Below are 144,179 nucleotides of genomic sequence, written 5' to 3' on the forward strand. Positions count from 1 at the left end.
TGAAACAGCCCTTTCATTCAAAGCTCTGATGGGAATCTGCTTCCCCTGTTGGTATCTGCAGCTGAGATAGAGAGACCTGCATTTAGCTCCTGCTTTTTTCCTAACAGGGTTGAACTCCAAGCATGAGAGGGCCCTGTCTATGCTTTGTGGGCTGCAAAAAAAGGCTTTACCTCCCTGCCATAAAAGCCTTTCACTTCTGCATGCAAGAGGAGGACAAACATTTTCTCTGGCTGGTGATCGAGGATGTTTGTCTGAGACAGGAGACACCTGAGTGCCACTGACTATGTGGTTTATATCAAGTAATTTTCAATAAAAGATAATCTGAGGTGTACATTTTAATACTTGACTAGGAATTAAAATGTGTTGCTGAAAGGGTTTCACATTTGGTATCTGCTGCAAATGAAGCCATTTTGTCTCAGCGTGGCCATGACAGTGCAGCGCTCCACGCTGGCTGGCCTAGCTTGCCTGGCTTCTGTGGTCCGAGCCAGAGGAACAGAAACAGTTCAGGTTTCTCCAAACAACACTGAACTGTGTGGCACTAACACATCCATCACTTCTCCATAAAGGGTATTTGCTCTGAAGAGTTTTGGTTCCTACCTGAGCCATCTGACTGACACTAATAAAGTCCTGCCAGCTGACATCTCGTACCCTTACAACTAAAAGCAAGTGTGCTTCAGCAGAAGCGGGACAAATTCAGACTGTTTTTCTTCTAAACAATATTACAGAAATAGTCAGAAGTTTTTTTGATTTTGCAGCCTAACAAGTAACTCCATTTTCTTAAATACATAAAATAATTTCCAGAAGAATGTAGTTCAGTTTTCCAGCAGTCTCAAGAATGATTATGGACTAAATAGTTTTGAAAACAGGCCAATGCACTTTCAAATAAGGTTCTTTGTAACCTTCTATATTACAGCTGGGCCTAGCTTAACACGTCATGGAAAAACAAGACGGACTTTAACAAAAAAGCCTTGTCAGCCCTTCCAGTTTTCCCACTACATTTCTTTATTCTATTTAAAAGATATTGACCTTTTTTCTTTTGTATTGGTCTTCTATTCTTACCATATTGTACAACTGAAAGGTCTGACATCCTTAGTTTCTAAGGTATTCATTTTCATCAAACTGCTCTAAGAAAGAAAATTCATGAGTGGGAAACTGAAGCGCCAGAGCTCCATAGAGCTCCCAAGGCCATTCAGGGAGTCAGTTCAGAGAGCACTGAGCCCAGACCTCCTAAGTCTAACAGCAGGACCTCAGCTATTCAATCATCCTTCCTTTGAATAGCACCATTTTACCTGTCTGGAGATCACTTTCACATTATAAAACTTTTTAATAGTAAAAATGCTTAACTTAGTGTATGTTAACTCACAAGAAGAAAACCAGAATATTCTTACTGAATTATGTTCATTCTTTTTCAGGTATTTATGACCACCAGAGCTGTAACTGTTTATTCAATAAAACAGGTATGTATTCATTTGAATGAATGCAAATAAGGACCATTGATTCCTATGACCCCTTTAATTCATTAGCCAGGCAGATTATTTTTTTAGATAAAGTCAAAGGGAAAAAATACACCCAAGGTGAATTTTGAAACAACTGTGTCAAACTGAAACTGATCCTGGAGTGATCCTTATCTTCAAACTACAGGATATTTGTTCCATTGAACGTCAGAGGATAAAATCAGTCTAAAGTCTCAGGTTTGTGACTGGCAGCCACTTAAGAGCACTGCACCTGAGAGCAGGCTTTATTTTATTGACCATAAGAGTAAACAACATGTCTTATCATTCTAATACTTAGGCAGAAAAATACTTATAGAGGGTAAAAGTCTTCTTTCCAGTCTGTAGTATACAATTTTTAATGGGCTAGTACTTCCCTTAAAAACAATCCTCACTGCAGACCTTGTAAAACCCAGCCATTGCATCAGTAAATATTGTGGCCATGTGTTCTGACCTTTGCTTCCAGAATTAGGAGCTGGTCGAAAGGTAGAGACGTGAGGTTCTTACAACCCAAGTACAGTACAACAACAGGGCACTTTAGAGCATTTCTCCTCAGAATACGTATGGCTTCTTTTACAATACAAAGAAGACTTAAGAGTGAGGCATCCACAGAACTGAGTTTTTCAAATAAGCCTGCAAAAATTGACAAGGATTGTTGTAACACAAGGCCAGCCAGACCCCCGATTCCAGAAAAAGGGAAGCTCCCATGCCCCGGTCTTCACCCATCAGCTTGTGTGAAGTATTCAGTGGCACGTGGGAGCTGGGATTATACCCTCCTGCTCTGCCCATGAGGATTTGAATCCATGATGCATCACACTTTTCAGGGCAGAAAATCTCTCACTTTCAGGCTATCACATATTGGGGGGGGGCGGGGGGCGGGGCAGGGCACGGGGAGGAAGAAAGCCCACTTACAATTTTTCCTGTTAGAATCACTCACTTTATATAGGATGATTAAATATTAATTGGCCAGAAGATAAGTATTACTCTCTAGATGCTCCTTTGAGCAAGGTGACACCTGTGTTTGTGTCCTGCCTCACCTGAAGAGCTGTACAACAGGGACAGGAAAGCAGGTCTCTTCTCCCACTCTCCCCTCTTGCTCAGGTGAGTGCCCAGCCACTGGGATGACTCTCCTTGTCTCCAGCCAAAGAGACATGCAGCCACACAATGTGGTGTCAAACAGCTTCAAGGGGACAATGGAGGAGAACTCCAGCCTGCAGTACCCTACAACCTGCTGCTAGAGCACTCAGCCCTGCAGCCAAGTGCACGGGCAGAAAGAAAGTGGTAAACTTACTCTTTGCAGGAGGAGCACAGGGGGAGGTATAAATCCTTAACTAAGTTAGATGCTTCACCAGGGTTCAGAGCAATCAGAGTTCACTGAAGCCCGAAGCACCCGCAGTTCTGGAATTGTTCTCTCCTTAGCTCAATGTGCCTCTCACTAAAGAAAGAGGGATTTGAGAGAGACAGAAATGAGGAACAGTGGCACTTAGGGCTACACTAACAAGTTTCCTAAGCCTGAGACAAACAGCACTGAGGTCTGAGATCTGGAGTACAGCAGGAGGCCTGACAGCCTCTGGAGAATGAGACTTGGGGCAGACGACCTGTATTCCCCAGCCTGATGGTTGCCTTATGGTCCACCCTAGACATCAGGAAAAACATTGCTTTTCTTCCTAGGATATTCAGCTCTGAATCACCCACGAAAATGGGAAAACATTCCTTGAAAAATGTACCTGTTCTCTTTATAATCTTATTTTCAACTGTGAGTCATAGACCCAAGTGATTTCTAGGCCCTTAGTTTTGTTTGTTATGCAAAAAAAAACCAAAAGAAATTCCTGTAGATGACGAGAATTTGTCACATCTATGGCATACCTGGCTGTCACCCCACAAGCCCTGATAACAGGCAGAACCAGCATGGCAAGAGCTCTGGTGTCCTTCACCAGATGCCAAGCACCAGCAAGAAGCTCACTTATAAAATAATAATTTAATTCAACCCTGTATTAAGCAAAATATTTCTATCTACTTTGTATATAATGAACTTTATGTCAGGTATCATAGAAGACTGATTAATCCTTTACTCCAAGTGTACCAAGTAGGGAATAGTGTCGTGGATGACTTTAAGAGATACCTTTGGAAACAATGGGGCAAATCTGCACACCATCACTCTCCATAAAAATGCGTTTCAGGCCTCACTCAAAGCCCTCTGGAGAAAACAGGATTCTTTTCTGACAGGTCAGACTCTTGCTCTGCAGACAACATCTGTACTGACACATGTGAAGCAAATTTGTGTCTCTTTTTGCACACACATGAGGAAACATGGGGTTTGTGGGAAATGGGGTACATGCACTGATTTTGTAGGCATAATTTACTGCAGGTATTAAAATCTTGAGTATTGATCTTACACATCTTGAATCTGTAAATGCCAGGAAATCACAAATGATAGCAGCTAACATAGAAGTGATTCTCACTTATCTCTATTTCTGATTTCCCTTCCTTTATTAGATTACTGTATTTGCTCTACAGAATCAGTGCTCCCCTCCCAAATTCACACTTTTTAACTCAAGTGGGGATAAGAAGCTGGCCAACCCATTCACAAGCCAGTTAGTCACTAATCCAACAGCACATGAGGACTACCATGCACTAAACAAATTTAGGTTTCAAGTTGTTAACACAAATATATATTAATAACTTTAAGTCAAAGATCTCCTTGTCCCCATAGTGAGTGGGCACTAAGGTGGATTTCATGCCTCCCTGACCTAGGGGTCACCATTTTCCCAGCCTCCCCTGCTAGTAGGTGTTAGAGCTGTTGAAGGATTTCTCTAGTTACTGAGAGTCGTTTTCTCATGTAACCCAGCCACCTTGGTCCACAGAGGTGCCACGGTAGTTGTCAAACTGACTTTGATTAGTCTGTGGATCTCCCCAGCCAGATAAGCTGGCGTCAGGGCTGCTTTGTGTGGATGACACAGAGCCGAGCTGTAGGAGTGTTGGGGCAATGGTATTTGGAACTCCTTCCAGTGCTGTGAGATTTCTTGGGCATGGTGACCTGCTGCTGGCAACAAAGTGCCTTACTGAGGCAAGGCTGCAGGAGCCGGTCTAACCAGAGTATTTTTCTGATAAAAGCTTGAAAGAGCTCTCCTTACCCTCCTCCTAATGAAGACCTTGAGCAGAAAAGCAGGCAGTAGTTAATTTTCTTTTTTTTTTTTCTAACAACCATAGAAACTAACACTTTTTTGTTGTTGCTGAGTTTTTATTTTCATAAATTAAAAAATAAAAAATGGGGTCTTCTTCCAAACCCAGAATATTCTGAATCATACACAATTGTTTGCTTAGAAAAGGACCCAGGTCCAAAGGGGGCTGAAATAAACTGGAAAAGCTGATAAAGGAGACTGAATCAGAGGTACAACTCCCGGACTAGCACTCCCTGACAGCGGAGAGCATTACATAAGCAATAATTTAACTCACATTTTTACAAATGCCTTGTATTTAAAAGGCATTAGAAAGACTCCAGCATTGTCAAGGAGAGCTACTAAAAGCGATTGCACCAAATTCCCTTTCACAGTTTCAAATACTTTTGTTTGCCAAAGCAAAGTGTTTATGTGAACACTCCCTGACTGTTTTGTCTCTGCGTTAAAGCAATGAACTGTATAGAAGCCTTGTATGCTAACAAGGGAAGGAAGAAGAAATTTTACCTGGTAAGGATAGCACCTGCTAATAAAAATAGAAGCCTATATTTAGGTTCTGTTACTTCATGCCTGGTTAATCTGGAGAGCATGTCCGGGAGAGCAACTGGTGTTAACCAGTCTGATAGTGTGATGCCCACAGCAATACGAACTCGTTAATCTTAAGTCTAAAATAGATCTTCTCCAGTAATTCAAGTTAACTATGCCTGATCCGACTAGTTTTGTCTTAGACTGTTTGTTCCATTCCATTGCCTCTCTTTTGGTGCTGGGAAGATTTGACCCTAGTTCAATATAATGTCTTGATCACTACGTAGCCTGCATTGATTTTCTAAAAAGAAATTTTTAGACTCTCCAAACTAGTAGCTTGAGCTCAGTGGACTTAAATGAAACATCAGACATCTAAGTTTGAAGACCCCTCTGGCTGGGTGATGTGCATGTTTTGGTGGCCCTTGCAGCTGAAATCATGAATTAGCTATGCCCCTGATCAAAAAGTAATTTCTTTCCGTTTAAGAGGTTTAGGAAAAAGTTCACCTTCTTCCAACTTGAGCTACAGTACACACCATAAAAAGTCATAAAAGTGATGATGATCATAATGTTTTCTGCTTGCAGAAAAAAGCCTTTATGAAGTGATAGCAAATATCTGCAGCTTCCACTTCTTTAATAGGATTTGTGTGCACTTGAGCTTTAAGAAGTTACATAGTGTGTTCATAGGTTCCTAGATACAGACTTTGCAGGCAATCTGACAAAACAATACATACTATATTTTTGCCAGACCTTCACACTCTTAGGTGAAAGACTCATTTCAAAAACTGAGCTACAAAGGGTTAAATTTTTACTTGTTTTCTAGCATTTGTTAACAACTTTGGTTCAAAGCACAGAAAATCACATTGGGCACTCATTTAACTTACAGTATTAATAAACTTACTCAACCTGAAGAGAACTTCAAATATTTCTATATCACAACATCAGCATTCAGAAGCCCAAAGCTTTTCCTCTCTAAGAAGTTTCAAACAATGAAGAAATGAGGTTTCTAGTTTGATGGGACTCAGGCAAAAAATGTAGCTCATCCGGAAGAAGTCTTAAGATATTTCCTTACTATATAAACAAGTCCTTTTCTTTTTTAAATAAATTTTTAAAAATTAAATTCAGCACTCTTTAGTCCTTTCTTTTGATATAAGACATGCTCTCAACAGCAATCACTGAGATGGGAAGAAGTGAACATTATTTGGTCCTTTCAGCTCCTGCCACCAGTGACCCAGCCAGCCCCTGCCTGGCACAGGACACAAACGTCCATGTTTATAGCTTGCTGGACACACCAAGTGGTATGGACTGCCTGTGTGTGTAAAACCAACAATCAGACCAGTGTGATAGAATTAATTAATCATTCTGCCTCCCAAAAGTGTGTTTTTCCTTTTTCGCGTAAGTACTTTGTGACCATTTGACAGGGGAAGGATGCAGAACATCTCAGAAGCTATGGGTCTGGGTATATTACAAGCATATTAGTTAATGAAAAAGGCCTTTTCTCAAGGTTTAAAGACCTTCATACAACATTTAAGACTGTTTGCAGACACTTCCCAGACTGAAGCAGCTCTTTCCTATGCTCTGCACTAAGGATAAGTGCAAAAATCCTGTTTGAACTTAACTCACCTTCTCCCACATGGGGATCACCTCTGGTGGGGTTTCCTGGGCCGCGTCTTCCAGACACAAGTACCAGATGATACTTTCTGGCTGTCAGCATTTTAGGAGTATGCTGTTGCTGTGTGCTTGTGCCTTACTGTCTTCCAAATATGTAGAGAGAGAAGATCATGAATCATCATTACTGGTGATCTCCCCTTGAGGAAGTCCCCTTTGAGAAAGCTTCCGCCAACTTTGCTGCCTAAAGAATCCAGCCTGCCCACTATGCCATCCTGTGAAATCAATGCCTCCTCCCACTTTCTTGAATTGTATCTGCTTTGTACATTAGCTTTAGGAACAGATGACCTTGAAGATTTATGGGTAGCAAAAGGGAAGAATATGAGTACTGTGTAAGAAACTAGAGAAGTCCTTTATATTACAGTTTTCATACCAACATGCAAAGCATCAACACACATATGTCCATTGTTGCTCTGAGCTAAAAGAAGCCATGCCTTGGCATCCAGGTAGGAAATGTGGCTTGCAATATTTAATGATATGTCTTCAGGTTACTTGAAACATTAAAGATTAAAGATTAATCCTGCTCTGTGAACTTGGCTTGTTAATGGAAATACATATGGTGAAAAAGGTTGTTGTAAATCTCTAGAAAAGTTCTGGAAAGGCTTGCTGAAGTTAGCAAACTTTTCTCAAAGGCAAGGGTTCCAAGTGTTTCAAAATTTTAAAAGCAGACATATAAAACCCTTCTAATTCTTCCACTTATCTGTACCCTAGATAATATTGCAGAGAAGATGGGTTGAGTCAGCCCAAAAGGCATGTAGGATATTCCTGAAATAAAGAGAACAATGCAATTTCGAATGGAAAATTGTAATGAGACTGCTCTAAAGTGTGCGGGGTACCCACTGAGCAAGCTTTTGGTTAGTCAAGCATGAGCTCCACAGAGCAAACCCAGGACTTGGATGGGGCTCAGTGCCAGCACAGAAAGTCACCTCCTCACAGGTGGAGGGAGAAGGTGAATCAGTTCCTGGGGCCTCCTTCAGGTCTAACACAGGCTCTGTCAGACTACAGTGTTGCCGGTGTTGAGTTCACATTTTACTGTTTCTCGGTTTATTCAATTCTTTGTGGCTTTCTGGGAGACTTTCTTCTGTGCATTCTGGCCACAGATTCACATATAGCTTCAGGCTGGAAAATAACTCATTTTGAGGGGACAACATTTATCTGCCACTTTTGCTTTCCATGCTTCTCCATGGCACAGGGCCAAGTTCCTCCTTACCCTCCTCCAGGCTGTAGGAAGAGCAGGGGCGTGATGATAAGCAGACAGACAGACATTTCAAAATAGTCATTCTGAAACTGAGCAAGTTAATATAGCCAGTGAGGCATTGCTGAAAAGTTGTGGGGAACCTCTGGCTATTATTCTGATTTCCACCATATCTGGGATAGGTTCACTGCAGACAAACTGGCAGTTGGGAGTCAGTCCAGGCACCTGAATACGTGGGATTTCCATGCTCCAGGTGAATAGCCCTGCTGCAGCTAATGGTGGATCACAAGGAAAACTTGTGCAAAAAGTTCTGCTCGTGGGACTCTGGAAGAGAACAGGCTTTCTGGCAGCATCCCTGTGCTTCTGTCACAAACAGACAGGGGACTAGAAACCTGGAGTTGAGGTCAGTCTTGTGTTGCAATTAGGTGAGACTGAGAGAAGAACACCTGGACAGTTAAGCTTGTGCCCTGACAGGACAGCAGCCATGTTAAGTATTCATTATACGTTTTTCCTGTATGGCTGAGTACAAAACCTGATCAGTCAGTATGTCTGCAATGTGTACTTTTTTCATTTCATTGCCTTGCTTAGTCCGTAGCTATTTAAATATAGGATGAAGTTGTCAAGATTTACATTGCTTCCATCTGGTCAAACTGGCAGTCCTGCTGGTGACCACTTCTAGTCCTTAGCTGAGGAGAGAAAGCAAGCACCTCCAAACACTTTGCATGTCAGGTACTAAAGACTCACACTCATTGATTAGAAATAGAGCAGCAGGTTGAACTGCACAGTCCTTAAATTTCTGCTGGCTCCCACAGTAGCATTATCGCGGGAGGCACAGTGGGAATAGACCTGCAATCCAGGTCGATCTTGATCAAGAAGTAACAAAGAACTTTTTGAGTTCAGAAAGAGGGCTGTGAGGCTAAAGTTGTAAAGTGATAACAAGTTGGACACACTGCACTGTTGTGTTGTGAAAGCCTAATGTTTAGCTTCTGTTTGCTTTAACTTGCTAACATTTTCCATTCTCTGGCTGTTGTAAATGTCACTTCTTTCCGCAATCACAAGGCCAGACACCAATCTTTGCTCAGAAAAGGGTCCAGCTCTTATATCAAACCTGCTCATTGTATTTTTACTGCAAACCTTGGACAATTTTGATAAGTGGTTATGTTATGTATTATTGGAAGGAAAGCTTCTAATCTTGAATGCTAGAGCAGACAGGTAGAATGGATCTTATTTTAAAAAACAAAACAAAATAAACCTGCCCTTTACTGTATCATTTAGAAGCTTCCAAGAAGCCACTGTGCTTATCAGGTGCTGAAATCATTTCCAGGAGCTACTTAGAAATAGCTGTCCATTGTCTTCAAAAGTGATATGCCTTGGAGAGTTAATAAAGAGATTCTTTACTAAATTTCTCTTTCTGATCTTGAACTCATCTACAAAGTAAATTATTTATATTTTCAAAGAACATTAAACTTTTTTAACTTTTTTTTTTTTTAAATAGATCAGAGGGATGGAAAATACTGTTAGCAAGTCTACCTTCCCAATGTAATGTTCTATTTTCTTCATAAAATCACACATTTTTTAATCTGTGAGTAAGAAACGAGATAAACTGGCAGAAATATGAAAAGTAAAAAGCCACAAATACTTAAAAGAATGCAGCAGTCTATCTAAAAAGAGCTCATATTGTTTAGGAGATAAATAGTGTATGGAGGAGTTATTCTTTTGATATACATGGTTACCAGCCACTGATCTTTAGTGAGAACTATGCATAAAAAATGGACCTTACAGCTGAACTACAGCTGTTGGTATGTTGCACTGAAAAAAGTAGTTACATGCCTGCTTTTGTAGGCATTCAGTCACAGTGATCATTGATCACACAGATTCCTGCACATAACAAGAACTTGCATTTCTGTGCAGCAGCTTGCAGTGACTGAGATCTTTATTACAGTGGCACTTACGTCACTTTTGCTGAGCTAGTTTTGAGTTCATCAGAGATGAAAGATGAACCTGTTCACCTTATAATATTGTTTGCTTTATTTATTGTTTTTTCCATATTACACTTTGAGACTCTCACCATGTAATTTTATGTCTTTGAAGTTGTGTGGGTTGACCTATAACTGTAATAAAAGAATATAGAGTGAGATAACACAAGTTTTTCCATTATTTACAGAAGGCTGGGGCTACTTATTAAACTCTTTCTTATTCCATGACTCTGCTAAAATGAATACTTTTTCAAGTGGCCTTTATGTTGTGCTAGACCCTTGCAACACACAGATTGGACAAGATAGGGCTGTGCTGTGAGCTCAAACTGGAAAAACCTCCAGTTTAAATTTTTAATTCAACCTTTGTGAAGAACATTGCATTTCCTAGTTACAAATTAACAATATGTTTTTATCTTGCATAACTACTCTAGGACACAAGTTGTATTTCTTGTGATTCATGCTCTTCTTAAAGAGCATTAACTTCAGTTAAGGATATGTACAGAGAAGAGAGGGGGGCACTTTTCTCCCATTTTGCTCGCAGGGGATGGATGCCATTTCATTTGGATCCTATCACACCTAACATAGCCCTAAGCTGAATTCCCAAGGTTTGATCACACAGTCAGCTTTTTCTCCCAGTGGCATCATGCCCCATGGATGTTCCTGGCTGTGGAGCAGGCATGACATGGGGTGTCCCCATGCACCCAGACTGTGGTACCTGTGAGCAAACTCTGGAGCTTCCTGACAGCCGTGAGCTCAGATTTCTTTTTTTAAAACAAACAAACAAACAAACAAACAAACAAATTCAAACAAACAAACAACAACAAAAACAGTGCTCAGGATATGAGGATTCTGCAAACAGGGACCACTCACACACACACACACACACACACACACGCACAGCTCTCCTCGTGTTTGTGGAGCTAATTCTCAACCAGAGCATGTGTACTGCCCTGTAAACAAGACACAGCCTGAGTTGGGTAAAGTGTAGGTATCCTAAACGTGCAAAAGGAGCTCTAAAATCTTTCAAAGAAAAAGACAATCCTCCTAAATCGGGATCTTAAATTTCCATCAGTCTCCCTGTAAGATGTCTCACAAGATGGGTGTCTGCAAGCTTTGGTAACCAACCACTAACACCACCAGTAGCACTAGCATTCCAGTTAACTGCTTACTAGACTACTAAACTATGCTCAATTTGCTTGGAATTACATGCAAATACACATTACCCAAACAGCAGAAAGATAATAAAAATATCAACATAAGTGACTAAAAATTCCTCTGAAACTCACCGAAAATCAAGAAAAAGACAAACACAGGTTTTAACAAACATTGGATCAGACTCTTGGTGAAAGCACTGGGTCCAGTCAGCTGCAGCCCATCTCCACTCGGTTCATGCCATGCAGAGAGCTCAAGGCAACGGCTGAAGATTTCCTCATGACAGAGTTAACGTTGGTGTTAACAGTAACTTCACAGCACCTCACACCCCACCAATGTGAAAGTGTTACAGGACTGTGGCAGGTGGGGGAGAAGAGCTGCTTTCTCCTGGTGTGAGTTAGGTCGTCTCTGAGGGTCTTCTAAATCTCATAGTTAGGCAGGTATTTGCCAGCAAAATACAAGAAAAAAATACAGTTAATCATTATCATGGAAAAGATGGAGCTAAATAGAACACTGCATGGTTTCTTTCTTCTTGGTTTCCTAGTTGACCTATGGTATTGTAGAGGTTCAAAAAGATCCTATCCACATCAGGCTTTTTTCCTGGTGGCACCGATAAACCAACACCCCAGCAGAGCCTTTCATACATCAAACAGGTTTTTTGATTCCTTCAAATAAAAAAGCCATTCCCCCATGTCTGGAGCCACAACTTGTCACACTCCTTTGTCTTGGGAGCTGCTGGGCTGCCACCATCTGCGAGGCCTGTGCTGGGTATCCATGCGGTCCTTGAAGGAAAGGAGCTGCAATTAAGTATTCTGATGGCTCCAAGGATCTTACAGACTGGGAAGACGTGGCAAAGCGTGGTTGCATGGACTTTGGGCCTTCTAATACTGAGGAATCTGTTGTTGCCATCAGTATGTTGCTCCTTGTAAAGCTATAGATGAAACTGCAGAGTATAAAATAGGTAAAAAGGGGATGAATTTGTCCCTGGCTTCACCTTAAGGCTTGCTGCAATCTGAATTTACAAGTAGCTCACCAATTTACCTTTTATATGAAAACACATTTCACATCCTTAAAATTATTTCAGTTTATTCTGTCTGGTGTATTAAAAATATATTTCTATATAATTCTGTCTTTGAAAAATAATGAAGGCTCATGTAAATCACTATTTACATAATATATTTCCTGTGCAAATAGTAGTTTACTGTAATGACTATATAAGCCAAGGCCAGTTTAAGATAGATCATTCACTTCAGTGCTTCATTTTCTTTTTCATTTTTAAAGAATACACATAGTGATTGAAATGTAGATAAAGAGAAAGTAAACCATAAATTATTTGGTAGTATTATCCGAACATTCTGAAAAGACAAGTTCTTCCAGCCACAGCCAGCCATATTTGCTGGCAGTCGCACAAATGCTTTCAAGAGCCCAGTGCTACCTCTGCAAATTCTGCCACAGCCCAAAACAGGTACCAACACTGTTCCAGTTGTTCTGTCTGCTTTATGTGTCAGGAGTAAGCTTAGGGATCTTATTTGAGTATCTCGATCAAAGATTTACTCAAAAAAAAAGTCTTCCCAACGTTTTGGTTTCCTAGGGTCACTCTATAAAGCAGGTGCCTTTACCTATCATCTGGTCTGTACACAAATCACCGTTAAGACTGACATTAGCAGGACTCTGTACAGATATAGCAGTTTGACCTTGTTTAGAATTACTGTAATCTACATTCTTTTTTCTGATGGAAGACTCTATCTAGTGCCTTTAAAATCTATAATTCTTATGTGGTTAGGCTCAAGATGAAGGACAAGTCTGCTTTTTGTATTTGTTTAAGAGATCTTGATGTCTGAAAATTTGTTTAAAACCTTATCCATCCTTCCAGTTATGAAGTCTTCAGATATGTGTCTTAATATAGGAGTATAGAAGAGCGTAAAAGAGACCTTCTCCATATCTGACAATCATGAAAAGTTTATAATCAAAATCTTGGGAATCACTTTTTCAAAATGCTTCTTACTGTGTTGGTTCTCTACAGAAAAGCAGGACTGTAGTGAGCAATAACAGCCAAGGACCAGAATTTCCTTCTAGATATTTCAAGAATGACTGTGCTGCCAGTCATCACTAAGTGTCAGATGGGAAAGAAGATGTTTATAAGGGAAATCCAGCCACACCTCAGGATCACACATGAATTTGGCCTTTCAGAAGAGAGCTGACACAATCACCCCTGTCTCTGACATATCTTCTGATGGTGGACTGAGAATAAGTGAGTAAATGACTTCTGTTATCACTGCAGAGCATTTGTGTTGTTCATATAGAATATTCTTGTTTGAAAGTCTTTGGGTCTCTTTTGGTCTCTGCTCATTACAATCAAGTTTGTGATGCAGCACATGATGCTGAAATATTGGTGCTTTCTGACCGAGAATTACTTACTTTTTTTCTTGTTTTTATTTGGGGGATATTTTAGGTTGGATTCCTATTATAATTGGCATATTTGATTTCCACACATCTTGAGAAACCCTTGGGATATTACAGCTAGACACTGTTCAGAGAGTGAATACAGAAGTCTGGTAGTCAGGAAACCCACATACAAAAACTTATTAATGGAAAGCATTTGAAGAACAGCTATGAACAACAAATGTTTTCAAAGAAAATCATAGTCACTTAGATTCTGGGTCAAGTTCCCCGGTGGCTTCAGTGTAGCATTTCTGACTTCTGCCAGATAAGGATCTGGCTCATTTTTTGCAAGAAGAATTTCAAGTAGCTCTAGCTAAAATGAATGACAAGGCTTCGGCTTCTCAGTGAAGTAATTCATTAATCAGTGTGTATATATGCATATCACCATACATATAATTTCTGAAAATAAGAAGAACTTCATTCTTGTATAAAGCCCTCTAGAGTCACTGGAAAAATTTGCATGGACTTCATTGCATTATGGATCACATCCTGTATATATCTGCATTTTTTAATCTTTTCCAGTGCTTCCTCTTTCAAGGGAAATTAATAACTTCTTGGAATTGAAATGACCAGTTTCCGATTTAGTTTTGCATAAGAAGCAGAGTCCAGTGGGATTAAATATGAATGGTGTCTTGGTAATTCATTAATCATGAAAATATGGTGTGCAGTTAGTTATATAAGTGGTTATTTTTGCATGGAAATGTCTGCTACTGTTATGCCTGCGCAGGATCCCTTCAAGTGCAGCAGTGAGAACATACAAACCCATTCACCTTGATACACTGCTTTACAAAGAATGCACGAAGATACATAGATGCTCTGCAGACAATACTGATTTTGTGTATGTTAGCATAACGAGAGGACAGTGTATCCAAGGTTCCTACCTGCACACAATCATACATGTCCCTGGTGGGGAGAAGCAGCATATTTTGAAGGTTCCTGTGAGAGTTTTTTCAAACCCTCCTGGCCACATATGACTTATGTAAAATATTTTATTCTGAGAACTTCTGAAAATGTAAACATTACAGCTCCTGTTCATTTAAAAGTCTGAGCAGTCAGATGAGCAAGGTTAGGCTGGCCCCAAAGAGTGCTGAATTCTTCTCGCCTGCTCAGCTCCAGCCTTCTGAGCCAGGGAAAAGTAAAAAGCACAAAATTTGATGTGCCTTTGGAAAATGGTACACAACAACTAGCAAATCAACATAAGATGCAAGTCAGAGGTCTGTTGAAACAGGTTCAGTACTTCATTTCCATTTGTGCCTGCTGCTGGAAGCTGAAATTCTGCACTGAACAGAGTAATTCAATCCGCTTGGCAAATACAAGAAGTTGCCTCACTGGCGCAGACCTCTTCTATCTAAAAATGATGGAAATGCCAGCCCCACCTTTGTCTCCTTTCAGTGCCCTTGCGTCACTGGCACCCCATTGTCTTATCCAATCACAAAGGATAATCCCAGGCTCGAGTCACTGTGCTACTGCTTGCCAAGGCCTGGTAAGAGAAGCCTCATGAATTGTCTCTCCTTTTCTCCATCATCATTGCTATTTTATGGAAATGCATTGCCTTCAGATTTTTATTTTCAAGCTGAGATGTAGGCAGACTGCAGAAGTCTCAGGATCTGGCTCCCACTGAAATCTAATACTCTGAGAAATCCATGCCCGAAAAACATTTCCTAATGGGAAACGGACCCAGTCATTAATTTTATTTCTTTTTCACATGAAGAAGCACAAAGCCTGATTGTAAGGAAATACTTAGAATTTCTTCAGTCCTTTTGCAAGTGTACAATATTTGTGGCCGTAAAACTATTCTGAACATTTTTCACTAATATTTACACATATTTTGAAATTAAAGGATTGATGATGAGATTCTTGTGTCTTGCGTCCTAGTTGCTGCTTTGTTCAGCATCTCACAAAACATAGGCCAACATGATGTATCTCTTCAGGAACTCACAGCCAAATAGCAGCAACAGAATGAGAGAAAGCTGTACATAACAGGTGGAGAAACAGGAGAATGGAAAGATGGAGGGAATCAAGTATAAGGTCTCATGATTACTTAATCGCTATGCCCACATCTTGTTCCATAATGCATACAAGATTTCAGCCACCCAATCTACTGAAATCCCTCTGAGGACATGTCAGCCTTTAACTAAGCATCCACCTCTCATCCTGCTGGTTATCTATCTGGCATTTTGCTGTCTTCTGTTTTTTTCAGTATCCCATTATTTTTTTATCCTCCTAAAATACTGTTGTCCTACTGTTGCTCATGTTGATCACTTAACACATGGGGATTCACATGTTTTCCCAGCTATTCTCATCCTCCATCTTTACTATGCTACCCACTGTATTTGGCAATGTCATGCCAGCCCACCGTCTTGGCCATCAAACCATGCTAAGTCCATGTAGCATCTGAGAAATATTGCCAGGAGAAAGTCCAAAAGGAAAAAGACAGTTTCAGTTCTTCAGAATGCCCAGGTAACCCTGATGACTAAAATGAGTCGTCCCAAAAGGGATCTAATCATTATTGTTAGTACAATACCGTGTTACCACATGACAGAAGGAAGATCTTTGGTAAGCTGCTTGGTCCCCTCCCACCAACCCAACTGCTATAAGACAGAGAGTCTCCAAGGCTGATCTGCCAAAAAAAAATTCTTACCCATTCAGAAGTAACTGTGGTAGTGTCCCTCACACCTCCACAATGGAAACAGCAAGTTGACTAATGTGGTTTTCTGTACTTACCTGCTGGGACAAAATTACCTTCTAGGACAGTATATTTAAATTTACCATGTCTGTTCCCATGCTATCTCAATATGGATATCTTAATACCCTGTGGTATCACAGTGGGAATATTGGTTTAAAGGGTTGCATCACGTCTAAGATTAAGCCTTCGTGGAGCTATCTGCAGGTCTAGTTTGGTGATGGAGCAGTGAAAAATTGATTCTGTGCAGTCTGCATGGTGTCCCACGTTTTGTTTTTTTTTTTTTACTGGGACATCCCACAGTGCTATTAACTGTGCTCTGACATCCAGGAACCTTTCCCAGTTGGAAACTTGATGGCTTAACTGGGAAACTGTTCATCCTCTCATCCCCCATGTCTCATGGGCACACTCTCCCTCGGTGAGGCACCGGTCATAGCTCCTGGGTGACCCAGCTCTGTTCTCTTTGCTCGGGGCCTCCACCCGGCACCAGCACCCTCCTCACTCTGACCCACGTTTAGGGGTGACGGCCGCAGGGGGCTCACCCGGGGAGAGTGTCCCCGAGCTGGCCCCAGCCTTGGTGCCGCCGGCGGGAGACCCCGGCCCCCCCGCGCAGGGCGGGGAGGCCGCGCCGGGGCCCGCGGAGAGGGAGGGCAGAGCCGGGGGGAGTGGCCGGGCCGGGCCGGCCCCATAAATAGGCCTCGGCGGGGCGGCGGCGGGAGGAGCCGTCGGAGCCGTCGCCGTCGTTGCCGCCGTTGTCGCGCCGCGCCGGCAGAGTCAGCACCGCGGACAGCGCCTCGCCCCCCGCGCCCCCAGCATGACGGCGGAGACCCACCTGCAGGGCGTGGAGATCTCGGCCGCCCAGTTCTTCGAAATCTGGCACCACTACGACTCCGACGGTGACTCCTTTCCCCCGGGGCGGCGGGGGCGCGGGGGGCGGAAGGGGGGCAGGCCCGCGGGAGGCTGGGGGGACCCCACCACTCCCCGCCCGAAAGCAGCCCCGGCCCCCGCTCCGCCCCGCCGCCCCGCTGGGGTCGGTGCCGGGCGAGGCGCTTTGGGAGCCGCTCCGCTGGGAGGGAGCAGGCGGGTCGGAGACGTCCCTGGCAGCGCTGAAGAGCGGAGAGAGTTTGGAGGTGACCGCAACTGTAACTCTTTCTGTTGTAGGCAATGGGTACATGGATGGGAAGGAGCTACAAAACTTCATCCAGGAGCTGCAGCAGGCACGGAAGAAGGCAGGCTTGGTAGGTTAACGTTTTGCCCCACTTTTTGGTCTTCTCTGGGAAAGAAGAGTTTTCTTGAGCAAACTCCAGTGCCCCAGTTGCTTCTGTTCTCTGTTGCCATTACACAATTCATGCACCTGCCTCAGCAGGCAAAGGGAAGTAGCTCGGCTAGAAATCATCAGGTTGCAAACGAAATAAATAATCTGCTTTGGAAAGGTGAGGCCGGGCTCCACGTCCCTGGAGAGCAGGTCCCACTCACATCTTGCCAGGCTACAAGCTGATGCTTCTTACGGTGCTTAAAAAGAAAAGTCAAGGCATGCATAGACACTATTCTTTTGTAATGGATGGGTTCTTATCCCATTGCAAGTAATTTTACCTGATCCAGGTATATACTGATACTAAAAATAAAATAAGAAAAAGTAAAATAAAAGAAAACAAACAAACAACACTTCAGAGTGGGACTCTGTTTGAATTTCATACCTAATGGGCAGTATGGGCTGAAATGCATTTCTGCCCCTTGGTGGTCAATAAATAGATCTGCAGATGACTGCTAAGCACTATTTGTCCTTCACCAGTGTTATATACCAGGAATCTGAGTACCAAACCCTGCTAGTTTAAACTGTTCAGAGGGATGGCAAAGTTTTTGACATATTGTCAAAACAATTCTGTATATGAGTACTAATTATAAATTTCCTCCAAATTATACCCGCATGGTAAAAAACAGAGAGAGAAAAGAAAAAAATAAATACATTTCAGATTCCATGGCAAGATTTAAATTAAAATAGAAGTAATTATTTTTTTAACAAATAAATTGCCTTTAAAATAATCAGATTCTAAAACAAGCCACTTAGCATCAAACTCGAATATATAACCTAATTAAGTCTATTTAAACCAATCTATGCTAAAAGACTTCTGAAGTAACAGATAATAAAAATATAGTTTAACTGGCATGTGTATGTGGGGGGACATAGATTATTACTTCATGTAAGAATACCTCCAAATTGAGCACTAGCTTTTCAATAATTAAATTTGCTTTAAAAGTTTCTATATAATTTTGTAGTAAATGAAAAAATAATATACATTTTAATTTTTGCAAAATTGTATCTTGTTATTAATTGTATGAGTGTAAACTTCATGCATCTGAAAATCTGTCTCACAGCAATGCCTCTAATGTTACTGTGGTCTTGGTACCTGTTAATTCTTCTTATAGCCGTTGATGTAGGCACCTTTTTCATGAGTGTAAGTTTAAACTAAAATTTAAAACTCAATCAACTAAAAAAAAAAATCACCAGAAAATTGAGAAAGGAATGTGTTTTTAGAGGCAAAAAGTCGATTTCTTTTTATTTTTCACAGAAAAGATTAAACACAACTTCAATACCTTTCCAGTATTGCAACAGAACAAGTCTCTCTTCTACAGTGAAGTGCAGGAAACTTAAGTATGTCCATTAGAAAGAGGATTAAGCCTGTGTATATTTAGTATGAATGGCATTCTTATAGAAATACTGATATATTATTCAGTAGTTAAAAATTAATTAGAAGCTTAAGGAAAAAAAGTATTTCTCAATTTAAGATCAGATTATTTTCTCAAAGCAAGTGTACATCTTAAAAACAGAGCCTTCTCAAAGTAACACAGAAAAGCAAATTTCACAATTTATATTTTTTTAAAATAACTTCTGCCTGTATCTCACAGTATATTTTTAAAAATGCTCAGGTGTTTAATTAAGTCTTCCTTTCCTATTTCTCTGATTCAAACCTTTGGAGTGTTCTGCCGAAAGAGCAACCTATAGTAACAACATTAAATTCAGTACTTGATCCATTGGCTCTGCCTTTGGTAGATGTTACCTTCAGCCCTGAAGCCTTTTTCTGGAATACGGATATTTGTCATCTTAGGTTTCAAATCTAAGCTGATTCTCAGATTTGAAGGCTCATTTGCCAAACAACCATCTCATTAGTTCGTGTCTTGTCTCATGGGATACTAATTCAGTAGCTTTGAATTTCTGTTCTTTTGCCAGAAGGGACACATTGAGAAACTAGTGTAGGTTATATGTCATTTCCTTGGCTGTCCTTCTTTTAACACCCCAAAGCTTCTTTGTCATCATTAACTTTGGAATTTCAGGTCACTCTCCTGCTCACTATTTTTGAAATATTCAATTATGCATTCTTCATAGCTGGATTTTACATCAGTCATGCCATATGCATTAAAGAATCACATTGATTCTGTCATCTAATAGGATGGTTTAACATTTCCCAACATTCTTCCCAGCTACAGAACTGTTCTAATTATGTTCTAATTCTAATCCTTATATTAATCCACGCAGTAAGACCGTACTTTCACAGTTGCTTTTTCTCAGATGGAGCAGTCGCATGCAGCCTGATTCATGCTAGCTCCAAAGGGTGGATGTGTACTTGGAGGTTTCAGGGCCTGGACTTTTCTTTGGTAACACTATTTCTTTTTGTTTCGTGCATTATGGTAGATAGTGAATTGATCTGATATACTTTCAGACAAGTCGAAAGAACTGCTGCTTTTTTAAAAATAGAAGCTATATAAGTATGTAAGCATAGCTTCCATTTATTGTGCCCCATATTTATGCAATACCTTGTCTATTTAGGTATGCCAATAGCCAAAAGAAACTGTGGGGTACAAGTGGCTAACAGAGAGGTTGATAAAGAGTCAATAGGTAGATCTCAGCTGAGCTATTCCACATCTGTTTCTCACTTTCTCTGCATGTCTAGACAATGAAAATATTTCTCCACAGAAATACGTGATTTAATTGATACAGTCATGTGTTTCTGTAGTACCATCTATACTTACATTTTCAAATCATATTGAAAAAACATTTTTTTCTACAGGTCCACTTGTTTGGATGTGTCTCTTAAGCTTTAAAAGGGGAGACTGAGGGGTGACATGCTAGTCTCTTAATTCAAATGTTGAGCAATGCATCTGTATCAAGTTTAGGACTAGGCTTGGTTAAATTTAAGCAAGTGTTTTTTGACCGAAGACATTTATTTGGGTAACGTAACTCGAATAACTTATCAAGCAGCTCAAGAGAAGATGAAGTGAACACCAACAAAAAAAAACCCCTCTTTCTGAGTAGCATACTAGAGGACGAGAATTCAGGTTTGTTTAACCTGTAATTGTCTGTGCCTCCTACAACAGCTGGATGCTGTGGCACTGCAGAGCTGCTACTTGAAAAATCAGTAAAATATTTAACCAGGACTAATTAAAATCCAGGTGTCTAAATTCTCCATTCTATCTGCTAAGCAAACTTGTCCTCACTTTGGGATCATTAGATGAAAGGTGACATTGAAGTGCATTGTATTAATAACCACATTTCTAATTAAAGCCATGGCAAATTACAAACTTGCCATGGATGACTTTGACAGAAATAGGATACTAGGCCATGATTGTACCAGCTACAAAGAACTGACATTTTAGTTAGCTTTGGTAATTGAAATTTGGGACAAACTACAGTGGACTTTGTACAGCCGAGATTCCCTGTGTCTCCAGTGAGTGAATAATTTAGGTCCTATAGAATCAGACCTATATAGCAATTAAACCTTTAATTTCCAAAGACTGCTATATCTTCATCGATAACCAACAGTTTGTTTCCATTATTTTAATATAATTGTAGCTCTGATTCTTGCTGCACCGTTTTACTAGCTCACACCTATAAGAAATATGAAGCTGAAAGTTTAATCAGTATTGAAGGCTGATGGCAGCTCATATCAATGGAAGGCAAGTTGAAGTGTAAAATCAAATATTTAGATTTCCACCCCAAGCCTGGCACCTTTGCTATAGCCTAGAGTAAGGATAGCCTTTAGAGAACAGATGTATAGCAGGGACCGTAATTTATATGAAGAACAATTATGTTTTCTTTACTCTGTCAGATTTAAGGTTCTGCTCAAAGTTTTCTCTCTTCTAAATCTGCCTCTCTACATTTCAGCAGTGACATTTTGACTCTGTTTTCATGATAATCAAATGCTAAACAGTGAAAAATATGATATTGTGATGGGTTCTTTTAGAGCTAAAATAGTATTCATTGCTCAGGAAAAATCAACTCAAAGACTTGTAAAGGCTATTTTGGTGTTCAGATGTATTATACTGAAATGTTTCTTATTTTGAAAGATTTTTCACTGCCTTCAAGTTACTAATTTAAAAATGAAAATTGAGAAAATTGACTAAGAATTGCCTATGAACTTCACTGTCATCGTCTTAAACAAAGGAGCTGTTATACCCATCTTCCAACACGTCTCTATAATTTTTCATTCTGTAAACTAAAATAGGCATTCTAGGTATTTAGATGCCAATCATTCATGTCAACTGTAATATAATTCATTAGGAAGCAGAATTTATCACAATGATGGGATTCGTGACTAAAAAAAATACTCAGTTTCATCTAAACTTGAGGAATCTGGCTGCAATAAGTGTGAGTAATTTATTAAATGTAGTACATTATTTGGCAACTAGTAGAATATTCAAGTAAGTTTATATATAGGTTTCGCTGTGTCTTATAGTAATGATTCTCTTATATCTTCATAGGATTTAACACCTGAAATGAAAGCATTTGTGGACCAATATGGGAAGACTCCTGATGGAAAAATAGGAATAGTTGAGGTAAGTCTTTTATAAAAAAAGAAGACTGACGTGTTTACTTGTAGAAAATACATTTAGCATAGAACAATGTGAGCATAATACATAAATATTCTAGATTTTTAGTTACACAGAAAGTTTGTTCTTCTGTCTTAAGATCTTTAGTATTTTTTTCACAAATGACATTTTTTCATTAACAAAAGGTATTCCTTACCCCTCTCAAGACATTTGACTACGCTTCATTTAACTTGCATGTTCTATTTAGTACAAATAAGCATCAACAGCCATTTAGTTTTTCTGTAAAGCAGATAAGAGCTCTATTTTAGGCATTTAAATTGCGAAAGGTAATGTGATCTATTTCTACCCATGATTTTGAACTAATGCTCTGTGACTACTCTTATAGTGAGGATAACACACAAGTGAATGCAATCGGGCAATCACTGTATGTAGTCTATAGTAAAAAAATACATATATGGTAAAAGAACATGATAATCATGTTAAATTTAAACAAAATTTTAATAGGAGTTGCCATCCAGCTTGTGAAAGATCAGGATTTCTTATTAATTCCTTTCTTGAACTTTAACAGAACTTCAGGCAGAAAAATCCCCTATTGCTTACTACCACTTTCCAAGGAAGGTAAAGATAACCAGCCCTTTCTATACATGCAGCCACTCAACAACTGTATAATTTAGACAACTCGCTAGGAAGGGGGGAACTAGTAAGTTTTCTCTCACCTGCACTGTTCAGTGCTGCAAGTCAAAAAGGAGAGTTAGCTTGGTGACAGCTAGAAAAGTCACTTTTTCAAGCCTAAATCTATGACTCATTTATGTCATTCTGAATGCAGTGAGACTGTGGTTTCATTAAGTGGTATTATATTTTTTTTTTCTGATATTAAGAAATCAGACCTAGAGAGCTAATTAAAAAACAGCTGGAAACAAACCAGGTCTGCAAAATTTCTACAGTGACCAACTCTGAGTCAGTGACTAATTTTAAAATAGAAGACTGGATAGAATCTGTAAAAGTTGATAAAGACTATCACTGCTGATATAATAGATCATTTTAGGTTATCGTTTCTCCTCTTTTGTGTGTCTGAATTGCATATACTTGTTTAAATGCATATGTAATTGTGAATAAACTACCATGGAAATATGAATAGTTTGTTTCACTTGCAGCTATAAATGATTTTTTTAACAATATTTTTGCAATACTTAGCATGATCAAATACTTCTGCATCCTAAAAGAACTAGTATTTGTTTGGACTAATTGTTTGGTTTTGGACTAAGAAATGCTTATTCATTTAGTCTTGAAGAATTCTTTTTAATTTAGTATTTTTTAATATGTATAATAGCAAGCATTGAATGCAAGAAGAATGTGTAGACGGTGCCTAGAAAGACCATAGTTCTTTACTTAGGAAAGATAACTGAAAGTTTATGCTTTCAAATTCTATTTCCAATTCTGCTATTGAGTTAATGGGTAAAGGTGAGCAAACCAGATAGTGCCTGATATAGTGCAGTGCTCACCACCCCCAGTGAAGTGTCAAGCATGCTCAGCATCCACGGAAGCCATTGAATAGTGACAGTACTCAGTTCTGTGACTAAAGGGACATTCTCCCTTAATATAGCAGTTTCCTAACCCAACAGCTATATTTTGTTTCACTTACATCAGCATGAAGCTTCATTTGGAAAGTGCAGATGGGACTCGGCCAAAATGTGTTGTACATGCAGAACAATATGATATTAAAGTTGGTATTTGAATATGATTGTCCTTCCTTATGAATAAAAATGCCTGGCAATTCCAGATTGCTCCCATTTACGTAGTACATCAAATAGTGTTTCTGAAAAAGTGTATGAATGTTGTTTAAAAAAGAAATTATGTAAAGCCTTTTGGACTCCCAGGCATCATAATAAATATCCTAGCAAATAATGAGTTTCTGCAGGAAAGGTCTGTTGGCTGAGACAAAGAGGAGGCCTAGGTGGCTTCACAGAGGAAGGAGTGGGCATTCAGCTCAAATTAAGTGTCAATTCTGTCTTTGCAAGTTCACCACAGTTAGTTCACTAGCTTTTATCCAGTGTTCTCCAGATAAAGGCAATCTGACCTGTCCACTTGCTTACCGCTGTGTAAGGGACCTTTCTTTCACATTTTGTACTCATTTAGAACAATATTTTTACTAAAATGTGGATGTGAAACACAAGGTTTCAAAACTCAGGACTATGCTAATTCCACATTCAGATTATTTGAAGCTTACTGCTGCTGTAAAAATAACTATTTATTAGCCTAAAATAGTCTTTGTACTCCCATTCTCTAATTAGGATTTTAAAAAGAAAATTCACTGTATGAGCTGAAAGGAATTTTAAATAGCATTAAATATCAACAGAATTTACTTAGAGAATGATTTCTAGAAAATAGTTCTGATATAAGTACTGAGAGTATTTTTTCTGCTAGGTAACCAACCTAAAAAGACATATCTCAGCCTGCAGCTGAGCAGAGAGGAGTCAAGCCAGTCTCAGGCTTTGTGGCTGTCTTCTATTACTCATGATGCAGAAACAGCCAACATTCTCTATTAAAACAGCAGAGCTCACAGAAACAGTCACTAAACTGCTATTGCTGCCATATACAAACCTGTAGTGTCCACACTCTTATTCAAACACATTCACCGAGTGCCCCTATGCTTATCCTCACAAAGAAATCGTCATTAGAAATAGCACCAGGTTTGCATCTTTCCTCACTGTAGTGGTATAACTGGGACCGGGAAGTTGGGCCAGTTTCCACATGATCTCCTCATCCCTTAGTAATGCAGAATTTTCCACAAAAAGCAATTTAATGATATTTGATGCGTGAGCTTGAAAAACTGGACTTTCCTTTAGCTATATTGTTGCTATTATGAAAACACAAAAGACTACTTTTTTGGCAGAAGCTTGAGCTGCTGCTGGATTTTGAGCTACTACATCTTTGTAACGTAAAAGCCTGTGCTTTTCCCTGAGCCTTACAAAGGATGAAAGGTATGGCTTAAAATAAGGTAATTTACTTCCAGAGGTAGTATATTCTTTCCCTCAAAGACAGTTTGGTACTGCTAGTAAGCTGTTAATTATTCTTTGGAAAATTACTATTTTACATTTACCCTTTTACCTTGTAATTTTCTTCCAGAGGTAGTATATTCTGTCCCTCACATACAGTTTTGTACTGCTAGCAAGCTGTTAATAACTCTTTGGAAAGTTACTATTTTACATTTACCCTTTCATCTTGTACTAATTTACAGTGCACTTGCAAAATTAACCAGACGTAACTATAGAGGTCCCAGGAATGACATCTTATTTATAAATTCCAAACATGTAAAGCCTTCCTCATTGTCATATTTAGTTTCTTCTCCCAAACTCTGCTTACTATTATAATCAGCTCTTCCATTCAACATTTGTTGTTGGGTAGCAATGTTGATTTACTCTAAAAATCAAAGCTCCCCTGTCATGGGAGAAATAAAGAAATTTTTCCTCAGATCAGTACTAAGTTACACACATGCAGTTATTGTGTACATATGAACATGTAGTTACCCACGCATGTATACACCATTTATGATGTAGTAGTTTTCAAAAGCTGCTGACAAAAATACGTTGTTTAGGTTGGTTGGATTTGGTGTTCAGCCATTTAGCAAAAGCACTCAGGACACTCTGATGGGCCTGACAGTCTGTCATCAGCTGCACCATTCTGCACAGAGAGTGCTCTGATGTGCCTTTTCAGTGGTACCAACACTTAAAGAATATAACTGATTCCTTGCACAGATGATTTTAGAGGAAAGACAGAGCAGGGCTCCGTACCCTTGTGCCTGTAGGGTGAGAGGGAGAGCTAAACTCGCCTACGGCATCACTGGAACACAATAAAAAAGCCTGAAATAAACAGAACAAGCAATTTGAGGGTGTGAAGTGAATGCATAAAAATCCAACAATTTGGATCGAAATTTTAAGACGGGGCTCCAGGAAGTCTGCAGATGTCATTTTTCATAAAAGAATGCAGCTAAGAAATCTGTCTTTCTGGAAAACGCATTTTGTCTTCCTAGTAAGCACAGCTGGTCTATTCTTCAAGTAAAAAGTTTTCCTTAATCAAAACTCATTTCATACATTTTGAAGAGAGAAAAAAATATTAGGCTTTTGTTACAAACAAATCATGATTTTACATTAAATTATACAGCATACTCTTCATCTTCTACATTTGTCACTTGCCAAAATTGAGTTATAGTAAATGAACATTTTCAATAATCGGTACAATAATGTCTGATCTTAAAAAAGATTTTTGTGGACCAGAGGGATTGGAAGCACCACCCCTGATTTTGCAGGGCTAAAAGTCCTTTTAATTTCTTTCCGGTATTTATAGTTGTTCTTGGGCACATCTCTGTGCCTGACAAATGACCACCGGTTGCCATATCCTTACCCTCCCCACTTTCTTTTACTCTCCTGGGGGTTTTTTCCATGTATTTTTCTGTTTACCTTACACATTTTTCTTAATGTCAGGGTTCCTCTCTCTCTTTCCTTGGTATGTGTGAGTAGTTTATTTTCCTTAGTTTCTTAATTCATGTTCCTCCACACTTATACTCTAAACTTCCTTGTGTTATGCTTTCCCTTTGCGCTGATTCCAAGGTTTTCATCACAGATCCTAACCTGCAAGGGTGACTTCTTTCCCCTCTGACCCCCACTCCCCCTTAGGTAAAGTGCCGTCTCACTCGCTTCACTCAGACCTCAGTTCTGTTTGACCTTGATGGATATGGCAAAGCTGCAAACCAGAAGCCTTTCAGAGGTATCTTCCAAATCTGGAAGATAACAGGATGAAGCTTCCTATGGGGCCACAATAGAGCAGTGCCAGCTCAAAGAATTTCATACTCTTTTACAAAAAAAGTTTCATGCTCTTTTACAGGCTCAGCTAGACTAATGAAAAATCAAAATTTAAACTTTCTTAAATTCTGTTACAGCTTGCTCAGATTTTACCGACGGAAGAGAATTTCCTGTTGTTCTTCAGGTGCCAGCAGCTAAAGTCAAGTGAAGACTTCATGCAGGTAGGGTATGAAAAGTTGCCTCTTGTAAAATCATCCAAGACCTGCTTACCATAAATATATCATTAAAGCATTCATATTCTGATTGCAGACATGGAGAAAATATGACAGCGACCACAGTGGCTTCATTGATTCTGAGGAACTTAAGGTAAACCAATACCTATGAGTATGCAAGACATGAGAACAGGAGTTGGATTACAGCCTGTGCTGCTATCTGTTTCTTCAGATACCACCCGTGCATGTTTTTGCATTTCAAACATGACTGAAAAGCAATATGATTAGCTGATGTTTTTATCACCAGTAAATTATTTAAAGTGACACTCTATTCTGATCAATGTTTCTTAAAGTGTGTTTTAATTCAGATCAGTATTTGTCTCAAATGACTCAGAGTAGAAGGTATTGTAGCTTAGAAGAAAGATTATAAAAGTGAGATAGGCCTCTGAATGCTATGTTGTTCTTTTCTTGGTATATTAGAGAGGACAGCTGTTTTGTTGGGTTTTTTTCCTAAGGGCATCACTACCATTAATCATTATGCTGCTGGACAGATCATGCTCTCTCAAGTATCATGTAACCCCGCAGTTTCTACAGTAACACTGTTAGGTTAACACAACTGGAATTGTGTTGTCCCTGCTTGGTTAACCTGGTGGGATTTTGGTATCAGCTTTAATATGTGCTAATAAAAGTGGAATCGCGATTGTTCCGTTAGCCAACTCACCCTTCCAGAGTTAACAAACCTTAAAGCTAGAGTGATTTTCCTCCCTAGTCATAAAGCTAACAGAAATTTGTAGATGCAGAATCACAGAGTGGCTGGCAGGGACCTCTGGAGGTCAGCTGGTCCAACCCCCTGCTCAGGCAGGGCCACCTAGAGCCAGTTGCGCACAACAACGTCCAAACAGTTTTTGAATATGTCCAAGGAGGGAGACACCACAACGTTTCTGGGCAACCTGTGCCAGTGCTCAGTCACCCTCACAGTGAAAAAGTGTTTCCTGATGCTCAGAAGGAGCCTCCTATGTTTCAGTTTGTGCACATTGCCTCTGGTCCTGTCACTGGGCAACATCCTGGTCCCGTCCTCTTTGTACCCTCCCTTGAAGTATTTATATATGTTGATGAGGTCCCTGAGCCTTCTCCAGGCTGAACAGTCCCAGCACTCTCAGCCTTTCCTCACAGGAGAGATGCTCATAGAGACTCTGAATAGAAAGGTGCCATTTGCCACAGCTCAGTTTCACTTGATATGTTACTGTAACTTTAAATTCAGAAGAGTCAAAACAATTCACAGCAAGAGAGAGACCCAGCAGTGTTTATCCATCTTATTTGGACTGTTTTGCCCATATGCGGTAGACTAAAGAAGAACTACTTAAGCTTTATTAACTAAAGCATTAGGCGATCAAACTGTCTGAAATCCTTACAGGTCTTCTGTTCAGAAGAGGAATCCACATCAGATAATTCACATCTTTTTTCCTTTTCCCTTCCTCTTTGAGTTTGGTATCTGTGTGACGTTTGCTGAGGATCCTACCTCAAGGTAACCCTCAGGCTGACGAGCTCATTCTTCTGCTGGCTGGTCGCAGCAGGTTGGTGTATCTAAAGTTGGTAGGATCAGGAGGAGGCCACGCATGTAGCACTTGAGAACCCTCCACCTATTAGACGATGCCTTAAGGACTGTTGCCAGCAGCTGTAATTTAAAATAGACTCAAAAAGGCAGGGCTGATTGAGGGCCAGCTGAAGAATGAGGACATTTTAACTGGGTCCCTAATGGTCCCATCTCTCCTGTGCTGCAAGATTTTGCCCGCCTCAGAGAAACAGGCCATTTTAACATGTTGAAAATAAGACACAAATATCCAGTTTTATTTTTAGATCAGTATTTCTTGACAAGCCTAAACATTTTAAGCATTTGCTATGTGAGGCGTACACCCACGTACAAGTTCATAAGAGAAATTTAAGCTGGAAATCAGGAAAAATATCTAACAATAGTAACAGCAATGGAATAGGTTGTCTAAGAGGAAGGCTGCCTGCATTTGGGAAAGGTTTGGCAATAACTCAGATCAGACACTAACTCTGTAAGCTTAGATATAGTCCATCCTGTCTTGAGACATGGAGGTGGACTGGACAGCCTTTCAATGTCCTTCCATTAAAGCACACAAGATTAAACATATATGTGTGATGTCCATTTACAATATTCCAGTCATTTTCTTTGTATAGACGCTACAAGGAAGGCCTTCCAGCATAGAGATTGGAAGAACTATAGTGGGGATTAGTCATATTACTATTGACATGGTTGCATTCCGGTTCAAGAATGCAATCTATGCACAAATAGTTTTTCTTATGAGCTACACCGTTTTCTATCTTGAAGAGTGTCCCAAAATTCCACAAGGATAATGACACTTCAACTGATGACAGTAATTAGGTACTTCATTGGGCATTGACATCTCAGGTCTTGTAATGCCCTTGTGAAATAAATTGGTATCATCCTTTTTTAATGTCACAGATCTAGCACAGAAGTTTAAACCACTGAATGGGTGGAAACAATCTTATTTTTTAAAGTAAAAAGGCTGGTGTTTCAAGTCATGCCATACTATATAAAATTCTCATTCAAAAATGCAATGAAACTGGCTGCACACATTTAAAATACAAAGTAAGAAGGAGCAATGTGGGTTAACGTTCACTTCTAGCATTGAGTACTGCCATGGGCAAGAAGAAAACTTGATTAATCATTGATCTTTTCTGTAAAATTGTTCCAATGTTGCAAGAAGTGATTAGGCATCCAAGTTTCCAAGGAGAATCAAGGTTAATTAGTTTAGTTTACTGATAGAGCTGATTAGAAAACAAGTATACTTCAAAGCCAAACTATTTATTCTAAATTCACAATTCAACAAATGGCATCCAATGAGGAAAGTTTATGAGTCACTTTTTCCAAATAAAACTATGCAGTATACTTGAGTTGATCAGAAGAAACCGTTATATTCTTAGCTGTTAATTACTACTTCTTTCATAGTTATTTGGAACTACAGCAGTAAATACTGAAGTGTGGGTAAGATAGTATTTCCCGTTACTTTAATCTGAAGTTAGCAAGTCACACATTTTATACTGTAGATAAAAATTCACCTATTCGTCTTCTATTTATTTTAACAGAGCTTCTTGAAAGATTTATTACAGAAAGCAAATAAGCAGATTGAAGATTCAAAGCTAACAGAATACACAGAAATAATGGTAAGATTCTTTACAGGCATATTTCATCAAGACTGTATTAATCCAGACTCTGTTTATCTTTAGCCACTGGAATGCTCCAAATGACTTGGAGCCCCACCAGGTCCTAATCAGGCCAACTATGTAACTATGTCATCACAGTTAGAGGGATGACATACCATAGTATCTTCCCGTATTCTGCTTCCCTGCACCATTAGTTGCAAAACTGAAGTCTTCACTGTTTCAGAGGAGAAAAATTGTAGCTGTCATAATTACATTATTATATTTAGATGACATTAATTTGGGGTTACTTTATGTGTTTTGCCTTCTTACAGCGCCATAGTGTTTGTCTCTGGTCTTAAGAGCCATTATTGCATGGTGGCTTCTTATCAGATTTACAAAGATCTCACTCTTTCTTTCTCCTCCTCTTCAAGAAGAAGAAACTCATGTTTTAGATAAACACTAAAACAAAACAGTTGCTTCCCTGGCCTTAAATCAACCCATCCTTGGGTCTCCCCTTCCATCCCACCACTATGGTGCCACATGGTAAGCACCTGTATTGGCTTCTGAGTGGATGCTTCAGGGGGAAAAAAAAAAGACTCAGAAAATATGTAACACTACATTTTTTTGTTTTACCAGTTTTGTTTCACCCTACTGTATTTTTAGCAATCAAAAACCTGCTATGTAAGCACACCAGCCCTCAAAGTGGCCTGAAAATGTCTGACCAAAACTTATGTTTCTTCTGGAAAATGTCTTCTGGATTGTTGTATCGGTATAAACCATTTACCTAGAATTGTCACTATGTATTCACTGGTGAAGATAACACAAGTCCTTTTCATTCAGAGAGCTTTTCGGCCTTCATCTTGCAGCGTGCTCTAAATTCTGGCCTCTGCAGAGAGACACAATGACAAAGAAGTAACAGCAATAAGAAAGAAATTATAAGGCCAGCTCTGCCATAATCTCCTCAGAGACTAGAAGACTTAATAGAAAACGTACAGTCCTGACCAGCTGTGAGTTGGCACAGCCAGCCACTGACAACCCATCAAAATATGAAATACATTGACTTCACAGCGGCCGCCGCTTCCCTCCCCCAAATGCAAAGCTCCTTTCGAGGGAAATGCACGCAGGGCAGATGGTTTTCTACGAGGAAAGGAAGTGTCAAAAGGAACCAGGGTGTTATGTAGAAATAAACGTTTATAGAAGTTGAACTCTTTTCTAGTCACCTTTGCCATTTATTGTGTATTAAACAAGTGAAATTTGGTATTTTTTCATGGCATTAAGTCTGTCTTTAAAAGGATAGACACCTCAGTACAGGATGCTGCTTTCCCTCTTATCTAAAAATTACTTCTGAAATTACTGTGACTGAAAGTGATGGGATGGAGTGTGGGTGGTGGTGTTTTCAGTACAGCGTCTAACAATGTTTTGTACAGTTTGCTGCCTTTGTGACTCTTTTATACAGAAAAAGCAAAATAATACTTGAAAGTAGAAAATGGAACTACACAGACATAAAAACTGGGAGAGGAAGTCCCACGCAGGTGTAATATCTCCTCCTACTTCTAATAATGAATATAAACTGTTTGTGCCACTCAAGCAGCAGGAGCTCATGCTTGCAAAGGTTCAAAGGAAAACACTTTCATACAATGGGATGATGTAAAAGGATTTAGAAATAATATTTACATATTTTCTCAAATTAGATTAATATATTTATTTCTATAACTTTATTATTTTTATTATTATTATTGGGAGACATTTAATTTCCTATTTTCATACCATCAACAACGTGATCATCTACAGTGTCTGTTCACACTTTTCTTGAAATATATCACAGAAACAGAATGTGATCTTTAATATTTAGACCAAGCAGCCAAATGCCTGAAACGTCTATTATTTTCTGTCTGAGGAACGGAATGCTTTGAATTCTGTTGAACTTTACCTGACTGTTGTATCACCTTTAGGAATAGAGAATAATGATCATATTATCAGATCATGACATGAAGTCAAAAATAAAATGTCATCATGTCAACAATCCTATGATTTCTAAATACACTTGCATTTCTCATGTTGGACATCCATCACTGTAAGCAGGTGAAGACCTACCTTACAGTATGTTAAATAGAATTCTTAATCTGGTTTCTTATCAGCTTTTTGCAGTAGAATTAATTACTATAAATTACTTCTTCAGTACTTTAAATAAATGTATTACACAGCAAATGTGACAGATTAAATTGTGGAGCCATCATTTCAGCATGAAATAAAGTCTAAATTTCATTGAATTTAAGTTTTTCAAAGAATTGTTTTCTTCATTAGGTTGATTAATTTTGATTAGTAATGTAAGATTTTATACTCTTTCAGCTCAGGATGTTTGATGCAAATAATGATGGAAAGTTGGAGCTTACTGAACTGGCCAGGTATGTCTTCTTTCTCTATTCACAACAAACACTATATACCAATCGCTGTTGTGGAAACAGTCAAATATATTGACCTTTGGTTTTTTTCTCTCCAAAGACTACTTCCTGTACAGGAAAATTTTCTTATTAAATTTCAGGTATGAATATCCACTTTTTTAAGGCAACCTGTTACTACCACACATAACTAGTGTCGTTAATGGATTTTTCTTTTTTCTTTTGGCATTTAGGGTGTCAAAATGTGTGCAAAAGAATTCAATAAAGCCTTTGAGATGTATGATCAAGTAAGTCTACAAAAAACTTTTTTAATTGCATAGTTTGATGGCACTTATTTTCTGAATTTGTGAAAAACTAGCCATAACCTCAGAAATTAAAAATAAATGTTTAAAATTATCTTTAACATTGTTTTTCAGGATGGCAATGGCTATATAGATGAAAATGAACTTGATGCACTACTGAAGGATCTCTGTGAAAAGAACAAAAAGGTAATCCTAGGGCACTTCTTTCCCCTTAGAGATTAGCTTTAATTTGGATTTTAAGGACATTTTAATCTACCCAATTAAGATAAATATAGAGCTTCTAAGTCATAATTTCTGAAGTCAAAGTACAACTAAAATTCTCGGCAGAAGTCATAGCAGTGTAAATCCTGAACCAGGGCAGTTGTGATTATGTAGTAACACTGTCACAACCTTGCTTACGAGACATCAGCTATCAGCCACCTAACATATGGCTATAGTATGGGTAACATACAAATACACAAAAAACATTTGCAATGCGTTACTGTTAGACAGGCTGAGAGAATTATTTTTCTGCCCTCCCTCCCCCCCCATTTTCTGAGGAACTGAATGCTACCATTGCAAGAAAACTTGTTCATGCTGGTAACTAAACAGGGTTATAAAGCATTATCTGTTCTTTAAATAGGAATTAGACATTAACAACCTTGCGACATACAAGAAAAGCATCATGGCCTTGTCTGATGGAGGAAAGCTTTACCGAGCAGAACTGGCGCTTATCCTCTGCGCTGAGGAAAACTAGAACTCTTCTATCATGTCCACTTAACTAGTGATGTACTCTATCTACACAATAACTGTGCACTATAAGGGAGTAGGCTGTATTTTTAAACTGCATATAGAAAATTAGCCAGGATGTGTGGCACATTCCTTTCAGTTTGTTTCTATACTGTTTGTAATGTACAGTTTTTGTAACAATAAGATTGATAAAGAGAATGTCTATGTTTGAGCCAGTCTGTATATTCAAAAAGAAACTTAAATATGTTGGGGTTGGTTTTGGATTTTTTTTTTCTTTCATAAACATGGCTGGAAAAATTAAACCTTCCGACATTGCTGTGGTCATCATATCCTTTGACACTTGCAACATTTCTTGTTGAACCTCAAAACAAAAAGGTCTATAGATAACTTTGCCCATTATTTTTTTTTTTTTTTTAATGCCAAATATGAATTCAGATTAAATATGATGTAGGTCTGAAACATGAAAGATATGTTGGCATGTCTGATTTCCAAAATTGAAAAAGGCACTAAAAAACCTTTTCACTTGACAAACCACCCACTTACAGGTCTGTGCTCTCTGCAGTTTTTCAATTACTCTTCTCATTACAAACTCATAGCATATAGACAAAGCAGCTATCCAGGATAGATGTCCATGCAGTAGTTGATGAAAATATAGTTCAATCTAGCTGTTCAACTTTACTGAATTTAAACATAGGCACTTCAGAAATAAATGCCTTTAATCTGTCTTGGAATCCTGGCTAAATGACAGGTAGAATAGTTAATACACAGATTAACATATGATATTATAAGTGTACCTTTCATGACTATTGCTGTGTCAGAGAATATGACAATCCATTTTCTAAACTATTTTCACATTTTGCAGGTTATAATTATTCTAGTAAATTGCTGTTTTTACATCATATTCTGTGTAATCTATAATTAAATTTCATATCCTAAGATTGTTGTTGTCTAGTTTGTCTATCTCCTGGATTCTTATTTTCTGTACCATGTACTATTGAAAAAAAAATATTCCTCCTTGGATGTTAAAATTAATTATTAATCTATAATAATGGTATTAAAATTTAACACTAAAATCTGCAAAAGCTCTAGCACAGATTTTATACCAATTTAGTAATTTAGTTTATATGGTGGGCTCTGCTTTCTGTTATGCCAGAGAGGTATTTTTTAAATGGGAACTATAGTATGGAAACAGCCCTATCTTCTTTCGTCTTTCTGTTTTTTTCCTGGCTCCCTTTTTACTTTACACCAGTTTTATGCCAGACAGCTCCATGAAAGTCCAGGCTGTTGCTCCGAGTATGTACTGGTGTAGGAAGGAAACTGGGCTGTGTCTTAAGGCAAATAAACCTATGTTGCCTCCATGTACAACTATTTCAGAAGCAATTCCAGGTTAGCAGATTTGCTATATACAATCTCTCAGATGCATGTCTGTGTCTTATTCAACAAGCAGAAGCAAATACAATTTTATTTGTAATGTGTGTCAAAGAATGAGGCTCGGATCATTCAAGATTACAGTCACTGAACTCCCACTGTAATGAATCCTTGAATTCCTCAGGTGAACTCAGGCAACTAAATACCAGTTCAGGAATGGCCTAATGGCCTTGGGCTCTCTCCAGTCCAAGCCTTGGCAAGTTAAGGAGTAGGTGTGCCAGATGGGGTCTTGCTTGAAGAAAACACAAAAATATTGAAGTGCTAAGGAAGTAAACTGGCTCATTCTCACCGCTTTACTCTGACTCCACGCACAGTGATTTAACTTCTCACTGGCTTGTTCTCCTCTTTTCTCTATGCAATGTGAAATACAATTGTGTATGTTAAGTGAAGGAAAAGTGAATCTGCCTATCAGTACAATAAATGATTGATATTGTTCATACTGTGCACTTGAAACTCTGGATTTTGCCTTATTTTAACATTCTCAAAGTGTAAAGAGAAAAGCCCAAAACATACATATATGTAAAAATGTGATGTGACTCTTTGCCAAAATAGTTAGAGTGGAAGACAAAGTGTTTAAAGTGTTTTGACAAAAAGTCATCACAGAAACTGGAATCTGTCTTCCTGAACACGAGTGAAGTTACCGTCACAGGTCTGTTCTGAAGCCGCCGTTCTGCTGGGGGGCACACACAGAAAGCAGCTCTATCATCTGCAGGCAGAATGTTTCCTGCACTTACTTCTCACAAATGAAACTTAAAAACTTAAAAACACAGCTCTAGAAAAGGTGTCTACTACATCAGTGCAAAGGAAAGTGTAACCAATACAGGTAAGTCAAAACTGCTGTAAATACTCCAGGTTTTACTATCTCTAAAACTCTCCTGGGCAGAGCTCTCAAAAATGCCAGGGTTGGGGCACAATGAGGTTTACAATAAGAGAGGTGACGATAGGGAGGACTGCAAGCTTCTTTCTTCTGGTAGACATTTGTTGATCAAAAAAAAAGAAGATTGAAAGTAAAACAGTAGCATGCACGAAAATTAATGACGAGGTAGTGCAGGAATGCCATATTCCTGCTGAACAGAGAAACGGGCTGACAGCTGTATGAGATCTACTTTACTAAAGTTGTTAACCACTTTACTCTTTAAAAATATATACTTTATTTAAATAAATATTCAAACTAATAAGCACTCAAGCTAATATGTTCTCAAACACAGTCCTACAAATTGCAAAGCATACTGTGCAATATTTAACCCCTTTCTTGCATAAACATGAACAGACGAAAACACAATATTTCCTATTCAAATCAAGTAAGACAGTGATTCTGTATTGATTTTAAAGCATAGAGCAGCAAACTTTTACTAATGCTCAAACTAAAAAAATGCAGTAATTATTAGACCATGTAAAAACCTATAGCGTTATAAATGCAGTATTTGCTGACAGATGTAAACCTTGGGTTTACACGAGTGCCTGCTTCCAGCCGTGCCCATGACAGAGTCCATGGGCACTCAGGGCCCTCCTGACCCCAGGTCCCTAACACCACCCGGGTGGCAGCTGTGACACAAACCCCTGTCCATCATGGGGAATATCACACTGATTTTCACTGATGATTTAACCGGGATTCAACACTGGCCCTGAACCAAGCAATTTGGCTTTTGTTCACTGCTGCACTGTTCTATCCTCAACATCTCCTGCAAGGTGTTGCAGCACCTGTCTAATCCCCCCCCATTAACAACCTAGTTATGCTCCTTTGCAAAGATTACCCACACAAGCTTACAAAAACCCTAAACAGCATATTCCATGTGCAAATGTCAAATACATATCAGAATGCTGGCAGCCAGCAGCGCTTTTACGTAAAATCAACTTTGTTTCAAAAAATACACACACACTGCTGCTAAACTTCACTGAAACTATATGATTAAGTCTGTCTTTCATTAGACATTAGGGGTTTTTTTTACTAATTTCCATTTGGCATCTTGTGCGTTTATACTAAGCCCTCATCATAACCATGGATATAATCACTGGTTGTGGAGGCAACCTGAAATCCACGCCAACTTGCTGTGTCTACGAGGAGGCTCAAAATCCCCAAATGTATGTGGCCTGATTTCTTGAAGTGCTGAGCACCTCCAAATCCCTCTGAAATCAACTGGTGTTGTTCTGCACAAATTAAAAGCAGGCCAATGCACCAAAATCCCAAAGATCATTTCATTTTACTGCATATTAAACTGTTACACTGGGGGTTTTAGCTTGGTTAAAGTGGAGTTACAGGTTTATCAGCTACAACACAAGATGTTCCATTGAGTTAAAGGTACAAATTTCCTTGCAATTCATTGTCTTTACTTAGATGTTATCAGTATGTGAAAATAAAAAGATAAATGAGCAGTTCACATGCCAATGAACTTGGAAGGCAGCATGGACAGACAGGAACTCATAGTTCCCACAATGCTTGTAAAGCAGATTCTCAAATTGGTAAATAATAGCAATATTCTCAACACTAGCTGAAATATTCAAGAAGAGGTAATTCCTAGAAACAGGAGAACCAAAGACTGACAGCAGTTCTGGCATCACAGTGACGAAGCAGTACAACTGATCTCTTTCATTTGCAACTTCAAATGTTTTTTATAACTTGTTTATAAGCCTCTACTATAACACCACTTTTACAGCACAGAATTAATCTAAGAAATTGTAACAGACAGATTTGAAGACAGTAAATCATCAACTGAGATAAAAAGGGTAATTTCAAAATGAAATTTGAAGTCCCTCTGCAACCCTACTGACCTCTTCCACAATCTCAAATTTACACCATCACCTTTTCCAACTCATTCCTCCACTTTCTTGTCCCTCCAACTCTATTTCCATAAAATTATTATGCCACAAAGAAATTTTCAAACTCCCCTCTACCTTGTGGCTCACTGGCAAACTGAGGCAGGGTCAGGAACAGAACAATCTCAGGGCAAATATGTCCAGAAGACAGCGTGCTTCTTGTGGATACTATCTTCTACCATTTTTGCTATGTTTGGAATAGAGTAGCTGTGATGGCTACACTTTATGTCAGTCTGTGATAAGTGTGTGCAATATACAGCTGCACAGCACGCTTATGGATTGTGCACCTCTGGGATTTAGGGGTATTTTAAGACTCTTTCAGGACGGCCTCATCCTTGTGGGCACTTAGGAACAGGCTCTTTTGGAATTTCCAAACCAAGCCAGACTCTGCCTGGGTAAGGTAGTCCCTACAAAGCTATTTTCTCTTGTGTTTCCTGAGTTCAGATGTCATGTGTTGCTATGTTAGTAAGAAACAAAGTGTATTTAGGTAAAACATAAACTTGACATGTTCAAGATTCATTCTTTCATAGTAATGTCTCTCTCCTGTCCCGAAAATGTCTAACACCACTTTTAATGAAGGAAATGGATCCAAGCCAGGCTACTCCACTTTCCTGCAGAGGTGGATGGCTACATCGGACTAAGTTTTCTTCACTTAACTAAGCCTATATATTAGAAAATATTTTATAAACTATCCAGTAACATATAACCCTTTAAAACATTATCTGTCATTTCTAAAATCTGTATCAATATATTGCATATTTCTCAAGACAGAATGTTCAGAATCTAAAAGCAACTAACTTGCATAATTTGAAATGGATGTCATTGGTAGAGGTAAGAAAAAATAGACTCCTTATTATAGATGCTTATTAAAATTTAAAATGTGCTTCTGGTTCTATCACTGAATAACATATGCTTTAAAAATGTTTTGTTGTCACCTTACAATTAATAATTCATTTAGCTATGAACAGTAAACAGGTTGAAGATACTTCAGAACCAATATCTGTTTCTGCAAGTGATAAATGTTCTTTCAGTTTCTGAAAGGTTTAATATGAGTTAAAGTGAGTTTCTCCTAGATGCAAAGTTGACCCAAATCTCTGATGAGTAAAGCAATGAAAGACAATGATCTTTTAATTTTTTAATTTTGGGTCAAGAAACACTTTTCATTTTAAACTGAAAAAGCACTTGAAATTCTTAAAGTACTTTTACAAAGGAATCCACTGCCTTTTGCCGTGGAAGAGAAACATTTCTGAACTGAGCTCTAACAAGTTTACTTTCTAAACAAAAGACATACACAGGCAAAGCAATATTCTAGTGGTGGTTGAGCCAAAGGATAGTGGGTCTGTGTCCTTAAAGCCACATAATGTATTTCTGGCATTGACTATATCAGTAGGTATTACATCTAAGCACTGTTACCTGTTGTTGAAATATTTGGAAAAAACAATCGTAGCAGAGGTAGGCTTATGTTCCTTTTCTCCTCTACCCATTTTTTTTCCATCTCACTCTACCACCACCAAAAATATGCCTCTGCTTCCAATATCTAAAAAATACATTATACAGTACATAGTATTATTAAAAAAAAAGTCTGCAAGAATTTTTTAAAAGTATTGTTATTATAATTTTATATGCAGGGAAGAGAGATGGATTAAGAATATGTGGCAGCCAGCAGTGCTTCCTAGCCCCCAAAGGCAAGTATTGACTTGATCCTATCTTAACAGGGAGACTGAGAACATGCCTCTTTTCTTGATCTTTTCCACCTGTGCCCCACCCAGAACCTACGTTTTGTGAGGAAAATGGTTTGTGCCGGTCTCCCTCCTTCAGATGAGCAGTTCCTGAGTGAATGCTGCAAAGCGTACCTGCCCTGCTGCTCAGATGCAACACAAATAAAATAACTTAAGGCTGCACAAAGTCAGTAAAAACACTGGAGACCGGCCATGGTTATCTTCAATCTCAGTCCAGTACTTGAACCACATGACAAACTTTCCAATTGTAAACGTCGTTCACACCTGTGGGTGCAAGAAACCAGTGGGAACTTGTTTTTGTTGATAGCCCGTCTCCAGAGGATACCCTACCGCAGAGAAATATTTGATCATACCACAGCTCACAAGGATACCTTTGAATTTATTTTTAAAAACATCTTTTTTCAAGTGTCAAAGCCATATATACAACTGTGTCCAATATTAAGAGAAAATGTAATCACACGCAAAGGACAGTGAGCAAAGAACAGTATATATGGGCCTAATTTCTCAATTAAATAACTTTCTGGGGAAAAGACAGAGATAACGTGTCAGAATTCGATCTTGACAGTGGACCTACCAAAACACAAGATGCTATAAAACTTTTTACATTACATTCAAGAGGCAGCTGGAAGGCTGTTCTGATGAACACATTTGCTTTATTATCAGTGGCACAAATGCTGTTCAGTCCCCCATAGGACCATCACCCTCAGGAGAAAGCTGGCACGTGGAAGGTGCACTAACATAGTCCACCCTTCCAGCACAACATAGATTAGCTTGTTTCAGCTTTGTATTAAGGCAATCAAATTATTTCAAAGTCAGATGCTGGCATATGTAACCATGGCCTGGAGTGAGGGTAAAGTGACAAGATCGCTGTCAGCACGTGAAAGATGGCATTTTCAAATTGCTTTTGTATTTCTGTATATTTCCATATTTCTTAAATCACTTAGATTTCAAAGCACATACAGCTATGTCCACGCCTGAACTCAGCTTAACCAATTAAATAAAAACAGCATGGATTTCAGGCTGTAAAGCTCAGAGCCTGGTAACTTCTTTGAAGCATTTCATTCATTGCTTGAAGCAGGGAGGACAAACCGGCAACTTCCTCATCTGGAAAATGTAATAATACTGAAAGAAGGACACCAACAAACATTGTTTGTTTGAGGTGTTGTTTTTGTGGGTTTTTTTAAAATCACCTGCTTATTTGGGATGGATAAACTGTCTAGATTCAGAGGTAATGCCATGTTGAAGGTTCTTTAGTAGCAGTCTGTGAATGCACATGAAAGCTAGGGATTTCTGTAAATCTCAACCAATGAGGTTTCAACGCTTTCAGTCCTGATTTACTGATGTCCTTTACTAGTCTTAAGTAAACCATTTTTTATGGAGAGACTCTCTTAGTCACACACACATTAATAGCAAATGACTTTAGCTTCTCATTTTCAAGAACACTAACTTAATCATGACAAAGAGCAAGCTCCTTAGAAAGGCACTGCTAGTCCTTAAATGCCACTTTTAAAGTTCAGTGTAAGATAATTAACAGACTGAAAATGTCAGCAAAAGATGAGACCAAGATGGTTATGTATTTCAAGATTTTGTAAGTAACCACAGGAGTTACATCCTGTCTCAGTCTCCGTTGTCCTGCTGATAACCTGAAACTTTGTTTTTTGCAAGTTTAGGACTTATTATTGAAGTGTGAAGATTAGGACTTAATTTCTTAGTTTTTCCTCAGATTGTTGATTATATTCAGTTATGAGATTCCTGAAATGCTATTGGAATTACAATATTGAGAGACATATTTCTGAGAAACAAAAAAAAATCCTCTGAAATATTGAAAAAAGCTAATTGTAGACCACAGCATGGCTATATAAGACAACCTAAATTTCAGTGAACAACTGCTGTCTGCTGTTGGCAACAGATTCGATTGTAGATAGGAAAAATATACATTCAAGATATTACAATTTCAAAGAATTTTATTGAAATCAGCATACAAAAGATTTAGAAGGCTATTTCTCAACTGGTTATTTCTAAATATTCATTAAAAAGTAGTAGTTCTTTTAAAAAAATCTCTACCGTATAGTTTCATCCTTCAGGAGCCTTTTGTTTTTCTAATCATTGCTTCCATTACATCCCACTGCTCTTTGGTAACCTAATAAAAGAAAAGAGCGTTTTATTGGAATTGCGTATAATAATTTCACATCTAAGTATTTCTCTGAACGTAAAATAGCAAGCAAGGAATTCAATACCTTCTTCAACTCATTGAATTCTCCTGCCATAGAAACGTATTCTCCACCATCCATTCTAATAACCTAGAAAAAGCATAAGTATGGTATTTAATAACAGTGAGTTTTCTGTAGCATTCCCTTGTTATGAATTGTGAAACTAATTTTTATTGATTTGGATCAGAGAAACCCATGTTCAAAATAATGCAATTTAAAAATGTTTAAAAGCTCTTTTTAAAGAACTGCATTACAATTAAAAGGGTAATAATGCTTGTAAAAAAATTCGAAGTAAGAGTTTTTGTTTCATTTCTGAAAGTAGGGCTTTAAAAAATACCAGCTAAACTCCGGCCATCACCAAGTTAATTGTACAGACAAGGACAACTAAAACTTACTGCTCCATTAACCCAACTTGCATAGTCACTGCAGAAATACACAGCAAGATTTGCAATTTCTTCTATAGTTCCCAGGCGGCCACAGGGAATCCTCTCAATATACATCTTCTCAAATGCACCTGTTGGGTCCAAGCGGCTAAAAGCACCCTGAAAGTTAAGAGTTATAACTCTGTCAGAAATTAAAATCCAATAGAGATTTGACTCCACATAAACAATATGGAAGTTAACGTTTTTGAGTAAACTCTCTACATCATCTTTGTCAGCAGGATGAAAAAGTAGGGCACAAATCCAGAATTTATCCCTGTTATACCGATATCCATCTACTGAGGGTGTTAAGCTGGAATTTAACATGTTTGGGACAGTCACCCACTGTCTATCTATGAAAAACGAAAGGGGTTAATAATCTTTGTTTCCCAAACATCCTTGATAAACATTTGAGGTAATATACAACCCTCAACATTGGTGCATGGAGAGGAACAAGTACAGAGGAGGAGTAGGGCAGGGACAGAAAAACTATGCATAGGAGAAGAAAAAATTCAAGTTAGATCAAACTGCACCAATGGCTAGAACTCAACTAGGTCACTGAAAATTCTAGTATTTGAATAGCTTAGAACAGCATGGGAAACAGATGAGGTTTGTGTCCTTCCTGGTTCCTCCACAAAGAAATAACCTCCTCAGGCAAAATCCGCAATGTATAATTTATTTTAAGTTACTGAAGCTATGAGAGTTAATGCACACTGTAATTTCATGGCTGTATTCATGCCATTTAAGTCTTCTATTGCCATGTTTTTAAATGCCATTTGAAATAGTAAGTTTAGCAGTTTTGCACTTGTATGCTTTTTCATTTTCCTATGTTGACTTACAACAGTGTTTTATCAAATACATGGATGTAGACTCTAAGGCAGAAAGACACGACTTTGCAATACACTGTTTTCAGTAAAGCCAGTCTGTCTTCTTACGCTTTCAGGGAAATTTTAACTTGGAACCAGTATGACAAATGTTGTGCTTTAATAAGGACACATAGTATCTCAAGTGGGATATATGCTATTAGTTTAAATCAGAAACATTTATGGCAGGTAGCAATATTGACATTTAAAGCAGTTGCCAAAAATTATGCAAATCTACACATCAAAGTGATCTGGCCACATGATACAGGGATGCCAAAAGTTTACAGGGATTCAAAAAGGAACAAGACAAACTAATGGGAAAAAAAATCCATCACGATAATTACATATGAAGAGATACCAACTGTATCAAACTCCCTGGGCCATAGACTGCCAGAGGCTGGAGACATAAAGAAGAAATGTCATTAAATGTTTTTCTTCTACTCTTGCCCCAAAATTCACCATATACAAGGCCTGGTGGAGTTTTGGTCTAATCCTGTAATATTGTTTCAACATTCTTATGACCCTTCTGATACTGCCACTTATCTTTCTCTAGAATCAAAAAAGGTAAACCTGAGTTGTCCAGTGTAGCATCTAATGCTGACAAGAGGAAAAAAGGAGGAAAAAAAATAAAAGGCAACCCTTGCGCCCATACCCCCAAAACAACAGCAAAACTAACTGTGAAACATTTTACAGGTAGTAGCAATACCATGATTAGCTGTTACTGCTCATAATTGCAATATTTTGATTCAATGTGAAATGGATCCTCCTCCTCTCTCCTCTTGCAGGACTGATTTCTTTTTTCTTCCTGTTTCAGCTGGTCTGGATTACTTCCTCCAAACCCTCCAGTCCTCTTTTTCACTCATATCAAAGCTTCACACTTCCTTGCTGACTTAGTTTTCCTCTTTCTAGTTTTGTGATTTTCAACAAAACTAGTGAGATTCTGTTCTCATATACCTAAAAGAGATTCTGAAATTTTGGAACTGGTAAGATGTTTTGTATAAAAATTAGGAGTTCAGGGAGAAATAGGCACTTTTACTCAACCAAGTGTAAGAATTCAATTCACTAGACAAATTAAGTACATACAGTTGATAAGAATCATCATTAAATATTTTGATATATCATTTCTGTGAAATACTAAAAAAAAGTTTCATTTATCTTAGCGAAGCAGGAGAGGCAGTGACAGGTTTCAGAAGTTCAATAAATTATATTTTACAAAAGAATTATTGAAATGTGGTATGTTTAATATTCCAGCACAGTCCAAGGAAACCACACTTGAATTTAACAGTTACAGAAAAGGTTAGACTATCTTAAAGTTAAGTGTGTACTACAAATCATATTCAAGGACGTGTTTCACTTCATGCTATGTACCTTTGTTTTTATTGGACCTGGTTGAATCACATTGAATCGCATGCCATATTTACCCCATTCAGCTGCGAGAGACCTAAAAATTCATTAACAGAATGCATCAATATTTTAATACTGCTATTGAGAAAAAAAAATATTTACAATTGAATCAAATGTGTAAATACTAGAATTTTCCTGAAACATGCATTTTTCCTTAAGGTTTTTTGTTGCTGTTGTTCTTTAAAACATTTCAGAAAAGGAAAAAGGGGAAAAAAAAAAGTCACATTCGCAAACAGAGCAGTATTGACTTAATGGATGCATCATAGAAAAAGCAACATTAAGGAGCAAATCTTTCTCCCTCACAAATCATCCAGACAATTCTGGCACCTAAACTCCCTGACAAACAACTGTTAGGCCATCATCTTTCCCTCGTAATTTAGACTATGCCACAAGTATACATTTCTAACATTTTCAACATAGCTCTCCCATTAGATATTTTGAAGTAACACAAAACAGAGATTACATTCTAAAATGGGACCAGCAGGATAATTTTGCTCTGTGGAAACATTTTTTCTGCATAAGCAGTATTTCAGTACATTTAATACGATGAATGAATCAGCTGGGTCATAAAGTCTCTGAAAAGCACACACTTCAGTTACAGCTCTGTGCAGCAGAAATCAAGACCATCACTCATCCCTTCATTTTTTCCTGGATAAAGAATTCTAGTCACTAAAAGGCTGCCAAACGATTCAATTCCATCTGCTGAAGTGCAGAGGAGGATCTGTTTGCTATGAAGGACTGTCCTACAGTCAGTAATGATAGAAGTCCTTCTGTTTGCTGAGCAGCATGGACAGATACATGACGTTATTGTTCTGAACTGAGTACAGGCGCACACCTTAATCTGAAATACAGATAGGAAACACATTTATGACACTAGACAGGTGAAGCAGTATACTCTATCCAAATACAAGCATGTCTTTTCCTGACACAAAAGAAACTAGAACAGTTTCACTAATAACTGTCTGAAGTGCTGGTTTGCCTATGAGAATGCAAAAGAATCTGATTATCTAAACTCTGTAATTGAAACTTTAAAACTTGCTGCTGCCAAAAGAAGTAGTTCCATCTTGTCCTTATCATAAAAATCATCCACTTGTCCTTGTGAAAAAAAACATCACAATAACAGCAGTTATTAATAATACATCCTTCTGCAAGAAGTTGTCAGCAGACTATTTTCTTTGCTGGAATACCAGAGGCTGGAAGGTTCCCTTATGATACAATGGAATAGGAGGACTATATCAACTAGCTCAATTTTCATAGACCAATTACCCTATTTCAAAGATGTGAAAAGCAAAACACACATTTCACTATATTACTCACTTGCTCATTGCTTCTACACCAGCTTTGGCAGCGGCACTAGGCATGACAAATCCTGAACCAGTCTCTGCATAAATTGTTGTAATAGCCAAGAATGCTGCTCCTGGAAGTTGCAAAAACATTAAAAACAAAACAGTCAAAAAACCCCAAACAAGCAGAAAAATACCATGAGGATCAAACTCGGAACTTAGGGTAAAAACAACCTTAGTGGTGCAGAAGTTTGCAGCTCAGGAGTTAGAGATGCCATTTCACTCTGGGTCATAAAAAAGATGTTTTAAAAATGTAGCCTTCGAAGCTTTGCTTTCAAGCCTTTTTATTTCAGTTCCTCCTTTTCCATGAATGTTAGAAGTTGTTCTACGTAAGTGTAAATAGGCGTTTGATTAGGCTGCAAAGGTCTGAACCCTCAGCCTTCTACTGAAAATGAATTTAGGTGTGCAAATCAGTCTAACTGGAGGGAAAGCCTAAGATCTTGCACTTTCTTTGTAGAAGCTGCTCTAGCCTAGCAATCACTAACTAGGTAACGTAATTTGTCTTAATTTCATCAAATCTATGCGGGTTTTTTAGATATTTTCAGAAGCTTTTTCTGCAGTAGAGCTTATGACAAAGTTAACCTGCATGACTTTGTCCCGTTATTATCGTAACAAACTGCATTATAAAAAGAACACTTTCTTTCGTAAGTTATATAACAGATTTACAAAAAACATTATGGAAAAGAATGGAAACCACAGCTGTTTATTTAATCTTTCTTTTATAGTAGTCTGCAAATTCTAAGTGTCTAATCAATGACTAGCATGAACTTACTGTAACTTGGAAATGGAGGAGAAGGGACAACAGTTCACTGCTTACGCCATAGTAACTAAAATAACTGCTCTACTTACTGTATTTTAAAAATAATTTAATTAGAATAGCTACCCAAGGGATATCTCTAAAACCATACACATTACTGAGAGAACATATGTGACAATAAAGAGACTCAGTTAAAAAATTACAGTAATGTTACACAAAGAGAACCATAAACAAGGACTGACAGAAATGCTCACAGACATCCAGAAACCATGGACCCCACTTATAAAGAAGTAGTCTGCAGCTAGAGACTAAAACGAAAAATCAACATAGACAAATACCACTGAACAACTCGGAAGTTATCTAGAGTTCGTTGTTAATTAACAATACATTGTTAATTTTGCAGAACTAAACTGTAAATTTTTTAAAATACAGGTTAAATAGAGGTAAGTTGGGTAAACCTACTACAGAAACAAATATGACTGATACACTTACAGCTCTGAAGTTTAAGGTGCACCTTAGTTTATACAGAATTTTTATTTCTAACGCCCATATTCATACAATGAAATATATCACCTTGTAAAGAGATATATTACTCTCACTTTGTAAAACTTTGTAAGACTTCAGTGCATAAGTAAGTAATGCACCAGCAGATTACAAGTTCTTTTTAAACACCAGTACAAACTTAAAAGCAGAGCACTTTTATTATTTCCTAAATTAGGTTTAATGTAAGTCATGCTGCAGACCTAAAGGATGTGCGAGTGTTCTAGCAACTGGTAGATGTATAGCATCCTCACAGACTGTCCAACAATATTTGCATCTCCATCACTTCAGAAACTACAGTCTCTGCCTAAACTTAAAAAAACAAGCATGCAAAAATAAAATGAAGGTGGAGAATGAAACAACAAACAGGTACACTTAATTAACTTGCAAAACCATATCTTAAAGGAAGCCTTAAATACAAAGCCTTACATATAGACAGAATCCCCTCGAAAGGTGGCATGCAAGTAATAGCAAAGAAGATTCACATATTTTGGAAGCTTAGAAGTAAAGAAAGAGAGATAATACAAAGGTAAACGGCTTCTGGATTTTGATGAATCTGAAGGTGGAAGCAAGGAAAGTAGTTTTTCATTCAACCGCAGCAGACATTTTTAAAGCCGTATTTCATATTACTATAGGGAGACACTGCATGCATCTGGACGGCCACAAAGCAAACTGTTACAACAGTTTGCTACAATGATATTGTAAGTCAGAGTTGGGGATGGATTTTTAACATGAGAGTATTATCAAGAGAATTGTGGAAATTATTTTTTCATGTGCTGCTAAAATGTATGTGGGAAATACAACTAACCAAAACTGTCATAGACTTACCAAAACAACATTATCTGTTATTAAATAGTATAAACTCACTGAGTACTTTTTGTAGAGGAGTTTTGAAGAAATGCAAGTAATTTGGGAGTTAGAGAAATACAATGCAAATACAAAAGGATTATTTCAACACAGTGACTGTAGCTCGAAAAGATGCAGAGGTTCAGGCACGTGGAAAACCATAACATACCTCACTGCTTTTAAATGCTACTTGCGACAGTATCATTCTGAACAAAAAATAAGCTAAATATTTTCGATTTATAACTAGAAGATAACATAAAATGAAAGCGGTTCTTTGTATGGAATCTACAGTATAACATAAAAGAGAATACATTGTCTTTCCTTTAAAGACAATAATCTGGCTAAGTAAATCTTTGGCTAAATAGTATATCAAAAAACTGTAATTTTTTAAAGGTAAAGCCAAAATATTGCATTACACTACTAGGTAATCTATAAATAAAAATTGTCAATGGGAAAATAAAACCTAATACTGACTTCAATTTTTAGTTTATTTTTCAAATTATCTGACAGGTAATATTCTCTAGTTTTACAAGTCAAATAACACAACGGTGAATTTTATTTATTTAACTGTAGGAGGAAAATTCAAAGTGACATCCTGACTTGCTATTCATTTAAAAAAATGCTTAATTAAGCCAACACAGATATATAAGACTCAAAAGAAATAACAACATATGTTTTCAAGCCTTATTTTTCAAATTTTAGAAATGTTTTACAACTAGTACAAACTCTGGGTAGATTCTATAATGAAGTAATTGCTAGCCAGTTCTACTGTTGTGATATTTAAGTACAGCTTTACTCAAAGTTTCTAGAAAATATGTAAAGTGTTAAAAACTGTTATTCTTCTCAAACTCTCAAAACTGGCTACAGTAGTAAGGCAAGGAAAACAAGTAATACTGTTATGTCAAAATGCTTAGTTACCCTTTATCTTAAATTTAAGATACCTTTTCGTGCTTTAATGAGCTCTTTTCCGATTTCCAAAGTTACAAAAGCAGTACCATTAAGTACAATATCAGTTATTGTTTTCCATGCATTAGCAGAAAGTCGCTCAGAAGGGGAAATAAAGTTTCCAGCTGCATTGTTTATCACAACCTGAAACACATGAAGAAAAACCTAAGTTAACTAAAAACAACTCTTCCTGAGAGAAAAGCAAAGAATTTACAAGGAACTTCTGACAGTTTCCAGGTAAAAAAGTAAAAACATGCTTGTCAAATGAGGTTCAGTAAGATAAAATAACCCATGAGAAATTTTAACATCTGCAGTACAGAAATGTATCAATAACAGCAAATAAGTTGTATTTCCACATGCCTGTAAGTTACTAGTCTGCTCCTGGGGAACTGTAAACATAGAGGGCACCTCAAGTTACTGTTTTCCATAGTGTATCAAGTGCATCCTAACAGAAGAGTTTGTCTCTACCAAGTTCCAAGGTCACATACGATATTTAACGTAGTGGTTGCACAGGAATAAAAGCAAAAGAAGTTCAGGCAACCTGATGATTGAAGTCTGCATTAACTGACTGTTGCACAACAGCAAGTCTCATCAGTCATGACAAGAAGAGTATTACGATTTCATGAACTGCAATGAACTTTTTAGGAATGGACATACATACATCTGTCAGCCGTCACTTGTTGTCTTTCTGCAAACAATAGTTAGGCAGAGGATACTTTCAACATATCATCTGCTTAGACCTTCAAGCAGTTAGATATATTTCAAGGGGGCTAAGCATCACATAAGCAGTTTTTAAACCAAAATTTATCTTGTATATTTAATAATAAAGCATTGTGCTGAAACAATAAAACGATGCATTACTTATGGAATGGCACTTTGATTTATGTAGGTTTGCACATAAAACAAAGTCTGTACTGAAGAACTTCTAGGCTAAATTAAGACATTGGAATTTTCAGTAACAGAAGACAGCATATATTGCATTAATATAAAACCAATAAAATATAGCAGCCATAAATTATGGTAAATATAATTTAAAGGTCTCCCTACAGTTTGAAGAAAAAGCAATAACAAAATACAAACATCTCAAGATACTGAGGAGGTTACTTGAATCACTGCATAAATACTGTGAAGACACAACAATAAAACTAATGAACCAAGGACTGCATGATATGATCTTTGAGGTATGTAGATATATATGCCTGCCAAAACAATCCATATGACAAAAGAATGATTGGCAGCAACGGTCCTGAGTATGGAATAAACAAAACAAAGCCAGAAGAAATATGATACTGCCACTAACTTCTGTCTCTGAGATCTCACTTGCGCAGTGGCAGCAACACTTAGGCTTGCAGTAGTCATAACGATATGTGTCATGTCTGTCACTAAGAGAAAAACTAGGCAAGAAGAACTGAATATTCAATTTACTCTATAATAAGGTATGCAAGGATCAAAGATTATGTTTATGATTACTTAGAATTCTAATTTGTGAGACATGTTGATAAGCAACAGGTTTAATTCAGTACCAACAAGGTAAGTCACCTTTCCAGGAGGATTTAAGGGCAATATTCCATTCACTTAATTAACTGAAAGAATCCCATCGTAATTGTCCAAATATTTACAAATAAACTGTTAATCCTTAGAGTAAGGACAACAATGTTTTGTCTACTTGGCTGCTGTATTTGTTTCGTCTATTTGGCTGTATTTTAAGAAACACAGGAACAGAGTAACCAGTCTAACTGTGAATGTTGGCTTTACCTTGAAGTACTACCACTTTTTGTCTAGTGTCTCTTTAGATTCCATTAACTTTCTACATTTTCTTCATACATACTATGCAGAGTATTTTCAGTAATGACAACTGAAGTTCTTTCCTTCCACCAGAACACTTACATCAGGATGTCCTGCCACTTGGATTACTTCAGCAACAGCATTCTTAACTGCAACTGGATCTCTCACATCACACTGGATGGCATGAACCTATGTAATAATGGAAAGGCAGCTGTGAGACTTCAAAACCATGTCATTCATAAATTAAACAAGCCCACAGAAGCACATAAATGCATAAAAATCCTATAACCATTTAAAGTATAATAACTAACACATTCACAATTCTGTAAAAATTTACCTTATTCCCTGTTTTAGAAGAGATTTCTTCTGCTGTTCCTTTCAAAACATCGAGCTTCCTACAAGTAAGTAGACAATGTCACTAAATTTCCATTAAACGCAATTACAACTCAGATTAAGAAAATCCGATGCATTTTTCTGAGCATATAAGCTAAATATTAAAGTATCATTTAATATGCGTGTGCATGCACGTCTGTTGCTGATTTTGGTAAGCTTTCAGATAAAAACTGTATTTAGCCACTAAGTTTCTGAAAGAAAGCTTTAAATAATTTCTGGTTAGTGCTACTTCAAAGCAACTCAGAAGTGACCACAGTAAGAGACTCTCTTAAGCTAATCAAATATGGTAAGCTATTAAACATATTTTTATTCCGAGTACATAATCATATCAAACTTAGTTTCAGCTACTACTCTACTAGTATTTTACAAAGCACATGCATATTCACATTTAAAACCAAATACCTAAACCACTATTTGGATAAATGTCACAATATTTCTTTTTATTAAAAATGAGATTTTTTTTCTAGTCTTTACTGTAGTGTTACTTAAAAGAACTGTATAAAGATCATCTTCATTAAGGGAAAAACAGGGCTAGTTTTAAAGTCACAAGAATTAAGAGGAAAGGATTAAATTCTTTACTGCAACTCAAATCTGTATCAAGAACACCTGCAATAACACATTCAAAATGTTCAAGAATGGCCATTTCAATTTTGTATTCTCTTTTAGGCTTCAGCTGAATTTATGTCAAATATCATAGGTTGTTTATTTTGCTGCCACATTTCATGGAAATGAATTTAGTTTATTTCTTCCTAATGTTGGTTACACCATTAGATACTTGCAGATGGATCTGCAAGCTTCTAGATATGACATTATAATTTAGAAGTGTACTGAAATAGAGCAAATAGAATAAATGGATCCATTTTACAAAGAAGAAAACAAGATCCATTGTGAAGAAGAAAATTCATCATTCAGTACTAAATGAAAGCTCTAAAATGTCTTCATTAATATTTACCGGCTTGCTATAACACACTCGGCACCTAAACTGGACAAAGCTGTTGTCATCCCTTTGCCAATCCCAGTACCTCCACCAGTTATAAAGGCCACTTTCCCCTGAAAGGTATTTGGCGGCAACATCACTTTTTTAAGAGGTGCAAAGAAGGCAGCTTGTGGTGCATTGCTCTCCTCATATAACACATTTGTGCCACGGCTGAAAAACTGAAAGAAAAAGAGAGAAAAGTTCATTTTCCTCAGTTTTGTATACAGGATTGTCCTGGTTTTGTTTAAAATAAGGCAAATTCTCTTTTAGTCAATTTTCTTTCAGCTAAGTTCTCCTAAGGAACTGCATTTTTCTGAAGCTGGCTGCATGCTTTCCAGGCAATGTTTGCTCTGGAGCTGGTAGGAATGGTATATAGAGAAGGCCCAGGTCAATCTTATTGCTATGGCAGCCAAGGTCACTGATAAATTTTTTTATGTCAGATAAGTGAGAGGGGTGTACTTGCAGGGAGGAACAAACAGAACAGGTGACCAAAACTGACCAACTAGTTATTCCATGCCATTCATGTCATACACAGTATAAAACTGGGAGATCACAATGGTCTCACTCTCTTCGTCCATGGGCAGCATCTGAAGGGCACCCTTCTCGTTCTACCTGTGATCCTAGGCCTGGTTCCAGGCCTTGCATCCCTGAATCTGTTCCAGTTTACTGCTGAATCCAGCCCAGGACTTCTGGGTGCCTGCCCTGCAGCCTCTGGCACGACACCAGCCTCTTAGTATTATTAGTAAAGCATTTTTAACTTTCCAACTTGTAAGTCTCTCTCCCTTTTCCTTCTATTCCCTTTCCTTAGCAGGGAGAGTGGGGGGTTAACAGAGAAGACTGTTGTGCGAGACTAGATTTTCTTGTGACAGTGGAAGTAACAACCGTAACTGCCTTATTATAAACTGCATGTAAGAATGACTAGCTTGTAATATACTAAAACATACGGACCTTCAAATAAATGCTCATACTATATGAGTAAAGCACCTGAATGATTTTTAGACATTCCATTTCTACTAGAGAACTATTGAAAAAATATACTACCGATTTTTGTTATTTTTAAAGTTAATTTTTCTTATATCTGTCACTTTTGTAAAAGTGTGTAGAACAGCATTATCGAATAATTACAGACTCTCAGCAGGATTTGGGTTTCAGATTCATGTATGGACTGTACTTCATGCATAAGGAGTTCAGACCTAACAAACACGTGTGATTTTGAGATCACATGTGTATATATTTACAAACTCAAAAGCTTCAGTAGTAGCTTCAAGGCTTTGATTCTTTACTATCGTAGTCAACAAAACATTCTTATTTACTGGAGAATGGGGCAGAATCCATGAAACCTGTCCTAATTCTTACTGGAGCTGCCAAGAAAACCGGTGCCATCTCCCAGACAAAACTGTGCAAGGTTTGGTTACCAGCATTGTGTCTGTCCCAGAAGAAATACCATTTACAGCAAATTAGCCCTTGATTAACTGGTCCTAGCAAAAAGACACATGGTTGACAGTTGTTTAAAAACACATGTGAAACCAGAAGAAAATTCAGCATTTTTAACTGATCACAAAAGTGATACACTTTAGTAAGAAAACATCCCATTAATGCAATAAGGAATTTGTCATTAAGAAAGTCTCAGCAAAAACAACCAAGAGGATATTTCCAGCATTCTAAAACACTAACCTAGCTCAAGCCCTAACTTAAATACTGAATTAATTCTTTGTGACAGCAGCATTACAGTAATAATTCAGAAATTCCCAATTTGTTCAGAATACAGTAGTTAGCTTAACCTGAAGATTCAAACACTTCTAAGTATGACAAAATTACATTATTTTTGGTTTTTATATGAAAAAAATAGAAGAATGCATTATTTTCTGTAATACTAATTTGTACTTAAGCCATAATGTGTTTCGTTGAACACAAAAAATGCTAGTTTAATTTCAGGAAAGAAGACTGAATGATTACTCTCACATAGTATTGTCAATAAAAACATGCAGTTGTTCAATAGGTTGACACAAAGAAGAAAAGTTATCTTAAAATACTAAAAATATTAAAATTTATGGTTCTATTTACTAACTCACATTTTCAGCACCAAAATTAAGAGACAATATTTTTAGTGGCAGCTGAATATTCTCTACATGCCACAGCTACAATGCACAGGTATGGGGATTTCACAGAGCTTAAAGCTGGCCTAAGAAAGCATGCATGTGAATTTTTCTGTGTGATAATTCATTTGCATTTGTAACACAGGGCAAAACAGAGACAATAAACATGGAGTTAGACTGTCAATTTAATGGAGCTCATGCTCCAAAGAAAAGACGAAACAAAGAGTAATAGTGAAGAAGAGTTGTGAGCACTACGTAGAACAAAACAAAGTAAAGCTGGAAGCTAGAATTATCACAAAAGCAAAGCAGTGAAGTAAGTCCTGCAACATTTATATTAGATGTGTACTTTAGGGATTCTTTCTGGAACTTGGACTTGTCAGCTACGTGCAACAGCTTCTCACAAAGAAAAAAGCAAACCAAAGGTGGTTCTAAGGAACACAAGCAGATAAAATTTAAAAATCCAAAGAATGTCATAACATTTTTTCCAAAATAACAAAATTCTACAGATCAGATCTGCCACCAAACGTCTATAAAATACTTATTTAACTCTTCCAACAAAAACAGAATTTGCATATTTTCATGGAGTACCAGAATACTATTAAGATGTCAGGAAAGGGGAGTTTGAAGATTCTTTTTCATGTCTGTCTTAGCAGTCCCCTATTCTCTTCTGGTATGCAGGGAGAGAGAAGGGCTCCCTCTGTAGAACTTTTAGCTCATGGCAGAGACTGCAAATCAAAAGAGCGTTTGCACTTCCTCTTCCTCCAGTATACGTAGGTAACTAGAGATAAACCCTATGCAGCACTGACCCTCCCTGATCGGGCACTCTGTTGGTGACTGACACAGCCCACTCCTCTCGCCCACCACTACAGAAACAATGCAAGCAGCTTCCTCCTGCTTGGGGGAGGAAGATGAGGAAGTAGGCCACAGCACAGGCTGGCAGTAAGACCACACCAAGTCTAATAAAGCACTGTCATGAAATCAAGCAGACAGTAACTTGGTGTAATTCAGCAGTCTTCTCAGGAGACTGCTATTGTCTCATCACTAGCTTGCACAAGGGGCTTCTGTGACAGGATCCCCTCAATTTAATCATTCCACTATTTAAGGTCAAGGTTTTAAATTAAGCCTCAAGTGTAAACAGATAGAAAAAGAAGCTAGGAACTAGCTTAAAAAACAAACCAAAACCAAAACAAACAAGAACATGAACAAACAAAAAAACCACCTCAGCCAGGGACTGCAACTGACTCATGAAATAACTCAGAGAGACCTCATCTTGGCTACAGCTTCCTCACAAGGGAAGGAGGAAAGGCAGGTGCCAATCTCTTCTCTTTGGCGATCAATGACAGAACCCAAGGGAATGGCAGATGTGCCAGGGGAGGTTCGGGTTGGACATTAGGAAAAGGTTCTTCACCCAGAGGGTGGTGGAGCACTGGAACAGGCTCCCCAGGGAGGTGTCACGGCTCCAAGCCTGACAGTGTTCAAGAAGAGACTGCACAATGCCCTCAGACACATGGTGTGAACTGTGGGGTTGTCATATGCAGGGACAGGAGTTGGACTCGATGATCCTTGTGGGTCCTTTCCAACTCAGGACTGCAGAGTGCCCTCTGAAGCACCCGAGCAGTCACTGGTAAGCAGTGCTGTGCCTGGGCAGAACTCACTAGGAACGGCCTCCAGCAGCACCTGCACAAGTCAGCCGTGTCACTGCTTGGAGGGCAGCATTCAAACTTACGTAATAGCTTTGCTATTGGGGTGAAAGGGCGATGCCGATGCCTTCACAGCCTGCACTGAAATGGAAGAGAACGGCAGCTGCGCTGGGCGCGGGAGGGTGCCGGGGAGCACAGGCCGCACCTCTGCGAGGGCTCCGGGACGGACAGGGCCGGTGCTGGGGTACCCCAGCCCTCAAGACACGTCCTGGCTCTTTTCCCAAACCCCACTAAAGCCAGAGCCGCCCCTTGACACCGCTTCGGCCACGGCGAGGCGGCATTCCCCGCGGCTGCGGGAGGCAGCCCGGGCGGCATCATCCCGACGGGCAGCGACCGTCCACAGTGTCCTCTGAGGGGCCAAGAGTGCCTGAGCAGCCCCGGGGCAGGAGCTCACTGAGAGCCCCCGAGGCGCCGGCCGATTGCCCTCGGCCCCACGGGAGCAGGGAGCGCCTTACCCGCCTGATGCCAGAGAAGCAGGTCGCGGCCCCGCCGCAGACACCACGCCGCCGCAGACACCACGCCGCCGCCATGTTTCCTTGCCGAGGGGTCGCGGGTGGCGGGGTCGGGCCGTGCGCCTGCTCCGTGAGCGGGACAGCGCCCGCCCCGGGCGGGAGGCGGTCCGGGCGTTGGGCCGCCCCGCGGTCCCCGAGCAGGGTGGGTTGAGCGACCGCCACTCCCGCCTGAGCTGCTGAGGCCAGGAAATCTGCGAGTCCGTCGCTACACCACAAACCCGGGTGCTCCGGCCAGTTTGGGGGCTCAGTCCCGCCGGCCGCCCCCACCCCAGGGCCGCCTTGCTCGGCCAGTGCCTTGAGGCTTCGAGTTCCAGCTGCGAGGAACAGGATGTGCTCGGTCCAGTTTATACGCATCACTGGGTTGGGGTTTTTTATTGCAAATTATTTACTCAATGCTATTTGAAAGACACGAAATAACTTTTCTATTCCCCGTGGAGTCTAAAAGAATAAATTTATGTGCTCTCTGTATCCACAGGAGAGGAAGACTGAGGAGGAGACTGAGGGGTGACTTCATTAATGTTTATAAATATATAAAAGGTGAGTGTCACGAGGATGGAGCCAGGCTCTTCTCAGTGACAACCAATGATAAGACAAGGGGCAATGGGTATAAACTTGTTATAAATGAAGACAAGTTTCTAAGCCAATTAATCAATTTTATTGAGCAAGCGAATTTAAAGCAAGCAAGTAATTAGGCAAAACAGCGCTGGGAGACCGGGGGAAGCTCGGTTCCGCCACCGGGCACAACCTCCAGTCTTCGTGGGTGCTTATATACGTTTTTTACACGTGTTCATGCATTGGTTGATGCTGTTCGCGGGCTTCCAGTGGCTCTCCGGATTGGTGGAAGGTGTTGCTATGGAAGAATTTGCTCTGGAAAATGTTGCCTTTTGAGCCACTTGGATATCGCTGGTTTCTGGCTTGAAAAAGCTGAGTCACTGGGGGGGGTGCTTGTCCTCTGCACCCCCACAGTGGGTGCACCTGAAGCCTCAAAACATCCCCCACACTGCAGGCATCCAGCGGCTCAGTGGCGCCTCGGCAATGGCCCTGGACAGGGTGCTAGTTGTCCAAACAAAAGAAGCTGTTAGCCTCAAGTACCAGAGACGCGCCCACTTCTTTCCAAACTGAAGAGGGGGAAGGAGAAAGAGGGGGTTGCATCCAGGCATTCAGGCCTTGGTTTTAACTGTCACTACAAAGTTCTACAAAACAGAATCAAACTTGTACAAACACAGTTACTGCTTACAACAACATACATAATATAACACAACATACATAATACAACTGAGTTCCACTTGATTTGATCAACAATAACAATTTTGATCATTTACTTATTACAAACTGAAACACAGGAGGTTCCACTTAAATTTGAGAAAAAACTTCTTCACAGTGAGGGTAACAGAGCACTGGAACAGGCTGCCCAGGGAGGTTGTGGAGGCTCCTACTCTGGAGACATTCAAAACCCGCCCGAACACATTCCTGTGTAAACTCATCTAGGTGTTCCTGCTCTGGCAGGGGGATTGGACTAGATGATCTTTCGAGGTCCCTTCCAATCCCTGACATTCTGTGATTCTGTGATGATGAGGGTCACGGAGCACTGGAACAGGATGCTCAGGGAGGTTATAGAGTCCCCTTCTCTGGAGACATTCAAAACCCACCTGGACACATTCCTGTGTAACCTCATCTAGGTGTTCCTGCTCCAGCAGGGGGACTGGACTAGACTATCTTTCAAGGTCCCTTCCAATCCCTAACATTCTGTGATTCTCTGATAGTGTGGCTCCTTTCAAGTAGTATTGCTTGTTCTTGGCATGTTTTTGTGGGAAAGGGGTTGTTCAAGAAGAGAAGTGGTGGCATGGCAATCTGCTAATTGGGATTCTCAAATGGGGTGGGTAACACACAGCCCGATTTGGGGTGATATTGTGCTGAGTGCATTCACAAATTGTGGCCGGACAACAGCAGTACAGAAGCTCCACCTGGGCTCCGCTGTACACATCAACACCTTCCACCTTGTTGACTGCTGTGAGACAAGGTCTACCAGAATCACAGTCATTCCTAAATACCTCTTCAAATTCAGCACAGACAATGGAGTTCAGTAAAGGCCTGAGTGGTCTGTAAGCATTAAACCATGTTAATCTACAGGTGATTATGTTGAGATAACAAGACATTTGATTCATCTGTGTTTAGTTGGTTGATTGGAAAGGTAATGACTGACTGATACCCACCCTTTTGTACAGCCTGGGTAATAAGGCAAAGAACCCTGTAGAGTCATATCTGACTATAAGGAACATCAGGGAAACGCGGTGGGGGAATAGCACGTAGCTATAAGAACCTACGGATTTGAGAAAACTGCAAATTCTGAGAAGGGATCACACTGCCATATCTACACAGCTACAAAACTCAGCATGAAGACAAGAAACCTTTTGGTGGGTCTGTACTATTAACTTTTGAATTAAGAATTTAGGCAATCTGAATACATGCTGCTATGGGAGTTCAGAGGCATCAAAATTAAAATAATAAGGCTTAAACATCAGCATCCTGTATAAAAGTGGTCAAACACCTAAATATTCAAATTTTAGAGAAATATATTGCTGATGCTCCTGTTTGTTGGTACAGTAAGTTCTAGAATACATAATTATTGTTTGTGCATACTGCCCAGCAGCCACTGAAGCAATAGTGCCACACCACGAAGCAGTGGTTGCCACAGTATCATTAAAACTATATGTCAAATATCTGGAAGGTGTTAAAGAGTCATTATAAGACTTAGTAATATTTCATTCAAATCAGTTAATTCAAAACACACTGAGTTTCAAGAGGTATGTTATCGCCGAACAAAAAAAGAAAAGTTGGGGAAAGGGAGAGAATATAGTTCAAGAGATGTTTTAAAATGGAGAAATACTACAGTATTTAGAAAGCTTCACTGGAATGAAGCTAACGAGAGGAAACAAACTACAAAAGCAAACCTTATAGGCATTGGAAGATACAAATGTGCTAAGCAGCTACTTCTGAAAGAATTAAGGTGAACAAGAAGATGAGACCAAACTCAATTTCAGAAAATGTTTTTTAGCAGCTTTCATTGATGAGGTGCAATTCATATACCAGATCTGTTATTTTTGGGTAATAAGAAGAAAGTGGTCTCCAAGATAAGGAAGCATACAAATTTAAAAGACTGCAATAACATTTTCATGTCCCGTGATCTAATAATATAATTGAAGGCAGACTACCTGCATTTTACAAGGAAAATAAATTTGCCTAATAGGCTACTACCCCACTTCAGAAAATCCTACTTAGTTTGCATGATGCTTATTTACAAGTTTAAGAAGAGTTTAAGAACAGCTTAACTGAAATATTAAAGCATCCTGTCTATGGTTTAAAGTATGTCAGGAGGTGCACTGGAGAAGGCTCCTGGCAGGACCTGTGGCCCCATGGAGAGAGGAGCCCAGGCTGGAACAGGTTTTCCGGCAGGACTCGTGATCCCCTGGGGAACCCATACTGGAGTAGTCTGTTCCTGAAGGACTGCACCCCATGGAAGGGACCAATGCTGGAGCAGTTTGTGAAGAACTGCAGCCCATGGGAAGGACTCATGTTGAAGAATTTCATGGAGGACTGTCTCCCATGGGAGAGACCCCACACTGGAGCATGGAAATACTGTGAGGAGTCCTCCCCTGGGGAGGAAGGAGGGGCATAGACATGTGATGAAGTGACCACAGCCCCCATTCCCTGTTCCTCTGTACCACTGGCAGGGAGGAAGCAGAGAAAATCAGGAGTAAAGTTAAAACAGAGAAGAACGGATGGGTGGGTGGAAGATGTTTTTCATAGAATCATAGAACTGTTTGGGTTTGAAGGGACCTTAAAGTTCATCTAGTCCTAACCTACCTGCCATGGGCAGGGACACCTTCCACTAGACCGGGTTGCTCAAAGCCTCGTCCAACCTGGCCTTGAACACTTCCAGGAATGGGATAGCCACAACTTCTCTGGGCAACCTGTTCCAGTGTTTCAACACCCTCATGGTGAAGAATTCCTTCTTTATATCTAATCTAAATCTACTCTCACTTTAAAGACATTTCCCCTTGTCCTATCACCACATGCCCTTGTAAAAAGTCTTTCTCCAGCATTCTTGTAGGCCCCCTTTAGATATTGGAAGGCTACTATTATAGTAGGCCTCCAGCTCTCTGATCAGTCCTCTGGACTCGCTCCAACAGATCGATGTCCTTCTTACATTGATGGCCCCAGAGCAATATGCAGTACTCCAGGTGGGGTCTCACAAGACCAGAGTAAAGGGTTAGAATAACCTTCTTTAACCTGCTAGCCATGCTTCTCTTGATGCAGCCCAGGATACAGTTGGCTTTCTGGGCTGCAAGTGCATATTGCCTAGTCATGTTGAGCTTCTGATCAACCAACATCCCCAAGTTCTTCTCCTCAAGCCTGCTCTCAATCCATTCTCCACCCAGCCTGTATTTGTGTTTGAGATGCCCCAGCCCATGTGCAGGACCTTGCACTTGGCCTTGTTCAACTTCATGAGGTTCGCACAGGCCCACCTCTCGAGCCTGTTTAGATCCCTCTGGATGGCATCCCTCCCATCCAGCATGATGACCTCATCACACAGGTTGGTGTCATTGGCAAATTTGCTGAGGGTGCACTCAGTCCCACTGTCCACATCATCGACAAAGATGTTAAACAGCACTGGACCCAATACTGACCCCTGAGGAACATCACTTGTCACTGGTCTCCACTTGGACATTGAGCCATTGACGACAGCTCTTTGAGTGCGACCATCCAGCCAATTCCTTATCTACCGAGTGGTCCATCTGTCAAATAATTTCTTTCCAATTTAAAGGCAAGAGATTAAAACTGAGTCTTTAGTCTCTTTAACGTAAGGTTTGCGTTTTTGATCTCCTGTGTGTGATTTTGCTCTCTTGCTCTCAGATCACAGTTGCAAACAATTGCATGCAGATAAAGCAACTCTAGAAAAGCTAACTTTAGGACAGAACTAGCTGAGGATCTCGCTCAGGCAGTGACATCCTCCTGGCCAGGAACACTTGACCAGATGACACTGCCAGTTGCCTTAATTGCAATGATAAGTGTTATCTACATAACTATTATTCTTGTTACTATTAGGTTCATAACTGGTTTTATCCATCAATATTTGATTGGAATTCGCTTTGTCAGATTTAACATAATGTTTTCATGGGTACTTAGCTGCTTAATAAAGCATACAAATATTGGTAATTCAATATTTGCTTGGTTTGTTACCCTTCCTACTGGAGTCCAGTGGGTGCTTTTCATTTATTTACTATTTGCAAACATTGTCCTATGAATATTAGTCTGGTATTGTGTGTATACGCACTTCAAACAGTTGGGTGGAAGTCAGGCGGCCGAGGAGGAATCTGCGTGCCACTGTAACCCACATCTGTCTTCGACAGCCTGAACCTACAAGATAGTTGGGTTATGAGAGAACTCTCCCTGTCTCTATCTCAGCCCACAAGCTTTTAATTATATTTTCTCTCCCCTGTACAGCTGAGGAAGAGGAGCGACAGAGCGGCTTTGGTGGGACCCTGGCGTACAGCCAGTGTCAACCCACCAAAACAAAATAAATGCACAGCATCTGGTGACGAAATTTAAAAATAGTCAAAGAGTCTTTTGACACAAAAGTCTGCTAAGAAATCCTAGGTCAGGGATAAAATACCAACATGGACATAACACAGACCTACATTTCTGTTAAGGACAAAAGTTTAATGGTAGACTACCTCAAATTCTGTTTAGATACTGTTTTGCAGGGTTTAGCAAATTGTCGTACTATTTCACTAGTTAAATGCAAGTTAAGCCTACAGTCCATATGAATATCTGAAATACCTCTATTTGCTCTGATTGTCTCTGAGTTTGAAACTCTGCTGAATCCTTTACTTATGATATGAAAAAAAGGAACAAGTAGAAAACCAACAAATATTAGAGGACAGACAGGTAAATCAGGATCAGAAAACCAGCAAGAACTCTAGAAGTCTAGAAAGTAAATGAATGGGAAAACACGGTATGAGCAAATAAAATAAAATTGGATAAATGCAGGGAAATGGAACGTATAAACATTATAATGGGCCTTACAGGATTCATACAGTTTCTTATGATTATGATTTGTCATATGAAGTTGTGATCACAAAAGTCAAGCCAATAGGATAAGACATAGAATAATGACAACAATATAGAGAAAATTGAAGTACAGTTATATAAAGCTGCGAAATACTCTCATTTAGGATATGCTCTGTATTTCTGGTCACCCTACCTCAAAACTGAAATTGCAAAATTATGAGTGACTAAAAAAACAAGAAAATGAGATGAAGAAAACTCACAAGAAAAGAGATTAAGGAGACTGGGGTCATTTATCTTAGGAGAAGCGTGGGAGGGAAAATAAAAAAGGTACCTAAGTAAACATTTAAGGACCAAGGATACTTAAAGTCATAAAACACGGAGATTAAACAGAATATGACTCTACAGAAACAGCATTTCTGACTGAAAGCTTGTATTTACATTTGTGTATTTCAAATTTATCTTTTCCTATTAGAAAAATATTATCCCAAGTTCCTCCCGCCATTTCAAGTCCACAGGTTTTCTGATGCTAAAACTGAACTGTGGACATACCTTCAAAAGCTTTTGCGGTTTTGCAAAGATTACCAATATTAATTACTTGAGAAGCAAGCCGATTGCCCAATAGGAAGAAATTTGCTCTCCAGCTACTGGCCGATATGATTACAGACATCAGGAATTTGACACCCTGTTCCTTGTGAGATGCACATGGAGAAATGGGCACTTTGAGGCACACCTCAGATGCATGTGACTGGAGTCACAAATATATGGCTTCTCCACACCTGTCCTCTGCTGTTCCTTTCCAGAAAATTCAGCATAACAGAATAGCAAGTCTTTGGTAACCTGCCTAATGACCTTCAGACTTCCAGGAGTTTTTTCTTTCACTTCTCACAGAATCATAGAATGTCCTGAGTTGGAATGGACCCACAAGGATCATCGAGTCCAACTCTTGTCCCTGCATATGACAACCCCCCAGTTCACACCATGTGTCTGAGGGTGTTGTCCAGTCTCCAGTCTCTTCTTGAACACTGTCAGGCTCGGGGCTGTGACACCTCCCTGGGGAGCCTGTTCCAGTGCTCCACCACCCTCTGGGTGAAGAACCTTTTCCTAATGTCCAACCTGAACCTCCCCTGGCACATCTTCCTGCCATTAATTATAATTCTCATAAGCTTATTTATTATTTTTATGAAAATGCTGCATTCGGGTAAGAGATTAATTCTGCAGTATTTCCTGTTACACATGCAGTGCATTTTGTTAGGGACATAAGTACACTATGAAGGGAGGGACATGCAGCTGTGGGGGGCTCCTCAGGCCCTACCGGCCCTGCCCAGCCTCACCGGGGCCACACCTGCACCCTGCCCCGGGGCCCAGGAGCTCCCACCTCAGTTCAGCCTGGAGCTGTCGGTTGCGGCCCCAACTCTCACGGCTCAAAGCTAACTGGCAGCTCCCGGGGGCTGAAACGGCGTCGTGGGCCCAGGGCAGGGGCAAGTGAGTAAACTCCGGAGGGGCTGGCGAGGGACCCCGGCCCGCGCGGGGCCCGCCCCTCAGCCGCGCATGCGCCCCGGGCAGCCGCCGCTTTCCCTTTCCTTTTCCCTTTCCCGCTCCCTCCCACTGCGGGGCCGCATCCTGGGCTCGGGTCTCACTTGCAAGTGCGCAGCGGTCCCGGCGGTCGCAGCGAGCGAGGGGTTTTCTCTTCCCTTCCCGGCCTTGCCGCGGCTCGCCGGGGGACGCTGGGCAGAGCCGGCCCCCTGTGCTGAGGCACCCCGGGCCCCCCTGCTGGGGCGCCCCTCGCCAGGATGTGGAAGCTGGTTGCCGCCGCAGGAACAGGTGAGGCAACGCCGGCCCCGCCGCCGCTTGGCCGGGCTGGGCCCCGATACCGCGGGCCCCCGGCCCTGCCCGGCCCGCGCCTGCGCGGAGCCGCCGGGGCGGGGGCCGGTGCCCGGTGCCTCGGGCTGGTGTCCTGGGCGGCCCTTGACCGCTTGCGGCGGCCGAACCTGTGGGCCCGGCCGTACCCGCGGGTACCGCGGTGAGCCGGCGCTTCGGCTTCCACGGGGGTCTCCAAGCGGGCTCGCTTGCCCGTGCTCCCCGGGCAGAGCTGCGTGGGTCCGGCGGGGAGAGGTGGTGACAGAGCCTTCCTCGCTCTGGGCGCTCGTCCACGGCTGAGCCTCCGTTTTCCCCCTGAGCGCTACATCCCACACCTCCTGTTAACTTCAGTCGGCCTTTTTGCTTTGCTGTTTTATGCATCTGAGGTGTCCTCGGGTGCTGTTGCAGCCAGTGGGGCAGGTGGCAGGGTGCTGCCTTAATATGCCTGAAGAATTGAGCTCTGATGAGGAAGTCGACCTCAGGAGTCTTTCAGAAAATATGTCTAAATATTATGTGGATGTTTCAAGGACCAAGTGTTGAATTTGAGATGTCAAGTTGTTTCTTGGATGCAGAGTTTTGAAGCTGAATTGCCACTGTACCTTTCTTCATCAGTTTCTGTATCCACGGGAGCTTTTGATACATCGATAGCTCTGATAATGTGTATCATACCATATACAAATTTATTCTAGATTTAAATGTCTTCTTATCTGTATAATGAGCACTCCTATCATAACTGCATCTACTATTTATTTCCTAATTCACTGGGAATTAATTTTGGATGTCTGGTTTATTTCCTAATGTAAACACACTTAATGCTATTGAAATGATGGAGTTTTCTCTTACTACTTGGAAAACTCTTGAGCAAGAGACAAAGCGCTGGTATTGTCATTGTATTCAGGATGATAATTTCTGTGTAGTTCAGATTTGGAAAGTTATTTGCTCAGCATTGATAACTAGAATTTAATCTGTAATTGTTCATTCATTTTCATCAAGAAACATTTCTGATTTTGTTTACCAGTAGGTAACACACACCTTTTGGATGTAGTCAGGCTATTCACTGAAAAGCTACCACATGATCTAGATGACCAATACCAAGAATGAGCCAAAGCATAGGCCAGAGACTGAACTTTCTAACCAAGAGGCATACTCCATGAAATGCTGAAATATTTAAATTTCTGAAAAATGCATTTATTAGATAGGTAATTTCACTATCTGTAAACATATAAACATTCTTCAGACACTGCAAATATTCACATACTTAAAACTGTTAGGAAATAGAACATTTCTACTGCATCTAAATATGTTGTTCAATTCTGATAAGCACTTTCCCAAGTGCTTTGAGCATTTGGGAGTTGTTTTGTAAACTGATATTTTTTTGTCCCTTGTTTATTTCCAGGAGAGCCATATCGGCTTTTAGCTGGTACAGAATATGTTGTTGGACGCAAAAACTGCTCAATTTTAATTCAGGATGATCAGTCCATCAGTCGAAGTCATGCAGTTCTGACTGTAAGCCATCCTGAAACCAGCCCTGTAAGTAGCCAGCATTTTACTGCATTATCAATAGACTACGTGGATAATTCAGGCTTCCATAGCCATGCATGCTCTCATTTCACTCTCAGTGGTGTTTTATGCCTGGAGTAGAACCATTGGTCACCTGCCTTTTCTTAATCTTGACTTATTTTTTTTCTCTGGTTGCTTGCCTGTGTTGAGAAATTCAGTGGCATAATTCTAGTGGTCCAAGCTCCCATTTGAGCAGTCCTTTTATCCCAGAATGAAGATTCATTAGGGGTTTGTATTAAAATAGTCATACCGGGAAAATTGCACAATTACATTTCTTTACATAGGCAAGTTTTAGATCTTGTTTCTGGAAGGTGCTTCAATTGTCTTACTGCAGGCTTACTTTGTGTTTTGTTCCGCATCGTTAGATCTGTATTTGCTTAGGGGATTGAAAATAGAAATGTCTCAAGGAGAATTAGCGAGCAGTAATTTACTATCACTTATGTTTTACAATGTTTACAGACATTTTGAAGCCAGTCAGCAGGAATTTCATTTATATAACTGTATATAGAGTTTGAAATGTAATAGATACAATTTAATTGTCATTTTAATACTACAAATAGTGTATAACTACGTGGCAGAATTTCATAAAAACAGGCTGACAGTGTTCTCATTGGCTTGTGAACCATTTGGGAAATACGAGAGTGTCTAAGCTCTTCTCAAGACATGCTGCTGCCACCGTGCCCTGCAGCTTGTGGAGGACTGAGAGTGCTTGTGGGAGGAGGTAAGGGAAGGTGACTTGGGCACCTGTGCCAGTGCTGAGCAGTAGTTTAAAGCATCAGTGATAAATCTTGGAACCTTGCTAAATCGCACTAGCAGAGGCTTTGGGCCAGTGAATGATTGCCTTGCACAGCCTCCGGAAAGACTGAGTGTAATGAGCACGGAAGTTCTGTAGCTAAAGATCTGTATACTTTTCAGTCCATCACAGTCAAAATGATAAGATGAATATTTACACATAGCTATTATCATTGTCCAAAGTGTTAATTTAGGATGGTATTTTGTAGGCTTTTTCATCTTTATCTGCTGCTTTGACGCATAATGGTAGTAAGCTGTTTCTGATAAAACTTTTCTAATTCTGGTAAACTGTAATAGCTTATTTATGTTTATTTTCAGAGCCAGTCTCTCTCGGTCCCTGTGTTAACAGTAAAAGATACATCCAAGTATGGTACCTCCGTTAATGGATCAAAACTCAATGGCAGTTCGGTGTCTTTGCAGTCTGGTGATAGAATCAACTTTGGAGTCTTTGAGAGCAAGTTTAGGTAAGTGCTTTGATTATAAAATACGGAGTCGAAAATCGTAGTTTTTGAAAGGAGTATTTTTGCACATCATACAACTTGGCAAGCAATACAGTAATATGAGTTTTTGAAAGCAGAGGACACAAGTAATATTTTGCCTGTTTTCCATACCTGCTTCTGCAAGAGTTTTGCATTACTTATTTTTAGAATACCTTTGATTTGACAGTAAGAGATTAAAATTGTTCATAGTAATGCACTGGCATTTTAAAAGATGTATCACATACAATGAATGTTCTCAGGCTGTCTTAGGCAAAGAACAAAATCCTAAAACATAAATGGTTCTAAAGAAGGCAGGAAAATTTAGGGTAGGGAGAGAGCTTGTCTGAGCTCTTGTTAGCTATAGATAATCAGAAAAGAACTGAGATAGCTGGTGGATGCTTTGTGCAGCACCAGCCATTGTTGCTGTGATGTATGCTATGCCTGCATTCTCTTTAGTGAACCCAACTTGCTAATTTTTCAAGTTTAAGATGGCAGTCAGTGCTGTCTGTTTGAATATTTGAAGCACTCCTTGAAGTAAAGTGGTAAGTAAATAGAATAAATTCTAATGACTGTTAAAATCAACATTAAAGCAACCAGAAGCTGGCTTTCTTCATTAAAATTTCACTCTGTTTTGTCACTGCTGCTATTATTTGATAGGAAAAACTGCATTCTCCTCCACTTATTACAATGAAGTATTTTTGATATTTTAGGTAAGTATCCTTTAAATCTGATACAGGAATTATGCCACGAGACCAGATACATCGTGACTGTCATACTGGAAGTAGTATTTCTATTTCTTTCTGCTTTGTTGACTGAACCAAATCAAATAATGAAATTTGATATGCTCTGGTTTCACATGGGAGATCTACAAATATAAATAGGCTTATGGTCAAGGGTAGCAGCAGTGCTAGGGGAAAAAACTTTACTTGGACTTGCATTCTGTGACACGTATTTTTAAATATTAAACAGTATGTGGACTGTTCTGTTGAGCTTACTTTCAGCTTTGGAAGCACATGTTCAGTGCTTCTGATATATCCTGACCTTGCAGTGTTCTTGAAGCACTAATTCTATGTCATGTCTGTGAAAGACCCAAAAGTCCTTAGAAGTATTGCACACATCAAGTCAAAATGTTAGTTTATCAGAATAAAAATCAGTATTTACTTTCTTCAGGAAATTTTAAAGCACAGTCTTTGATCTAGGTAAGAGTTACGGGCCTTTTATTTATTTTTATTTTTTTTTTCCTTCCTTTTTTCTGCCAGTTTTTCCTGAGACACAGCATAGTTAAGTCAGCTCTGTTCATCATAATGATTGGCTGAAATAACTAAAGTAATTATTTTTTACTTGTCCTTTTCAGAGTAGAGTATGAACCCTTAGTTGTCTGCTCCTCGTGTTTAGATGTTGCTCAGAAAACTGCTTTACATCAAGCCATCCAGCAGCTTGGAGGCCTTGTAGTGAATGAATGGACAAAAGAGTGCACGCACCTTGTAATGACATCAGTAAAAGTTACTGTTAAGGTATGTTGACTTTTTGCATATTGATGGCATTGCTTTGCAGTTTTTCCACAAGTGGAAATTAAATTCTAGAGCTGCTCGAGATTTTCCTCTACAAAGTAATGAAGTCAGTTCCTCCTTTTCCATGTTTAGAAAGTGATGTATGTTGGAGGGAAAGAAAATGAAAAAAGCCAACTTTGAAGACTGTTACTGAGTTTCATCAGTTGCTTTGTACATTTTCGTAACTTCTGTCAAGACAGCAATTAGAAGTTAGGCTGTTAGAAGGAAAGCTGTCCTGTTTTTCAGTAGCAAAATTCAGTGTTGTTCTCTTTGTTTGTGTCATGTTTTCCACATCTAAGATCTTAAAAAGCTAAACCATATTCTAACTGAAATTTTTGCATTCAGTAAGTATATATTTTCTGTCTTTTCAGACTATATGTGCTTTGATTTGTGGTAGACCAATTATAAAACCAGAATTTTTTGTTGAACTAATCAAAGCTATTCAGTCTGGGCAACAGTTGCCAAATCATGAATGGTGAGTATCATGTTTTCAAGGTCACAGAATTAAATTTATGGGAGCTAGATTATCAGATAGCTACATGTTAATCTGATTATATTTGCTAGAATATGTCGATTACAGTAACTTTATTTGTGGAAGAATGCTTAATATGATACACATTTTACTATTCAGTGAATTTTCTTGATCTCCTCCCTTGAGCTAAAATGAGCTCTTGGAATTGACTATATGCTTAGAGATGTTACTAGTTCTGAATAGGAACTTGTTGATATGTTTGAAGCAACGTGTAAACTCTTTTGGGAGTTGATACATGAAAATAAAGAAAATTATACTTTAAAAAAAGAAATTATATCAAACATATTTTGTTACGTAGACATGTTTTCCTAGTACACAGTTAGTGCCTGAGTTTACTGTAAACTTTGATCAATATAGATTTAGCATGACCTTTGGATTCCCTGAAATAGCAGAGGTTTTTAATTATCTGTTATGAGATGAAGTGACACTAATGTGCATTGGTCTTCACTATATAAAGTACTAATTGTTCTCATGGTTAAATTAACTTCAAAATCAAATTCTTACTTTGGAATAAATAAGTACTGTGGAATAGCCCTTTCAGTTATTTTCTCCATGTAGAAAAGTGTGAAGTAATCTCATTATTGTATGAGAGAATTTCATCTGAGCCTGTATTGCTACTATTTTTACCTTGAAAAGGGATACCGTTGCGTGCGTTTGTTTTTTATGAACACATGATTTATGCGGGTGAGAAATTTCTATCCTGTATTCTTAAACAGTAAACTACATAGGTACTTGTGTCTTTAGCGCTTCTACTCTTTGTATGCTTTGGAAGATAACTGTGAAATGAAATACATAATGAATGGAAATTGTAAGAATACTTGGCATTTGAAAAATAACATGGTGAACATTTAATGTCAGTTAACAGGGAGAAAAACTTGTGAAATTAATTTAAATGTGTTCAAGACATTATGACTTTTCTGGGTGTATTGTTTAGATCAGGTGGATGCTGGACACCAGATATGTGAGTTGGAGGAAATCAGTGAAGAAGAATAGAAGTCACTTTGTTGCTTTTACATATGTGTGGATATACATACCTACATTATGTGTTAGGACATAGCAATTTAATTTATTTTCTTTAGTGGGTCTGATGCTAGCCATTGGTAGAATAGCTTGAAGAACTGGGGGTAAAAAGGGCAGCTAAACAAATCTCGATGGTGCACATATGGTAATCGAAACAAAGCTACAGAACATTCACAATAAGCTGCGTTTGCTACATGTTAAAATATATTTCACAGAATGTGACTGTACCTTGTTAGAACAATACAGGTGCCCACTGGAGCAATTGGTAGCAAATACTCTTTAGTTTCTAGATGCTGTTTTACATTTGCAGGGATTTATGTAATACATCAAATCAGTCATCTGTGGGTGTTTTAAAGCTCATTTGGTCTTCAGCTTCAGAAGAAAGGGGGAAACTTCATGAATCATAACTTTTCATTCTACTTGTCTTTACAAAACAGTGTAGTACTATGTGAGAAAACTAAAGAAACTGTTCAGAGTCCTCTCTGAAATACTGGATATAAGGTTTTCTGGCAGACTTGTTTTTTAGTACAGGTAGTATAAGCTATCAAAAGCTAACAATTGTGCACTCTGAAATTTCCTTGGTCTGATGTTACCTCGCTGTAAGGCAGCTGCTACTGTCTGTCACACTAACAAGCTGATGGCTCTTGAAACTGAGGTGCATGTTGTCTGTTCCCTTGACAGAGAAGTGACAGTATAATTGAGCTGTTAAGTGCTCCCTAAAATAGAATCAGATGGATGTGTTTCCTTTTTTTTTTTTTTAACATTTTTGTTAACTTTTGAGACCCTCAGAGGAATTGAGTTCACTAAATGTGATTGACACTAGCAGTATATCCATTATTTAGCTTTCACAGAGAGAGTTCTGCATCAAGCTAAGTGAGACAGCTGCTGTAATACGCAGATCTAAATTTGAAATAATGACAGCATCTTAAATAGGTGGGTTTTTTTAAGCTTGTGGGAAGATACTGAAAATTTACTTGCAAATGTTTGCGTTCCGTTTCCAAAAAGTTTTTAACTTTCACAGGGAATCTCTACATTGCACACTGTGGCTAGAGCTGATCTGGGCTGGTACATCTGCAAGACACTAAACAACTTGGATATGAAATAAGTTTGGAAATGAAATAAGAAAGGCGTATCGATGTTGTAATACAGGGTGTAATACAGGGTGACTGTCAATTAAATCTTGATTACTGCTGTGTATCTGATTAAAAACATCGCAGATAAATTAAATCTAAACGTTAAAAAAAGTACAACTTTTTTTTTTCTTAGTCTTCATAGAATTGCAAACCTGCAGTTCACATAATGAATGTGGCATCTTACTTCAGGCTTCTTATGGTGAAGTGTTTTACCCTACTCCTGTGATACTCTGTGATAACCTATGCAAGGAAGAAAAGTAACTGAAGATTTCACTAATAGCTGCTTAAGTGCAGCCTTAAATGAAATAACATATTTTATTACAGCAGTCCAGTGAAAATAGTGCAGGACTTTGAAAAAGTAGGAGAGTAACTGAACCTTTAACAGAAACTCATCAAAAATCAAAATTTATTTATTGAAAGATTCAAGACTGTAGAGGGCTTTTTCTGGATAACAGTGTTACTGTTAAAGCTTATGGAGACAGTACAAGGAGCTCTTCAGAATCATACGATGTAAGCTCAAAGGCAACATAGTCTTTTTTCATTAGGATTGGGTAAGAGTTTCAAAGGAAAATCAAAGGTTTCTTGGAGGAGGAAATGATCAGTTGAAGGTTCCTGCTAAAATAAAAAAGCAAAGATTTGAAATATGTTTCTAGAGAAACTATTTCAGTTCTGAATTCACGGAACCTGCTGTTTCTCCCTTTTTACTCATCTTTTGGTTTCTAGAAATAACTTTATCTCCTGTATTTATCTCAGGTTAATAACAGTCCACACGGGGCTCAGTATCAGAAGTCTTCTGGCTTGATAACTAAAATCCAAGTTGCCCTCTTCAATGGAACAATATTTCTGTAAACAGACTTGAACAGGTTGCTGTAACTTATCAAATACTAATTTTTCACAATCTGATGGCTTTGTGCTGGCATGAAGCTTCCGGAACTGATTGTGAAGGACACAAAAGAACAAAGATTATTTTAAATTAACTGTAACTATATAGTACTTTTCAGCTTATCATAATCGAATGACATATTTAGATGCAGTAGGAAAGGTACATGTTCCATTTCCTCACAGTCGCACATATGTGAATATGTGCAGTGTCTGAAGAATGTTTATATATTTACAGATAGTGAAATTACGTATGTAATAAGTGCATTTTTCAGAAACTTAAATATTTCAGTATTTAATGGAGTATGTTTCTTGGTTAGAATCTGCTACTCTTGGCATAAATGAGGAAGAAAAAAATTTAAAACATATTTGTACAACAGATGCTTAAAGTGGATAGGTTGAATGCATTCCTGAAAGTTTTGTCCTCTTAGTTACTAAAGTAGAAAGTCTTGATCTTGGCTTAGATGTTGAGAAATTAGAGACTCTTTCTTCTTAACAGTCTCTTGAAAAAATATTTATATAAATACTTTTAAGAGAGCAATATGGTATTTTAGCTTCAGAGCTTGACCCTAAACCAAAAAGGACTATGAGTCAGTACTGATAGGCGAATCTGAATTTTGTAACTTGAATTTTCTGTTCTTGCAGCTTTTATCCTCCAGTTGATGAACCTTCCATTGGCACTGAAAAACTGGATTTATCTGAGCGTCATGAAAGGAAAAAAGTATTCAGTGGAAAAACTTTTGTATTTTTAACTGCCAAGCAGGTAATTAGGCTTTACATTGCAAAAATATTCCAGAGGTAGCTAAGCACAGATTCTGTTCTCTGCAAACTCACATTCATTCTGGGTTCATCGCTAAAGAAGGATTTCTGTGTATTTATCTTCCTACAGTACAATGACCTAAGCAAGATGGGAGAATACAGGGGGAGAAACAGAACACGTCACATCTGCATTAGTGAATCAGTGATACGCATTATGCTGATAGTTCATTATTCTGATATTTCTAAACTGACTTTTTTTACTTTTTTTTTTTAAATTTGCATTCTCTTTTTAGCACAAGAAACTGGGTCCAGCAGTTATTCTTGGCGGAGGGGAAGCAAAACTGATGACGGAGGGAAGAAAAGAAACATCTTTACTGGTTTCTCCTGAAGTCTGTGTTGTTGATGCGGGGTTGACAAACTCTCAGATCCCAGGAACTGATTCCATTCTGACTCTCTTGCAAAGGTGCAGCATTGTTCTCTTGTACAGCGGTATGGTAATTTCAGAATTTCTGCAGAGATTTAGTCATGGTGTTTGCACATATATTTAGACAGTGGGATGCTATTGCTCTAAGTATTTAGCATGTTAACTAATATTTATTGAAGCAGGAAAGAAGGTACTTGGCAGTTCTGTGAGAATTTGGTGGGCAGGTTTGGTTTGGTTTGTTTTTTTTCCAGAGGATCCAGCTCTACAAAAATTCTTTGTAATGAAGCTGCTTTGCAATTACAGACACTAAGTGGCTTTTCTTGTACTATTTAAAATAAGTTGAAAATGAATATATTCTAAGAATGGAAAATAGATCATCTGTGATTTTTCAAAAAATATTTATTCAGTCAAAAACAGGTGAGATGGCACCTTGAGGTCATGTGGCTCATTGCTGTCTAATTATTTGCATACAGTGTTTCGGAAGAGCAGCTTCTGTTTAATAAAAGTCACTTTTTCATGGTAGGTTTTTTGTTTGAGACGGCACACTGCATATTTTTATAGTAATTATATTTTTACATTAATAGTAGACATTAGGATTTTAATAAAGCTGTTTTATTAAAGCAATGAAAGAAAACAAAATCCCAGCCCTTAACCTAATACCTAAACCTAAGTCCTCTGAATCCTCCTCCTAGATAGAGAAAACTGTGCTCATGCTCTGCTCATGGCTGTAGCACAGAGGAGCTGTGTGCGTGTGTGTGTGTGTGCCTGACGTGTAGGAACTGCTCAAATCTTTCAAGTCACTTTTCCTTTCACACATATTTTTGAATCAGAGGAAGGGCACAGTTGGTTACATTCCCAGAAATTGGGAAGGGAGAGATGTATTGTCTGAATCACTGGGGCTTGACAGAGGCTACGACAAAAGGAAACATGGAAGTTCATACATATGGGACATGGGTGTAGTGATGGATAACTATGCTGACGTACTGTGTTGTGCAAAATTGTTACGTAGACTGATGTTTTATGAAAGGAGGAATGGAACAATGTGTACTTTGTCATATCTGTGCCCATTCGTCTGTTAATCTTTGAATCCCTACTGAGAAACATTTTTTATTTTTTGGTCTCTATTGTATTTGTGTTTTAACAGTAAGGGTCTCAGGGCTATTCCCGAGGCAGAAATTGGATTGGCAGTTATCTTCATGTCTACGGAAAAATACTGCAACCCTCAAAAGCAGCCTGGTAACAAAGGTAATTGGAAGAAGGGTAGTGATAAGTTAACAGCATTAAAGAACCAGTATTCCTTTTCAAACAAGGGCATCAGTGGCTAATGTTGAAGTTATTTTGTTTTGCAAGACCACTAAAATGGCACTGTAAGTAAAATGCATACAGGTCTGAAGAGGGAGTTGTTTTGGTCTTGGAATAAACTTCAATGAAAATTATATTTCTCTTAGATGTAAATAGAAAGCAGATCTAAAATAGGCATAGAAAGCAGACACGTAGTACATTAATATTTAAAGGAAGGATCCTTTAAAAGTCTTCTGAAGTTCATGTTTTTAGTGACCATTGAGTTAATATGTATGTGGGAGTTTAAATTCCTTGCCGTTCTATCTTTTATGGAAAGACTGGGGTAATAAGGAGGTAAAAGGCGAATGTTTGAGAAAATAAGAACGGAATTGATTTCTAAAGTCTTGTGGGTTTTTTTTGTGCAAAAAGGGGTTTGCTTTAGGGAAATTCAACTGCCCCCCGCCCAGCTCAAAATCAGGCATAATCTTGATGTAAGAAGTAAAAAGAATGAGACACGATTGTCACATTTGCTAAAGTAATAGTTTGGGGGTGAACATTTCAAGTCGCAACTTGAAACTTAACTTCAATTTGCTAATACATTAGTATTAAAAATCTTTGAGCAACAGGAAGAGTTTTTGCTTGTGTAAGACTCTTGTCATGCTTTTTTCAAAATCGTTAGTCTGTATTTTGGTTCTATAAAATTGTCGGAGTTATGTGTATGATTTGAGGTTCTATTATGTTCTACGTAGTCTTGTAGCAGGTAGCAAATCCTACAATTTTTTAAAAGTCAAACAAAAACCTCATAAATTTGTCTTTATGTATAGGAACATTACTTATTCAAAAGTGTATTTTGAAGAGAGAAAGATATACGTGTGCTGGCAGAGCTCTGAATACTATTTTGGTTGATGGGTATCCTGTATGTATGTATCCATGACTTAGTTTGGTGGAATATTTAAGTAAAACTAAATCTCAGAATATGGTCTTCTAGAACTGTTTGCTTAATTTTTTTTAATTAAAATTGCATTAAGACCATGTTACAAAAATCTTACCCGATCAGTTACAGATGTGTGATAACACATGCGTGGAAACACAGATTTGATATTAAACTTTTAATTAGTCTCTTGTGTTGATCTTGCAGCTGTCACTAAAAGTGCTCCCACATCAGCTCTGTTGCGGAGAGACGTTTCTCAGAGTTTGGCTGTGGATGAAACCATTATGCCAACTGCTGCAGATAACAGCACAGTATATGTAGCTGATACAGAAACAGAAGAGCAGACATGGTAAAGTATTTATGGAAAGAGTTTCTAAGCTAATACTTGCAAATAAACCAATCTTTTGTGGCGGAGGAAATGTATTTTTGCCATGGACAAAGATGCAGTATTTGAAATGGCTCTTGCTGTCACTTTTCTGCAGTGAGATAATTTCTGCTTTTGAGTGGCAGATAATGGAAAACATCACATAGGACTTAGAACTGTTTCGGATACAAATGTAGATACTGCATATCTGATTTGACTTTCTTAACTATTAAAAATTTTTAAGCTGTTTCAGTTATTAAATATATTTGTCGTAACGGATTTTACAGTTTGTTTTTAGCCACACCTATGTTGTTTGTAGCTATGTTCAAAGTGCAGGTACAGCTTTTTAAAAAACTGGTATTCTACAGTGTATCTCTTTGATAACTTCTTGTGTGTTCACATAATATTTTTTCTCTCTAATATAGTATGGAGATAGCAAATACTCCCCAGATGGACAGAAGATGCAAAATGGCTTTCCAGGATATCACCACTGTGAAGAAAAACCCCAACACAAGTGGCAATGTAAATGCAGGAGCTTCAGTATCTAGAATGAATAGAACACCTGGGTTTAGTCAAAAAAGTGATCCTCTCTCGCCATCCAAAATTTCAGAAGCCGGTAAACCCAGTGAGTGCGCTTCACATCGCCAGTCTAACACAATTACAAATTACTTCCAGGTAGCTAGAAAGAGGTACGTTGAAATGATACTGACATTACATCCCTTATGTTGATGGTGTTTCTGGAAAATAATTTAAACTCAAGAGATTTACCTCTTTAAGTATGTTTTGAATTAAAAGTATATTTTAGATTAACTTCCTAGAATAGCAAGCTTTTTCTCAAGGGTACTTACTTTTCAAATTTTACAAGGCAGTCACTAGAGCCCCAGGAAGCTGTTATGTTGCAGATAGTCATATTAAAAATTGCTTTTGTAATTTCTTTCTTTTGTAATTACTTTGTGGCTAAGGGAAAGAGCTGAAGGAGGAGAAGAAACATCTGTACCCAAACAATCAAAACTGGGGGAACGGTCATCGCCTGTTTCTAAATGCACTGAATCCACAGCTTCATCCATGTGGAACAGGGAGGGAGAACAGCATCAAAAGGGAAATACAATCCTGGACTCAAACCCAGATTTTGTGCTAGAAGACACAGGTAGAAAGCTTACAGGGGAAAGTGGCAAACTAGCAAGTGATAAAACAGACACGAAAATTACTTCTAGTGAAAAGCGTGCACCAAAGAAGAGAAAGGAGTTAGATGATTTATCTGAAGATACAGAGGCTCTAGAAATTGTGTTTGGAAGCAGAGACCTAGACTGGGAAGATCAAATGGCAGATCAAGACCAGGAAGCTCAAGGAAATATTAAAAAAAAAAGATGCTTGGAAGCCCAAGGAAGCTCGATTCAGAAAGTCAATGTAAAGCAGAGAGACGAGAATAAAATATTGGTGAGTTAAATTCTTCTCATGTGCCTAATCTCATGTGCCTAATCTCATGTGCCTAATCGGTTTAGGAGAGGCAGGTCCTGTCTGACCAACCTGATCTCCTTTTATGATCAGGTAACTCACCTGGTGGATGAGGGGAAAGCTGTGGATGTGGTCTATCTGGACTTCAGCAAGGCCTTTGACACTGTCTCCCATAATATACTCCTGCAAAAGCTGGTAGCCCATGGCTTGGACAAGTGTACTCTACACTGGGTTAAGAACTGGCTGGAGGGCCGGGCCCAGAGAGTGCTGGTGAATGGGGCTGCATCTAGCTGGCGGCCAGTCACTAGTGGTGTTCCCCAGGGGTCGGTGTTGGGTCCAGTCCTATTTAACATCTTTATTGACGATTTAGATGAAGGGATTGAGACCATCATCAGCAAATTTGCTGATGACACCAAGTTGGGAGGGAGTGTCGACCTGCTGGAAGGCAGGAGGGCTCTGCAGAGGGATCTGGACAGACTGGAAAAATGGGCTGATTCCAATGGGATGAAGTTCAATAAGGCCAAGTGCCGGGTGCTGCACTTTGGTCACAACAACCCCCTGCAGCGCTACAGGCTGGGCGCAGAGTGGCTGGAGAGCAGTCAGACAGAAAGGGACCTGGGGGTACTAATTGACAGGAAGCTCAACATGAGCCATCAGTGTGCCCAGGTGGCCAAGAAGGCCAATGGTATCCTGTCCTGTATCAAAAATAGCGTGGTCAGCAGGACAAGGGAAGTGATCCTTCCCCTGTACTCTGCATTGGTGAGGCCACACCTGGAGTATTGTGTTCAGTTCTGGGCCCCTCAGTTCAGGAAAGACATTGAAGTGCTGGAACGAGTCCAGAGAAGAGCAACAAGACTGGTGAAGGGACTTGAGCATAAGACCTATGGGGAGAGGCTGAGGGAGCTGGGGTTGTTTAGTCTAGAGAAGAGGAGGCTTAGAGGTGACCTCATCACTCTCTATAACTACCTGAAGGGAAGTTTTAGCCAGGTGGGGATTCGTCTCTTCTCCCAGGCAGTTAGCAATAGGACAAGGGGGCATGGGCTTAAACTCTGCCAGGGGAAATTTAGGCTGGATATTAGAAAGAAATTCTTTACAGAGAGAGTGGTCAGGCATTGGAATGGCCTGCCCAGGGAGGTGGTGGACTCGCCGTCCCTGGAGGTTTTTAAACTGAGATTGGACATGGCACTTAGTGCCATGATCTAATAAACGGACTAGAGTTAGACCAAGGGTTGGACTCGATGATCTCTGAGGTCTTTTCCAACCCAGTCGATTCTGTGATTCTGTGCGATTCTGTAATCTTGAGATTTACAGCTGTTTTGGAAGGATACAGATAGGTTCTTTAAGGGTGAGGCTGCCTACATACCAAAAGTGGCTTTGTAAAGTTTGCTTAAACCTCTCAAAGCACTCTAAACTAATGATACGATGTATCTATTACATGTGAACCCTGCAGCGTGACACCTATCTGAATGTTTTTTCATTCTTCAAGACATTGTTTCTTTGTGAATTGAAAGCTACTTGTATTCTGAAAGTTTTCCTCTCTTTTTGCTTGAAGTACTGTAGGTAGAACAGCAGAATATATCCCTGGTCCAAGAAAAACTTCTCATATGTTGTTGTATTAATTATGATGTTGATATTTCTACTAAATACTCAATTTTATTATTTTTATGTAAGGGATTTTCCAAAGAAACCTGTAGTTGACCTGTTGAATACCACAGTAGTGTCCAACATCTTTCAAGTCAGAATCTCTAGATGCCACGTGGAAGATTGTTAAAATTCCTGAATAAGGCAATTCAAATCACTAATGTCCTCTTAAAACAAGCAAAACCAACCCCACAGTTTGTGATGAGTTTTCTTGATTATTTCTCTGGTTTTGTTTTTGAGAATAAGGCTATTTTCTAAGAGAAATTAAGGAAACAGTGGATTTTTCAGTCAGGAGTAGCCACTTCATTGAAAAAAAAAAACAAAAACAGCCAAACAACCAACAACCAAAATGCAGGTTTGTAGAGAAAAACAATGTTGAGAGCTCAAGTAACGTAGACTTGTAAGAATGCAGAGGGAAATAAGAGAGAAGGAACAGGTTTAATTTTCGTTTATTTTTAAAGAAAAGTATATCAAAACTTACTGTCAGGTTAATTCTTATGCAGTGTAGGTGTTGTTTAAATGCTTTAATAATAAAATTTGAATGTATGACTAACTGGAATTTGCAAGATACCTTGCATCAGATGAGAATTAGTAATGTCTGTGCATCCTTAGCTCAGAGCAGCTTAACACTCTTCTCTTGATATGTTACTGGAGTTTTTGCTTCTGGAAAGTGTGAATTTTGAACTTGGTTATGATGCTATTTTTTGGTGTTAGTAACAAGCATGTTCTAAAAGACAAGTAAGTCTTATAATTGTAGACAATCTTTGCTTCTTTATACTATTGGAGAGGAGGTACTTTCTATCAGGTCTAACTGTACTGAGAGACTAAAATGCCTGTTTAAAACAGTCTTTCAAATTTTTTTACAGCCTGGGAAGTTTTGTTAGTCTAATGTCCTGTCAGGATCATGAAGGAAAACAAATTCTCAAATAAAACTAAACTGTTGTTTTATCAGATGAGCGCATAAAGAATTTTATATGTCTTCTAATAGTTTCATAATTACTTATTTTATTCACATATTTTCAGTGGAATAGGAAGGAGATTTCATTATAAAGCTCCAAAGGCATATTTATGTTACCTGTTTTCTTAAAGTGTAGATGCACCTTGTCTACCTGGCAAGACAGAGAATGCAAGTAATTACTGTAGACTCAGTCTACAGGGTGCATAAAGCTGATCTGATTTTTTTCAATCACTGAAAATAATTTATGGAAGGCAAATCTGTACACTTAACATATGAAACTGAAAATGCTATTTTTTAAATATAAAAGCTTTTACAGTATTTTCCAGAACCTGGCAGGACTTTGAAGATTCTACACATGGACAAAACTTGCTACTGATATAAGAAAAAAACGTCACAAAATAATGGTGATCAACAGTTCTTAGAGTGTACATGAAATCATATAAATTTAAAAGTACAGTGCAGTTTATTTTCTGTCTAAATATTCATATTGATTTGAAAATGCTTATTTCACTGTAAAGAGCAGAAAACAATTTAATATAATTAAATCTGCATTTAATTTCAGTGTTACATTTTAAATAATTTTTAATCAAATAGAAAGAAGAGGAACTTGAATCAGTTTTATCTTCAGAAATGAAAAGTGAGATCAAGCAAGAGACACCAGTCTTGGTAAGAAACCATTTAATTGTATTTTTGAACAGCAAACTTTAAAGTAAGATCCACAAATACTGTGTTCTTAAAAGTAAAACTTTGATGCATTTTCATAATGCTTCTCAGAGTAAAGGATGTTCTGAAGATTTTACTCCTTAAAATAATGATGTGTAAATTTGCATAGCACAGTCCAACTTACTGACTGTGAAAGACAGAGAGAACTGTAGTTCATCCACATGCTTTTGTAGTGGCATTTGGGTGGATACTTAAGATACTTATACTACAGAAACCCAATGTAAGTGTATTAACCCTTCAATGCGGTTAATACTTGCACTGATATTTTTGTTAGGTTACTGCTTAAAGACCACAAAGAATGTAATCTCCTTGTCTGCCCTAAGGAGATCACAACTAGAATAGAAGAAATGAAGGGCTGAGAAAATAGCAGTAACATACGCCGATTAACAGTAAATAGCGTGCTAACTTTGTTATGCATGAGATGAGTGAAGGAAGGATGGGAGAACTGCAAGTAATGGAAGGGAGATGAGACTCAGTGAAACTGAAATGGAAAGATTCTGAAGAGATAAAGGAGGGTGTAGCCAGTCAGCAAGGCACAGGATAAAACCTTTTCACATACATACAGAAAACAGACCAAGAAGAGGGGATGCTGCGCAGTTACACCATAGTGTAGGGTCAGGTCTGATTAAGGGACTTTTAGTGTATACTTTACTATAAACCAACTGTACTGGGCTGGAGCTGTCTGTGAAGCTGGTCTAACATTACTTGTGAACTTGTCCTGCACCCAGACTTCTGTTTTAATCCACATAGGTCAAGGCCCAGCAGCAAAGTGTGCATGCAAACTTGCTCTCATATGAGCATTCTCAGAAAAAAGTTGCTTCATAGATCAGGTCCAGCTTAAAGCGCTAAAGTTGGACTAAATGGTAAATCTGTAGGCTACAATAGAACTGAAGATATTAAGCTTTGTCTTCCTTGGAGTTAGCTGGAGTTTCCATTAGAGAAAGCAGACTTGGTGAAATTAGTTTAGGTAAGAGGCAAGGCGAAGGGAGAAGTAATTCTTAGGTACCAGCTAAATTAAAAAAAATAGAGGTTTGGGGTTTTTTGTTGGTTTGGTTTGGTTTTTTTTTTGTCTGTTTGTTTATTTGAGGCTTTATCTTGAAATAAGATGCTAGTGAAATGAGGTACACTGCCTTCATTATTATTAGTGCTATTCTTAATGATCCCATCTTTTCAACAGATGCAAATATGACAAATATACTGACCTCTCAGCCATATTGGTAGTACATAAGGAGGCTGAGAAGTACATCCATCTGCTTGGTTTCTAGCACAGCTGCTGCTTCCCCTCGCCCTTTTATAATCCTAATTTATACCTCAGCTGTGCTCATGATAATGTCTTTCTCTAAGTTTATGCTGTTAGGTATGCTGTGTGTCTGTCCGTACACTTGAATTGCTCTTTCTTTTTTCTTCCCACCTAAGAACCACAACAAACTTCAGGATGACTCCAGCAATCTTCCTAGCAGACTTCTGTTGACTGAGTTTAGATCATTGGTTGTCAGCCATCCAAGACAGAACAGTCAGTTTATTGGAAATAGCAGCTACGGGGGGAAGAAAAATTTCAAAATGTTCAAAAAGGTTAGTGTGTGTTTGTGATGGTCACCAGATGGCACTGTTTAAAAACACTAAAAAGTATTGTCTCAAGATTGTAGGAATCAGTTGTGAAAGATTTTTTTTTTTTTTAGTTGATACTAACTACAGAAAGAAACAATTAAAATGCCATATTCTACTGTTAAGAAATATTTTGCTAATTGACTAAAGAAGTAGCCAGCTGACAAAGGCTTATCTCATGCTAGATTACTGAGATGCCTGTATTCTCTATCCCAAGCTGTTACTTGGCATAAGTTAAGTGATGCCTACCATAACTTCCGGTTGTACCTCCAAATCCTAGCAATTTGCCTTCTCCAAAGACGTACATATAAAGCATATGCTGATTCAGAATCTTGCATCTTATCTAATAAATCGTAGGTTTCTAAATAGAACTCAGTCTGCTATCTAACAAAGGTAAGTTGATAGCTTGCTTGGATCCTGAAGATAATTTCAAGACCACTTCAGTTCGTATTAAAAATTTTAAAAAATATATGTGGTATAAGATTACTAGAAATGCATTTCAGTAAAATGAAGAGAATGTGAGTCATATAATGCAACTTCCTGCTTTCTGGGAATGTGCTCTCATTTTTAGATAACATTTTAAATTTCTGCTAGTATTTTCTTTTCATTGTTTTGTAAAGATCCTTATGTATTCTGATGATAAAATACAATCTATCAGTAAAAATCAGTTTATACTGTTTTCAAACTCCATTTAATATACTATCAGCTTTATTTAGCATATCTAACTTGGCAGATATTTTTGTTTTTTGTTTCCTTTGATAAAAGATGGAGTTAATAGCTTTCTGTAAATGCTTTTTTTCGCTTCAGCCACTTTTAAATATGGTCTCTGATAAATGTTATTTGAAGACTGACCTAACTTTCTTCTGTGATATCTAAATAGACTTTCAGAATTTGTTAGACCCTTGCAGTGTGCTTGCCTTGTATTTTAAGAATTTATTGTGTGACAGGTAGCTTATCCAGGGGCAGGACAACTTCCATACATTATTGGAGGATCAGATTTGATTGCTCACCATGCTAAGAAGAATTCAGAGCTAGAAGAGTGGTTAAGGCAAGAAATGGAGGTAAGGACTTTGTTCTCAAAGTTGAGCAAACAAAATCTTAACTCATGTATTTTTGAAATGAAACCTCAGCCAATAAGCTGTCCACACATAGTCACAGGAACATACACATTAGGAAAGTTACTGGAATTCAGAGGTCAATGGTAAGGCTCATCTTTTGTCTTGATTATTTGAATTCATTTTACATACAACATTAATATAATCAGAAAAACTGTTTTAAACAAAATCAATAACCTAAAAGAAAATTATCCTTTTCTTTAATAAGGGGAAGAAGCATTGTGGGTACTTGTGACTTCTAAAAATGTGACAGAGAACTGGGAAGAACTTCTATATGGTAGCCTGTGTTCAAATTGTTGTATGGTGAAATTTACATTCTGCTCTAGAACAGAACAGAAAATACCTGCAGCAGATATAGACAGAATAAATTCAGCATTTTTTCTGTTATAAAAATCTTCACCTTTGTATGTTAAAGTTCTAAAAAATATTATATTTTATCATAGCCATTCTCTAGCATTTTCATTGTCCAACAGTATCTTTACAAATACTTGCCGATGAGCTGTATTTTATTTCCACAGCCTGATAAAGATCCTGTTACATGGGGTTTTGATTATCTCATGGGTTTTTTTAATATCCCTGGATATAAATAATACAAATTAAAATTCCCTTTACACACTAATAATCAGATTAAAATGTCCCTATTTCTGTAATGATAATTAAAACAAAAAAAATGTATTTCTGAGCAAAATTGGTATCTTGCACAAACTAATCCATTTCATTAGTTGGTAGCAGTATCCAAACTTGCGTAGTGCAATATATTATCTAGTGTGAATGTGCACTTAATTTAATACTTAGGGAAAACTTATTTCTTCAGGAAAAACTGTGTTAGTGCAGGGATGGATTGTTCATTAGCTTCACCCTTAACATCCAATATTGAATAAACTTATTTTTTCAGGAACAGAACCGACATGCAAGAGAAGAATCACTTGCTGATGATCTCTTTAGGTAAGAGTTTTATGTTTGTACTTCAGAAATGTGTATTTTTTGCGTCCCACCATTTTTGACAAATTCCAATTTTGTAAAAGACTTCTTTGACTATTCTTTTGAAAATTCCATGTATGGAATATACCCCAAATGACACCACAGCTTCTCTCAAGCTTGATTTTGTTTGTTTGTTTTTGTTTTTTTGTTGGTTTGGTTTGGTTTTTAATACCTTTAACTTTCAATTTAATTCAATCTTTCTACAGTTTTTTAATAAGAACATTCTCAAACAAAAATGTTGCTCTTTCCTATCTCATGTGCAAGCTTGAGCATTCACAAAGACTAGGAGATGTTCTGGGGTCAGGCTTTCTGCCGTTAGTGGTTGCTAGAGCCTAATGAAGTGGTTTGATCTTACAGTTAAGTCAGTCTCTGAACTCCCAAGAAAAAGAGAGGGGGTCTGACACTTTTTCATTCTGGCCATGGCACTTGTCTGTCCCCTTGCTGAAGTCACTTGAGGGAGCTAAAGCAACAGAATTCTAATTCTGTGAAAAAGTGATTGGCAGAACTGCCTTTTTTTTTTTTTTTTTAATCTTTGAAGTAATAAGTCCCAGAATTTAAAACAAAAATTAACCAAAACCTAAGTAAATCCTTCAGTGTGGCCCCTCTTTGTCCCTTATCTTTGAGACCTTAAGCTGCTTCCAAACCCATTCACAATGAAGGAGCTCCCACCTTTTGGTACTTGTTGGAATCTCCTCAAGTGCCACACCAGCTTTCCAGGTTTCAGACTGAGGAGCGGAGGCATTTTTACACCAACCATTCTGTGCTCCTGACAGTGTAGTACAGTCATTAATTCTGTCTGAATCAGTGCTTATGTCACAGGAGTTTTGACAGATTTCTTTGGTAGATCCAGGTTCACCTTGGCTGTTTGCCATTGCTTTTTGCCTTAACTCATTACATTTACCTCTAAAATACAATATGTTTCAGCAGCTTTCTTCAATAACCCCCACTTCAGTTGTCTAGCACTTTCACTAATCTTTCTTTTGAAAGAGGGAATCATCCTATTTAGTTGATTTCCTGTCCAGTTACTTTCAATTGTAATCCTAATTTAATGATGTATAAGTAATTTCTAATTAAAAAAAATCTAAGCAAAATTTGCCATTTTATCCAGTTTTTACAGCTGCAATACAGCCCTTAAATATATGTCAGTTATGATGACATTTATAAAAGCGTGGTGCAGCTTGATTGTTTTGCTGGAAGGTTAACTGGTCCAAAATATCTTGATTAATTTTAGCCTTTCAAAACACAGCAGTCGAGACTTAGATAATTTGCATTCATTCATGTTTAGAAAAGTTTTTACCTCAACTCCAATTTATTTAGTATAGTTGTACTTACAGAAGTTTCCATAGTCAAAAATATCAAAACATGCAATTTAATGTTCAGCAGTTTGTAACTTCCTTCTGATTTTGTCCTTAATCCTGAGTAAAACTACTTTGCATAATGCTAATGTTTACAGCTGCAATTTCCCATGAAAATTGCATTTGACAATGCCATTAGAAAGAGTCACGCAGTAATTCCAAGTTAAGATGAGGGTACAGCTTTTCTTTCTAGCTCAGCTGCTGCTGGGTACCTACTGAGGTAGAGGAGGAAGGGAAGGCATGTTGTACTGTCTGCTAAGAGTAGAGATAAATGGATTTATGTTCAGTGATAGCCCTTTGGATCCTTCACTCCCTGCTTCCAGCAAGTTCTTTTGTTTTGTTGTGCATTCACTCACAGTAGTGGAATCTCTGTAGTCATTTTGACATTTCAGGTCACAGACAATCTACAGTTTCCTTTTTCTGATAATGTTGCTTGATTTCTTTCTGTCTGAAAGACTTAATCCAGGCTTCATTTAACATGGAAAACAGCCGGAGGTGAGGTGGGGGAGATGACATGAAAAGATGTTCATGACTGTCAGTGTCAGCATCTCCACAGACAGTCACAGACAGGGTTGAAGCTGTTGGTGTCCAATGGCAGGTTTCCATCACATATCATCCCCTTCTCCTATCTGGTTATCTTTCCCCCCTCTCCTTCCCCTCCAACCCCTCAAAATAGGATTTGGTGTCCAGGACCTATTTAAACGTTAGAACTGATGTGTTACAATGCTATAGCAATAAATTCAAATAAATCCTTTGCAATTTCATATAGGGATCTCATTTTGTTTAGCAAATGTTTCATTATTTTCTTAGTTTTTATGTGAAGAAACAAGCAACCACTGTTTGGCTTCTCACCTGCCATGTGTTTGACTAACACTGAAAATTGTGCATTTAGGTAGAAAAATCTATGTGGTGAAGGAGGATGTTTTTGTCCAAATCATTGTCAAAGAAACATGATACCACATATCAATAGTATAAGAGCCACTTAGAAAATCTTACTGCATTAACAGCCTATGCTGTTAATTAAAAGTTAATAATAAACATTTCTTTCAAAGGATACACATTTTTGCCAGAAGTCTGAGTTGCATAGCGGCAACAGCAGTGACTTCTAATACCTTTCTAGTTATGTGGTGATGTAGTTTGGCTCACAAGTTGTCATATCTTCCTGTCCAAGCAAAAGAATTCTTAATGAGCGAGAACAGAATTAGTGGAAATAAAACTGCCTGATCATTCAGTTGTGTCTGTAAGTTATTCATGCATGAATACAAAACACAACAGAGTTTCAAAGAAGTGACACAGGATTTTGGGAGATGAAGCACAAATGGAGACAAAGCAAAGGCCAAGGGGGATAGCAGTGTCAAACAGAGGCAAACTATAAGCATATTGCTGTAAGTCAGGGAACTATTTAGTATATTCAGAAAGCAGATATAAATTACCAAAAATCAATCAGAAGCTGTGTAAAGGGGAAGGTAAGGCAAGGAACTGCTCTGTGTGGCAGTAGGAAGCAGCAGAAGGGTTTTATCTAAATGAGCTGTAGCCGAATGTTGTTCATTGTTGTGAATATACAGTACCCCTTTCCCCTACCTTCTTCTCCTCCCTTTTTTTTTTTGTCTCCAAGTGAGGAGTGTACTGTTGGGATGTTAAAGGCTTGGAGAAGCTTGTTCATGCATCAGATTTCAAGATTTTAAGTAGCTGGGAAGTCAGTGAAAATGTTAGTGAATGTTGTCTCCAGCTAATGCACAGGTTCCAGCTTCTGCATCCTTCAGTCAGATTGTAGCACCTGTAGTTATATAAGTTTAGTCAGGCAAAGGACTGAACACTGACCAATCCCTTGCTATGATTATATAAAAGACCTATTTACATCACATGGTTAACTTTGAATGTTGTTAAGTTTTACTTATTTGTGACAAATTTTCTTTTTTTGTTGCAGATATGATCCTAACGTGAAAAGGAGAAGATAAATCGTGACCTGAATTTACAGTGATTCTGTAGAAAAATCTGCTTTTCTGTTCCTTAGGTGTGCTGGTTACAGTGTGTAATATATGCCTACGTATCAACATTTGAGCTATTATTGTAAGACTTGTTTTTAAGTCTTGCTTTTATTAAAGAAAAAGAAGAGTTTCTTTCACTGCTTGGTACTTAGAGATTACAGATTTTCAGGACCTTAATAAATTTGCTTCAGAGAAATGCTCAGTAAAATACTACAGATACTTAAGATTACACTTTAGGCTGTTTATTTCTAATGTTAGCTTATCTGTACTAGTTTGGGGAAAAAAAAGGAAGTTAGCATCAGGCTTTTTTTAGAAAGGCTTTGTTAATTAGGTTTATGTATATTGTTGATTTTGATTTGAGGTGGAGGTTTTTGAAGACTTCATAAGTAAATTAGACCAAACTTTAAATTTGTTTCTCACTTTATTATTTAGTGCCCTGTGCATGATGGATGTGCCCACCATGTAACTGGGGGAACACCCACAGAAAAAGACTTGGAGATTTCTTTATAGTTCTTGTTTGAGATGTCTGTATCAACACTTCCAACATGATCTTCAGCTTTCTTTGCAGGCAGCTGTGTGCTCTCAAGAGGGGAAGAAATTGTGAGGATTTCCACAGTAGCGCTGAGAAGAAAAAAGTTAGATCAGCACTTGGCTGAAGATGGACCCAGGGTATGTTGTTGGTTTGGGTCCAATTTGAGGGTGCCTCATAGGTGATAGTTTAATTTCTAAATCAGCATCTGCTGTCTGGTTGATGAGAAACCTGTAGATGAGTGAGCCTGAGCCTTTTGCTATTTTAACACTGAGTTATGCTTACATTAAAAAAGAAGATTAGGCATCTAAATGTCTACTCCTTAACCATGGCTTGAATTCCAAATTCATGTAACAAATCCTATTGATAGCACTGAAGCTTTCTTTCCATTTTACTGTAATTTTGTCATGATTTTCAGCTCCAGGCATTGGAGCAAACATGCTTGTTGGCTTACTGGTTTGGGCCTTCTGTTACTGAAGTTTCTGAGGTAGATGATGGAGGACGTGATTACATGATCCAAGTCTTGGGAGTGTGAACATCCAATAAATTACATAAGTATTTGCCTTTCCCCTGGAACTATTTTATTTTGTTAAACATACTGGTTTTGGCCAACCCCAGCCACAGCTCAGCCCCACACAGCTGCTCACTTACTACCCCCCAGCAGGATGGGAGGAGAGAATCAGAAGGGTAAAAGTGGCAAAACTCAAGGGTTGAGTGTAAGACTGTTTTATAGGTAAAGCAAAAGCCTGGAGCAATTAACTTTGTATTCTGCAGTTCAGAACTTTTGCTGGGAGCTCCATTTTCATTCTTTGGGCCTTGTGCCCTGTGGTTTCAAAATTCAGTTCACCACTTTTCTGAGAGAATGTGTGGTGTTGATTTTCTTCAGAAGGTTAAAAAAAGTTCAGTAACTCAGACGTGACATCAAACGTTTCTCTCATCTGCCTCAAACCACAATCGGCAAGTGTAAAGCATACACACCTTTTTGACAAAACACTGCTCTTCACCTAGAAATACATCAAAACAGAAACTTATCTTCAGATCTCATTTCTTGTATTTTTCTGTGTAAAACAAAATTTGAGGGTTTGTTGGGATTGCTTTTTGTATTATCTTTGTTCACATTGCTCACAGGAAGGAGATGCACACAGTACATAAACTAAATATACTTTTTATTAGCAAGGCTTTTCAAATACAGTCTTGCATTCAGCATTTTAGCTGAACAGAGTTTAATGCAGATTGAATTACTCCATGCACCACTAAAATAGAGGATGGGTGCTTTGTCCCTGCAGGAACAACACGCTTCATTTCCAGTTTAACTCACACCAGTTTCATCCAACTTCCCATCTTTCTTGCATCAGTTGGGGAAGCTGTTGCCTTTTTTGGCCAGACTACCACAATAGTCTCACTGTTGAAGTTTGTTTTGTTTTCTTTTTCCATTCATTCACGTCTGTCCCTTTCTTTCCTACCCTTACCCTCCCATCTCTTCCCAGAACATGGGCTGGTGCCGGGGTCTGGCCACCCCTGTGTCACTACCACACACTGACAGGGTGTTTGCAGTCACCTTCAGCTCCCTCCCTCCAACCTCCCAAGCAACTTCCTCCAGAGTGCTCAGCCCCCTTCGTTGTCTCCATTCCACATGTTTATATCAAACATCAGCTCATATCTGAGACATTAGCTGAAGTCTCTGCTGTAGACCTGCCTCCAGCCCTCTTTCAGCTCTCCCATTAACACATTGTACAGGTGATTTCTGACCTTATTCTTACCCGCTCTTCCCGTACACCCCATAGACCTAGTCCTTCTCTTGCTCTGTTTGATTTCTTGAACCCATTCACAGTCACATCTGGTGTTTGAGTCACAATCAGGCTACTTCCCACTGCATTCTGGTTGTTCTGGTATCTCTAAGAACTCAGAACTTAAACCAAATGAAAATGTTTCGCAAAAATCCAGTTTCCCTAACCAGCACCTTTCCCTGCTGCTTGCTTTAGCATTCTGCCCACACCACTCTGCCCCAGCTTTGACTATCAGAATCTCTCAAGCAGTAGCTACAGGAGCCCTGCAAAACAATTTTTTTCCTCTTACTGAACACTACAGCTCCCTGAATGCCTCTTCCTAGCCACAGATTTTTCCCCCACCCGCCTCTGACTTACAAGTTCTTCATTTCTCAAAACTAAAATCATTGACTACTAGGTGAAACTGTTTTAATATTCCTTTAGCCTTTCATCTGTCATCAGTTTTCACACATGAAGAGAGAACAAGCTTAGCATGCAAGCCTCAGGTTTATCATCTAATCAAAGCTGTGGTTTTGCTCAGAAGTTGCTTGCAGCTCAGAAAAATGTATTTCAGGTGGCAGCAGATGTTCTGTACATTTACATTGCTCATCTGAAAAAAGAAGAGGTACAACCCAAGCATACTCCAGCAAAAGCAGAAATACTGAGGCAGGACACATGGAACTGGCATTTACATAGTATCTCCAAGTCCAGGTGTCTTGTGTGTAAGAACAAAAATATAGGTAATAAATGTAAGCCTTTGTCTCACTTAGAACTGAAATTCCACAACCAGACCTAACAGAGAAAAGGCCAAGATCAGAGTGTTGATTTTCCAGATTGTGCCAGGTAGATGTAAGGTAGTAGGATCAATTTCTGAACAGCAGTAACTCAGTGTTAACACAGAAGCTGGTCCTACAATGTAAACTGATGAAAAAATGAAACATTTCCCTCTCCTTGGAATATCCCCTGGAACTGTATCAAATCTGTCTGCTCACCATGTCTCTAGCTTTAGATTTGTGGAAAACTATTTTTTTTCTTTATATACCTGGTTAAAAAATAACCTAAAAGTTAGAGAGCTGGGACTGTTCAGCCTGGAGAAGAGAAGGCTGAGAGGGGATCTCATCAGTGTTTATAAATATCTCAAGGGTGGATATCAAGAGGATGGGACCAGATTCCTTTCAGTGGTGCCCCACAATAGGCTGAGGGATAACAGGCGCAGACTGAAGCACAGGAGGTTCCATCTGAATATGAGGAGAAACTTCTTTGAGAGTGGCAGAGCACTGGAACAGGCTGCCCAGAGAGGCTGTGGAGTCTCCTTCTCTGGAGACATACAAGACCCACCAGGGCACATTCCTGTGCTATCTGCTCTGGGTGAACCTGCTTTAGCAGGTGAGTTGGACTAGATGATCTCCAGAGGTCCCTTCCAACCCCAACCATTCTGTGATTCTGTTCCAAGGTTACGTGATATTTTGTGAATACATAACCTAGTTGTTCATTTTCTTTATGCGGGCTTGTAAGTCTACAGGGGGTGTCTGGGAATATGAAGCTGAATTTTAGTTCATCAAAGCATCCACTGTAGGCAACACAGGCTGATACTTGCACATTGCCAGTGATCTCAGAATAAAGAGAGGAAAGTGCAAATTAGATTAACTTAGTCTCCAGAACAGGACATTTCAAAAGGATAGGAGAGTTATAAAGGTTATAAAAGTTGGCTAAATGTGCCCTAAAAGTACAAAATTATCATTGTTAGAAAATCAGCTAGCATGCAGACAATTGTAATGTGAACTGAAGTTCAGGGTTTGTTTAAACTGAAATGCTCCATAATGTCTGCAAAGACAAAACCATCCTTAAAACCATGTTTAGCTTCACTATAAATTATACTGTAACACTTTTCCCCTTCCCCATAATCCTTGTACCTTACACCAAATTCATCCCTGACCTCACACTTTCTTGTGTAATTCAAGCTTCAAGTATGAGCTAAACTCAAACACCTTAAGTGTACCATAATCCCCATGACATAGTTTTTCAGAAAAAAGAGCTGTTTATAATTCAATATCCTAGCTTCAAATTTGTACTCCTAATATCACCAAAGCCTGCCTTCCTCTCTGAAACAGTGTTTCGGTTTCCACTGTTTCTGCTAAATAGAGTCAGGTATTATGGTTATTTCAAACAAAGCATGACTTCTCTTTCAGGTTGGGAAAGGGGGAAGTAAATGTCCAAAAAGCTCACACATCAATCATGGTACTGTCCTCCCATCTTGCTCTCACCTCAAAAAATAACCCTAAGTTAGAACATGGTTATCATAAGGTTCTAAAATATTATCTAAATTAAAATATAGCATTGTGAACCTTTTAGCATTTTTTGTTCCATAACTTATTCAAAATGAAATCATTACTACATGGATGATAATAAGATCAAATAATCAGCTGCCTTTAAGGCATACATGTGCTACCTCTTGCAGTTTAGAAATGGTTGGGAGCTGGCACCCTTACAGCAAATTCAGCTATCACCTGAAAATACCTGCTTGCTTTCTCAGCAGTAGAAAATACGGTATCAGAGCATCCAAGTCTCATCTCTTGGCACACCACCTTACTGATCCCGTCCTACAGCTTCTGAAATAAATACAATTGCTTGTAGTTCATACACATATGTTGCACTGCAGTGTAACTTCAGTTAATAGCCAATTAAAAATATATGGCAATGTGTTGGACTTGCAGCTCCAGCAGAGAGCTTTGAGTTTAGTTTGTAGATCTTGACACAAGAGGATGGGAGACCACCAGCCTACCAACACTCCATGGATTCCCTTCAGTACCCAGAGGTTTGCCGTTCATATAGCTCAGATCCTTTGCTGCTTTCCTCACTAACCCATCACCGAGGACTCACTAGAAGTTTGCAAAGTTTACACCCTTTCTTCCTCTCTTGAGCTGCTGGCCTAAAAATGGCCTTTTCCTCCTTTCAACTGGACATGCAGGTCAGGCCTGCTTCAAAGTTTGATCTTTAATTTCCTTCAGCTTCGAGTAAGTACTCTGGCTCAAGCCTTTTTTTCCACAGTTCTTGAGCTGCAAGAAAAAGAAGCTACAGCCACTTCCCTCTACAAAATCAGTATTTTTCACTATACAATCATCCCTCCATGAAATTAATCTTCTAAAAAAAAAAAAAGGTGCCTACACATTCACCAGGCTGGAAGGAACAGACAGCATACCCCAACAGTTCCCAAAGTGATGGGGACCAGGGACCTACAGCAGTGGGATGCACTCTGGTGTCCCTCACTCGGGGTGCAGGTGCTGTTTCTGGACCTGTATTCTTCCCACACGTTCACTGGCGAGCCCCCAGCTGCCAGCCCAGCGACAAGTGTTTTCCCAAGAGACAGAGGAATCTGATGTTTCTGTCACCGCTCTCTCTAGATTACTTGCAGAAAGGAGTTCTACATTTACTCAGCAGAGTAAAACTCGGCCTTAGTCTTTTGCGGAAAGATGTTTTAAGCGGAAGTCCAGCAGAAGTCTTTCGGAAACCAAAAGAAAGGCTGTGCTGTTTACTACTGCCCAGTTAGGTGCCTTAATTAAAAAGTGTCTGTTGTTAAATAATCATGAGGCAGATTGTCAGGGAAATCTGCTATGACAAATCTTAGTCCCAGTCCAACACAGCTGGATACTACACAAAATATGAGCAATAATTTAGCTAGGAGACAGGTTCAGCAGTAAGAATTAACCCCAAATGTAAGAGATGCTTTCCTACTAGCCTACAAGAAAATACACAGCATGGGTTAACACACCTTTACATATTCTATAAATCCAAATGAAATTCCTTTAGCTAAAAAGTTATATTCTTCCTGTCCATATTTTAGTAAAAAAGCTCAAATAGTAAGCATCCTTTTTGAATCCATGATGTTTAAACGCTTATCTTTCTCACTGAAAGAAGAGCTGAAAGAAGCAAAGAGTCTCCCTTCGGGGAACTAAAATAACATACAAGAAATTCAAATGTTTTTGTTTTTTAAATATGAAAACCAAAGTATTTCCCCAAAAGACAACTATTCAGTGCCAACAACTAATCCACAATATATGCAGAAAGTACAATATAATGCTTTAGGTAAAACTATCCTAAGGTAAAGCTTGAATTTTTACATCTCTTATTCTCTCAAAATACCTAAGAGGAGAGAAACAGAAATTTCTCTCAAAATCAGAAACCTGAAAGTGAGAAAGTCCAGCTACAACTTCAAACGTAGCTATTCCTAGAAGAAAGAGGACGATTTTTCAGTAAAACTTTGGTTAAAGAAAGTATTTTTATAGTGGCTTAATAAACATGACCACTGAGAAAATTTCTCTGCCCAACTAAAGGGTCTCACATTCAATTTTTTTACCTCAAACTTACTTGGCAAGATTGATGAAAGAAAAAACCCGCAGTTAAACCTCAAGGTGCTGCAATACTGCCGTGAAAGGTACCTGTGCAAGAACAGGACAAATATTTCTGCTACAAATTTGTCACTACAACACGCACAGCCTGTAAGTAGCCGCAGCCACCAACGTCAGAGATTTGGCTGTTTGGAGCTTTTTTCCGCTTTTTGCAAAATAACTGTTTAAGTAAATTGCTTCCTTCATTTTGTTGGCATTTTGAATGTTTCACATGAGAAATGAAAATGTAGTTAAAAGCCATGATGTATTTGGATACTTATATTGACACAAAACTGAAGGAATTTAATTACAGCACAGATGTATTCCCAATAAATTATAAATGCAATAAAGTTCTATAATAAAGTATTTAGCACTTAGAAGGCTAATTCTCAGTTTAAAATATTAGGTATCACAGGTTTAGGATACATCTATATATACATATAGAATCTCAATTCAATTATGAAGAAAATAAGCCTAGAATTTATCATCATTAAAACCGGCTCAGATATAAGTATAAATCAGTGTATTAACTGGTATTGACAACGCATGGTTAAATCCAAGCATGTAGGCAATGCAGAAATACAAATTTTGCCTCATTTATGTTTATTTTTATGCAATTAAGTTGGCTCTAAAGTTTATTATTAGTAGTAGGATAATTTAATAAATTACTTTGGACTCTCATTGAAAATATTGTCATTTTAATCCTTGCATACTTTACCTTTTCAACTCCTTCAAAGCCTGAAAACTTACTCAAATGCATGAAGGCCTGCAGTAGACATAGAACCCCATAATTCAGCAGGCACAGAAAACAGGCATATTTATTGCATTTAGGTATCTACAGCTTACTAAAGTTAGCTGGGAAACCAGCAAGCACTAGCAGTTTCACAAAGTCTAAGCCTAATTTCCTTTTTAAAATCGGTTCACATTCTAATATGGAGATTTTAATCATGCAAATACAACAGCTTAAACTAACATGACATTCAAAACAAAAAATTAAATAACATCTATTTCATCACATTGGACCTGAATTAAAATGTTTGGTAATACATCTGTTAAAAATCAAGCACTTGGTCTATTGAGAGTTCTGGAAGATAACTTAAGTTTTCTAACTAGCTGTTGTTTAGCTCGCTATGGTGAATAACCCATGAGTGTGTTTAGGTAAACTAAGTACTCTAAAACCCAGCAAATGAAATCTAGATCTTACATTATGGAGCAGAAGAGTGAAACTTCAATTCAGAGGTAGGTACAAGTTAAGTCTTTGTCTTTCATAACAAGCTTTAAGATTCATAGAAACTACGGCATGTTTGAGTTTGGCATGTTTTATTTTTTAGCTGGCTTGAGATATAACCCTTTTCAAGTTTGAAAAACTGCAGGCTAAGATAGTTTTAGTGTTATGTGCTGTTGCAGGAAAAAAAAAAAAATAACCAATACTTGGTTCAAATGGGAGATGAGAATATCTATCACCCACCTTCATCAATCAAGTGATCACATTCAGTCTTCCTGAGCTAGGAAGCAAAAACCCCTAAGTCTTCTAGTGTACTTAATTTTTCAGTAGTACACTAGATATTCATTATATTGACACTGTAATAAGAGCACTTACATCAGTACTTTATTGTTTATGTTAATGAGTATGATCAGAGTGTACACATCACTGTAGGGGAACAACTCATGTTAGTCTTTCTGCACTCACCTAACTCTAGGCATAGTGTGAAAAAACATTAATGGATTGTATCAAATTAAGCATTAAAGATTAAATGGGAATGCTTATTTTATTCCAATTATCAAATAGGATCATTTAACTGTTGAGGAATACTTCTTGCTTATAGAAATCCTTCTTATAGTAAAAAACATTTTACTAAGTGCTCATTCCAAGTATTACAATATGACTATGGCAAATAAATCAAGTCCTTGTTTCAAGCAGAAGGCTCCAAATTTGCTTTGTCCTAAGCAAGCTTTCTGCTTTTAGAAGTTATTTTAATTTCATGGTAAGAATATTTTGTCACATTTGACACTAAAATGTAAAGCCACTCTGGGGGGCACCTTCCCAGAGCAAGTCTGCTCTTTTAGCTGAGCAAGAGATGACAGGCAGGTCAATATAAGTTAGTCTCATCTTCTGTTTATCTGGAAATAATTCCAGTTGAGTAGAGATCAGTTGTAATAGCAGATCAAATTTTTCTATTTTGAAGAAGTATTGTATCAGCATCCTTTACCAAGCAATACCAGTGTAGTTACTTGTATACAACAGAAATGTGACCGCTATCAACTTTCGCTGTCAGTGAGTGTTCTGTTAAGACTACATCTGTAATCCTGTATGTGAAAGCTTCTAATGTCTCATTTATGGTACCCCATCACCTCCTCCATCCCCATTTTCAATCAATTCGTGTTTCTTCTTTTGTCTTATTGCCAAGCATCGTGCAATGCCCAATGCACCTCCTTTTAAAAACCGTACAAAGTTGTCTCCCACCAGAGGACCTAAAGCAAAGAGGTTTGCTTCTTTAGTGCATTCGTAAGTGTATGGATTGATCTCTATAGGATTCCCCTTGCATGTGATAGGCTGGTTAGAGTGATGACCTATGCTATGTCCTTGGTCCTTTAGAAAGAAAAGATTTGGGTGAGAACCTATCAGAACTAAGGCTACAGAAAACTTCAAAATTTTCTTCAGTCCAGAGGCACTCTGAAGAACACATTTCATTTCAGGCTTGAAGGAAAGTACATTGTGTTCAGGGAAACTAGTGTAAGCAGAATGGAGATTAGAGTCCACAGTATGGGATTGAGTACACATCATATGATAGACCTTGTGGTATTCAGGGTAAAGCTTTTTAGGTAACTGTTTGAAAATTAGACTTGTATCGGTAACTCTTCTACGGAACACATGAATTACTGGGATGTTGTTGTTGTAGGCACACAGAACAGCATCCGCTGCTGTAAGTCCAGCACCCACAATCAACACCGGGTCTGCCTTCCCACGTAATTTTCCTTTGCTGATAGCAGCTCCGAAGTCAGTCATGGAATGAAGCACAAAAGGAAAGTCTTCTCCTTCAACTTGTAATCGGCCAGGAGAATCAAAGGTTCCTGTGGCAAGAGCCACGTTCTCAGCAAAGAGGCAGAAAGGCACATGAGAACCATCTGTTGCTCGCTGGTAACCTCTGACTTCCCAGTTTCTCTTAATCAGTGATTTCTGTCCATCTTCCATTTCCAAATGCTGTGTTGAAATATTTTTGTTTAGTTGACTTCTGTCTTCATCATCCTTTTCTCGGTAAAGCCTGGATACTGATGTTACGTAAACGTTGTCTCTGAAATTCTTCTGGAGGCCCATGACTTTAACATAGTGTTTATAATAACAAGCTATTTCCTCTGTCATTACTCGATCACTTTTTATATTTCTGAAACAAAATTTAATGGTTCCAGTTAATATTTAGACCTTATCAGTAATTTGAATATCATATATGACATAGCACATGACACTCAAATGTCAAAGGATTGAACCTACTCAGTGTAACTGCCACTGAGTTAAGTTTCTTTAAACACCCTCAATTTGTTCTCTTGATTCCTAATACACAAGACAAGCTAACCTTTCTTTAATAGTTGTAAATCTTTACAATGTGAAGTGCTATGGTGATTAACACATTAAGTATAGCAAAGCTCTGCAGTTTCATAGCAGGTCTCTATGGAAGTGTTTTACAAAACCAGTGTAGCATCACAACTGTCAACAACACAATGCTGGCTAAACTTGTACTCAGTGAGAATACACTTACTTAGGATGTAAGTAATTAAATATCATAGTAATTGTTAAGTGCCAATTTTGAAACTCTGGGTTCAACATATTACCTTAGTAACATATTCCTCATTATACTTTGTAAAAGATCTCTCTTTGGGTACAAGTAAGTTCCATAAGTATCAAAATAGGTAGTTCCTTATCCCAGGGATAAACAAAGCAAGTGTGACACAGAGCCTTAGTACAACTATGTAAATAGGATTATGATGTCCAAGCGTCCAATAAAAAACATTTTTGCACTGCAATCCTGATATTACACCTATGCTTTTCTAATGTTCATTGCATTCTCATTTACAAAAATGTAAGCTGAAAATGTAACTATTTTGAACAGGTGCCTGAGTTTTGCTGCTTCTTTAGAAGTAAGCTCTAGGAAGAAGGCAAAAGAGCATCACGATTGCTACTGAATTACACTTAGAAGCATATTTACAAGAAATTGGGCTACTCATTCTCACAAATTAACAATATAATAGCATATGTACTATTAAATGTTCGGGTTACTACTCTGAAAATCCTGATGAGAAATTTATTGAAAAGGATAATATGGCAGTGTGACACCTGTTAACAATGAAACTTAAGAAACTATTTTACATATCTAGAAGTTTTCATTATCATCAATACTTTTAAATTTGTTTGTTTAATTGTAGTATAACAGGTCAGCATTTCTGTTTCCAGTATTGTTGAAAACTATAATATAAACAAATTAGCTTCAGATAATAAGCAGCTTATGGGATTTCAGTTAATAAGGAGGTAAGACTACTGTGGTTATCTAAGAAAGTGATTAAAGAACAAAGGCATAGATTCTTCATTGCAAGTGTTGTCCTGCAATAAGTAACAGTCTGCCCTTAAAGACATATGCCCAAGTAACTCTACTTCTTCTTTTGCCATACATGGTACCAGAACAACTTCCTTTATTTTTGCTAGAATAAAGTCAGAAAAATAAAATTTTAGGAAAAGCTTATGTAGAGTGTTCCTACATTCATCTGCTGACACAGACCTTCATACACTACTTGCATAACTGAAGTAAAAACAGCTAACTTGTACAAGACAGTAATTCCTTAAAATTTTCCCAAGAAACTTACAACTAGAAAATGACATTGGGAAATAATGAATTATGCTCTTAAAATTAAAATTCATAGTTAGCAACATTTCAGATGCTGCAGCTTTGCCTGTAAAAGCAAATACTAAAATATCCAACCTCCTGAATTATGAGAACGCTGGAGTGCACAGCGACTGAAGCTGCATCCATATTGAAAGAGGAATTTCTGTGGATTTTTAATTCCTCCCTCAATTCTGATCAAAACTACTTACAGTAACAGCAGTTCTTTGTGAGATGCTGCTAAAACACACTATTGCTAGTACGTATGCTTTCAATACACTCACAGCAATTACTCTGGCCAAGTGTTGTCCTTTTTTTTTTTTCCAGAGTACACACAGCAGAGTGATTTCCAGTGCCACCACCTCAGTAAACAAAAGTCTTCCTGTGCACAAGGAAGTATGAATGTTTTCCAGTTCTTAAAATGATGTTATTTGGGTTCTTACAGCAACTACATTTCCCAAATACATCAGGCAATATCTTTACCTGCGTTTGCTAGCTGCCCACTCCTTAAAGGTGAGGCCAGGCAATTCCATCCAGTCTCCAAAACTGATTGTTAGCATAGAGCCTTCCATGGACTACGGAGAAAAAAAACAAGATGCATGACCAGATACATTTAACATGGTTATACATTTATGTAAAATGCAGTGAGGTTCTTCTCATTGCATTCATTTAGAGCAATAAATTACCAGAACATAACATCAGGACATTACATGAAGTGTTGATGAACTATTTTTGTGTTCAAGTTAAATGCTATTTTAATGAGCAACTACATGATCTAATAAAGCAGAAGGTGGAGAGAGAACAAGTGAAAGGGGTACTAAAAGTAAGTTATTTATAATACGAAATGAGAAGAAAAAAATAAGGTAAAAATAACAGCATATGAAAACATTAACATTTATGATTTTGTATAAAAGCATCTGGAAACAACGCAGATGATAAAAAAGTAACATAAAATACTTTTCATTATAATTCATTAAACGAATAAAAACCCACACAAGACAGGTCATAAATCCCCAAATGAAGAACATATTTTTCCTTCCTTTTTCATCTCATATCATGTATCTGAGAAGAAACTGGACAACACTCTCAGACACATGGTGTGAACTGTGGGCTCGTCATATGCAGGGACAGGAGTTGGACTCGATGATCCTTGTGGGTCCATTCCAACTCAGGACATTATATGATTCTATGATCTCCATAACATATTTGGGCTTTGGTAATTAAGCAGTTGGAACTGCAATTGCCCTTATTATCTAAAAAACCCCTTAGATAGCAAGAAAACCCCCAAAACACAAAATGAAATGTTTACTCACGTGCCAAGCCCCACCAGGTGGTCCTTTACCAAGCACTATGTGGGGAATATAATTATGTTGTTCCAGCTTCCAGTGCAAAACTGACGGGTAGTCATATCCGAAGTCGGCATCAGGGTGAAGCAATGTATCAAAAAGCACCGCAACAGGGTTTGAAGAGCGTCCTTCAAGGCCTTCAGACAGGTACTCTAGATCCTGAAGTATGAAAGAAAGTTTACTATGTTCATGCATCTTATACAGGTCATCATGCTGTTCTGATGTTATACAGAAGTCGCATTTCAAAAGAAAAGACAATTAGTTCAAGTTGCGTTTTAAGCAACGATACATAATACAGAAATTCAGTCACAAAGCTTTTCAGAAATAATTGCCCATGATTCAGTTGTTCTATGACCCTGAGTAGTACATTTCACTCATTAAAAAATTACATGTTAACAACACAGTAATACTGGGGCAAGTCAGTACTTCAAATTCATTGTAGAAAAAGAAGTATAGGGAATCAGAGAACAGCAAAATTGGAACCTAAAACCATTATGTTTGAAAAATGAAATGGGAAAAGCTCCTTTGACAGCTCTTAAGTAGTTTCAACATTAAGTTTATTATATTTTGAAATAATAGAGGTATTATAAGTATTAATTACAAAGATGAATTAAAGTTAGGCTTATTCACAAATCAATTAATGATCAGAACAATTTCCAGAACTTTTTAAAATGTTCACCTTTCAGCATCCATTAACCAGCCACATTCTCCTGAAAACTTTGCAATGCAAGGAAAAATGTTTGAAGAGAGAACAGAGATCTGAAGAGAAAATTTGCCATAATTTTTTTGCTGACAAAGACTGGGCAGTTTACTTTGCTAAATTGCGAAAATCTCAGGAGGTCAGGGGAGGATGAAGTGCATAAAACATCTGTAGCCAAAGCTTAGAAAACCTACTCTCCTGCCAAAAAAATAAACCCTGAAACTTAAAGTCAACATTACATGCAAACAGCACCACACTAAAACAACAACAAAAAAAAAATCCACAAAACAAACAAAAAAAACCCCAAAACAAACCTCAAAGCCAAACCACCCCTACTTCTCTACTAAAAACACATATGCGTGTTTGTATTTCAAATACATCAGTCACACAGGCAAAACAGTTAGTGATAGTACTGTGAGTAACCCATCAGGAACATAATGAGGTGAGTAGAAAACAATGATAACATGGCAAACAAGTGGATAAGCGGGGAGAAAAATAATGGGGAAGATTTATCTTTTCAGATGAGACAGAAAAATTGGATGTATATGAAGATAACAAATACAGCACAGGAACAACTGTGAATTCAACACAAACACTAAAGGATGCACATTGTCTGGAAAAGAAAAATGGGTTGTGTTTATAGAGGATATACATCCCTAATGTTACTAAAATCCAGTCTTAATGAGAACTGTACTATTTAGGACGATTTTAACTTGAAGCATGTTAGCAGCGTGTGTTCTTTGACGAACGGTCACATGTTGCTTCTATTTAAATTAACAGACTAACAATGTAACTTACTAACACATTAGAGATATGATTAAGGTAAGTCGGCTGGTTCTTCACAATGCAATCTGCATAATATTTTTTTGGATAGGTGGTTCTTAAAATGGATTCCTTTCATCTGAAATGTCCTATATAGAATTTGTTACAAGCCACTGAAGAAGGTATATACTGCTCTCTGTTTTACATATAGGAACAACAGAGGCCAAGAGACAAAGCTGGTTGTTTGAGGCCACACAGCTACTGAGCTTTACTATGGTCTAATTCTTTGTGAGCTGAGAATATTAAGTATTTTTTTGTCTATGGCACTACTTATGTAAGTTGCAAAAGCATTATTAAAGGCTTATTAAGATAGGCTTATTAAAGAAAGCCTATCTCATAATCCAACTTGCAGTAGTAAAAAAGCTAGACAAGATGACAACCAAAGCTTACTTGATCAACAATAGAAAGATGACGAGCTTCTTCTAATTTCGTGTGTAGAATGGGGTTTGGGTGTATAGCTTCAGGAGATAAATATGGCCTGTATCCAGAGAGCAGGTAAGAAAGGCAAATTCCTGAAGGTCCATTTCCTATTAAAGAAAGAAGTTAGTGCTTTAGCAAAAATGTCAATAACCTGAAGTTTGTAAGTCACTAAATAATTAGCAACAAAATCACATTAAAGTATTAAAATGTGATACTGTCCGGATTTAAAGCAGCTTATAAACTTCACAGTGAAATAGAGCTTACTAAAAGAACCTCCTCCAAATAAACTGAGTAAAATACTTTCCAGGTTACAATAAATGTATGTATGACTGTTTACACCATGACATAAAATGCATATAAATAACTTCATAATTTAGTATGCCAAATTCACTGTTCTTGTTTGAAAACGGTCTGATGGGTAAAATCCGATATGCCTGTCAATCACAATAATATCTAAATGTTATTGCCATCTTACAACTTTGCGTTCCCATTTACACTGCATATCGTAAAACACAGAACAGAAAGACAATCTAGAACATACGCTCTTCAGGACTGCCCATAAAATAAAGAAAGAGACAAGCAGAAAGCTGAAGACTGTGCAAGTCAGATGAGAAGCTACAGACACAGCACGACAGCAATGTAAAAGCTGTGTGAAGACAGATACAGGACATAAGTGGTAAAGTACAAGAAACTCATGTAAGACCATTGTTCAGCCACAATATATATTCAAACATCTTTCTACATCTTTTTTGTAGCATTTTATAGTTCATTTATGTGCATTATCGCTATTTTAATAGACTTATTTTCAAATTGTTATTAAAGGCATGAAGCAGGGACCAAAATGTTATCATAAGGTAATTACTTATATTTATTTGACTAGTATTAAACAAAGTAGGGGACCATATTTATACCATGCAAATACACAAGGAACGCCCATGTTGCAGTGTCAGATATTGAAAGGCAGGCAAAGCTAAAGTCATAAAAATATGTGCTGTCATACTGAATTTAAACACGTGACTATGTACTGTTGTTTCTATAGCTCTTCTTCCTCACTAACTAAATGAAAAAGCAGTGTTCTCCTAATGAGGCACTACACAGTATTTTGTCTTTGTTTTCCTTTTAGAGTGGCACACATGGGATACATTCTTAAATGTGGTTATATTATACATAATTTTAATGTGCTTTTCTCACTTCATGTTCTTTTTTGCTACTGACTTGCTGTTTATTTGATATTTATTTTAGACTATGGAAATGATGTTAGATAAAAAGCAAATTCAAGTGATTTTCTTATGCGAGTTCAAAATGGGTTGTAAAGCAGTGGAAACTACTCACGACATCAGCAACGCATTTGGCCCAGAAACAGCAAACGAACGTATAGGGCAGTGATGGTTCAAGACGTTTCGCAAAGGAGATGAGGAGTGTAGAGGATGGCCATGAGAAGTTGACAACAACCAACTGAGAGCAAGCATCGAAGCTGATCCTCTTACAACTACATGAGAAATTGCCGAAGAACTCAACATTGACCATTCTATGGTCATTTGGCATTTGAAGCAAATTGGAAAGGTGAAAAAGCTTGACAAGTGGGTGTCTCATGAGCTGACCAAAAATTTTAAAAATTGTCATTTTGAAGTGTCGTCTTCTCTTACTCTACACAAGAACAACGAACCATTTCTCAATTGGATTGTGACGTGCAATGAAAAGTGGATTTTATATGACAACCAGGGACAAACAGCCCAGTGGATGGACCAAGAAGAACCTCCAAAGCACTTCCCAAAGCCAAACTTGCACCAAAAAAAGGTCATGGTCACTGTTTGGTGGTCAGCTGCTGGTCTGATCCACTACAGCTTTCTGAATCCTGGTGAAACCATTATATCTGAGAAGGATGCTCAGCAAATCGATAAGATGCACCAAAAACTGCAACTCCTGCAGCCAGCATCAGCCAACCGTAAGGGCCCAAATCTTCTCCATGACAACACCCAACCGCACATCACGCAACAAACGCTTCAAAAGCTGAATGAATTTGCCTATGAAGTTTTGCCTCATCTGCCATATTCACCTGAACTCTTGTCAACCAACTACCACTTCTTCAAACTTCTCGACAACTTTTTTCAGGGAAAACACTTCCACAACCAGCAGGATGCAGAAAATGCTTTCCAAGATTCCGAATCCAGAAGCATGGATTTTTACACTACAAGAATAAACAAACTTATTTCTCGTTGGCAAAAATGTGTTGATTGTAATGGTTCCTATTTTGATTAATAAAGATGTGTTTGAGCTTAGTTATAATGATTTAAAAATCAGTGGTCCAAAACCACAATTACATTTGCACCAACCTAATACGCTCCCACAAACAGATCAGCACAAGATAGCCAGGTATGCTTCAGTCCAGGAATTCAAAGCTCAAAAGAGGTGTAAGTCCCTCCTGTCAGCCACTTGCCACATGAGAGATGGATGTGAAAGAGAACCTTAGCAAAACATTGAAATCCCCCATAACAAAACCATAAAGTAGTGAAAACACTCTAATCATACTTACAGTTCAGAAGCATTCCCATGACTGAGCAAATTCTTAACTATTTTAAGAATTATATCTCATGCACAGTACACAATTTTGTTTCTTTCTACAAGTGCAGAGGTAGATTTTCTTTTCCTACTGGGGTGTAAAGGAAGTTAGTCCACAATGGAAACAGAAAAACGTGTGCCATATCCAAGGATGATGTGCTGAAGATTATTCCTACTAGATAAGACTAAAAAGTATCAAAGGCCTAACAAAAGTTGCCAAAACTAAGTCTGGCAAGGGCCAACGAAATTACTGAGGATGGAATTACGTTAAGGGGATTTACTGTCACTGAGGGCCCCAGCCAGTTCCCTGAGACCATCCAGAGAGAAGATCCGCACCCAGTTACTATTCTTTGAGCAGACTGAGTCCAAGGGAAAGAAACTACCTTGTGGATATGCTCTCAAGAACACACAAGATTAGGATTCAGCTGCAAGGTCTGCAACTTACTGTGATTAAAAAAAAAAATACACTACAAAAACAAACAAACAAAAAATCCTTGAGAAAAAAAAATTACTTTGAAATGAGAAATTTATACCTGAAGAGTATGTTCTTTATTTACACACAATGCCTCCAATAACAGCTCTGATCTCAACTGAGAGATATTATACAAATGTTATATACACAACCAATATATCGCAAAATGCCATGGCCCTTTTCATTTTATATCCCAAAACCCCATGGTCCTGTTCATTTAAGCAGCAGTTAATATTGTAAATAAATAATGGCAGAAGCTTTTCCTGATCAACAGTAAACTACAGTACAATCATCTTTACATGATGTTTCTAAACTTAAAGCAATAATCAAACATTGTAACAACCTTGTTATTTGGATGAAAATTTAAAACATTGTGTTTACACAGTATTGATCAAAACTAGTGCAGAAGACGACAGCATTTAGCACAGAACATCCTCTAGACTTAGAGCTCCAGCATGAAATTCTTCAATTCCAACTCATTCAAATGGAATCTATCAGTTTCTTCCCAATTTCTTGAAGACACGGACAGCATTGAAGTTATTTAACAATACCACAGTAGCTTAGTACTCTATGCAAACTGCAGTACAATACGCACCACAAAGTTGGAATAAAATCTTAAACTGGGCATCTTACAGTGAAAAAAGGCACGGTGAAGTCAAAGAACAGGCAATATAAGTTATTGTTTCATCTTTAATTGCTTACACATGTGCCATATTTTTCTTTCTGATTAATAAAGTAGTGCAACAAGATGATGACACCAGGAAGCTAAAAGAATGTTTAATTCCAGCTGTATAGGAATCGCACAGAGAAGATTAAACCAATAGAGAGTGTATGTGTGTGTGTATGTGGGGTAACAACTATTTTTGTATTCTTCTACTACGTTATGAAATCATTTTAGATCCTTTCTAAGGCTCTTTAGACAGCCAAGGAATTAGTGATAACAGGCTGCCAACGGAGAAGATCAGCTTGTGATGCAGCACAAACGTATCTAGGAAAAAGCACTTGGGCAATGTATTTGTTTTTCAAGGAGAAATAGTCAAGGCAGCTGTGTTTGGTGTCAGTACATAGAAAGACGCTCTAGACAAAATAAGTACTGAGTACAGGTATTTGCATAATGCATATCTGCAAAACTAAACAGTGAAAACTGAGTCATTAACCATATGGCAAACTTATACTAAGGCTGACAAAATGCCAGGGAACTGTTGTTCTTTAGCTATGATGTCAAACTCAGCAAGTGATTCACGTCTGTCACATCCACGTCAGTGTATTACATGAGCACTATTTTAAGCTCTCATGAAGGGAGCTTTGAGAACAGGCACTGTACAAGCACAAATCTTTCAAAGTTGTGAAGATTTACTGTGAACACATTACACTGAAACACCATTCTCTGGAATCTCTGCTTGTTTGCAGGTACAATTAAAGTTGTTTGTTTGCTGTAGTCCTAGTAGCTTTGGACTAGATTACTGAAAACCTGCTTTACCCCAGATCTTTTCTTTATCCCCTCATCAAGTCATGATGGTAAGGAGCTGGTGACCAGCTGTTGCTGAAAAACCTTGGCCCAATACAAATCATGCTGGCATTCTCAATTAGGCTGTGCACCTAAGGAGTCTGCTCCCTCTGCTGTCCTGTCATTCAGCAAGAGTTTACAAACACAACTTTAACTATTAATTCAGACTACAGTGTATTGTTTTAAACTGGTTGAGCTGACTGACATGTATTTTGGAAGAGAAAGGACAATATTCAGATGTTAGTGAGTAATGCAACAAAGAAAAAGGCAATTAATGCCATTAGCATCTTAACCAACATATAGCACACATTTTACATTATGCTTTTCACTGTCCCATCTGACCCTATAAATGGTTACTGGTGCACCATCAACCACCTCTGTGCAACCTGAAGTAGACATATCACATTAATCAAACCCTATGTGATCAACACTAGAATCCAAACAGTTCTTCTGTTAAGACTCATGTATCTGCTTTCTAATAATGCGTCTCATTTTGTTAATGCACAACTTGAATTCACACATACTCCAATAGCAAGTCCCTTAACATAATTTTGTGACACTGCTGTTAATCATAACAACTGCATTACTCTAATAAACATCTTCATTATAAGGAGGCTAAGCATTAGTTATTTAATGATAAATGACTTCATGCAGCAGGGCTATAAAGGCAATGGCAGAAACAAAGAATCTTAAAATAGTGAAAAAACTCACCTATTATTACTACAGGCAGGGTAAGTACGGAGTCCCCGGGAAGAACAGTTTCTTCAATTAAAGGCATTCTTTTAATCTTCCTCCCAAGGCTGTCACCAAAATACTGGACAAAGGAATTCAAAAGCTGTCCTTCTGTTTCAGGGCTGCTGTAACTTCTAATTAAAAAGGACAGATGGGAGAATGGTAAAACAAAACAGTTGAACTGTTGTCAGAACAATATCTTCAAAAATAAAGTTGGTTTTGATGCTTTACTTTAAGAGCTACGGAATTGGCAAAACCGAGACCAAAACAGATATGCTACAAAATTTTACTCTTCAGCACAGCTTTTCCAACAGAAGATTTTTTTTTAAAGTCCACTTTCTCCTAGAAAATCTACAGAAAGATAACAAAAAGGCACAGATGGCTCTGCAGCGATGCAGATTTCTAATTTCAGTTTATACAAAGCCAAAGTATAAGCAACAAGCATTATTCTGATCCCACACACAGCAGAGCTCATTCCTCGTTACTCTTATCAAAAGAGGAGAGATACACCCTGCTTAGCCAATTAACAACATTAAGGCCAGCCCAAGGCTGAAGGAGCAGCCAAGTTATGACAGTAGCTGTTCGGGTCCTGTCCTACTTGCTCAGCCTTAACAAATTTTTGTTCAGGTAGAAGTAAGGCCAGTTAATGCTTGCAGTGGTGTGAAGATGGAGAAAAGCATCATCCCTGTAAGCCCTAGACACAGTCTGTTTTATCACTGTTAAAAGAAAACTTTTTATAAAAGGAACAGGCCATGCTGTCAGGTTAGCTAGTGCAGAAGAGACTGCCTTCGCTGCTAGCAATTTTCCCAGATCCCTCCATTTTTTCTCAGCAACACCCACTTAGGTTCCTCTCCTAACTTTTCACTGTCTAAATGTGCCTCTAGATTACAAAAACTTGGTTTAAATTGTCTGTTGTTTAATTATTTAGGAGTCCTTTCTGAAACCTTTCCAGGTCATTCAAGAAACATGTGCTGTTTAGCTAGAAAGGCAGGGGCATATTACAAGTCGTCTGTTATCGGCAGTTATTTTATTAAGTCTTCAAAATAAAGACTGAACTTTTTAATTAAAATACCCCAAGTGACCTATTTAAATATTTTTCTCTTTACAGAGTTTTAATTATTAACTTAATACATAAATGTGCTCTTATTTATTTCTAAGAATCTGTAAATCTTAAAACTATTCTAGTATTTCAGTAATTATTTTCCACACAGGACCAAAAGTGTAAGATACCAATTCAATTCCCATGGCCTTCAAGAAGCCATATACTCTACATGCCACCTCAACTCCCAAAGCACCAAAGGTTCTGCTATGTATTTCAAAAGCCTTTCCTCAATGGGGAAGTTTGAAGTAAACTAAGAGTTGTACAGTAACACTACCACTGGCACTCACTGTAATACAACTCTCTGACGGTTATTTCCCTGTTAAAAAGGGTGGGGAGCTATTCTAAAGTTGTATTTCTTTCAAAAAGCAAATACTTGATACCTGTATTCCCTGCACTACAACAGAAAATTTCGCAAATTACGTGTTTACTGTTTAATTACAGCTGTGGATTAGCTCTTTGTGATCTTGTAGACTCAAAACATACAAACAGCATGAGTAGAGTACAAGGCAGAGAGAGGATCTAATCATCATACTGTTTTGTTCACCTCTGTTTTTAGATAGGCACATGTAGACTATATTATTTTCCAGCCTTTGCTCAATGCTAACTAAGGCAAAACTACCCTATGCTTTGCAAGCCCAGGTTTAAAGGAAGCATGCATGTTTTAGTGTGGTTTTAATATACTTGCTATGCTAGATGGAAGATAAAAACCAAAATAAACATTCCAAAACTTCTTTTATGGGATATATGCACAGTGCTATAGACTACAAAAGAATCTTTAACAATAAAAATGTTGCTTCTGTGCAGTTGAAATAGTGTATCACAAACTTTCCAACTGGTTTAACACAGGATCTAATTTTGCATAGAAAGATCCACATAGAATACACAGTTTTCAGGCATTGTGCATGTGAAGCAGATGAAGGCCTGTTGGCAGAAGCGTGTTCTTCCTTCGCAAGAACATCATACCAGAACGCAACAAGATCTTAAGCCAGGGGCCACTAAGACCACCATCTTCCTAACTTCTGAACAACACAGCCATCAAGTACCAGAATTTTTTATATTGATAAAAACTCATGGTAGGCAGCTTTGCAGTGGTAGAGATTTGTTAAAAATAGTTATGGTTCTAGTCATGAAGAGGTGCAAGCGGGCACGAAGATGAGTCGGTTCCAAAGCCAGTGCTTAGTTCACCTTATGCTGGTCATACCAAATAACCTCGAGAGTTACATTCTGTCAAACACACAGATTCTACAACAGCTCATTTTTTCCCTTTTTTAGTCAATTACTTGATGTGAAAAATCCACTTAGAGAAAAAACACTGAATATAAGTAAATATTTTTCTCCCTTTAAAATAAAATAGTCATTTCACAGTAACTGCCTTAATTTCCTGCAAGTTATTAAAGAGGTGTCTTTTTCGGTAGCGGTTGTGGAAGATACGAGAATTCCCTACATACTTTTAGCAAAAAAAAAAAAAAAAAAAGGCAAGTAAATTGACTGTAGTAGGCGGTTATCAGAAGACTCGTTATATAAAATGAATTTAAATTTGTTCTCAAGTTGACAGTTCGGGAAGCCAATTTCACACCGTCAGATTGTTGGATCTTATCAAGTAACGGAGAATAGCGATGCCCGTAAGGACCGGGCTCCCGGCGGTGCAGCGCCACGAACCCTAGAGCGACACCGAGCATCAGCGGGCGCCGGCTGCCCCCGGCCCCGGCCGCGCTCCGGGGCTGCCCAAGGTCACAGCGCTCCCTCCCGAGGCCACCGCCACCCCCTGCCCGCCGACCCCACGCTTCCCCGCCGGCGCACCCGGGGAGCGGAGCGGCGCAGAGGGCGCGCGGTGCCGGAGAGCGCCGCGGCCGCCACGCAGCAACGTCGCCGAGGCCGCAGCACCGGGGTGACGGCCGCGGCTGCGCTTCCCGCCCGCCGGTGTCACCGTCCATCCCGGCGCCGCATCCCCCAGCCCCCTCACCCCGCTACTCGCCAGCGGCCCGGCTCCCGCGCCGGAGAGGGGACAGCGGGCAGCCGCCCTGACCCACCGGCCGCTCTCCCCCGCCGCCTCACCTGAAGTGACCGGCCAAGGAGCAGCGGCAGCACCACACGGGCATGGGGGGCGCCGGCGGGCTCGGGGCGCCGGCGGGGCCCAGCGATGAGGCTGCGGGGGGACGCCGCGCCGCGGCTCCCGCTCCTGCTCCTCCTACCGCCGCCGCCACACTGGGGCCCGCGCGGCGCCGTCCCTCCGCCCCGCTCACATGCGGCAGCGGGTCACACGCGGGAGGAGGAGCCGCCGCCAGCACCGTGAGGGAGTGACGGGCGGAGTAAGGCGAGCAGGGCGCCGCTTCCTCCTCCCAGCACCGCTGCGTTCCCGGGCGCAGGGGCGGGGGGCAGCGCCGCGCCCGCTCCCCTCAGGAAGATGCGGGATGCGCCGCCTGTCCCTGGGGAACGCAGCAAGGGGAGACCCGGCCTGGCACGGGCGCGAAGGAAGGATGAGCGGGGAGGGCGGAGCAGCGGTGGGGAGACACCTCGTTGGGTTGAGGGGGACGGCAGGAGCCGCCGGAGGCTGCCGCGACCCCCGCACACACGCCCCCAGAGAAAGGAGAGGACACCCCGCCGAGCCGGGGCCTCCGCTCACAGGCCAGGCCGCGCCGCCCTCCCGCGCAGCGGCAGCACCTGCGGCCCCGCCCCACCCGCCGGCGCGGGAACGGCGCTCCAGCTCCGAGGGGAATCACAGCAGCTGCGGTGCCCGCGGCCCTGGCGGTAACGGCGCAGCCTTCACCCCCGGGAGCTTCCTACAGTGCCCTGGCAGGTGCCAGGTGTCACGTGTGAAAAACGAGGAAATTGACAGAAAGCAAACGAGATTTAAAAGTTTAGAGGCATCGTTTGACCAGTATCGACCTATTTGGGTACAATACTTCATACATGTTTTATTAGCTAGTTTCAATTGTGTCTTATAAATACTTCACAGGTGTGCATATTTGGGAGAAATAATTTCTTACCTAGTCTTTCCCTAGTGACAGGGCAGCTGAGGTTGGCAGGAACCGCTGAAGATCATCTTGTCCAAACCCTACTCTAGCAGGGCCACCTGGAGCCAATTGCCCAAGACTCTGTTGGGCTTTACATATCACCAAGGATGGAGATTCCACAATCTCCCTGGGCAACCTGCTCAGGTGTTTAACCACCCTCACAATGAAAATAGGTTTTCTTGTGTTCAAGTGGAACTTCCTGAATCACAGAGTCACAGAATGTTAGGGATTGGAAGGGATCTCAAAAGATCATCTAGTCCAGTCCCCCCATCAAAGCAGGAACACCTAGATGTGGTTACACAGGAATGTGTCCAGGTGGGTTTTGAATGTCTCCAGAGAAGGAGACTCCACAGCCTCCCTGGGCAGCCTGTTCCAGTGCTCTGTCACCCTCACTGGGAAGAAGTTTATTTTCATATTTAAGTGGAACCTCCTGTGTTCTAGTTTATACCCATTGCCCCTTGTCTTATCATTGGTTGTCACCGAGAAGAGCCTGGCTCCACTCACCACAAGGGTGACACTCACCCTTTATATGTTTGTAAACATTAATAAGGTCACCCCTCAGTCTCCTCTTCTCCAAGCCAAAGAGCCCCAGCCCCCTCAGCCTTTCCTCATAAGGGAGATGCTCCACTCCCTTAATCATCTTTGTGGCTCTGCACTGGACTCTCTCCAGCAGTTCCCCATCCTTCTTGAACTGAGGGGCCCAGACTGGACACAATATTCCAGATGAGGTCTCACCAGTGGATAAGGAGAACCTCTCTGCACCTACTAACCACCCTCCTTCTAATACACCCCAGGAGGCCATTTGCCTGTATTTCAGTTTGCACCCATTGCTGTTGTCCTCTTCCAGAGCACCACCAAAAAGAGCCTGGCTGTTTGTTCTCTCCCATCAGGTATTTATACACATGCTCAAGATTCTCCTGACTCTTCCACAGGCTGAACAGTCCCAGCTCTCTCAGCCTCTGCTCAAAGTAGCCAGTCTGCTATCTGAGACTCCCATGTCTCACACTGGATTTCTCTAAGTCTATTAGGAAGCAATAAGGGAGAATGACAATAAAATCTGACTATTTATTAAACAATTATCGCCTTTCATACTGAGTTAAACTTGCCAATTTGAAAAGTCTTCTCAGTGAATCCATTCCATAAGCCCACAATATGAAGACCCTACACAGCTGTAGAGTTACTGGGTCTGAAGCAGCTGTTTTGGCAGCTGACAGTCCAGTTCATCTCTCGGTTGTTCGTTCAAGACTGTCGTGATCAGCAAGTAATTAGTGCTTAATAGCATCGGTCAGGTTCCCACTAGAAAGCATGGCTTTATATTTGTTAGATATGTGCACTATAAAAACATAAGGCAAAAGGACACGGGAGCTGAGCTGTATCACTGAGGAAATACAGAATATTTATATAAAATCTATTTAGAAAGGACAAAACACAAGTTAAACACATTGTTCTTCAAGTGTACCTAACACTGGGTGTAATGTGTCTTTAGACCAGAATCACCAACCTGAAACTATGCAAACACTAATCACATTTTAAAGGGATTTACATCTCCTGTTCATTTATGTTAACAGGAACAGTTATTAGCTTCTGTCTGTGTTCCAAATATTGACAGTTTAAATCATACTAACCAATCAGCCAATTTAAATTTCCTCTATTTCACTAACACTCTTTATGCTATTTTAGATAATAAAATTGTGCATTTATTCAATAAATGCTTTTTAAAAACTGAACCAAATTGTAAAAATTTTTCTTCTTGAAATGTTTAGTAAATTATTATCTCAGCCAATGATGTTGGAAAATAGGTGAAATATAGTTTTTGTGAATCACAAAGGTCTTTTAAACAATATTTGTAGCATAATCTTCTCCTGATCAACTGATTGAAAACTAAATATGTTTAGTACCAGCTTGACACTGCAGAATTCCTAAAAATCCTGTGGATGTGTAAGATGGGAGCCATGATACACAGCATGGAAAAAAAAAAAGTCTTTAACCTCTTCTGTAGAAGCAGCATGGTCAGCGAGTAGCTGGAGAACAACAACAAATGTTTGCTGAATACAACCTGCATGATGTAATTCAGCATGGGGAAACAAGGAGAATGACGGCAACGTTTTGGTAAGATTCCCATGCCTCCACACACTGTAATATGAGATTAAAGTACAAACTAAGTAGAAAATAGACCTAGAATGCTTCAGATGTCTCCACAGGACTATGATCAACTCTGTATAAATAATGCGGTATCTCAGCACTGGATCTCACCCAGGACATGTCTCATCAGTAACAATCTTCTACTCTGTAACATTAAATGACTCTGAAGGATGTATGAACCGCAAGGCCTAGAAGGTGACAGTGTAGTGAGACTTTTTATGAAATGAGCAAACAGAAAGTTTGCCACAAGCCTGTGGCACTCAGCCTAAAGTACAAGGTGCTGAAGTAAGGCCAGGAGAGATTAGGAAGGCTTGAAATTATTTGCTCTCAATACTGTTAAGTAAGATGGCAACTAAGAAATCTAGTTGCAAAACAACTTTCTGCCTGGCCAAGGGAAAAGAATAATAAAAATGGGGGAATCTCAGTCAAGAAGTTCTGTTGCAGGTATAACAGATCCTGCCAAAAAGTGAAGATTCTTGCCAAGAGGGACAAAGAAAAGACACTTATGGAAGAAGCTTAAATGAGCAGGTCTGTTAGGTTCTTTTCAGCAGCTGTTGAATAAAATTCTTCTAAATGGTTCTCTTCAGATTTTTCAAAGTGCTAATGAAATAATACTTGCTTAGAGAATAAAGATGCAGCAATTTATGTGTCAAATAATTATTTTAGTAGTATAGAAGGATTGACAGGAGGGTCTTTGCTGGCTTTCTGCACTTTAGAGAGGGACTTGCCTGAATATGTCAAAATGGGTCTAATGTAGTATTCTGTGATGACAGAATATAAGAAGAATTCTGCTGATGCCTCCTTCTCACGGCCACTGCTGACATGCACAGGGGAGCTGGCTGCAGGGGCACTGCGCGGGGTGGGGAGAGGCAGATCTGCTCCAGCCTCTCAAATCACCCACAATCACACTCTATGCTTATTATCACAGAATGCTGTATATTCTTTATCATCTTGGAGCATTCAAAGTTTTTTGTTGTTTTGCCACAATGGGAAGTACATGATACTTCCCATTGTGATGGGAATGATACTGCTGGGAGAGAGAATAGCTGACTGGGATCTAGTTACCATTAAGTGGGACTGGGAAGGTGCTAGGTGCCAGAAAAGAGGATGTAAAGGAGTAAGCAGTGCTTAAAAAAGACTAGTGGGAAGTGGTTGAGCCAGAACTTACAGACTCTGGGAACTGGAGAATTTGGTAGCTTCAACAAATGCATGGAAGTAAGCATGTGGCAAGGCATGAAACAACCTTTATGACATATCCCTGAGTAAGGCAAAAGGCATATATGGCCACAGATGTGTTGGCAAGAGTAAGTGTGTGTAGGAAGATCTGGGTGAGGATGTATCCTGTGGCATGTACTAGACCTGCTCCGTAAACTTAATCAGTTTAATTCCTGAGGCAACTCTTTCCAAATACAACATATGAATCTTTTGGACAGTTTGTATTTCACTTTGGATTTGTGAACTGTTCTGGTGTTAGTGTACAAAATATCCACAGTAAAGTAATGTGAATAAGAGAAAACACCCAGGGAAGTAAAGATTGTGTTCTGCTCTGTCTTTAATGGATGCATACATTTAACAAGCTACAATCTTTCGTGAATATGAGGTTTTATTTAGAGAATTTTCTCTTTCTGAGCAAAGTTGTTACCCGCTTTCTAATTATAATAACAAATAAACTGTAGATAAGAGATGGAAATGGTATTTTGGAAATATAATTAGTCTGGAAGTTCTGTTCCCTTTGGCAGTTCCAAAATTCTCTGGTGTAACCTTTGAAGGAGCTGTTAGATCTATCTAACTTTACAGAAATAACAAGCATTTATTAAAAATATACTTGGAAAATATGTGAAAATTATTTTAAATTGCTCTATGAAAATACATTGTCTATTTGTTACATAATGTTGCATCTCTTATTTATTTGACCAGGATCAACTGTATGTTCTAAGTCTAAAATGTAATAGGTTGTCAGTTCTAGCAAATCTACATTTGTTCTTATATACATCCCTTTTGTTTGTTTTCTGTATTTTTAATGTGATTTATTGTGTATAGATGTACTTTATCTAATATACAAGTAGCCCTAGATGAAAAATAATTAATAGAAAATATTTTATATGTGGATTATTCTACTAATACAAGGACACTATTTCTGGAAGGCAGTCAAACAGCTCTGAATCTTTCTTGGATGTAGATGTAACTTTAATCGCCTTTGGTAATAAGCACAAGATACTTACTGTTTACAAGAAAAAAAACAGAGCCATTCCAGTGCTTACATACACAGCTGAACATCTGTCCTTCCAAGTCTACGTTATTTTTGTATTATGTGAAGGAAAAGTAACAATGACAAAACATTCTGCACAGGGACATGAATTATTCAAAAACATTCTGTATCTTATCTGAAATACAAAACGCTATAGTGTAGGAGCTGATTAAAAAACAAAACAAAACACAGGGAAAGTGGTTGTGGATTCCTGTTGTTTGAAACTTGGGCCAGTGATTTCCTTTTGATCAATTTGCTATCAAACAATATTTATGACATGTTTATAACTTTGGCAAACCATGCCACTGTGCTTCTAGGCCACTTGAAGCACAGTGAAGAAGGTCTCTTATGGCATTATCCCACTGATAAATTTGCAATAGTGGTCTTCAAATAGGTCTTGTGGAGAATATACCTTTGCTCCTCATTTGATAGTTACTCTTCATCTCTGTAGTTTTGCACAATATGTTTTACTTGAGAATGACTGTTCTGTAAAAACTAGATAAATATTTAGTGGACTTGACCGTCAGTATTGTGAACTGCCCCTCAATCCAACCAAAGTGCCATGCTGGGGAAGTGTCTTTATGTTCATCTGTGGAGGCAGTGGGATGGATAGAGCTCAGTACCTGACCTGACCAAATGAAAGCAAACTTCCAGCCCATGGCAGAGTTCCTGTAAATGTATCTGTAAATATATGCTTTTGCTGCTTCACACGTTTCTTTGAATCACCCTTTTGTTGTGTTGCCCAAGTGGGAAGTGAAGAAGAGAGTGGGAGAGAAACATCAAAACAAGGATGTCAAGTAGTGGAAGATGGAACATTCGGGAATAGCTCTTAAAGGTATTTAATTAAAAAGGAAAAATTTAAACATTTCAGTCACTGAACCAGGCAATGTAGTTGCAGAATCAGAGTTAGTTTTGTTTTGTTTTGGGTTTTTTTTCTGTCCTGTTTTTCCTCTTATCTGCTATAGCTATTAGTAGTATTTTATTTCTGGTGACATTCTTAGCAGAACGATGTGTCCTTGTATGTTTGGGTGGGCACTGTTGTCCTGGAGCCTTGTTTCTGATTAGGCCTTTCAACTTGTGCTATAAACCAAATTCAGTTAGGTCAGAATGAAAAAAAAACAGACTATGTGGTCAAAGTATTTTGATGAAAAGTACTGTTACTGCTGATTTGCCATTTCATTAGTCCTTGTAACCACTTATGTAGCAGTAAATCTCACATTATTAGTGTAGTTGAGATTGTCAGTGCTTCTTTGATTCTAGTGCAAGATGATCAACATGTTAGTCTCTGTTTTTATTCTGACGCTCTCATTTTCTAAAGCTGCCCAATAATAAAAGTGACAAATGTGGTGTGTTTGGTTTTTAGTTTTTGTTTTTGCTTGTTTTTTTGTGTTTTTGTTTGTTTGTGTTTGTTTGTTTGTTTTTGTTTTTGTTTTGTGGTCTGTTGCCAGTGACATGTGGCTTTGTCACAGAATGGGAGACACCATTGCTGAAAATTAGGCAAAGTAATTTTTCACAGTACCCAACACACACCATATATTTCAAGCCTTCTCCTTTTCCTTCTGTTAGGCATCAAAGGAAACAAAAAGAAGAGTCATACAAAAGATTTTATCCCTTTAAATGTTAGATTTCTGAGTTTTAAGAAAAGTACCCACTGACTATTTATAGCTGTACCTCCATAGCAACAACACTTCGACCACACTTAGCAGTTGTGTATGAATGTACATTATTATTTTAAGTCATGCTATTTTAATTGTTACAGTTATTAACTGCTTCATGGCTGTAAAAGGCAGAACACTGCAAGAATCTTGGAATTTAAGTAGTGAAACAAGGGATGTGACTAGTCCATAATGGGACAGGTGGTTGGACAGCGGAGGCTGCAGGTGACAGGAGAGGAAACCAACAGGGAGTTCACATCATCTGTGTGCATGTGCATGTTCTTTAGCTACACACAAAATTCAGTCCAAAAAGCAAACTGGCCAATTAACAAGTATTGCAGAAAGCTTTAGAAACAACAACAGGATTTTCTGTTATGTTGTCAAGCCTCTCCTAAGCCTGCCTAATAATAACTTCCCTTACTCTTCAGTAAGTCCATCTTCTGTTTTGTGTCCTGTCTTGTTTGTCAGACCACAGGAATGGTCTGCAGCTTGCACTTGGTGTTACATGTGTTTGAGGACAGAATGGGATTTGACTTGGGTGGTGACTTGGCAGAATGTTTTGAAACATTTGCCAGTAATAACTGTACTCATAACTTGTTTACTTTTCTAAAGAAAGTATGTAGTGCACGAGATGGGTATTTTTAAGTACCAGTTTAAGAAAACATGTAGCTAAAAGCACATAAATAAATAACTACTGACTGTATGTTTTCCTGTCTGAGAATAGATGGATTATTCCACAACCCACTGCAGTGCAGTTTATATATTTTTTTTATTTTTTTAAGTCTCTATTTGTTTTTCTTCTACATGGGCTGAAGGGTTACTTGTCTGAATGGGTGATTATTCCATTCATTGCTGTAAATACAACGGCACTTTGCATAAGATGTGCTGTATTTAGTGGATTCCAGTGCAGTTGTTCCTCTTTACCTCACATTAGAGAAAACACAGAATGTATTATGACTTCAAGGACACATTTTGAGAGTAAACACAGACTTTTCCATGTGAAATGCTAAGGGCCACAATTTTCTTCATTCAGTTTTGCTCCTTAGGAACTATAACTTAAAGCAAAATTTGGAACCAAATATTGTCAGGTTCTCTCCTTAGATTCATGAAATAAAATTTTCCATCACAATTTCTGAAAAAGGAGTTCTATGTATTTTAAGTCATGAGTGCATCTGATGTGTTTTAGTATAGATGTTTTTGAGGTTTTTTGAGTTTGCACTAAAGCCTTCACATTTTAAAGCAGCATTATATGGCCTATTAAAGCCAAGCAAATTACCTGACCCAATATTGTTATCATATGTTCTTTTATCAAAGGGCATTTAACATTAAAGATGAGGAGTGACACATGCAACTAAACTAGAGAATCCATAAGGAAACAGGATAGTTGAAAATATTCGCTAAGCTCATATGCTTGTGAAACAGAAGACAAACCATAACACAGACCACCTGCAATAGCTGTGGTGAATTCCAAAAAGAAAGCCTGGAAAAAGCTGCTTGTTAGAAACTTTATGGTCAGTATGACATAATGACATTCACTCCTTGAAGAGCACTGCAGTCTGTTGAAATCAGCAATTTCACCAACAACTAGGGAAGAAGTGGAAGAGAGAGAAGAAATCCCACTCCGAACGGGCTATCTGATTTTCTCATTAAATCCGCATGAGTAACATGGTGATGGTGAAATTAGATAAAAAAATCAAAATCTTCAAAATGAACCATGGAGCATTACAGGTGCCCAACAGTAAGACATGCTCCACCTTAGCTGCCAAGTCTGAAGGAAAACAATAGGAATTAATTTGATGGGAAAAAGTAGGGAAATAAAATTGAATGGATATTTAATATGAAAGCTTTAAAATTATTATGACAAATATTATGTATTTTTCTGGTGCTTGCAGGTTTATCTTCATCACTCTGCCCTTTGTTTTATCACTCGAGTTCCGAATTCTGCAGACTTCGGTGGAGAAGTCATGTTTTCTTCTTTGTTTCTACAGTGTCTAGTACTAGTATACCTTAGTCTGGATTGTGATCATGGGGAATACTACAGTACAAAGACATATTTATAATTATATTTTAAATGAATAAGCAGCATTCAGTACCAGATAAAAGCAGCTGCTGTTATATCCCCCAGACTGTATTTATCTCAGTAGTCAAATATTGTTTGTTGGTGACCAGATGTACTGATTTGCGTCTTCCAAGAATATTTTTGGATGAATGCATGATGGAAATAGTCATATAGCTCCTCAGCGGGGTTGCATGAAAATCTATTGGGACAAGTTAATGGAAAAAATTGGCACAGAAGCAGACAAGGCTCTTAATTTTGTATGTTCTTAAGTGGCTTAGTGTTTCTAGTATAACTTTGTTTTGGGCTCAGCGCTCAGTTATACGCATAGGTCTCTGCATTTGCTTAAAAAGCCCCGTGCTATATTACTGAAACAACAGACGAAAGACTCAATGATAATAGCTGTATTCAACCTTGCTGAAAATGTTAAGTCTAGTAACAATAAAGGCTTAACTGTTCTACATGCCAGCCAACTGGCCTTTGCATATTACAGCAAACAATTGCAAGCATTTAGCGTTTCAGTACACATGAAACAGAACTACTTGGGAATGCAGGAACTGAATAGATACCCCTGATGCATCCACACTGTGAAATGACAGAAATACACATTGTTGTAATCAATATCGGTAATGTCATCTTTGGAAAAGTATGTGTTACATACATTTCAATTTTGCTGTTATGCATTCAGGTGAAACTGAAAAGAGTGTTTCAAATTTTCTGAAACTTCAGGGACTCAGACGGAATTTAGGCTTGCTCATTTTCCAGGGACCTGGCAGAGTAAGGATGGTACGAGGGCTCTCTGCAGCTCATATAACCCACCTGGGACTGGAATCAGGAATGATTTCCAGCTGCTGTGTGCAGAGCCCAGGTAGGTGCATCCTGCATCAGTGGACCTGGAGCCGGTTGAGTTTGCTTGCCACAGCTCTACCAGCTGGTTTAATGAAAACCATTGTGTTTCTTATCAAGTATTGCCTTATGCAACTCTTCTAGGGAGCAAAGACATCACTATATGAGCAATGGATTTTTAGCAAATCGTGATGTAAATAGTGTAGAGTCTATTTATTTGCATTTGTGGTCATTTGGGGTCCCTAACCTGCTCATGCTTGTAAATTCTGCATTTAAAACCTAATGTAAAATAAATCAGAGACAAGTGGAGAAAAGCAATGCTTCATCTGTTTTGAATTTAATCTTTGTGATTTTTTTCTGAGTTTGAATCACTAGTTGCCATTAAAATCATTCATCTTGATAATTCTTATTAAGAAAAGCAGATTTTTTTGTTGCATTTAGTTTAGTATGATTATTATATCATTATATGGTACCTGTATTTTTATTTTCCAAAAGTTGCTTTATCTGATATGTACTAATTTATTTTCACTCTTAAGCTATGTGCTTTAGAAAAAAAATAGTTTCCACTGAGTCTCAGCTGTTCATGACTTTGTTTTAAATACTTGAAAGTACTTATGACACTGTTCTAATTTTAGATGTCAGATATACCCTCCTGCTCATTTCTGCATTAAAACTTCTTTTTATTTTTCCAATATCTTTCTCCAGCCTTTCTTCCTTCAGACCACCAGCACATGAACATCTTTGTTCAGGTGACTTCAATCAAACTCTTACTTTTCCTACAGGACAAATTCTTCCCTCTAGTTCATGCTAATGCCTTCCCTATATTTGCTTTTATTCATCATGATTTATCTAATGTACAGTTTAGAAATACTTCAACTGAGAATAACAAAACTTCATCACATTAGGAAATTCTCTCTTTATCTTAGCAGAATATAACTGTACACATAATTTCAACTACAATCAAAACGTACAGGATCTTCTTCATTTGTGTTTAGACCTCTTAGTGGGAAGTTTAAAATCAATCCTTGGAGATCCACCAGCTGAGACTTTTCCTTTTCTACTGTGGCATTACTGATGGCAGCAATGGGTTATCATGCTCAGTATGAAACAATGATGTTGGCAGAAAATGACAGAGCTTTTTGAATGAAAGATTACCACAGCTTTTAATACAGGAAAAGCAATGTGTTACCATAATCTTCCTCTTGGAAACTGCTGAGCTATAGTTTATGTATCCTGTTCTGGCATTCACTTACAAAATATACTGACTTCATGATTTCTTGGCATGGCTTACACACTAAGGCCCTGTGGCTTTGGCTGTCTGTTATTTCCTCAGTGCCTTATACCAGCCCTCTGGAAGTCAGAGTGCTGTGCTCATGCCACTCCTGATATTTTCAGACTAGCAATTCTGAAGTTATTTTAACAAGTGTTCAGTTGTGATATTGGGGTAATGTTATGCCAGCAAGTAGCTTGCATGGTTGCCTTTAGAATAATTTTTGAATGTGCAATAACAATCTGGTTTTTGAACATGTGGCTCTTTTTTCCCTGAGTTATACAAATTCTCTGCTGTGTATGCAGGGAACTAGTCTGGGGTCTTTGGAATTTTTTATTTGGTTCAATTTCTTTATTTTTGCTTTGAGAAAACCAAAAGGGCTCATGTTACTGGCTTATGTTGCATTTCTGTTTAAAAGCTTTCCATTATGTGAGAAGAAAAAGTATTGCAGATGCCCAGGCTAGATTCATCTAATCTCCTAGGAAAAATCACTCCAGAGCTGTATCCCGAAGAGAAAGAATGCTTTGCTGAGGCTGGGATCACATGCTCTGTACTGCCAGTGTCCTAATCCAAGGCAAACTGAAATGTTTCATACCATCCATGAAAGACATCACAGTGCTTGGGGCGATGGGGCATCAAGCCAAAGCCTCTAGAATCACTTTTTCTACGGCAATCTGTTTCTATTAGAATAACAGCATTTCCACTTTTAGAGGGATATGGCAATATTTTCAGAGATGTCCTTGTTGGTCACTTTAGTTTTGAAAAATGAGCTGCAGACAGAAGCAGTAAGTCCACCAACAATATTCCTTTAAACTGCACCTATTTGTAGTGTTTGGGACACATCCTAAACAGCTCAGCTGCCTTGTCACATGAAATGATTGGAAGGCATTTTGACTTCATTTAACCTCTGACCTTAAATTTCACTCTCAATAAGCAGAAATGAAAACATACCCCACAAAACACTGAGAAAATAGAACCTGTGACTGTGTCATTCCAAAATGAATCCCTATCACTACAGATGAGATGTTTCCCTGCTTTCACACAATAGATGCTTTTATTTATTACTATCAAGACTGGAGCCAAACCGAACAATCTCTCTTTGTATACAGATATTTCTTTTAATTTTTCTAGTGGGTAAATCCTTTTAAAATTGCTAATTAGCTGAGCTGTTATTAATGTGACTCAAATAACTGGCAAATCTCATAGTCTTATGATCAGAGGGCTTTTCAACTGACTGGTCCACAAGTACCACTCATTCCCCTTTTAAGTAAATAGGTGTTTAGTCCAGAAAGAAAAAAGTGAAGTAATGCATACTGTTCAAATTGACAAAAAGGTGTGTTCTCAGTATAGCATTTTAACACTTCCAATACTTGATTAAATGCTCAATTAGTCTCTTTAGCAAAAACGAATACAATTATTGCAAAAGTAATAGATAATTTTTAAGCAGAGGAGACTTTATTCATTTCCAAGTTTCTTGGGACATACTAGAGCATCTTAATTACAGCGGAGGTCCTACTACAGAACATACATCCTTGACTGTATTTTGTGTACTCTTTATTACAATAGTAAGTCCTGGTGCTGATCAATGTACCTTTGTTTTTCAGTGTGTAGTTTTTAAATCTAGGTTCATGTTATGTATTGTCTGTAGCAGTTTGCAAATAAATGGGATACTTGGCTCCAACTACTACTCCTCTCTTTATTAAATATCTGTTTTCTTTTTAGAGGCTTACACTAAAAAACTACTATAATTTCTTTTATTTTTCCGTCTTTTTCTCTTTTCTGGAGAAACAAGCCAAACCATTGACCCTTCTTCTGTTGCTAACTGGGGAGCGGGGAGTTATGAGAAGACTTTCTTGCCCGTAAGCCAGTTTGTTTTTTCATACAAATCAGCTGAGTGCAGCTGAAGTTACCAGATCTGCAGTTGGTTGTAACTGGTGTTTAGGTAACCCTTCTGTTCCTTGAATCTAGCAATGCCATCTGCTGAGCAGAGCTGTCAAACTGAAGCAGAGGGCAATGGGAAAAATATGACATGCAAGTGCAGTTTAGTGGTAATTATAGCTTCATAACAAAACTAACTATCACTAGAATATAACTTAATCTAATTCAATCAGATGACAAGGGTGCATGACACAAAGTTTGTGCTTAAGGTGATAGAAGTTACTGTGGCAAGACAGATCAAATGGAAAATGTTGCCAAAGCTTCACTGATTTGTGTAAAACTGAGGGTGGTTGTAAAAACTCTGTTCATATCAGATTTGCTGGTCTAAGCAACTACGTCTTTTTAAGGATTCTCAGTTTATCAACCTTATTGGCATCCAAGTCTTACTTTTTATTATGCTTGCATAAGATGTCTTTATGGAAGTTGCTACAATATTCCCTTACTGATTCTCAGTTTTAATGCTTTGCCAAATACCAGGAAAAAATAAAACTATGCATATGACAAGACATCTTCTGTCACTGTAGAAAAATAAAGTGGTATATCCAGATAGGCAGGTGGAAACTCATGTGTATTCACACTGCTAGTGGTCCATGGTGGCCAGATATTAATTTAGCTCTGATCTGAAATCAGGACAACTGTATAAGTGAAATGTTGCATCTAAGTGCTGCTCTCCAGAAGATATTATTAAAAGAAGCCCAATGGTCCTTTCTTGAAAAAGTTACATGCAGCCATGTAGGAAAAAGATAATTATGAACTGCCTGTACCCATCAACAGACCCTAATCATAAGTTATATTTTAAATAAGAAATATAATCTGATTGGTAAATTCATCGTCCCACTGTCTGCTCATGGTCTGAAACGGGAATGAAATGGCAACTGCGCAAATGTCAATACCTAAATCTTCTGTTGGTACAAGCATTTTCAGGTTTTAGCCCCAAAGTCTAATTTATGTAGGTCTCCAGTTCATACTAGCAGATTCATCAACATGAAGGTAGTAAAAAGTGTATTTTAGAAGTCTCTTCTGCAGGTATTACTAATAGTTCATTTTAGAAGAGAACGTGATGAATTTTGAGGTCAAGGCCATATTCCACTGCAGGCCACTTTTTATTGTATTTGCAGTAAGTTTCCACTGCAAATCTCAGAACTGGTTTAATGTTCCTTTCATCAGCTGCCACATTATGACGTGACCATTTGAACAGACACTTCTTGCAAAAAAAGCAAAAACCTTCATCTGTTTTTTGGTAAAAACAGGGGGAATTCATTATTGTGTCTTTGTTACCTAACAAAGAGCAGCACAGATGTATTATTACAGACATGCATTTCAATAAGCAAGGAGAAATCTCTTGTACATTAATTGCTTTAATGAGTGTCAGTCAAGAAGGAGCTCATACAGATTTTAGCTAACAAAGAAAAGCTACATTTTGTCATGTTGCCTGACCTGAACTAATTAAATTGTATGTTGCAGTTTAAAGATATAAACAATAATAAAAATAAACATTATATGTTAAAAAGTTTATTATATTGGCAGAACTATTAAGATTTTAATTTTAGTTCTATAAATAATAAATTACAAGGCTGTTCAATTTTTGAATGTTCAGTATTAAGAACATAACTTTGAAATACTACAAAGCAAAAGTAGTAATATTTTGTTTGCTTCTCTTTCTTTGTTGAGAGCACCTATAATGAAATGTCTGTTAAAAATGTCTGAATTTGAATACAAAATTTACCAAAATAATAGTTTCGTTTTAAATTGACATCATACATTTGCAGTCAGACTTTCCATTATTGTAATGAGTGGATGTGATTCTGAATTCCAGAACTCATTTTGAATACAAGATTCTGGAATTTTAATACAGCATTTTTTAAACTTGGTTACTAAGTAGACGTATTTCAGATTACAAATGAACTCAGTTGACACTTCGTTCTTGAGAAGGAAAGCTGCTACCCGAGTAATTCATTAATATTATTACATGAACAGAGAATGTTTGATATTAAAATGGAAAGAGATTTAGGATGGAGTTTTGAGAGGCTTTAAAAGGGCTTTTGTTTTGCTCTGAGGCCTTTATTTGCTTAGACACATCTGAGAACACCACATGTAGACTATGGTTTTGTATGTGCTTTGTTGTGACATTGTGTAGTTTTGAGTGTGATGTGTAAGTGACCTAAGGACATGTATGTTCACCTAATACACCATTCAAAAACACCCTTATTGTCACAATTTTAAAATTACCTAAATCTAAAATTCACATAAGTTATATCAGTAGAGAAATAGGCCACTATGCAAGAAATAGTAACATTATTTAGGAAATTAGATGTTTTTCTGTAACATATTAGTATCTTTAGCAATTGTTGAGTCTCTTGAGAAAAAGCTGAGTGGTTTACATTAACCCATGAGTGTAGTTACACACATCTCTGTGGAGATGTGTGAGACTTACTAATAAGCATAGAAAGAATGACTGTACACGCAGTAGGGTTTTGGCAGGCCTTCTCCTGATGATAATCCATGCCCTGGGGGAATTAAACTCAGGTTGAGTTGCCATAGAGTCTGCTGAGGCCTTGTAAGGTGAGACTGTGGCTAAAGTTCATCATTTTATACTAACAACAATACTTTAAAAAATTCAAATCCACAAAGTTGACATTTTTGGGGAACTCTCAGTATAGAGTTTTAGAGTGAGGTAGGCATTTCAGTTGTTTGTAGGTGGTGAGAAAACTGAAGAGGTGAAAGAAAAGGAATTAGGCTCATGACATCAAAGCTGGAGTATTCGGTATGTGGGGTTTTTTGTTGTTGTTTTTGTGGTTTTTGTTTGTTTTGTTTTGTTTTTCAGGAGAACTGTAAAGTTTAAAAAGTAAGTGGGATACTAGAGAGTTAGCAAGCAAGGGTGTGGTAGAATGTATAAAAACTTTGAAATACCAATGAGAAATGAAAATGGACTCCTGGTAGTTCAAAGCACTATGTGAGAAGAAACAACATCAAAGACAAGGCTTATGATACCTGAATTAGAGAAAAGAAACCCCTACAGTGTTGTTGAGATGAATTATTTTGCAGAGGAAAACTAGTGAAGAAAATATCATCATCATACTGTTCTCACCGTTCTCACTGATCAGTTCGGTGCCTTTTCAGGACACACTCCCTCCATGCTGCTCAGGCGGTGCTGGGGAGCTCAGGACTGATGTCTCAAATACCCTGAGAAAGAGAGTGAACTAGTCTTTCAAATACAGTAGGTAATGCACATCTCAAAGCTTTTATTTTGGGCTCTATGCCTTTATGGAGTGTAGCACTGAAACAGGCATTCTTGATTCTCTTGGCTAACCCTCTATTTGTAACACTCACAATTCTGTGAAATTGTTTCTCTCTTCCCCATCAAGTATAACTGCACCTGGGTAGAAGATGATGCTCGGTACAGATATGTGCTTATACTGGAATTCAGATGTCTGGTTGTTTTGACTGTCCTTTAAAGAAGGCTGAAGGATGAATATATGAATAGAACTCTAATGGATCCAACCTGGATATTTGAAAATATGTGTGAAGATCACCCCACTCATCTTTTTAAATAGATGTCTTATTCAAGGAAATAGGTACTTGGAGAGTAGGTCTCTGTTACTTCTTGAAAACAATAGTCAGTGAAAGAAGTTTGATGTGATAGTGTTCACTTTACCTTTAGCAAATCAGGCACTTAATAAAGTAAACTAATCTGAATATGTGAAACAGTTATCAGATCCAGAAGCAACTGATATTTGGTTATTTCTGTTTATTTTTGCTATATGGTCTTGGATGGAGGCTACAATGCTGAGGCAGTAATCGTCTTCCTCTCTTGCTGATCAAGCCATGTGTCATTCCCCTTCAGCTCCTTCACTGGGTCCTTCCTATCTACATCATGTTTCTAAGAGTCACCATTTTTTTTTTCTTTTTATGGGCATCTAGTAAAAATATTAGCATGTCTTTTCTTTCCTTCCTTTTCCTTTCCCCCAGTGTGCACTTATTCAAACACTCTTGACAGGCTGCTTCTCTTGGCAGCCTTGTTTTGCTTATGTCCTTTCGCACTCTATGCTTGTATTGTTCCCTGTATTTGTTTGGCAAATGATCTCCTCCTCTTGTTACAGCTGATTTTTCTCTTCTGTTTTTCCTCAAAAAGGCACTCCTGATAGATGTCAGCCTTTAAAAAAAGCAAGAAGAAACCTGGAAGCAAAAGTGTTCAACCTTACATCCTTTATGTTTGGTTAAGCGTAGTATTCAGTTTAATTCATCATTTTAATGAGTTTCCCCCAGATGATTCCAATTCAATTCATGAGTTTATTTGACATTTACTGTCATTGATTGAACACATCTCCCAGTTCTCATCTTATTCTGGTTCTGAACTTAATGTTTACTTTAGGTGTTTGTATAAGTGTTTTGAAAACAGAAATTCCTCACTACTGCCCCTTTACTGCCCACACACACTTTCTGTCTGAATTACAGCTCTCCTGCTTGAGCGCTCTCTCCTTCTCTCTCTGAGCCATCAGTCTGAAAAAAACAGAACCTGGTTTATTTTAGCTTTATGCATCATTTATGGAAAAAACAAAACCTAAAATATCTACTGATTGACTGTGTCATGTGAAACATAACGGTGGTGGTGCTGTTGTTATGACAGCCTAAGGACATAATCAAGACAGATTTTGTTGGTGGAAGCAATATCTTTTATTAGACCAGTTTGTATCACTGGCAAAATTAGACAAGGTTTTGGCCATGTGAGTTCTTCTTAGGGTCTGGAATAGAAGCAGCAGACTTCAAAGCTAAGTACAAGTTGAGAGCATGGTCTTATTACATTGGTTGCATCTCAGACCTTCTCAAAGAGAAAGCGGTTGATGTTTTTGAAGGAAAGAGGATGCTGGGGAAGGAGCAGAGGGAGGAAGAAGAGCCTTAGGAAGACAGATATCAGGGTGGTGGTGAGAAATTTAATTCACAAAAGCACTGTCTGTGAGTTCATAGTTTTTGCTCCCTAGCAGATTTATGAAAGCACCCAAAATTTTTCTTTGGAAATTGTTGTAGGAGTCCTTGAGGCTCAGGACTAAGACATTCAAAATACTGTGATTATTTTCTAATAAATGTTCCCTCCCTGATAACTGTGTGCTTTTGTCCTTTACAGGTTGCATATGCTTGTTCTTTCTGGTGCACAGTAGTTGCTTAGTTTTACCTGCATAGTTACACTGAGAGCACTCGATGCACTTGATGAAATGTGTTATGTCCCCAGAAATACAGGCACAGGAGTTGATTGTTTGGTGTTAAGGGGTGTTTATTGTACTGGTAGTGGAGAGATGTTGGTTACATTTTGTACTTGGGAAGGGCCTAAATACATTTAGTTTGTTTTGGCCACAGGCAGCTTGCTTCTCATAATGGGTTTAGTAAGGTTGGGGCATGCGTAATTGGGTGGTTATGGAGAGAACTATTTCAAAATAGGGTTGTCTTCTAATAAATCTTTCAATGATGGTGTGCATGTAGGTTCCAGTACATGAAATTGCAAGTGGGAAGGATGTGTAAGAGCTCGATGATATTCTGCTACCCTCAGACTATTTCAACATTGCCCGTACTCAACAGTTTGTCTTGCTTTTCTACTTGTGGCAGTCTGATAAAACGTATTATTAATGCATACAAACAAAAACAGTATGCTCTTGCCTTTTAAAAAACAGGTCAAAAAGGCAAGAAAAGAGGATACATGATGCTAACATTAGCTTTTGTACAGTCTGCATCACCATGTGTCAAGTATGTTGATTGCGCTATAGTTAAAACAACATTTATGCAACCGATTGAATCACTCTGTGGGGGAGGATTTGCTAATAGTGTTGAAATTAACCCACTCTCTAAATCTTTTTGTTTGATTATGAGCCCTAAAATATGATCAGTGTATGACCATCATTAACATTTTGTTAACCACACCTACATCTTGATATTTTTAATTTCTGTTACTTATGGTCATTCTTGGTGACTACTGACAATGCTGAAGCACAATGTCTATACCACTTAAATTAACAGCCCACACTGTCCTGTTCACTGTAGGGAATCCACTCTGTGTCTAAATAACCAGACAACTGTATATAGTGCTTTGGCCTTTTCCAAAAAATGCCCTCTCTATTTGGGTAATGATTTATTCTCCAGTTCTTTTTGGTTTCTCATAAAGCCGTTCCATGATGACTTCTCTTTCAAATCCTTGTTTGCTGAATCTCCAGATGTATATTCTGCCCTTGCATGACCAAGTTCTCCACAAGAGGGAAGTCTTCTTAGTGCCATCAAGTACATAGTACAGGGGGATAGTTTGCCTTTGTGATGCTTGTAACATCAGTATTAAACTGATTGACAATATTATTTAGCATTAAACCAGGCCTGTCTGTCTGACATCAATGCTGGGGAAGGTTATGGAGCAGATCATCTTGAGTGCCATTACACAGTATGTAGGGGACAACAAGGCTATCAGGCTCAGTCAGCATGGGTTTATGAAAGGCAGGTCCTGCTTGACCAACCTGATCTCTTTCTATGACAAGGTGATATGCTTAGGATGGAAAGGCCATGGATGTTGTGTACCTAGGCTTCAGTAAAGCCTTTGTCACCATTTCTGAGAGCATGCTCCTGGAGAAACTGGCTCCTCATGGCTTGGACAGCCATATTCTTCACTGGGTAAAGAACTGGCTGGATGGCCAGGCCCGAAGAGTTGCAGTGAACGGAGTTGAATTCAATTGGTGGCCGGTCACAAGTGGTGTTCCCCAGGGCTCAGTTCTGGGGCCAGTCCTGTTTAATCTTTTTATCAATAATCTGGATGAGGGGACTGAATCCACCTTTAGTAAATTTGCAGATGACACCAAGTTGGGTGGGAGTGTTGATCTGCTGGAAGGCAGGAAAGCTCTACAGAGGGATCTGGACCAACTGGATCAATGGACCAAGGCCAATTGTATGAGGTTTAACAAAGCCAAGTGCTGGATCCTGCACTTGAGTCACAACAACCCCAGGCAGCGCTACAGGCTCGGGGAAGAGTGGCTGTAAAGCTGCCTGGTGGAAAAGGACCTGGGGATGGTGGTCAACAGGCAGGTGAACATGAGCCACCAGTGTGCCCAGGTGGACAAAAAGGGCAACAGCATCCTGGCTTTTGTCAGAAATAGTCTGGCCAGCAGGATGAGGGAAGTGATCATCTCCCTGCACTCAGCACTGGTGAGGTCACACCTTGGATCCTGTGTTCAGTTTTGGGCCTCTCACTACAAGAAAGACATTGAGTTGCTGGAGAGAGTTCAGAGAAGGGCAACAAAGCTGGTGAAGGGTCTGGAGCACAAACCTGGTGAGGAGCAGCTGAGGAAACTGAGGCTGTTTGACCTGGAGAAAAGGAGGCTGAGGGGAGACCTGCTTGCTGTCTACAACTACCTTGAAAGGAGGTTGTAGCATGGAGGGTGTTGGTCTCTTCTCCCAGGTAGCAAGTGATAGGGCAAGAGGAAATGGCCTCAAGTTGTGTCAGGAGAGGTTTACATTGTATATTAGAAAAAATTTATTCACTGAAGGGGTTGTCAACCATTGGAACAGACTGCCCAGGGAAGTGGTTGATTCTCTATCCCTGGAGGTATTTAAAAGACGTGAAAATGTGGTGCTTAGGGACATCGTTTAGTGGTGGACTTGACAGTGTTAGGTTAATGGTTGGACTTGATGATCTTAAAGGTCTTGTCCAACGTAAATGATTCTGTGATTCTACAATTCTAAGATCCACTGAAGTGGTACTATGAGCACTTGTAATTCTTTAGAGTTTAGGGGTGACAGTGCTTTGTAGGAGAGCTTCCACAAAGCTGTCATATTCCTTAGTGGAACACAAGAGTAAAGATCTAGTAGTTATTTTGTAAATGGCAGTGAAACTGCTATCACTGTGTCACATCTGAGAGAAGGATGTTGGCAACCTCTGCTTACTGACCACAGGAACTTCTAGTTTGGGGTTAAGTTTGGGCAGCAGTTTTTCTGAGAGTAGGTTGGTTAAAAACTTAAAGTGGTAAGGAGGTATGAAGTCTAGGCAGACCATGGGATATAAATTCTGCATGGAAAAATAAAATATTAAAAATGTAGCATGGGGAATTGCAGCAGTTCTTAATCTCTAGTGCTTCCTGACCTTAAAGTTGTGTCACTCTCCACTTCTCACCAAAAGTAAGTCACATTCAAATTGATTCATACTGTGAAATTTTCTTATCTCCATCTGGGACAATATGTTTCCAGAATGTCTTTCTTTTTAAAATTTTTTTCCATCCTACAACAACTTAAGAAATGTTGAAAAGCCTGAGGTATTTAATAATGGTATTGTGGCGTGCTGATGTTCTCAACTTTTAGGGAATACTCATTTAAGAATAAAACCTGTTGTGATCTGTACTTTATAGTCCGATTTCAAAATACTGAGAAGAAATATTTTCATTTAAAATTAAGTCTTCTTTCACAAAAAAACTTCTAACAGTATTTTCCATATTTTCCATCGGGTTCTACCAGAATCTTTTTGTTCTTTCCAAGTGAAGATATAGGTGGTAGAAAACCATTTGTAAAGCTGATGATGTATATTTAATACAGCATATAACATGAAATTAATTCTTAGTGCTCTTTGGAAGACAAAGTCTCAGGAAACAAGCAGTCCTCAAGCTTATAGCTGCAGAGGCTCTCACACGGTGGCTCCCTCGAGTTGGACTCAATGATCCCTGTGGGTCTCTTCCAACTCAGGCCATTCCATGATTCTGTCATTCTCCTGAGGCAGGTCACCAAGCTCAGGGCCTGGGGTTCCACCATGGGGGGTTGCTCAGACATCAGCCAGATCCCAGCCTCCAGAGGTATCCCAGATCACATGGAATTTCCTGTATTACATGGCTACATCCCATGCAGGTAACTCTCCTAAACCCACCTGCCCAGCACACTCAGGAGGGTGAGGGCACAGTGATTTCACTGTGTGGGATGTATGGCTGCCCCATGTGGTTTGTCCATCCCAGACTGTAACAGCCCTCAGGCACCACCAAGCCCAAAAGCCTTGAGATGGCCCTTCCCAGGGCAATGTGGGGCTGTTTTTGCTGAGGGTTTGGCTGGGAGTGGAGGAATGGCTTCCCTTGCAAGCTGTGGCTTGCAGTAGTTGCTGGGCTTAGGGCACCACTGGTGAGGCTTCATCTCACATGGATATAATGAAATGACCAGTATGGTTACATCAGCCAGGGACTTGGCCTTTTTGACAATCCTCTGTTGATTGATACAGCTCTATTAATGTTTTTATCTGGGGTTTATGGGAAGCAAATACTCAGTAGGGAAAATAAAACAGAATATAGGCATTTTTATTACTACCATACAGCTTCTAAAATTTAAATTTTGCCACATAGGACTGTTGAAATATTACACAAAGAAATACAAATAATTGACTGAAGCAACACTTCGTCTTGCTTTTTTGCAAGTAATTTTTTGTAATAAATCATTTAGCTTAGTGACAAAGTACATATTCTCTTCACTTAGGATTTTTTTGGTCTCCTCCCTGACTGATATTTCTCTTTGGGCTCTGAAACAATAGAGTATGTCTAGGTTATTATATCCTACCTGAAATATTAAAAAAAAGGTTTTATTCCGGATTACCCCTGAATGGTTATAAAGTATTTGGATTTTTTTAATCAAGAAAAGAGCTTTTTTCCATGTTTAGAAAAAATAGAAAACATGTAGTTTTATTAGGTGAGAGTACTATACCGTTATTCTACATTAAAGCAACAGTTAAAAAGCTATTTATTATAAAGTGCAATCTACACTAGCACTTTCCCTTTATTAAAAGGGAGAGTTGATAATAATTCTTAATTAGAAAAAGGAGTGTTAGCAGTGTTTAAAGAGATGTCATGCATTATAGCCATATAGTAATTAAAAAAGAAGGGAAGATTTCGTCACCATTTTGTTTTTATGTTTGCAGCTGTGGACTGCAAATATGGGTCAAACAAACTGCAAAGAATCCTTGGTGACAAGATAACAGGGTAAGGCTTTCACTACAGAAATGAATTAATTAAATATTCTTGGACCCAGTTTAAACTTTGTTCATAAAAGAATATGGAGGAGGTAAGTGGCATAAACGCTAATGTACCATTTCTGTTTTAAGTAGGCACATTCAGGTTATTTAATAGAGATTCATCTATTTCAATCAGCATGAATCTTAGGAGTTGTATTTAGCATATGTGGCTCAGAAAAATCTCTTTAAAAGCAGAAATACTGAAGGGCACTGCAGAATCACAATACTGTAAACCGATTACCTGAAGAACACAAGAATGTTTGCATCGTTAAAGACATAGTAGGCCAAGGAAAATGTGATTTATCAGTGTGCTTTAGGGGAAGCTGGTGACTCAGTATTTGAATTCTAGCAGTATTCATATACCGTCTTGTACACCTCCACGTGAAAGTCCTCCACTCGCCTTTTTTAATCAAGCAAGTCTGTAGCGTCTGCACACAACAGTATTACTGCTAGGTGCCTCAGACAGTTTTTTTAGAGGGCTTTTATCACTTGTGTGTATACAGCTTAAAATTTACTGCAACACAAAGTCTTCTGGGTATTTACCCAGTCACCGTGTTTATACTCACAAACTGCTCAGACTAATGTCAATGTTTGAATAAATAAAACCAAGCCCGTTTTCTCTGACACCCTGTTTTTCAAATACTAACTTCTCTGTGTCTGACAAGTAGGAAGTTCTCGCCGTCACATTACAACCTGGCAAAGAAAGTCAAACAGATCAAGTCTCTTGTCAAGGACACACCAGAAGAGGGTGAGATAGCTGGGAAGAGCTATTTTCTGCTGCTGAGTCCCTGAGCTTCAACCTGAGGATCATACAAATGAATACAGGCAGAAGCATGACCTGAAAAAAAGCAGATTTTCAGTTAAGATCACTAATGAGGATTTTAATTAGTTGAATGAGCCAGTGTCAATACAATCAGTAAACCAAGCTCCATGACCTAGCAGCCTACTTCTTTCTGAAGGAAAGTGTATTGTAGACATGTGGATAGTAGGCCTTTCTCAGCTATTTTTTCCCATTTATTGGCACAAGTCTGGCTTCATTTAGTATTTTAATGCATTTTAAATAATACGGTTCTTAGCATGTAGATCCATTCTGAATGCTCTCATCTGGACTAGAACGGCCATCCATTTCCACCAAGAACTGGTACGAGTATGTGGCTCACTCAGGAGGACCTGCTAGCTTAGTGTCTCCTTCTCCCCTGGCAGCTGGGACTTCCCCACCCAGCCCTCTCCAGGCTGCCATCATTTACCTTTTCATCTGGTCCCAGCAGTGACCTTCTCTAGATTACAAAGGGAACATTCTGCAGTGGTTGTGGGAAAGCCTCCTCCCCAGCATCACTGAAGGTTTTCTGTTCTCTGACCTGGACACCCCTCAAGTTACAATTACTAAAATAAACTTTTCAGCAGACCTCATAACCCACTCTTTAGCATGCTACACATTGTGCAAGGCTTGGCAGTGGCTCTGCTATTACAGGTTTAAATTTATCTAGACAATCTAGACATTCTCTGATGCAACAGAGTCTCTATCCTTTTAAAATAGCATAATCAGCAGTGGAAACAGTTTGGTCCATTGAAGTAATTTGTTATTTCCACGGTGTGAAGTCATGGTCACAACAACAGTCAGGGAGGCTTTCTAGCTGAAAGTTTGTGAATATGCAATAAAATAGGGAACCTTTGAACTTGCAAATAGCTTAGGATGATTGTATGCATTATAAACAATAACCCTGCAACAATCATGAGCAATCACAAGTGCAAGTGTTGTGCAAACACTGAACAGGAGACTTCCATATCCCACAGTGCTTATAAACAAAACTAGGTGAAAGGAAAGAGGAAGGCTGAAATATGGTAGGAGAGAGGATAGTATGATAGCTGACAATCATCAGGGCAGCAGCGAGGAGGAAATAGCAAATCAGGAAGGGAATGGAAGGAAAAACTGGTAAAGAAGTTTCCTTGGAAGTTCCCTAGGAAGAGAGGAGAAAAGCTGGAGGAAAGTGTGGAAGGGAGAGAATAGTTCTGCTCTGCTGGACTCTGCTGGATGAGTTGCAGATGTCCCTTCTATGCCTGATCTACATAAAATGGCCATAGGGCTGGGCTAGCACTTGTTCCAAGAACAATTTCACCATTAGGATTAATTGCCGTTCCCAATAGCAGTATGCAGGAAAAGCCCTGTGTGAATTGAGCCTGCACAGGGCTAAGAGAGTCCTGCTGGAAGCAATGTGTTGATGAGGGCTGTAGGAGGCCTTTACAACTCCGTTGGCAAATATGCGCTTCACAGGAGTGAATGCAGATAGAAATATAAAATGCAGACCGACTCTCAGGGATGAGAATGCAGAGCAAAAGTGTCAGGCTAGGTCTGATAGAGAAGCAAATTTGGAATCAAATCAGTGCAAAACATCTACTGACTATTGACTTAGGTCAATAAAAGACTATAGGTACAAACAGTAAGTCAATAGCCTTTTAAAACATTTAAGACGTTTTCTGGGTGCTATTATGAATGAAATGTTAAATGCACAAGAAACCAGTAGAAGCAATCAAAGACAAAAATAAAAAAGGTTGTAAATTCCTCATGTCTTGATTACACAGACTATTAAGTGGCAATAGAACAGTGTCAATTTGTATTAACCTCTGCCATTTATAGCAGATAAAATTGTGGTTCTAGTTTTATCCAGCACCAATGGTGTGCTGGTAATTAAAAATATCACAGCTTCAAATAATTTTCTAATTCAATAACTTTTCTTCTACCCTTTTACCCGAGTTCAGAGTGAATGAAAGAAAACCAAATCTTTAAATGCTCACAAATTAAAACTTTAACCAAATTCTCCAAAGATTACTGGATTTATTTTTCATGTGTAAAACTTTTTGCAGAAGAATGATTTTTCTGAAAAAGAAGTTTTGGTTTTTAATAGTGTTTGTCAACAGGACTTGAAGGGGCAAGAAGCTGACATACATATCCACCTTCTTAAGCACAACCCACAAAGTTTTTGAGCCTATTTTGACTGTTCTAGGGCGTTCTTTCACTTTCCTGCTCCTCATTTCCTTCTTAGACCAAGCTCAGATCAATTGACTTTGAATTTTATCTGCATTGCAGGGCATTCCTACCACACCATTGGAATCACAGAATGGTTGGATTTGGAAGGGACCTCTGGAGATCATCTCCTCCAACCCACCTGCTAAATCAGGTTCACCCAGAGCAGATTGCACAGGAATGTGCCCAGGTGGGTTTTGAATGTCTCCAGAGAAGAAGACTCCACAACCTCTCTGGGCAGCTTGTTCCAGTGCTCTGGCACCCTTAAAGTAAAGAAGTTACCTCAGGTCTCCAATAGCTCTCCTCATCATATGAAAAGCTGCGAGGAAGTTAAGCTACTGCAAGGGGACCTGTACCATTCATCACTCACCTTTTCAGTAAAGAGGACTAGATTTACCAATGCAATAGTGGGGCAGAGCTGCCTCTTGAAAACATCTTTGGTCAAATTTTCAGCTACAATAGCTCATTTTGGCCTCATAAACACTGGTTTGATTTTTGATCCATTTCTAATATGCTCAGAAGCATTGGTTTTATTCAAACTGTGGTCTAATTCTCATCACAGTTACCCAGATATCACTCAGAAGATTCTCTTTTTGAAAATTAAAGACATTATATTAAAGCAATATGAATCTGGAAGACAAACATGGTTCTTTTAGGATGGTGTATCCTGTTTATTTATAAAATGGAACTGTCTTAGCTTCCTTGAGTGTAAACCTATAATAAAACCTAAAGGGGAGGTAGCAGGTACCAATTATAATGATCAGTCTGCATGGGCACAAAACCTGCAATTACAATTTGCAGGTTAAATGATCACACCACTGAGAATCTGAGAACATAATGAAGAATTTGTTCAACCTTAATTGGGACAAGTGATTACAGCAATTTTGAAGGGGAGGAGTGGAAAAAGCAGGCAATGAAAAAAATTTCTATCCTTAATATTGCTGTATAAAGTAAAATCACTCTCAAGTGAATATAATTGTGGCAGTGGAAATGGTAAAAAAAAAAAAAAGAAAAGGGAAAAAAGCAAGGGAAAGAAATTGAAAAGAAGTAAACTGTTGATATATGAAGGGAGAAAGAAAGAAAAAAAACCAAACAGGTGTATGGCTTTCTTAAATCTGAGTATATTTTCCGCTAGCGCGGCTGTTGCAGAAAGGTCGATGTTGTCCTTGTACACCCATCGCTGATTTCTTCCCTGGTTCCACATCAGCTAATTTACTGTTTGCTCTATCTGCACTTCAGTGACAATGTTTGGAAGGACCATAATGAGGAGGTGAAGGGCACATCTGAGAAGCTATGGCCAGATGTGGCTCATCAGCCAGAGCTGGAAACTGCAGGGTGACCACAGCTGCACTCTGATTGCCCTCCTTTCTGACTTTCCCCATTAAGGTAATTGTTAACATCTGTTAATTGTATTCTGATTTTAAACTATTCCATGTTTTTGGTTAAACCCTACACTTGAATATTTTGATTCTGTGCTACTCTCTCCTTTTAAAACCAAAAAGCAACTAATAAAAGAACAAGCCTACCCATGTGAATGCCCTCTCCATACCTCATTATTGTTTGAAATGCAACTAAAGTATAAACAAAGAAACTGAAAGACCTGACCAAAAAAAAAATTCAGCACTGCTTTTTTAGATCTCATGTTTTTTTTTTTTTTTTTTTTTTTTTAGGTTTATTAATTTGGGAGTCTGATTTCAGGCTTTTGAACAATAAGACAATACCAATAGCAAAGTGCTGCTGTCCCCCCTTCTTTCCTGCTGGCACTGCCGAGCTCTGCTGACTCTCTCGGAGCTGAACAGCACAGGCACAAAGCTCACACCACCTAAGGACTGTCAGCCTCCAGTCTACCAGTGCAGGAGTTACTTAATTAAGATTATTTATATCCTTGTAGATGTCAGATTCTGTCTATTCTTGTTCTGGTTGTAGGATGCTGAGTATCTGTCCCATTTGTGCAGAAGGCTAGTTGTCCCCGCCTTCATATCCTCGGCATGGCTGCTGCCTGCTCTGCCTGGCTGTCATCTGCAGCTGTGCTCAAGCCGTCATCATTTATCCTCAGACGTGGCACCACACGGCCTGGTGCCTATGATCAGCCAGAGCACAGAATTTCTCTGACAGTGCCCTATAGTGCACTTAGGGGTGAGACATGTATATCCTGACCCTTCTTCACACAGAGACATAATTCCCAGCTGATTATTTCCTAGTGACCACATCTGTGTTACAGTCTTTTCATTCTGCGAAAGAAATGTGAGAGAGCCATGGGGCAATGGAAACCAGCACTGCCTGAGCTCAGGATGTTGGAGGCATGATGGTGACTCACTGTCACAAGCTTTTGCCTTAGGTCCTGTTTCTAGGGACCTAATCTTGCAAAAGCACCCTGGTCTGTCTGAACCATGAACAGGAATGCATTGCCTGCGCTGTATTGAGGAGGTTGCATTACCCCACCTTAGCCTGTGCTAATAGATCTTTCCAATCGCGTGAGAAGATGAACTGCTGTCAATCCCCATCCTCTGTCCTGCCCTGGAATTTAAATAAAACGTTGGGAGATCGGTTTATAAATGCCACGGATGTCATCAGGGCACAAAATCTACAGCACAGGAGGTACCAGACAGCAATGGTGGCATTTTTGGAGAGCTCTGAGAAATCGTGGGACTGCCACCATTGCAGTTGGTGTAAGCTGCTGCTGTTTAGCCCTTCTCCCCCGTCACTTTCCCTTTCTGGAAAATGGATGAAGAGTATAATTAGGGAAACTGTTGATGTCTAGTGAAAGCGGGATGAGAGGCCGGGATGTGCCCAAGCATTGTGGGTGGTGGTGCAGGGGGAGGCAGCCCACCTGGGCTCCCCCTCATGTTCCTGGCACAGCCACAAGAGCACAGCATCGTCCTTCGGAGGAGCAGCCTTCTCCCCCCATCTCGCTCTGTATCACCCAGGTGATTGCTGCCAGAATGTCCTCAAAAGGGGAAAGGCGTGGGGTTTGGGACCTTTTTTTTTTTTTTAAGTGCTGTGTTAGTTTCTGTACTGAGAAATATCTTTCAATGCCCATCTCCATAATGACAGACAAGGCAGTGTGGGTACCAAAAGTGTGCATACCAACCTACAGCTGCCTTTCTACATATTCCAAACCTCATGTTCCTTCTAGAAACATGCAGCAGCGTAAAGTAGGACTGTTACTCTTCTAAAAACCTTTTGAAACCAAGTGGAATTTGTAGTCGTTCCATAATGCAACTGACAGTAACTGGAAAAAATAATGCAAAGCTATATTCTTAGTATTAGATGAAGATTTAGAAAAGTCTGGGTGATGTATTACAGACTGTGCAGCTCTAAAAAAAGCACATATTAAAGTCTTATTATTAAAGTATTTAGGCATTATCCTATATTTAATGTATGCACTTGAACAAGGATGTATGCATATTTAATGTATGCACTTTAACAAGGGAAAGTGTAGAGTCCTGCATCTGGGCAGGAACAACCCCAGGTTCCAGTATGGGTTGGGAAATTACATATTAGAGAGCAGTGTAGGGGAGAGGGACCTGGGGGTCCTGGTGGACAACAGGATGACCATGAGCCAGCACTGTACCCTTGTGGCGAGGAAGGCCAATGGCATCCTGGGGTGTATTAGAAGGGGGGTGGTTAGTAGATTGAGAGAGGTCCTCCTTCCCCTCTACTCTGCCCTGGTGAGACCACATCTGGAATATTGTGTCCAGTTCTGGGACCCTCAGTTCAAGAAGGACAGGGAACTGCTGGAGAGAGTCCAGCGTAGGGCAACAAAGATGATTAAGGGAGTGGAGCACCTCCCTTATGAAGAAAGGCTGAGGGAGCTGGGTCTCTTTAGTTTGGAGGAGTCTGAGGGGTGACCTTATTTATTAATGTTTATAAATATATAAAGGGTGAGTGCCATGAGGATGGAGCCAGGCTCTTCTCGGTGGCAAACAATGATAGGACAAGGGGTAATGGGATCAAGCTGGAACACAAGAGGTTCCACTTAAATTTGAGAAAAAACTTCTTCTCAGTGAGGGTAACAGAACACTGGAACAGGCTGCCCAAGGAGGTTGTGGAGTCTCCTTCTACGGCGACATTCAAAACCCGCCTGGACATGTTTCTGTGCGACCTCACCTAGGTGTTCCTGCTCCAGCAGGGGCACTGGACTAGATGATCTTTTGAGGTCCCTTCTAATCCCAAACATACTGTGATACTGTGATACTGTGAACAATGTTGCTGTGATATGAAGAATTCCTGTTAACACAATTTTAAAGAGCTGAGGCTTAGAAAGAGTTAGATAACTGTTTTTGTCATCACATAGGTTACATTTCAGATCCCAAACCACCAAAACCATCTACAGTGGCTTGTGTGTGCTTGAGCTGGGTGAAAACTCAGCCTCAACTTGAATACAGACCTTACTGGCACAACTGGCTAAACCCATGAAAGAACTTACCCTGTTTCCCTGGGTATCTAGATCATATCTAAGATTGACATTTGGAAGTGGAAATCTGTCCATTACCCTGTTTTCCTGAAAATAAGACAGGGTCTTATATTAATTTTTACTCCAAAACTTGTTACTTTTTTACATCTGTAGCTGCCTGGACACTATTTAAATTGACTTTTAAAATAAACTGTAACTAGGTCTTATATTTGGAGTTGGGCTTATATTTCAAGCATCCTCAAAAATCCTGAAAAATCATGCTAAGGTTTTTTTTTCAGAGTAGGTCTTATTTTCGGGGAAACAGAATATTCTTACCTGGAACAAGAATTCCAGTTTGTTGCTCCATTTATTAGGAGGTAAATGATACATTATTTTTCACATATGGAAGTTTGAATCTTTCTTTATACAGCTTATAGAATTTACAGATTACTAAATAAACCTTACACTTCAAAAGGCCTCAAAGCTCTCAGACAGTTAGATCTTTTCTCCTGTGCCAAAAAGCACATCGAATTTGGTAATCTGCACTGTCCTGGAAAAGCAGAAACCCCTTTGTGATTTGTAGATCTCAATTCAGCATTTAGTATATCTGGGATTTGATCTGTTAATTACAGTGAATGTCAGGAATAAATCCTGCTCACTGGCATCTGCTGCTAAGTAGGAACCAATGTAACCTCTGAAGCCAGAGCTGGTGTGCTCATGGCAGCCAAGGTCATGCTGAAAGTGAGGAGGTACGTTCTGAGTCAGCTGGAATTGCTCCATTGCCAGTAACTGCCTCCTCAGATGCAGCGAGTGCAGAGTCCTGCCCAAATGTGTGTCCCACAGAAGGAAGAGGCAAAGCTTGTGCAGTGCAAGGGTCTGTGATGATACTTTCACAAGTGACCTAAGTGCCACCACACTGTTAGTCAAGCCTTGCAAGCAACACAACGGGGCTCAGCAACTCTGCACGGCTGACAGACAAGGATGTGAATGGGAATTGGGAGTGCTGTCAAGGTTGCTCCTACCTAACACATTTTGGAGAGTGAATAGCTGAGATATATGGAGGGAGGTCAGTAGGTCAGTTTTGTAGCAAGCACTGTGGCTAACATGGGTGCTCTGCCTGAGAGAAACATAAGCAAAATGAAGAAAGGAACATGAAACTTGCATACCCTTCTCCACTTGCTACCTTTTGCTGGCAACTGCTTAGAGAGATCTTGCCTACTCTCTGCATATTGTTCACTTGCAGCTATTACTGGAAGGAACTAATTCAGAATACCTTAAAGTATTGAGAGAATTACTGACAGCAGGTGGATATCATAAACCGAAAGGCAAGGATGGCTTGATATTCCACTTAGTGGGCAGAGCTAGGGCATTACTCCAGAAGGCATTTAAAGCAGAAGTGAATTCAACAGAGCGATATGGAAAAATAACAGATATATATATAGAACAAAGGCCAGAGCTGCTCATATAATGACGTGATATTGGCAAGAGGTCAACAGGCAACAGATTTGACTGAAGCACTGTATTTTCCAAAGGTTGTCTTTATAAATAGCTCTTCACTAACAAATAGCAGAGGACTTGGAGATTTCACAAGTTTTATCTGAGAAGAAGATCAATAAGAGAAAAGGAAAGTATGAGAATGGAGGGAGAACTGCTTGTCCATTAAAACATAACATTTTTTTTTCCATTTCCATAAAATAGCTAATTTATTATCTAGTAGCTATTACTAGCTTGTTTATGTTTTATGCTTAAGGTGGAAGTTCTGAAAAGGATGTTAATCATCCTTTTGAATTAGGTATTCACATGTGCTGTCATATATGGGAAGCAGCCAGGATGAGAAAATCTGTGTTCTGACACATACACAAAAGCAATCCTGTAAAGAAAGAGGAATGTTTGAACTTTAATCTCATCTTCATTTGAAATTGCAGCACGTTGTTGTACAGCATTATTCAGAATATGTATCTGACACTCTTCACTGGAGCTAAGCCTGTCCTTCTCAGGACTTTTCCTGTGGGAAACAACATACACGTTGCTCTGATTCTGCAGCTCTGAGCAGAAGGTCTCAAAACATGGTTCTGTTTTTTCCCTGAGAGCATCGAGCAAAGGAGTTCTCCCTCTTGTGGAGTCAAATGTAACTCCACTGAAAATTTTATATTCTGCTTCCATGACCACACACACGCTGAGCCAGACAGGACCTAACCTCTAGGACAGCAAGAGAAAGGTGCATTTAATTTGCAGCTTTCCTTATATGATGGTGCGCTATGGGCAAGAGCAATAGCTAACCAGAAATAAGGTAATATCATCATAATGAGTATATTTTTACCCAAGCACATACTGTCGTTGCAACCAGGCTCTGAAATTCTACTTTTGTGCTGTTATTGAAATATATCTAAATAG

The 144,179-nt window shown here is 38.9% G+C and overlaps 5 protein-coding genes across 5 annotated transcripts; 2 read left to right on the plus strand and 3 right to left on the minus strand.

The window, feature by feature from the left end:
• Nucleotides 1-17,476: 17,476 nt before the first annotated feature.
• Nucleotides 17,477-34,638, plus strand: CALB1 (calbindin 1; the record flags this gene model as incomplete). The annotated part of the gene is made up of 10 exons (XM_082046275.1): nucleotides 17,477-17,542; nucleotides 22,062-22,136; nucleotides 27,067-27,150; nucleotides 27,239-27,295; nucleotides 30,274-30,351; nucleotides 32,680-32,735; nucleotides 32,833-32,872; nucleotides 32,963-33,016; nucleotides 33,146-33,217; nucleotides 33,654-34,638. 10 exons carry the CDS (start codon nucleotides 17,477-17,479, stop codon nucleotides 33,765-33,767), a joined length of 696 nt encoding a protein of 231 aa, XP_081902401.1. The 3' UTR covers nucleotides 33,768-34,638.
• Nucleotides 34,639-41,687: 7,049 nt separating this feature from the next.
• On the minus strand, nucleotides 41,688-56,626 carry DECR1 (2,4-dienoyl-CoA reductase 1). Its single transcript, XM_082045442.1, has 10 exons — nucleotides 56,474-56,626; nucleotides 52,199-52,401; nucleotides 51,191-51,248; nucleotides 50,956-51,042; nucleotides 49,065-49,212; nucleotides 45,955-46,054; nucleotides 44,602-44,674; nucleotides 42,347-42,493; nucleotides 41,979-42,041; nucleotides 41,688-41,881 (listed from the first exon to the last, which is right to left on the minus strand). The coding sequence occupies exons 1-10, from the start codon at nucleotides 56,546-56,548 to the stop codon at nucleotides 41,822-41,824; spliced, it is 1,014 nt and encodes a 337-aa protein (XP_081901568.1). The 5' UTR covers nucleotides 56,549-56,626; the 3' UTR covers nucleotides 41,688-41,821.
• Nucleotides 56,627-57,172: 546 nt separating this feature from the next.
• Nucleotides 57,173-64,840, minus strand: LOC309436793 (uncharacterized protein; the record flags this gene model as incomplete). Its single annotated transcript, XM_082046276.1, has 3 exons — nucleotides 57,173-57,583; nucleotides 61,866-61,948; nucleotides 64,240-64,840. 3 exons carry the CDS (start codon nucleotides 64,838-64,840, stop codon nucleotides 57,308-57,310), a joined length of 960 nt encoding a protein of 319 aa, XP_081902402.1. The 3' UTR covers nucleotides 57,173-57,307.
• On the plus strand, nucleotides 64,287-89,081 carry NBN (nibrin). The gene is made up of 16 exons (XM_082046204.1): nucleotides 64,287-64,423; nucleotides 65,856-65,989; nucleotides 67,130-67,275; nucleotides 68,645-68,804; nucleotides 69,212-69,315; nucleotides 73,050-73,167; nucleotides 73,457-73,626; nucleotides 74,732-74,832; nucleotides 76,007-76,148; nucleotides 76,589-76,852; nucleotides 77,126-77,600; nucleotides 80,812-80,883; nucleotides 82,357-82,512; nucleotides 83,493-83,606; nucleotides 84,556-84,605; nucleotides 87,924-89,081. Exons 1-16 carry the CDS (start codon nucleotides 64,393-64,395, stop codon nucleotides 87,952-87,954), a joined length of 2,268 nt encoding a protein of 755 aa, XP_081902330.1. The 5' UTR covers nucleotides 64,287-64,392; the 3' UTR covers nucleotides 87,955-89,081.
• A 599-nt stretch (nucleotides 89,082-89,680) lies between these two features.
• On the minus strand, nucleotides 89,681-111,424 carry OSGIN2 (oxidative stress induced growth inhibitor family member 2). The gene is made up of 6 exons (XM_082046833.1): nucleotides 111,251-111,424; nucleotides 108,073-108,227; nucleotides 102,794-102,930; nucleotides 100,849-101,040; nucleotides 100,019-100,110; nucleotides 89,681-98,047 (listed from the first exon to the last, which is right to left on the minus strand). The coding sequence occupies exons 1-6, from the start codon at nucleotides 111,292-111,294 to the stop codon at nucleotides 97,000-97,002; spliced, it is 1,668 nt and encodes a 555-aa protein (XP_081902959.1). The 5' UTR covers nucleotides 111,295-111,424; the 3' UTR covers nucleotides 89,681-96,999.
• Nucleotides 111,425-144,179: the final 32,755 nt, after the last annotated feature.

This window comes from Streptopelia decaocto (assembly GCF_964273445.1).
Source record: "Streptopelia decaocto genome assembly, chromosome: 2".
Classification (NCBI taxonomy): Eukaryota; Metazoa; Chordata; class Aves; order Columbiformes; family Columbidae; genus Streptopelia; species Streptopelia decaocto.

What these genes read in the sequence shown, in the direction of transcription:
- OSGIN2 (XM_082046833.1), bottom strand. Translation starts at nt 111,294, where the DNA reads ATGCCCGTGTGGTGCTGCCGCTGCTCCTTGGCCGGTCACTTCAG. An exon ending in ATCTTTCTATTGTTGATCAA is followed by an intron (nt 101,041 to 102,793) that starts GTAAGCTTTGGT and finishes TTCATACTTCAG; the next exon opens with GATCTAGAGTACCTGTCTGA. An exon ending in TGGGCAGCTAGCAAACGCAG is followed by an intron (nt 98,048 to 100,018) that starts GTAAAGATATTG and finishes ATTTTGTTTCAG; the next exon opens with AAATATAAAAAGTGATCGAG.
- DECR1 (XM_082045442.1), bottom strand. Translation starts at nt 56,548, where the DNA reads ATGGCGGCGGCGTGGTGTCTGCGGCGGCGTGGTGTCTGCGGCGGGGCC. An exon ending in CTTCTAAAACAGGGAATAAG is followed by an intron (nt 51,043 to 51,190) that starts GTAAATTTTTAC and finishes ATTATTACATAG; the next exon opens with GTTCATGCCATCCAGTGTGA. An exon ending in CAGGTCCAATAAAAACAAAG is followed by an intron (nt 42,494 to 44,601) that starts GTACATAGCATG and finishes CTTAACTTTCAG; the next exon opens with GGTGCTTTTAGCCGCTTGGA.
- NBN (XM_082046204.1), top strand. Translation starts at nt 64,393, where the DNA reads ATGTGGAAGCTGGTTGCCGCCGCAGGAACAG. An exon ending in CAGTTGCCAAATCATGAATG is followed by an intron (nt 69,316 to 73,049) that starts GTGAGTATCATG and finishes CTGTTCTTGCAG; the next exon opens with CTTTTATCCTCCAGTTGATG. An exon ending in AGCAAGAGACACCAGTCTTG is followed by an intron (nt 80,884 to 82,356) that starts GTAAGAAACCAT and finishes TTCCCACCTAAG; the next exon opens with AACCACAACAAACTTCAGGA.